We start from the raw sequence: 144,179 nt of genomic DNA, 5'->3' as shown, positions 1-144,179 counted from the left end.
GGTGCCATTAAGGGATTTGCAGCACCCGAGGGGTGCTCATTGCAGCGCGTGAGGGCGCCAAGTCAGGGGTGGGAATGGTGCCCATGTGTTGGCTGTGTTAATTAGCACCATGTGAAGATAATTAAGAACACACAGGGAGAACGCGATGCTTCAAGTGGCTCAGACCAGTAAGTAAACAGGAGTACGGAACTATATTGGTTGGGTGGTTGTGAAAAATATCCCAAAAGATGTTCAGAAGGATGCTGAGGGATTTGATGCTTTAGAAAAAGCAAAAGGAAAAGTCCAAGCAGAAACCGCACCCCACACCCCAACGACCACCAAATCATCCTAAGATTTGCAACACATTCAATCTTGGTTGATAAAATAAGAACTTTAATCACAGTCTTAGCTCCAGAGAGAAACATATGCCTCCAGCACAGCCGTCCATTTGGATCTTGGAAAACCAAGCAGGACCAAGTAGAGACACCCGCCCCCAACCCTCGGCTTGTGTGGGGAGAAAGGCTGGTGAAGCAGGCGGCTTCTTCCTGACTCTTCCTTCCTGCCCAACCTCACCCCCATCCCTCTAACTCTGGACTTACATCAGTCTGGGTCCCACTTCAATCCTTGCTTCTCTTGCATGCTGACCTTTGTGCTATTTCTAACTCTCTTATTTTCCTCCCTTCCTCTCAGATCCAGAGACAAAACCTTGACTCTGCTTCCTACCTGGGTGCCACCTGCACCCTGGACCCCAGGGATGTGCAGGTCTCCCCTGGGGCGGCCCTCAGCCGGCTCTCTGCTGCCCCCATCTGGCCCACAGTAGCATTTGCAGATGGTAATCTGACAAATTGGCCCTTAAGGCCAAGGCAGCTTCACTTGGTTAATGGCATCAAATAAAATTTTGTTTTGTTTAATCGTGGCCTGACTTAATGTATGTGTTTCAAGCTCTTCTTAATCTTAATGGCTACGTTATGCTAGTGAGTAAAATGATATACTTTAGTGAGTAAATGATATACTCAGGTAAATGTACAACGGTATATACATCCTGGGAAGTCCAGTCTAAAATGCTGCCTTTTTTTCCCCAAATCACTGGAACACATTATATAAATGTAGTTATTCCCAAAAGTGAGCATTTGTGGAATGTTCGCTTTTTTCCCTTTCCTTCTATTTCAAATTTCCTATATTAGTAATATAGGGAAAGGGAAGAAGAAAGAGGAAATACTTTCGGTTTGTGAAGCAGCTTGGAGAGTTGAGGGAATGAGCCCCAGTGTCTGACGACACAGATTTTACCATCCAACCATTCACACCTAAAGAAACAACAGGAGCTTAAACACGTACCTGACATGTTCACCTCTGCGTCCCCAGGACCTCTCTGGAGCCAGGTACACAATAGATGCACCAATGGAGATAGAGTAACTGCCCAGTGCAGCGCATGTGTATTTGTGATTTCACACAGCCTGGAATTTACACACGGCACTGGCATTTGCACGGACACCCAGTAGTGCATGCACCATCCTTCCTCCTCTCTGTCCTTAGCTATTCCTACCTTCACACTTATGGCTGGTCACATATGGGCCTAGGGATGGGGAAAATACTTGTTTTATTGAGTCACTTTGATGCTCTAGCTCAGAAAATAGTAATCTGAAAATACATCTTCATTTTCCTTCCTGGGAAAGCATAGCATTTTTCAATGGAAATCGAATGCCATCTTGCTACTATTCTATTGTCCATATAAGTGCACCATGGTCTGGCAGGTATGCAGTGGAACTGCTGAATCTCGTGGTATTAGGTGAAGTGGAACTATATGTGGCCTCTCCACCTTTTAGGACCTCCGCATCTGTGTGTGTATGGCCTCTCTATGTACTTATTTGTGTGAAAGATTTGGATAAGGCTCTCCTGCATGACTGCCTTGAGACAACAGCCCATATCACGAGGCAGCCAGGGATGCATAGGTAGCCATTGACTGATTTTGTGGCCATGGTCTGAGGTGGTCTGGGAGTAGCTCGGAAATTACACCAAGCACCTGCACAGGAAGTTCTCCCTATATACGTGGCCGATATCTCCCCTCCTGTTCCCCATAAAAGTTAATGACCCTTTGTCTCCCCCGGACCCTGCTCCTCTTACCATTGTCACATAACCAATCATGATGGCTAATAAATAGCAAGAAGGCTGCTCAGTGAGCAGCAGAGTCTTGCCTTATAAACCTGCTCCACAACTCATTCCTTAGCTTGTCTCTGGGGACGTGGTGGCGCATTTCTGACCATCAGAGACTACAACTCAGTTCAACAGAAAATTATGCAGTATCTTTTGTGGTGAAGAAAAATCAGTTGGCTGTTATCAACTTCCAAAATAAGAAAACTGGGCACAGATAAGGTTTAAGAAATGGCAAAAAGCAACATTTTCTTTATCAATTATCTCTATAGACTCAAGATTGAGGTAGATAGTCTTAGAAAGATAAAACCACAATGGGGACACAGTTGCCTAAGCTTCTTTGAAAAAAAGTAACATTTATATATATCATGGTATTGTAATTAGTTATAGGAAAAGTGACCAAATAGGAGGAGAGATTACGTCACACAAAAGGCACATTTTTATAAAGGGCAAAAAGCTGAAGGATACCAACAACATAGCAGCTTAATACATAAAGCAAAAACCATTTAGAAATGAAAGAACTTGATTAAAAGGCAATTTTGGTGGGAGATGTCAATGCATCTTTTAGAAGTAAATCAATGTCATAGTCAAGTATCTACAATTGATAGTTCAGTAGAGATCCTGACATCTTTCAACTGCAGAATTCTTTGAATCTATCAACAAACCCTCAACCAAATTTGATTGTGAGCTTCAGCAAAAAGAAGATGAAAATAAAAATTTTAAAGTATAGGTTTATAAGGCAAAAACAATCTAATAATAACCCCAATAAACTCTTAAGTAAAAGAGATAAAAATCTTTCCTTAAAAAAATAGGATATAAATATCTAGCTAACCTTGAGAATTGCAGAAATAAAAGTAATATTCAAACTATCCTGAAGACAATGTAAAAATGCTTTAGGCCAAAACCTATAGGTCATGAAAGAAACTGGCTTCAGTGCAGTTTTTTTATAACCATCATACATATAATTACATTTACTATTAATTATATCAAATACATTATTATTTGATTACATATATATTTATATATGTGTATATGTACTTACATATTACATATACTGATATATGATGTATGCCATTACATCATTTATATCCTTTAATATTCATTTTAAGAAACCAGAGCAGAACACAACATCTACCAAAAAATTAAGTGAGAAATTAGAACCTAAAGCTAAAACTAGATAACAAAAAAAAAAGAATAAAGCTGTGTCTTTTTAAAGATCAGCAAAATGGATATGTTTCATATAATCCTGCCACAGAGCAAAAAAAAAAGAGGGGGAAAGAAGTAAAATAGGCAAAACTAAGAATGAGAAGCCGTAGAAAGCAGCAGTATTTGAGGGAATTACACACATACACCTAGGATGATATAAAAAAAAAAAAAACCTACTGGCAAATCTTCCTAGAAAAATACAAATTACTAAAATTGACCAGTAATTGTGGGAGAGTTGAGTAAATCAATTATCACAGGAAGCAGGAAAGGTTATTAAAAAGAAGGCTTCCGAAAGGATCACAGCTGAGTCCTATTTAACACACACAGGTGAGACAATTATGAGAAAACCTGCATTCCCCAAAGGAGCTGCTCAGTTCCCAGAGGCCTGGCCTTTAAGCTGAATTCTTCATTCACACCTTTACCTTAGGGGTGCAAAGCAACAATGAGGCTGGAAGCCAGTCCCCAGGTGAGCAGTAGCCTGCAGCACCTGACTGAGTTTCTAGAAAGTGCAGGTGAGTTTTGGAGGCCTGGGTTTGGTTCCTGACACTCCCTCTGACAAGCTACTTAACCACTTCAAGCCTCAGTTTCCTGAGCTATGAAATGGGGCCAGAGTGGCATCCACTTTGAGAACTCCTGTGTTTACGAGCTGGACAGTAAAGGCAGGCAAAAACTTACCACCGTGCCAAGCACACAATCGGGGCTCAAAATGTGCTCCCCACTGTCATTCATTTCACTTCAACCAAGAAAACCACATCAGCAAAAGAGAGCAGTTGGGCCTCCCTAGTGGCACAAGGGGTTAAGCACAGCACTGTGAAACTATCCGTAGCCTCTGCAGCGCGAGTTCGATCCCCCAGCTTGCCAGGGAGCTGCCCACAAGGTGCAGCAGACTTCTCCTGTCTTACCTGCTGCTCCCCTCAGCAGTGTATTTCAGTAGATCTGCCTGCTCTGCTCGCCACTCTGTCTATGGTGAATCTTCTAACACACACACACACACACACACACACACACACACACACACACACCGCTCTGGCCTACACCCAGTTCTTCAATGCAAAAATAAAAAAAAAAAAAGATGCATTTGAAAAAAAAGTCTTCTTCACCTAGACTTGCCTCCCATTGTTCTCAGATACTAGAGAAAGAAGGTCACTCATTCCAGAAACATACTGTGGACTCCCCCGCCCACACCCCCACCCCCGCTGGGCTTCTAGCAAAGGAAGGGGTCCTGGCAGAGGCAATCGCTACTCCAGTAATGCTTGTGGGCTAGAGAAGAGAGGCAGACAACAAGCCCATTAACAATGAAGCAGGAAAACCCCATTGGCACTGAGCGCAGGGCAGGGATGGACAAGTGGGTGACCTGGACAGCTGCTTGAGAGTGAATGGTCAAGGGCCAGTAGTGATGAGTCAGCAAAAAGGAAGAAGGAAAGTTCTAGTCAGTCAGTAAGAACTGGGCTAGATATTTGTTCTTGTCTCCTTCACTGCTTTTTAAAAAAAAAAAAAAATTATTTATTTATATATTTATACACGAACCAGGGTACAGACCAGATGCATGGAGGGTGAGAGGATTCACCAGAGACAGAGTGGGGAGCAGAACAGGCGGATCCACTGAAATCCACTGCTGAGGGGAGCAGCGGGGAGACAAGAGAGGTCTGCTGCGCCCTGTGGGTTTCTCCCCGGCTGGCTGAGATGGAACCTGCGCTGCAGAGGCTTCGGACAGCTTCACAGTGTGGTGCTCAACTGCCTGTGCCACCAGGGAGGCACCACTGCTTTTATTTTTTTTTTTAAGATTTATTTATTTATGCATGTAAGAGCTGGGGTACAGGCCAGAGGTGCAGGGGGGGGGGGTGAGAGGATTCACCAGAGACAGAGTGGGAAGCAGAACAGGCAGACTAACTGAAACACTCTGCTGAGGGGAGCAGCGGGCGAGTCAGGGGAGATCTGCTGCGCCATGTGGGTTGCTCACTGGCCGGGGATCGAACTCGAGCTGCAGTGGCTACGGACAGCTTCACAGGCTGTGTCTTAAGCCCTTGCACCACCAGGGAGCCCCTCTTTCACTGTTTTTTTGTTTGTTTGTTTTTACTGTTTCCTAACTGTGAATTCCCACGCCACGCCAACGACGATTTGATTTTCCCATCCCTTCCACTTCCTCCCTCTTCCTTCCCTCCTTGCTCATGCCACTCGGCTCACCTGAAGACCTCCATCTATCTATGAACACCGAGCCAGCCTCAACACAGAGCTGAAGAAACCTGGCTGAGCTGAGGCACACAGACTAGTAATAGAGCTGCCTCCTCCAGGAGGCCCGTCACCCCCTCCACCAACACTCAGTGCCAACCGGGGTTTCCTGGGAGAGGTGGAGACTTCGCTAGGGTCTCAATGGACGTGCTTCTGGCCACAAACACAGATGTGCTTAGACCAGGGACGCCTGCACTTTCAGTTACTAAGAGCTCACAGAGCTGGGGCAAGAAGAAAACTGTGATGGACCTAGACAGGTTGTGGGGGTGGGTGGGGGTCAGGTGGAGGAGGCAGCAGCTCAGAAGCTGTGGATACTTCCGTCCCCAGAACCTGATTTCTGCTCGCACAGAATAGGAGTATGCTGTTTTCCCCAGAGAATAGCTGAGACTATTAAAAAAAAAAAAATGTTCTTTTAAGGCTTCAGAACACTAATGACTCTAGGAAGCACGTGTCTCTCCACATCAGCTCTGTACCTTCCTCATTTGCAGGGTTGATAAGAGGGCCAGCATTTGGGATCCTCTGGACATGGGACTTCTTTTTCGTTTCTTTAATAGCTCCAAAGCGAAGATTTAATTTTTCTCAATGCATTTTTTTCTTCCCCTCTACAGTTTTAAATCAATTTCAGAATGCCAGTTACTCGTGGCAGATACATTTCAACAATTTTCTATGAAGAGCCCAAAGAAAGACACTGAAATTAGCCAATTTCTTCTGATCACTATAGTTGTGCTAATGGAATTTTTTTTCAATAATTTTCTTAGATTTTTCAATACAATTCTGAAGACCCTGACAAAGTAAAATGTAATTTTTAAGTGATACAAGAAAATACAGAAGGAGATAACTGTCCAAGAGATTTAGGGGAATTGATATGAAATAACTAAAATGATTTGAGGACTTGAATGGGAAGAAATTCTTGTCTCTGTCTCTTTGGAGTAATAATTTGAGATAATGTCTCTATCCCCCTCCAAGAGAATATGGATGAGAAGGAAATCATTTCCTGATATACCATTCTGCTTAGAGGAAAGGTGCTAAAACATTTCGTGTTAGTAGTCTCGAGTGATTTAGAAATCATTTATTCTTGAAGTTTTTGAAACCTGTTAAGTCTCGACATGGGGGAAGAGAGGGAAGGTATATTTACAAGAAAAGACAGTTGCATGCCATGGTGGAAGGAATAGGGGCGACTAGACCGAGGGGCTATTCGACCCTCTCAGGGTCACCAGCTGGCTGTCACCATGCCCATTTCAGTTACTTAGGACACTGATTAAAGGGGGACGGGAGGATTTGCCCAAATCGAAGTTCACCCTAAATAGAAGTGCACCTTCAATAGAAGATAAACTACTAACATGTGCTCCCACTAAGCTCAAGGTGGCCGGAGAGAGTATGGGGAAAAGGATAAGGACAGCACGAGGAGGCTTCTAAGCAAAAGACAGAGAAGACCAGGCCAAAGCAGGAAATCATGGCTGCACCCCAGCGAGCTCCGCTGGCTGGCTCGGGCCATGCCAAGTTCGGCCCTGGAGTTGGGAGCTTCCAAGTTCAGGGCTCAGATTCTCTGCTGCATTGTGTCTTTAAAAAAAAAAAATCTCTCTGAGGTCAATTTCATGATGAAATTAACAATGATTTATATGTTGTGACAGATTCGTCTAAAAAACAAACCACTTAAAATATCAGCAGACTAGCTGAGACTTGGGTTTGGGTCCAGTTCCCTGTGACCCTGTTATTTCTCTGCGCCTCCCCACCTCCGTGGTCTTGTTTTATGGCGGCTTCCCAGCCAGGAAAATGAGAGCAGCTGGGAGAAGGAAGAGCATTCCTTCTACCCATTCTAACGCCCCCCCCTCATGGAATTGGGGGGACTCACAAGCCTGATTTGATTTTTATCACTGCTATTTTTGTTCTTAATAATAACAGTTGTGCTACAAAAGTGTATTTTGAGGACTACAAATTTTTTGGCAATTAGATTTAGCTTCGTTTCTACTAACTTCACCATCGAAGGCAGTAATTTGAAAAATACTCATAACTTTGTAACCCAAACGCCTTATAATAATAAAATAATTGTCATCTCTTTTTCTAAAGCTATTTTAAAGACAATTGGAAATCTTTCTTTCCTATTTCCTTCTCAATTTAGAAGTGGGAGAGTTTCACTTAGAGGTGTTTAAAAGAAAGGGTCAAAGGCAGAAAAAAACAGACATTTCTCACTTATCTTAATGGACTTCCAAGAACAACACCAATTGGTTTCTGGTGTGAAAAATAGTCAAGCTTTGTGCACAAGATAGAGAAACTTCATTTACTGTCTTTCAAATTTTAGGAAAATGGCGCAGCTTGGGCTGGAAAAACAATTGGACTGGTTTTGCCAGGCAGGTGTTGTGTGTATGAACTTGTTTGGGTGTTCAATCGTTGACCTTTATCAGATGGGCTGGAGAACATGGATTTGGCAGGTCACGCTGTCAAAGATAAATCTGTGCCTGGTATTTTTCTGCCTACAGAAAAATTATCTTCCCATGTTATCTAAAACTTCATCCTCATCATAACCTGATACATTTTTAATAGTTATTTCTTCAATAATTGTTTCTCGAAAAGCTACTGGTTTTAATAGTAAATCATTTAGAAACTTTGCTGATATCCATGTTACTTCAGTTTTTGCAATTAATTTACTCGGAAATATGGTAATGGTGTCCTTGTTTATTTGCTCTTCCAGAAGGTTGACCTTCTCCCAGGAATCCACAAAAGGAGCCATGCAACGTTCACTTCCATGTAGTGGTGATGTGAGTTTCCAGCCTGTTCTGCATGACATAGAATAAATATGTTTTTCTCCATGGAATCTGTATTTCCTCACATCTCAGTCATATCTCAATCTTATTGCTTTAAATTATGACTACTTTTCTTCACGTGACAAACATGTGATGAAACTGAAGAATATAAACCAAAGGGTAGTGGAGAAGTTGCTAAATCTAGATCCTTCATAGAAAGAACATCTTTAAAGACAAGGGAATGGGGCAGATAGCAACTACACAGCAGAGGGAGCCAGATCCAACCCTAATGTTTCATGAAAACCCAGCTGTGCCGAGTTTCCTTTGAGTTCACTCATTTTCGCTCTTTTTGTTGTGTTGACTATTCTTTCATTGCCTTAACTGGTCGTTCTCCAGAGAATGGATGCTTTGTTTTAGATGAGATCCATAAAACATACACAATCAAAACTTCTGCTATGACTTGTTCTTGTGTCATTCCCGAATTGTTCCATGTATAAGGCCTTTCTCCTCATCAAGACTGTCACCTCCTTGACTATGACTGTATGTGGGGCCACCTAACCGAGATCTGAGGACAAGGTGAGACCTCTACCAGGAAATGAATGTAATTGAACAAAAGAGGAAAACAACCTAATTCTTAGGTCAGCGAGCGTTTAATAGTCCAAGAAACTGCCCTGAAACTTCAACCAGTATGGACAATTAATGTCAAAACAAAACAAAACAAAACAAAAAAATCCCCTGAAGCCTAAAGCACCAATTCTTTTGAGGGAATAAAGTCAAAAGTCTACACTTGTTAAGTTCTTCCAGATAAACAGAACAGTGCTAGCACTTAGTTTCCAGAAATCTCTCCTAGTGGTGACAGAAGAAAAGTCCTTGAAAGAAAAGCGATGAGTAGATCAAGGTAAATGGGGTTTGGAGGTCCCTAGCCCACATAAAGATCTACTGACTCGTTAATTAATTCGCTGGTTAATTTCTAAACCACCTTCCTACTATAAGAGACACAACCTCAGACACCATGTGTCCAGGCACCATATAAGCACTCTTGTTCTGCTACCACCTGTAATTAATAATCACCAAAAAGGAAAGACTCACATAGATGTGTTCAAGAGCATGCAGCCGCATCCCACCTAGACTGGCTCAAGCCCTCTATGGAATCGATGAGAATGATGAGACTTGGATAGTTAAAGAGACTTCCCGAAGATTATAGTGATTTTGAAGCCAAAGCATTCCTAGAACCAGTTCTCCTGAGTCATACTCCAGGCATGCTTGCCATGACATAGAATAAACAATGACCTAATTTACTAGCTGCGTAAAGTTTAACAAGAATTTTCCATAGAAGCATGGAAACACTCCACTTTTTTTTTTCTTAAAATACAGGCTCAAGAGTTTTAAAACTATTCTCTGCAACTAACTGAAAGCAACTGAGGATCGGAGCAGTGGCTACACATTTCCTCTCTGATTCCTGTACTGGGACTGAGGACTCCTCAAAAGAGGAAGCTTATTTCCTCACGCCCATCGCCTCTGGCTGCTACCACCCAATCAGCTGTGATCTTCTCTGATTTTTGTCAGGACCATTTCATGGGTTGAAGTGGGCCAATTTCATGGATTGACATTAACTAGCTGAATCAGTTGCATGGATTTGCTGACACAGACATGAAGGATGAGGCGGCAGGAAGAATCAGCAGCAGAGGTTCCTGGCGATACTGGCACAGACTTTGAGCTCAGCTCAAGACCCTCACAGGCCAGGGTTTGAACTCCAAATGCTGATCGAGGACAAGTTATTTAACCTCCGTTTCCTTCCCTTTTAAAATGGTGCCAACCCCAGGGGCTGGTGTGGACACGAAATCTCTCAGAGGGAAGGATGCTAAGAAAAATAAGTCAGAGAGACAAGGACAGATACCTGATGCTTTCACTCTCGTGGAGGAGAGACAAACAAGACCAAGGAAGAGATGAAATTAAACAGAACAAACCCTGGTCATCTGACTGCAGAACTGAGACAACCAGAGGAAGAGGGTGGAAAATAAAGCGGGAAGTGGCCCAGTGGGCTGTAGTGGAGGATTATTGGTGTTTGGTGGGGGGCTTGTTGTGGTAATACACCTGTAAAGAGGTGTGAACCTGTACGCTGTATCAAATGCAGTGTTGCAAACCAGTGATATTTCAGTAAAAAATACAATTTTTAAAACTTCATTTTGGCATTCAAGAAAAATAATCAGTTCTCAGTGAGTATTAACCATGATTGCTACTGCCCAGTAAATAAGTGGAGCTGTGTTACTGCCCACAAGCTATTTACTAACAGCGACAGAAAGTTTGTCAGGGGTGCAGCGTGACTAATCATCGCCCTGTCCACACCAGTAAGGCTAGCTTAATTGCTAAAACACCGAAATAATTGCACACCAGTTGTTTAAGAGCCACTAAGGGGGTGCCCTTCCTGCCCCCCAGGCTGCCCTGGCTCCTCCCCCAGAACAGCTTCCTCCGATCTCACTCCACCCAACAACCTAGGGCTAGCACCCGGCAAAGGGTCAGGGGAGACGCCAGGACCTGCGATGCGCTTCTGACTGGAATCCAATTGGTTGGTGTTCAGCTAGGCAGGCTGTGCCCACAACTATTTTAAATACGCGTTGTGTTTAAAAATAATTGGGTGACATTCAGCAGCCTTAAGAATATATATACCTGTGCTAGAGGGATCCTTAAGAGCGGAGGTGGAAGCCACGTCCACAAGACCAAGCAAGGTAAATGCTTTTGAAACCTTTCTACTAATGAGGAAAAGTCTTCTTCTTTCCCTAAGAGGCAACCCCTCGGCAGGAGACATGCCTTGGGGCATGGAATGCAGCCTGGACCTCAGCCCCCACATACCTTCATGGGGACACCCCATTACAAGGTATGCTCCCGGACAGCAGCTACACAGCAGCTCCCCACCCCAACCCCTTCAACACATACTCCAGAACAGAAGCAGTGTTAAGTTGCAAGATCTTTGTAAGAAGACAAAGGAACTTGTGTCTTTTCCCAAGATATCTACATGGGGTCGTTTGAATATCAGATATCAAGCGGTTATAACTCTCTTACTTTCTACACACACATTGTGCTCAGTGCCTCTTGCACCAGCTCTTATACAGTCACCCCAGGACTGGTCAGTTTTTACTTCACATGAGAATCACAACTTTTACACAAAGTTATTGATGCCTGGGTCCAAGCCCACTTCAATTAAATCCCCGTGTTTGGGAGAGAAGGTCAAGCTTTCACGTGCACCTCCAAGCTCATCAGGGATATGTTTAATGTGCAATCACATTTAACCCACTGTCCTGAAGTCACTACAGCTATCACTTAGAAATAAGGCAGTGTGGGGCTCCCTGGTGTCGCAGCGGGTTGAGCGCAGTGCTGTGAAGCTGCCCGCAGCCTCTGCAGTGCCAGTTCGATTCCCGGCCGGCCAGGGAGCTACCCACACGGCGCAGCAGACCTCTCCTGTCTCACCCGCTGCTCCCCTCAGCAGTGTTTTCAGCCCGTCTGCCTCTTCTGCTCCCCACTCTGTCTCTGGTGAATTCTCTCACCCTCCCGCCCTCTGGCCTGTACCCCAGTTCTTGTATAAATAAATCAATCTTAAAAAAAAAAGAAAGAAATAAGGCAGCGAACTGGGGCTTCTGTGTGTGTGTTAGTGAGTTACTCTTCTCATTTTTCTTTATAAACTTACTATGAGCAAAATATATATACAAGGGTCTACATAACACGTATGTATGTTTTTTAAAATGACCAAAGGAAAAAGAACATCCCAAATACAGCCCACTTGGTTACAAACTGGGGCATTTTCAAAGTACACAAAGCCTACTCTTTTGCACCCCATATCAACACCCTTAACTTCTCCCTGGCCAGGTAACCGTACTCTGGATTTTGCTTCTCTCCTTCCTTTCTTTGTCTTTATGACTTTTTCATCAATGTGTGAACTTCTAAGTGAAATACAAATTATTTCTGTCTATTTTCACTTTGTTATGACTGGATTCCTACACCACGAGTTCTTCTGAGTCTGCCTATTTATTGCTCTAATTTTTGTTTTCATGAGTTTTGGTTAGCTTTTATTTAATTCCCACAGCTCCACTGAGGAGGATTTGATGAGGACTCTGAGGCATGAAAGGAAAAATAGGTTGACCAAAGCTGCCCACTAAGAGCGCAGACATGGAATCAGACCTAGATCTCCACATCCCAAAGCTGAACCACTGAACTACTCTGTCTACACTTGCAGCAAAATCATCACATGGTATAAGCACAGTCACTAGATCGCAAAGCTGAGAGTGGAGAGACACAAAGGATGCCCCCACCAGGTCCCAATGTGTGGGGGGCGCTGGTGTTGTCAGAGCATCGGACCATCCCACGCAGAATTTATTGCAAATTTCACATCTTCCCATAAAGTGGGTTATTTCACCCGTCAGCTGCATGTATAGAACAGACCTTCACTCTGATGTCTTTGAAGCTAGTCAACCCCAAGTGCTAAACTGATACTTGCAGACATGCCTATTATAAGAAGACATTAATGCATAAGTACTAGTAACGCTCTTATTCCTGATCCCACAGTAAATAAAAATGTCTTTCCCGCAGCAACCGTGAGAAGCCATGTGTTCTCTTAAAGACCCACGAGGCCCGACAGCTCCTTTTGCTTCTCTGCCTGTCGCCTCCTTCGTTGGCTTACATGATCGGCCATAGTCGCTTTGAAATTTAAGGGCGAACACGATGAGCTGATGTGTATGTCGCACACATTGTTATTCTATGCCTGTCTGTTGTTGAGAGCCACACTGTAAACATTGAGACTGCTACTGCTTTGAACAGAAAGCTGTGGATGAGGCTGGAGTGTTACCAAGGAACACGTTTGCTTTCATGAATCACTCCCACCAAGGACCTAACCCCCAAATTTTGTGTACAGCTAGGACTAGGGGCTCCTTTCAGAGGCTGGTTCATAGCCTCCTTAGACAAACCTGAACACCAATTTATTCCGTAGCCAGAGGGATTCAGTGGCGAAAAGGTTGGGGACACTTGTGACACTGGGCAAACGAATGGAAAACCATTTCATGAATGGGAACTTGCAGGATGAACTGTGGAGCTAGAAAAGTGGGGAGGCTGATTCCATGCAGGAAAGACTTGCTGCCGGGACTGAAGCGCCTGGGGTTCTAGCTCCCCCTCTACTAGGTGAGTGGGAGCCTCGGCATTTCTCCTGGCGGGCACCATGGGTTCCCTTTAGCAAGCCTTAGGCTGGCCATCTTGAGGAAAGCCTTCTGTGGCCTCTCTCTGCATAAATGCAATATAATCCTCAGGGTATTTAACCCTGGATTTAGATCCAGGCTCTGTGGTCTTAGTTTGACTTATATTCTTCAAGCCCAGTTTTACTTATCTGTAGAGTAGGAAAAATCTTCTTTAACCTCAGGATGAGATAATAAGTTTAATGCCCTTAGAACAGAGCCCATCACATAGTAGATGCTTAGTATATGATATTGAATATTTTTTAAATAAAATATTAAATGAACATAATATTTATAAATTTCTATTTAACACTGGCATCTAACATTTATATGGAGTGGAAAACAATGCAAGTGATTGTATAGTCCTTAGAAATGTGTAGTCCTTAGAGGAGAGTTTTTCAAATAAAGAGGATCAGCAATTTTTTATTAAATAAGGAATACTACTAGGCATGATTTTAATAAAAGCAGCAAATGAGAGTGTTGATTGTGGTTGTGTGGGGGTGAGGATTATTAAACACTTACATTTAGAGCTCAAAAGTGCAAGAGGGAGAAAGGACTTCAGAATGAGTAAGTACTTTTGTAGGTCATCTCATTTACAAGAGAGAAAATATTTAGAAAAACTGAAAAGGTCAAACTAACCTGAAACCCAATTTTATTGACATAAGTTAAAGTTACCTTTAGTGTGTTTCATCACATCAAAATCAGAACCATCAACAAATATTTACTGAGTGTCCACTGTATTCAAGACACTGCCCTGTGGGCTGCCTCTGGTGTTACGTGATGCAGAGAATTGCTAAGAATTACATAGTATGGGACAATCAGGCCTTGCATGCTTAGAATCTAGTTGGGGAGATGGAATATAGCATAAAAATCAAACTGGAGGGGAAAGTTAGTTTAAAAATTAGCTTGGGCCTCCCCGGTCGCGCAGCAGTTGAGCGCTGGGATGCGAAGCTGCCCGCAGCCTCTGCAGCACCGGTTCAATCCCCAGCTGTTCCCCGGCAACCAGCGAGGGTCCCACATGGCACGCAGACCTCTCCTGCCGCCTGCTGCTCCCCTCAGCAGTGTATTTCGTCAGTCTGCCTGTGCTGTTCCCCGCTCTGGCTCTGGTGAATCCTCTCACCCTCCCATGCTTCTGCCTGTACCCAGTGCCTGTATAAATAAATAAATAAATCTTTAAAAAAAAAAAAAGATAAAAAATTAGCTTACAAAATTTTCGATTTTTGGATGTTTCTATAATGTGCTAATACTAAAAAATATTTTAAAGCATGAAGAGTCAATTGAGGGAAAAGAGTAAACAATTCTCTAGTCATCATGAATTTTTTACCAATAACCTCACAAAAGATAATAGATTGAATTATCATAAATATCACTGACTTGAGGAATTATTATAGAATTTTGAAAATGTCAATATCCAACTGTTCTTTACATACAAAACCAGAAATTCTAGAAGGTTCAACTTTCACTTCAGTGAGCTTTTTTTAAATAAAATGTTAAATGAACATAATATTTAAATGAACATAATATTTATAAAATTTAATATAATAACATAATATTAATGTTACATAATATTATATATTATATTATAATAACATTATAATATATTGTATATTATATTATAATAATGCAATATTAATTATGTTACATAATATTAATTATGTTACATATTAATTATGTTAACATAACATTTAATATAATAACATAATATTTATAAATTTCTATTTAACACAATCAATAATTATTGATTTCTGTATGGCACATGTTCTTTCTACTATAAACTGCTTTCTTCTTCTAGGACCTTTTCAGACTTGAGGTAAATTTGGGGAGGGAAAAAACTTGCATAACATATGAACTCAGAGATTGAAAAAAGATGCTCAGTGATACAGAAAATTTTGCCCAAAACCCCAGCCCACCCTGCTATGCAGCCATAGCATCTACCAATCAGATATAAGTATAATTTCCCCACAAAAAAACAGTTTTGCTTGGAATGGTCTGCAGATGTTAAGCATCTGTCTCTATTCACCTCTACGATGTGAGGTGAACGCCTATGAATACAATTGCCATGCAAAATATGTGTCTTTGCCACAGACAGTAAAGTATTTCAACATAGTACAATAAAGTTGTATTTAAAGTCCATCTCTTCTTTTTTTTCATATTGAGTCTACCCATTCTGTTTTTTTTTTCAAATGAGATCCACAGAGGATAAATTACTGACTTAATGATTAACTTATAATCTCACAGCTAGTAGAAGGGTGAGGACTGTAGGCAGAGTCTTCCAACAGGAAAAAAAGTACTACATGGTTATCAGAGAACAATTCACATCACACCCATTTCCAGTAGACTTTCTAACAGATAAGAGAAGATGGATAGATTCAAGGTGAGTAGATAAAGTGATAGATGATAGATAAGTGGATGGATGGATGGATGATAGATGGATGGATGGATGATAGACAAGAAGTAATATACACATATTCATTAATTACCTAGATGCATCAAGATATACATCACACTATTTTTGTAATTTAAGTCAGTGTGACCCAGACAAAGCATCAGATAGAAAAACCGGCTGTGTGTTTGGAGCAGATGCTACAAAAGAAACTGACAGGTCATGAGCTGATGAAGGGAACAGGCTGCCCACGGCAAGTTCCTGTCTGCCTCCTAACACCTTAGTCTTATTCGAAATGCACCTCTGAATTGCCTCTCTCCAGTGAGACTTGGTATTCCTCCCTCAGCTTGTGTGAACACATGTTTATGATTGTTTGTGTTTATCATGTTGGGTTCTTGAACATAATAATGATTAACATCTGTTGAGCCCATACCAGATGCCAGGGGCTTTCTGCCTGTGGACTTATTTAATCCTCACAACTACCCCATGAGACAGGCATTACTTTTAGTTCCATTTTACTGCTGGCCATCATAAAGATGCTTTGCCCAATATTACGCAGCTAGAAAGTGGTGAATAGGACTCAGAACAGTATTTCAAAGCCCAAGCTCTTAACCTCCATGTAAAAGGACCTCCCTAAATGCTGGTGCCCCGGGCTGGCCATCAAATGACACTTAACCCTTTCCAATTTCATGGAAACTTCAGAATAGCTTTAAATTATTATACATTCATTCATACATTTATTCATTTAAAAACATTTATTCAAGAAATTGCTACATTCCATCTCAAATGAAGTGAAAATTCAACTATCAGAGAGATAGTACATCTCAAGAACTCAGAGTCCAGCAGAGGAGACAGATACATAAATAACTATAATACAATGCAATGCAATCAAAGCAATGGAAAATACACCATGTTCCCCTCTTCTCAACAAATTTCCCCTATTTCTTTACTAGTTACCTAGTTTTAATAACTTTCATCACTACATTTTTGTAGCTTTTTTTATTATATTCACTGTATCAACCTAAAAAATAGCAAATTTGTTAAAGAACCAACAAAAATTTGATCATGAAAGCTAGTATATTTCTAGTCTTAATTTTTTTCTTTTTTGCTTTTTTTTATACAATGCTGAAGGACATTACTTTAAATATCCCAAACATCATCACCTTGGGAAAAAAAAAAGCTGTTCTGGAAGAAAATATTTGCAAAAGCCAGAACTTGTTAAGGACTATTATCCAAAACATACAAAGAAAAACAACAAGTCAACAACAAAAACAACAAGTCAACAACAAGAAAACAAACAACCCAATTTAAAAATGAGCAAAAGGTCTGAAAAGACACCTCACCAAAAAAGATATACAAATGGTCTATAAGCATATAACAAAATGCTCAACACTAAATGTCATTAGGAAATTGTAAATTAAAGCATCATTGAGGCACCACCACAAACCTATTAGGATGATCAAAATCTGGAACACTGACATCACCAAATGCTGACAAATGTGGGAGCCACAGGAACTCTTGTACACTGCTAGTGGAATGCAAAATGGTGCAGCCCCTTTGGAAGACAGTTTGGCACCTTGTCATAAAACTAAACACACCCTTACCAAGTGATCCAGCAATTATGCTTCTTGGTATTTACCCAAATGCATTAAAAACTGATGTCCATGCAAAAACTTGCATGAGGAAGTTTATAGCACCGTTATTTATAATTGTAATGAGATGGAAGAAACCAAGTTGTTCTGCAAGCAGGTGAGTGGATTTATAAACTGAGGTAAACCAGACAATGGAAAATTATTCAGAATTTAAAACAAAATGAGCTATCAAGCCATGAAATGACATGAAGGAATCTTACATGAATATTAACAAGTGATAGAAGTCTATCTGAAAAGACTACATGCTGTGTGATTCCAACTCTGGGACATTCTGGGGAAAAAACAAAATTATGGAAACAGTAAAAAAAATAAAGGTCAGTGTTTCTCAGGGATTAGGGAAGTGGGTGGGATGAATTGGCAGAGCACAGAGGGTTTGTACAACAGTAAAATTGCTCTGTGTTACGCGATGATGATGGATACATGCCACTAACATATTTTTCAAAAGCCACAGAATGTAAAACACCAAGAGTGAGCCCTGTAAGGTAAACTAAGGATTCCAGGTAATAATATAAGGTAGGTTCCTCATTGTAGCAAATGCAGCTCTTTGGAGCAGTATTTTGATTGATGGTATGCTATGGAAGGGACTGGGGGGGAAGAGGAAGTAATTGGGAAATCTCTGGACTTTTCACTCACATTTGTCATGAACTTAAAATCAGTTTTGTTGTGAATCTAAAACTACTCCTTTTGAAAAGTCTGTTCTTTGAAAAGTTGTTCATTCAAAATTAATTTTGTCTTGTTTACGGATTAAATGTGTATTTCCCCTGAAGATTCTCAGTACTCCCCAATGTACAAACCACTCGATTAATTTCATCTTAAATTCAGTGACTAATGTGTGTATGTGGAGAGGGAAGCTGAGTCATCAAGACACAATAGAGCATGATCTATTGCCCTAAGTTGTCCCAGGCAGCAACAGTTAAGCCACCTGTCACATCTATTCAACAGCCACAGTACAGGCCCACAGTCCTCCAACTACCCTAGAGTGCATGCTATTTAGTCAACCTCTTAGCCCTTTCTTAAAATAACTGAGTCCTTCCTCTACCCTTCTTACTAATCACGTTTTAGAAAAATACCATTAGGGTGCCATTGGCACTGATAATTTTCAAATAAAACATTTGTTACTGAAAATACAAATTGTCTTATTTTTTCTTGTAAACACTGATTTTCTTGGCAAGTGGAAATATGAGTTACAATTATCGTGTCAAGGCAACTGGAGTGACTGTGGTGTTTTTTTCTTATTTCCAGAGGCCAACATTCCCAACACTGGCTCTCCCATCAGGCAGCAGCCCTCCCAGATGCCTTCTGATGGATTTCTTGGCCAGAGGACATGGGCCATGACATAGGCGTGCTTCCTTGAGCCCTTCAGAAATTCTTTCTTTCCCCATGACTGTCTGTTTGCCATTGTGATCAGAGAACTAGTGCTGCGTTCTTACTACCACAGGTTTGTAGGGAGGTAATGCTTCATGATGGGTGTTTGTACCTACTGCTACATAGCAAGCCACCCCCCAAAAATATTAGTGGCCAAAAACAGCACTATGTATTATTTCTTATGATCCCCATGATTCTCAAGGGTTGTCTGGGGTCCCCATGTGAATGCAGTCAACTGGAAAACTGGCTCAGGTTTGGGCTCCACTGGAATACTGGGATGCCTGGAACTCTCTTTCTGTGGTGTCTTAGCCTTCCTCCCCATGAAGACTAGGTGGGTTTGTTCTTTCTTGCATGGCATCCACGTTCTCATGGGACATCATGCTCCCACCATGCTTCTCAAAGCTCTGCTTATATCACACACCTGATGTCCCACTGTCTGAAACAAGTCATGTGACCAAACCCAGAGTCACTCTAGAGTGGAAAGGATCGCATTAGTGCATCAGTACCTGACTGTGTGATTCACTGTCAGTTATCTATGTCACCATCTACCCCTGACATGGGAAACAAACAGAGCTTAACTGCAGAGGGTTAGTCCAAGAATAAAACCATTAGATATGAAAACATGATAACAGGGCATATTAAGAACTAAATATTAATAGTAGTAACTAGTATATATACTGTAACTAGTATATCTGTAATGTGTATAATAACTAGTATATATATTGACAAGTATGCTATGCTGATAGGGCTAAATATTTTGTTTTCATCTATTTCACTTAATCCCTATATCAACTGGAGAATACTGGTACCATGACCAGACTAGGTTTTATAGACTGGAGAAACAAAGCTCAGAGATGGAAGGAAACAAACAAAAAAGGGGGGAATGGGGGAGGCTCAGTTAAAAGTCCAATTTAGGAGAACTCCAAAGTTCATGATTTTCGTCACTGTTACCTGACTTCTACATGAATGGTTTGAAGGGGTGAAAGCGGTATGTCTTTAAAAATCAACCTCTAACATTAACTTGAAGACAATCACCCAAATTCCCAAGCCAGTGAGTCATGCCTGACGTCTTTCTTTTTTCTTGTCCAACTCACCTAGATGCCTGAGTCACGGGCTAACACACAGGTGCAGATAAGAGTCCCTGCTCTCGTTTTGGGAAAGGGAGCTGGCAGGCACCCACCTTCAGGGCCTTCCAAAGAAGAGGTTGAACAGTGGAGGAGGAAGAGCCCTGGTCAGGCCACCAGCCACGAGACCCAGAGCCCTCATTTTAAATGAGGATAATAATTGTGTCTGCCGCAGAGAGTTTAGGGCGAGGTTAAATTAAATAAAGCTTCCAAAGCGCTCTACTGCAGACACTTGTCCATAAATAAATGATAACTATTGTTATGAAGATAAAGTGCTTTTTAGAACCTCTTTGGAAGCTGCTATTTCTTTGCAGCATTTCTGTGGAGGAACTTCTCCATGGATGGACTATCAACGGGACATGTCCAAAGTATATTAGCTGACTTGGAAGAAATAGTTGATGTTTTAAATAAGCTACTTAGCCTGAGGTGAAAGAAAAACATGATTCTTAAAGTATGTGAGCCAGGGCTCCCAGGTCATCTATTATATATTCTATTAGTTTCTATGTTAGCTCAAGCTCTACTGAGGGGAGCAAAATCGAATGGCATGGGTGAAGAATCAGCTTTTCTTAAACAAGGATTTTAATTTTAGTTTGTTTGGCAATAAAGGGGAAAGTTCTAAAACAAATTTTGCGTTAAGAGTGAAATGTCTACATATACCATGGAGTATTACTCAGCATTCAAAAAAGATAAACACATGCAATTTGCAGCAACATGGATGGCACTGGAAGGGATCATGCTCAGCGAAATAAGCCAGAAAGAAAAAGGAAAATACCGGATGGTCTCACTCATAGCAGGAATCTAGAAAACTTAAATAAGGGACCAGGAAAATGAATAACTATAAGAAAGTGAAAATCAAAATCAACAAAAAACTATGAACCAGAGACACTTTTAGGGGGGCGGGGGTGGGAGGGGAGGGATTGGGGTCAGAATGGGGGGGCTGCAATTGTATGGGGAATATAAAAGTAAAATTTATTAAAAAAAATAAATAAATAAAGTTGAGCAGAGCCCAAGGAAAAAAAAAAAAAAAACAGGTCATTGTATATTAAATATTTTATGGTATTTATGTTATAGCTAGATACATGAAATAAAAGAACTTTGAAGAACAAAAAAAAAAAAAAAGAGTGAAATGTCTAGGGCCTCCCCTGATGGCGCAGCGGTTGAGCGCTGGGCTGCGAAGCTGCCCGCAGCCTCTGCAGCACCGGCTCGATCCCCAGCCCAGCGGGGAGGGTCCCCCATGGCGCGACAGACCTCTCCTGCCATGCCCGCTGCTCCCCTCAGCAGTGTATTTCATCTGTCTGCCTGTTCTGTTCCCCGCTCTGGTAAATTCTCTCACTCTCCCACACTTCTGACTATACCCAGTGCTTGTATAAATAAATAAATAAATCTTTAAAAAAGAAAAAAAAGAGTGAACTGTCTAGATTTCTTTCATGTACTTTAAAAACTGAGTGTTCCTTCCATTGCCAAACTACACACAACCAAAGTCTGATATAACCAACAAAGCATTGTGTTACATTCACACACTGGAGACGCCTGAAGAGAGACTATTTTGTATCACATATTCTTCCAGTTCCTGTAAATGTTATCACCAGCAAAAGGAAACCGAGGAAGATAGGAAACTTAAAAAAATGCCTACAAATGATCTTCTCAACTCCCCATTGCTTACAGATATCAAGGTCCTATAGTGAGCAAAGATTGGATTAGGAGCTTTTAGATAAAACAAGTGGCATATGCTCCCTTTAGAACATAGCTTTTTTCTACAAATGAACATTTCGGTCTTGCAATGAAGTCTTTTCTGAGTATTTTTTCACCTACAGTCATCTTGAATGAGTAAGGAGAGCCACAGAGACATCTGGGGACAGTAGGAAAAGTAAGATCCATGAGCCCAGAACTGAGGACAAATTCTATTCTTCTACTTGCTAGTTTAATGACCTTGGGTCACTGACGACCTTGGGCGAGCCCCTTTTAATCACTTCCACCCTGTTTTCCTCATCTGTAAAATGAGATTCATAATTCCTCCTTTAAGAATTTTAGTGAGGAGTACATAGTTTATTGCTGGTGAAAATACTTGGTACACCATTTGGCACAGAATCGTTTTTTCAAATTTTTGTTGTTGTTCTGCCTACTCATGAGGCTTTTCTTTTTTATATATTTTTACATCATTTTTCATTTTTGCACAATGTATGCATTTTCATCATGGTTATAGTCCCTGTACAATTCCCACCTCCCTCCCTACCACCCTATATGGTTTATTCTTTCACTTGCCTCTAGTGAAAGCTCAGAAAAATGGAACATGAGATTTTGCTCACAGGCTTTTCTTGTTTTAAACCAATTACCCTTAAACCTACACTGCATAAGAAAGAATCCTTATTGAAAGCCTCAATCATTGGCAATATAAGCTTCTGCCTAAAAGCTCTATATTAAGGGATTAATTCTTTAAAAACCCTAACTGTGAAATTAATGATCACCTTCCAAACAGGGGTAACGTGAACTAATCCTACACTTCACATTCAATACGTACATCACACTCCTGGAATTATTCACTGGATCCCACACCTACATGTATAAGCAGAAACTTAATGTCAAGTAATATTATTCAGGAGCACAAGTCAACCTACAGGTGTGTTTGCCATCATTCCCTTGTGAGCCTAACCCATCATTTATGGAAAATGACAAGCTACCAATCATCCTTTTTTAAAATTTTTGCAGCTAATGTCAATGGGGCCATTAGTACACAGAATGCTCACAACATCCTCATTTAGAAATGGAGAAATTGTTCTGATTCTTGCTCTGATTCACCTTCCACTATCCGTTATGTCATATCCCTAAGCACCTCTGTGAGCAGCCTTAAATCCTTTTTACTAATTCAGAGGCAGAGGACTGAACAGCATAGGACAGTGGAAATTGTGGGTTGGCACTCAATGTCCATTTCTCCCTTCTGGTAGTGAAGTACTTTTTTCAAATTGCCATGCATTACTCCACCAGGAAATCAACTCAGTGGGTCAAGCCCAGCATTTCTTAGTGGAGCGGACTAGCCTAGGGCAGCAGGGCATTGCACAGCAGAGACGAGAATAGATGCCATCACACTGTCATATGAATCTTTTATTTAGGGTACACATGAATGTAAGTGTGTGTGTGTGTGTGTGTGCATCAAATGGATTTTACAGTGGACTATGTCCAAAGAATAGAAAATATGGTTCTAGTATGCCCTTCAGTACATCTGACATTGGAAAGCTAAATACAAAGTTTCCCAGAATCCCTTGAGAAAAAGATCCTGGTATCATTTGAGTTTGCCCAGCCGTGAGATCTGGAAGATGGCAGTGTTCACCCTCTTTTGCCAAAGCTGTTTTTGTTGGTGTGCACGGAGTGGACACTTTCGGTCTTCTGTGGCATCGTTAGCTGCAGACCCAGCATTCAATCACTAGATGCTTGGGCACTGAGAGGCAGGGCACAAAGCATCTCCTGGTAACAGGGGAGGGGGCACCCAGAAAGTGCTGACTTTCAGATGCTGGTGATGTCCATGAGTTTGGACCCACTGGCTTTCTGATTGTAGATGTAGTAGTTCCCACGTGGCAGTTCCCACATGGTTCAGTTCTGCAGTTTTATTTACCTTTGGGAATTGCTAATCTCGTCTATTTTTCAGATCACATATGATTCTACAAGTCACTTAACATCTTATAATAAATCTATTTTAGCTTAATTACTTGGAGTAGTGTCTATTCTGTTTTCTGCCTTGAGAAGAAATGAAGAAATGAACTATTTTCTTGGTACTCAGCATTATGCTGGAACTTAGTTAAGAATCTCTATAGGGAATTCTGAGAAGATGCAGAAAACTAAGTCATTTATAAGGCATAGACTTTTTTTGGTTCTAGTTTCATTTTTTGTAGGTCCTATACCACCAAGTTATCAATAAATATTTCTTGATGGATTGATAAAAACACAGGGCGGAAAATATCAAAATGACAGTTATCTTCATAACTAGGTGCAAAGAGAATGAGTGAATCTATCTTAGGTTGGATCTCCTGGAAAGACTCTAAGATGGGACCATGAATGCAAGGGTCTGGCTGAAGTGCATGCTTAGGGCAATGCTTATAAGTACAGGAGCAGGACTGGGCAGAGGGAGAAGCTGCACTGTGATGTGGTTAACCAGGAACTGCATGAGAGCTACTCTGGGGAAGGAGCTATACCCCAACATCTGTTCAGAACCCAGAGGAGTCTTCATCACATCCTGAAAGCCTCGTGAAGACATTCCACATAGGAAATGAGAAACGGTAAAGTGTTGGGATGTAAGTGACTTTAAGCATGCTAGTAATGATAAGATGCATTTTCTACCTGCCAATACACCCAGCTGCATGTTTTTCAAGCAGAATTTGTGAGTCTGGACCCAGAGATCATGAGTATAAGTTGTTGCGCCCCCATCTTCAATTTCTAGATTAACAGTAGATCCAATCTCTCCACTTTCATTTACTGGCCATTACTACTTTGAGTGGTGGTTTGTTTTTTGTTTTTTGTTTTTTTTAATGCCACTCTTCCAACTTTCTGCTAGGTCAAGAATTAACCACAAGATTTCCTAAAAGACTGTGGGAGGGGAAAGTTTGTAAAATGGAAAACTCGTGGGACCAGGACTCAGGAAACTTTAAGCCTATTCTCAGTTCTCATATATACACACACACACACACATATAAAACATATATATGATATTTTAAATATTAGTCAACTGCCCACTTCATAATTATTTATGCAAATCATTACATACTGAGAACCCATCCAAATCTGTGCACATACTGAAGTGTATGTACAGACACGAGCCAACCAGACTGACCACTCAAAGTCCATTCCATTAATTGATTCAATCGGACCTTCAGCAAACGCTCACTGAATATCAACTACGGGCCACACACAAAACAATCACTGTAGAAGGCAGCTTAGTTGCAAGTGAATACTGTGGACCGTGAAGTTAAGATTAGCTTAGATTTCAATCCCAGCCTAAGTGGCTAACACCTTTACTCCTCTGAGTTCTTGGCATTTCTTTATCCGTGGAAGAAGACATTCCCTTAAGGGACAGCTGTAAATAAATGCCGGTGTAGTTATACACAAGACACTGTGAACATGAGGAGGGAGAAGGCAGGGGGTTGAGTAGACAGGACTTTGTGATTTACCAAATGTGGGAGCGAGGAAGAGGGAGGTGTCCCCATGCCTTCCCAACCTCCTGATCTGGCCATCTGGGCAGATGCCAGGCCCCTCACTGGGGAAGCGAGCCCAGGAGGTAGGAGAAGATGGTGGAGGCTGAGAGCACAGATTCAATGTGGCACATGGAGTCTGAGAAGCCTGGAGGCTACAGGGACTCACGGAGCACTTGTCATAACCATGTGCACCTTGTGGATGTCTACTCATTGAAACCTTGCGAGGACTCCATGAGGAAAACACTCTGGTTGTTCCTATTACTGTCATGAAGCACGATAAGGTTCAAAGATGTCAGTGAACTAACCCAAGTCACTCAGCAGAACCTGTATTGGAATCTAAGTCTTTTTGCCCAAATCCTACATGCATCCAGACCAAACATTGTCTACGCTGGTGTGAAGGGAGGACAAGGTTTCTGATGAAGAGAGATAAAAGAGTGGCTCCTTCCTTACGTGGATGATGAACAAAGCATGAGAACAGGTAGAACTAGTTTGTGATCTTTGCCACAAAGACATTAGCTGGCATATATTATTTCCTAAGCACCAGGATTGTTCCTACATGCTTCACAAAATTCAGTCCTTAGAGAAATCTTATTAAGTCGCATATTAACTTCCTAGCACTGCATTCACAAAGTTCCACAAAGGAATGATTTAAGCAACAGAAAGGTATCACCTCATAGTTCTGGAGGCCAGAAGTCTGAGGTCAAAGTGTTGGCCGGTTGTTTCCTTCTAAAACTTGTGGAGAACAACCTGTTCCATAGCTCTCTCCTACCTTCCGATGTTTTGCTGGCAACCTTTGACAGCCCTTGGCAATCTCTGCTTCATCTTTACATGATGTTCTCCCAGAATGTCTTACTCTGTGTCCAAATGTCCCCTTTTTGTAGGATATCCATCCTATTGTATTAAGGCCTACCCTGCTAACCTCATCTTAACTTGATCATTTGTAAATACCCTATTTCAAAATGAGGTCACACTCACAGGTACTATGAGTCATCTTTGGGGGGTACACAACTCAATCGATCACAGGCAGGTATTATCACCTTCATTTTTCAGATGAAGAAACTGACGCACAAGGAGATACTGTGTTACTGGCAGACTGGTGCACTGGAGAGTGCACGGAGTGTGAAGAAAGGAGGCTGAGCACAGATACCCCCTGGAGCATTTACATCCAAGAGACAGACAGGAGCTCCCTCTCCTGTGACCACAGTAGACTGGACTAGAAGTGGGTGCTGGGAGACCAATGGGTGTCAGATCCAAGGGAGACAGGCTTATCAATGACCTACAAGTGGCGTGGTCTAAACATGTTCTTCAACACAGCATCTCACATGCAAGAGTGACTCATTCAACCAATTGGCTTCTCTCTGGAGAAGGATCAGAAAAAGTAAGCACAGTTAATGGTGAGAGCAGAAATAGAAAGACACATAGAAAACCCAGGAAGTATTTGAAAATAGATCAGGGAGAGCCCAGAACAAACAGCAGAAGCAGCAGAGTGAAGAGTTGCCACAGTATCCGCTGCAGCAGCAGAAGCAGAAACAGAGAGAAGTTGAGTGTTCGGGGCATCAAAGGAAACCTGCATTTGTGGAGCAGGTTAGAAGATCCAGCCCCAAGTGCCCCCCTGCACCCTGCTTTCGGCATTCCAGTTCTTGAACGATCCATTACTCCAGTTTCCAAGATGTATGACCTTCACAGAGGGCAAGATTCCTGCCCCCACTTACCCCCACCTACCCTTACATTCATCTCTCATTTCATCTTTGTTTCTTACACTCTTCAATACTCAAACTCAAAGTACCCAGCGAGGCAGGAAAATAGAGTTGAATGTCACATCATAGAAGGAAAGAGAGTGTTTTAAGAAGGAAATGATCGATTGTATCAAGTGTTACTGAAAGATCAAGTAAGATGAGCACTTTAAAAGTAATGGAGATTTGATAAAAAATGTGTGAGAGCTGGGTGAGTGGAGACAGCAGGCAGCTTGCAAGCTGATGACCTGTGGGGAGGGAGGGGGGAGACTAGAAAACAGCAAGAGAAACCACATGTTCAAGCGGTTCGGCTGGGAAGAGAAAGAGACAAGGCTCTAAGTCGTGGAGCAGAAGGAGTGATTGCTTCTTAAGGCGGGAGAGGTTTGATGTAAATAAGGCACTAATGAAGGTCAGGTTGAAAGCACTGGAGAGGGAGGGAAACAAGCGGTGGGAGCAAGTTGCTGAGGAGAAACATGGTTAGGGAGAGGAAATAACCTGAGCCAGGAAGAGGGAAAGAAGCGAGGATTGGTGTGGATACTTATCAAGCGATACCAGGACCTGATATTGCGGGTATTTCCTGTAATTGCTCTATTTTCTGGGTGATTATCTGCTGATAGTCAAGAGAATAAGAGACTTGAGGGAGGGAAGAATATTTGCAATAGTCTTTTGGGAAAATGGTAGAGATTAACCAGTAAAACAATGAAGAGTTACCAATTACTCAAGCGCGATCAAGGGTCATGAATCTGACATGCCACTTAACTGTGATTTTATGTGATTTCCTCTAGGCTCATTCCAGGCAGAGGAAAAGCAGCAGAGACATTAGTCGTTGGGGTTCATTCCAAGTTTAGAACAAAAAGACAGGGAAATAAGAAATTGAAGGTGTTAGGAAGGGAATGATTGAAGAAATGAACCATAATATCTAGGCTGGTACCAGATTGGCAAGGCTAGTAAAGAGAAAATAGGAGATGTCCAAGAAAAGAAGATCAGGTTCTTCGCTCAGATTTCTTCCAGGGAAGTCAAAGGGAGAGAGTTTATTTCTTCCCACTTGTGAATTATAAAGACCTTGTAGCTGCCTGTGACCATCCATCCTGGCAGCATGGAGGACCCTGTCACAAGTAGAAAGTGAGACCAACAAGTAAGTCAAGCAGAAATGAAAGATTGATAGAAGCTAGGAGTCCAGGTAACAATTTTGAATCCCTAGATCTGGCCACACTCAATCTTTCAAACGAGTGTCCCAAATCCTCACCTTGACTTACGGTAGTCTTAGTTGCATTTCTATAAACTACACCTTGGATATAAGTGGATAAAACAAAAGGAAGTAAAGATATGAAAGCTGAGGTCAAGACACTAAAGCTATAAGGACTGCAGACATTTGCCTTGAGAGCATTAAAGTCATCCAAAATGAAGACAGTACTTCATGGGGTTGAAGAAGACATTGATGCCTTTGCAAGTCTTATACAGGAAGAACAGATAGGTATTCTAGGTATCCACACAGGTATCCATAATGAAGACCAGAAGAAAGTTGTATCTGTTAGCAGGGGGCACCAGCAAGTGCTGGTGAAGGAATAATAGCATGCAGGGTGCTTAGGGGAAGAGAAGCATCCAGATCCCACCTGCTTAGGAGAACCTAAAGCTTTGCAATCATGCAGTGCTTGCCACTGCATACCATGGCTGGAGTCTCCCCAGTCAAAGGTTCTGTAATCATAAAAAGTTTTTCCAGTTAAAATTGGATCTATTCCTGAGTCCAGAGTATTGTTACAGTATCACTAATACAGACATTCTGTAACAGCATCTCAGTCCAACACTCCTTGACCTTGAGTCACTTGCTGTTCATCATATATAGAAATTTCCATAGATCAGGTTTAATTATTTCCTGAGATATTTTACGCATATATTTAAATGTCTCAATGACAGAGTAACAACCTCAGTAGCAATTATCACTCAAGTGTATTTGGTAGAAGTCATTGTTAAAGCGGTCACTGAGCAACATGGCGCAGTGTCCTCCTGGACTTTGGCGGCTACTTCATGGGTCCCTGGGCCGGAATCACAAAGAATACTTTGAGGTGGGAAAAAAATCTCAGAAAATTTGTCATTTTTGTAAGATTATGATCTTCTGACTATTTCTCCAAGCCACCCAGATACATATCCCACCTAAACAGAAAGGCATCTTCAAAAATTTTTCACAGATACCGCAAGAAATCATGAAGTGAAGGTCATCCGACCTTTACAGATGCAAACAGATGTTTAAATCTTGCCACTTGACCAAAGAATGAAAATCTCAACCAAAAAAAAAAAGTTTCAGAGAGATTAGAGCATAAAGCAAGACATGTCAGTAAACTCTCAAATTGTATACTTCTTGTATTGCATGAATATGGTCATTTAAAATAAAATTCAGTATTTTTATGAGAAAAAAGAAGTCATTGTTAAATATTTTAAGACTCTACTTAGAAATCACATCAACCTAGTACATTTTATTGTACTACATAAAATATACATGGATATTATAAAAGACAATATCTAACATAAAAATGTGCAGCTGGCCTGCCATCTCTGAAATGAATGTGTATACAGAAAGCCATGAACCAACTGGCATCTTAATAAGCAGAGAAATGGCTTTAATGGGGGATTTTCATTTGTCCAAATGGCACATCATTAATATGCACATGGATCAATTACATGAGCTTATTTTTATTTTTCTCATTCCATAGACTCTACCAGAAATCCTTAAGGGTTGTATTAAGCATTTTTAATATTTCTATACGTATTAAAGATTATTGTGTATTATGTTTGAGCCCTAGAGTGGAACCATCATAGAAACATATTTGGATAAATAAAATGCAATTTTGTATCATTAAGAAAAGAACAGTGCTAAGCCCTGTGAACCATTTTAGTCTCTTACAGGAATTCAGAAATATAATTAATGATAAGCAAAAATGAAAAAATAGTATTCTAACACATTATTAACAAACAAGAATGTGCAGAAATGAGAACCCTTCTGTAGTGTTGGCAGACATGTAAAAATGTTTTCTGTTGTGAAGGTTTCTCAAAAAAAAAATAAAAATATGAATAGCAATACCAGCTCTGAAAAAACACCCAAAAGAATTGACAGGTCTGAAGAGATATGTGTACACCCATAGTCATAGCAGCATCGTTCCCAATAACTAAAACATTGAAGCAATCCAAGTATCTGTTAATGAATGGATTGATTAATGGATAAGCAAAATGTGGTATACACATACCATGGAATATTATACAGCCTTAAAAAGGAAAAATGCTTCAATATGGATGAACTTTGAGGACTTTACACTAAGTAAAATAAGCCAATCACCAAAAGAAGGCCAATACCATACAAGTCCACTTACATAAAGTACTCAAGTCATAAAAACAGAAAAAATAATGTTGGTTGTCAGGGGTTAGATGAAGGGGGGAATGGGGAATTATTTCTTAATAGGCTTTGAGCTTTTAGAGTACAAGATGAAAGAGTTATGGGATGGATGCTGGTGATATCTGCACAACACTGTGAATGTACTAAAAACCACTGAACTGTCCTTAAAAATGACTAGGATGGTGCCTCCCTGGTGGTGCAAAGGGTTAAGCACTGCACTATAAAGCTGTCCGCAGCCTCTGCAGCATGAGTTTGATCCCTGGCCGGGGAACTGACCTACATGGCACTGCAGACCTCTCCTGTCTCCCTACTACTCCCCTCAGCAGTGTATTTCGTCAGTCTGCCTGTTCTGTTCCCCACTCTGTCTCTGGTGAATCCTCTCACCCCCCGCACCTCTGGCCTGTACCCAGCTCTTGTATGCATAAATAAATAAATAAATATTTTTTTTTAAAAAAAAAGAATTCCATAAAGCTTTAAAAAAAAAGACTAGGATGGTAAATTTCATACTCTGTGTATTTTAACTCGAAATAAAAGATGCTGCTAAACATACCTTTGAATAACATAGAAAATAACTTCACAAAAAAAAAATAAAACTGACTGAAGATCATATTTAGAAAATAAAAGCAAAGTGAAAGTAAAAACATAATCCTCCCTCCCTGGGACCCTCCACTACTGACTGCTTTTCTGGGGCCTGTGTGAAGCAGAGACCCCAACAAACACCTCCTCCACTCAGGGGGTGGTGGGTGCAGCCAGGCAGTCCCTGCACCTCTGCAGCAGCGAGGGGACCAGAGAGACTGCAGGCCTTGCCCGGGGAAGATGAGGCTACCTCTCCTGTCTGCTGCAGACTTTGCTGTGGTCTCTGTCCGGGCTGTGCAGGTGTGTTTCCTCCCCTGGAAAATGCTACTTTTTATTCCCTACTGTTCTTGCACAGGAAGGTGCACGCAAGCAGAGGTGACTCCACCGCAGCTTGGTGACTCTCCCACTGGGTGTCTTCTCGCTCAACCTGTGCATGTCAACCTGCACCTATATTCATTTCCTTCCTTCTAGAGTTTTCTATCTCTGGGCCTCCCTTGTGGCACAAGGGGTTAAGTCTCAGCACTATGAAGCTATGAGCAGCCACTGCAGCATGAGTTCAATCTCCGGCCAGGGAGCTACCCACATGGCACAGCAGACCTCTCCTGTCTCACCCACTGCTCTCCTCAGCCGTGGATTTTAGTGCATCTGCCTGCTCTGCTCCCTACTCTGTCTCTGGTGGATCCTGTCACCTCCCACCCCTCTGGCTTCACCCCAGTTCTTGTATGCATAAATTGAAAAATAAACCTTTAGATTTTTCAATGTCTCTTAGTGTCTGAGTATAATCTTATTTCCTCTTCTCCTTTAATGAGACGCCGATGCTTTGTGCAGGGACTACAAAAAGATTCCCACCACGTGTTGGTGGTGGATGGAGCATGGTGACATACCTCTGAAGAGGTGTGAGTCTATCCCCCGAAACACACATGGTGCTGAGCACCAATGTTACCTCAATAATAAAAATATATATACACACAAAGAAAATAAGGACTAATAATTTTTTTTAATTCCATGTTACAGAACTAAGAGTTTCACTTTAAAGAATAATGTGTTTTTCTCAGTGAACTTAAGGAAATGGTTTCTGGAAAAGTATTTGTGAACCACACATTTAAATGTAAGGCAGGAAGTGATAATAATTCTTAGAAAAAAATCCCTCCCCTAACGAAGGCCCCTGACTGTGTGTGCATCTGAGATACTGGTGAATGAGAGTGTGGAGGGTGTCTTTTCTTACAAGAGTCACATCAAAGCTTTCACTTTTAAAGTACTGAGATCAGGGCCTCCCTGGTGGCGCAGTGGGCTGAGTGCTGTGAAGATGTCCACAGCCTCTGCAGTGCTGGTTCGATCCCTGGCCGGCCAGGGAGTGGCCCACATGGCACGGCAGACCTCTCCTGTCTCCCCGCTGCTCCCCTCAGCAGTGGATTTCAGTGCATCTGCCTGCTCTGCTCCCCACTCTGTCTCTGGTGGATCCTCTCACACCCCACACCTCTGCCCTGTATCCCAGTTCTTGTATAAATAAATAAATCTTTAAAATAAATGAATGAATGAATGAATAAATAAATAAAGTACTGAGGTCAGATCAGTTCAGGCATTAAAAGTTCCTACTAGTGCAAGATGGTAGCAAAGTTTACACCAGGTAAGTGTCGTCCAGGATCTCAGACCTATGTGTGTTTTATTCAAATAATTAGGTGTGCTGCTTTTTTTCATTTAATTAAATTTATTTATTTACTTTCTGACATCATTATTTATTGTTGTAGTGTTTGATTTTTCCCCTCAGGTGCAGTCCCCGTGGTTCCCCCACCACCAAAGCACCTGTGACCGTCACCACAGTCCCTGGTGCTCTTCCCTCCCCTGTTTTGATCCCTTTTCCTCCCCCTCTCTTGCTGGAGGCCTCAGATTTGTGGTGACTTTGCAAGTTTTGTCTTTTTCTTGACCCTTTGTTCGGTTTCTCTATAGTCCACATGTAAGTGAGACCATTTGATGTTGATCTTTTTCCTCCTGACTAATTTCGCTTAGCATATTCCCTTCCAGCTCCATCCATAGGCTGCTTTTTAAAGAAATCATATAGGTCACGTCCCAGTCATCAGTCCCAGTCATTTCTGTGCTTCAGTTCCTGACCTTGGGGATGTTTTCCTCCCTGTGCAGGCGATTTCCACCAGAAACAGGGGGCTGGAGAGACCAAGGACAGAGGTAGCAGAGAAGGCAGGGCCTTGGACTCAGAGCCAACATAAAATACCTTCTGATTCCATCACCAGCCCATCCTGAGTCGGTAACACACTCCGGAGAGGTTGTAAAATAAAAACGTTAGCTTTTCTGTGTGGTTATTATGAGAATCAAATTGGGGAGTCAGTTCCCTGACTTGTCATAGGTCCCCCGTAAATGTTAATTCCCTTCCACCATTTCCCATTCTCCATATGTAGTCGACTGGAATTTCCCTGGGCCGCAAAGTGCTAGCAAACGAAGTTAAGAGGTGCTTCCAGTGCCAACATTTTCCTGCAGCTGGCACCTTCGAGATCCCTTTCTCATGAACGACGGATTCTTGCTCCACCGTCAGAGTACACCCATTCACACACTGATCAAGTTTCAAAGGTTTGCGGAATCTGTGAAGATTAGAATTGTGTGTCATCTCTTAGCTCCACCTCCCTCGAGAGAGATGGCGTTCAATTTAGAGGTTTGAAGTGGCCTTGAGGGGGTCTCTCTCGCCCGCTGGCCACATCTCTGAGGCAAGCACACGGGACGAGGTGACACTGGTGCGAATGGATCAGTCTTTCCAGGCACTTGATGATCTCGTAGTCGGGAAGAGCGAGACTGGTCAGGTTCAAGCCCAGCATCTGGGAAACCACCTCCCTGAAGTCCACCAGCTGCAACATCAAGCAGAAAGGTGAACGGAGAGAACAAGGCGCATCAGCGGTCGCCGGGCCAAGGCAGAAGGAAAGACACACGGGTGTCAGGTAGGCGAAAGGCTTACTCTAGTCAACCTAAGGTCTCTGTTGATAAAATAAGCAGGCTGGCCTCCTAGATGACCTCGAAGGTTCTTCCTTCAGCAATTTCACAACCACTTTTCTGATGAGCTGATCCATGTGGTACTGACTACAGAGCCAGGCGTTCCCGTGAAGTAACCAGGGATGAGGAGGACCTCACTGCTCCCTCACCCCCGGGGTGGGGGCCACCACACGCCTCCCTGCCAGGGCTGTGCTGAAATCCGGGTCAAACAAAATGCTGACTGTGTGACTCCTGCGTAGCAGGGAGTGCTTTACACATGTTGGCGTGGCTGTGTCCCTGGGGACAAGCGCATGTGCCCTGAAACTTTAACAGGGTGAGGAGCCTCTTACACTAAAGGAAGAACAAATGGCAAGAGACAAAGAGCTGATGGGAAGAGGAGCACCTCTCAACGATGGGCAGGCTGCGCCCCGGTATCGGTCACCTAGGACTCTCTGGGACCACGAGGTGTCCATTCCAAAAAGGAAAATGCGGGAGGGCAGGAGGAGGACTAGAGACATTGGTTGAAATGTGCCTCCCACCCCTTTGAAGTCCAATAGCCTGGAGGCTGTGGTTCTAGGCTAAAACAGAGGTGGACAGATTGCGGGGGGCGGGGGAGGATCCCTGTGGGGGCGATGTCTGGGTCAGAGGCACCTGCCATTTCAGGAGGGACAGATGTTACACCCGAGACACCTGCCTTCCAGACTCTCCCAACTCTGCTCACTCACTTCGCAGCCTCCTTCCTGTGCTGAGTCCAATTTGGGAGCCACAGCAGCCTCTCAGCCAGGTCTCCTTCATGACAAAGCCGCCCTCAAACTCTTCCGCCCTTTTGAATATGGTCAAAGTGCTTAATTTCTGAGCGATTTCCCTCCAAGAACACTCACTCTTAAGAGTTTGATCTGCCTCACTCTGCCTGACACATGAGCCAAAGCAGAGGCAGCCAAAGAGAAAAAAAAATCCGAAGGTCAGAGTCCACCCTCTGGCCTTCTGAGCTCCAGAAAGGAGCGAGATGAAAGCCAAAGCAGCAGGGGTCAAGCTGCCCAGTACGTGTTTCTTTAAGCCTGACCGCCCGATGAGCTCCCCAGATAAAGCTCCCCGCCTTGGACCGGCCAGTGCTGAGCACTGTTTTACGGTGTACATCTGGGCTTGGTCGGCTGTAAGTCTCCATGCCATGGTTTGCTATTTGGGGTTGTTTCCTGCAACTGATCTCTGCTGGAGATAAGGGTCCCTGCAGAGACTAGAGTGCTGGTTAACCTCAGCAGATCTGAGATGATGCAAACTTCAGAGGCAGACAGAGAACAAACACAGAGCTCTCCACCTCCAGGACCTGGCCTGGCACAGGTTTTCCTTGGCTGTGATAAGAGCGTCTTTCTTTCCTACAATTCGTGCCACAAAAACATGAATTATTTCCTCTAGGGGGGGTAAATCCTAGCAGTTCTTTTAAGGCCAAAATAAAGCTAGAGGGCGGGCAGATAGGTTGAAATGACATCGACAGCTTTCTACGATGCTTATGAAGAATATGCTTACGCATTGCATAATCTTAGGAACACGTGAATCATCACGCATTTGCATCACCTTGCTCTCCTAAACAAGGTTTGCCCACCAGATTCCTACCCACCTGTTTTTCTCTCTTTTCAGCTTCTACCAGGGATTTTTTCAGCGTCTTCATTTCGCTGGTGACCACTTCGATCATGTTCCTGGCCCTCTCTTTATCCTCCTTGGCCTCGTGCTCTGTCGTGTCCAGCTCTGACTTAACAGACATCAACTTTTTCTCGGCTTTCTCCTTCATCTTCTCCAGTTTGTCTCTGGATTTATGTAGGTATTCAATGGCTTTGTTCTGTTCCAAAGTTTTAATCTAAGAAGTCAAGAGAATGCTGGTAATTTCTTTTGTGCTTATTTCAGAAAATAGCATAAACAAGACAAATCAGAAGTCAATGGAATTTTACGTAACTATTTTTTATGAATAAAGAATGGCATCTATCCCATTTCCACAGACATGGATAAGCACAGGTGTTGATGATCGTGTCTTAAGACAATTAGAGTGTGTAAAAGGCATACTTGAGTACTCTTATTTGGAAAATCAATGAGATAAAAGGCTGGATACCATGATTGTGGGGCTGAAACAGTCAAATAAAGTCTGTCAGTACCACCATAGATACTCATGCCACGTGCAGGTAAAAGCTAGGTGCACAATTTGTCCCTATCAAGGGTTATCCCTGGTATATAAACATTATGAAAAGCAAAATGCCTCCCTCTCATGGTATACCATGAGGAAGCCCCATCTAAAATCCACATGGCAAGCCTTCGTTACTGCAGTGAGAATTTTGCAGAAGAAATACCTTCTGGGGCCTCCCTGGTGAGGCAGGGAGTAAGTCTCAGCACTATCACGCTATTGCCAGCCACTGCAACATGAGTTTGATCCCCGGCCAGGGAGCAACCCACATGGCCCAGCAGACCTCTCCTGTCTCCCTGCTGCTCCTCTAAGCAGTATATTTCAGCAGATCTGCCTGTTCTGCTCCCTACTCTGTCTCTCGTGAATCCTTATACCCCTGCCCTCCTGACCTGTACCCCAGTTCTTGTATGCATGAATAAATAAAAATAAATCTTTAAAGAGAAAAAAGAAATACCTACTGACTTCACAAATGAGCACAGGAGGCAAGAGGGCTGGGGGGAGGGGGGTTCCTCTCTCTAAGAAGCTGTCCCAGGATCTTAAAGCCAAAACTTCTAGAACTTCTTGAAGTATATTTTCTTCATTAACTTAGGATTTAAATTATACCAGTTATATGCTTGCTGTTCTTCAAATTGTACAAATCTATGCCTTTAAAAATTATGCTAGATCCGCTTACAGAAGAAATTTGTGCAAAAGGGAATGAAATTCTGATACGTACTACAACACTGATGAACCTCAAAGATATTCTTCTACATGAAACAAGCCAGACTCAAAAGGTCAGATGTTGTATATCTCTACTTAGGTGACATAGCTGGGATAGGCTAATTTATTAAGATAGACAGTAGACAGAAGTTACTGAGAGCTGGAGTGTGGAGATTAGTATGTAATGGACACAGAGTTTTGAATGACAATGACAAAAAGTTCTGGAAGTGGATAGCGGTGATGTGTGCACAATATTGTGAATATTCTTTATTCCATTTATATGAAAGATCCAGAAAAGTCCTCCACCAACTGGTGGGAGGGCAGAATGAGGAGCAACTAGTAACAGGTACCAAGTTTCTTTTTGAATGATGAAAATGTGGTATCTATAATTAAATAAAGGTGATATCTATACAATTCCATGAGTCTATTAACCACCACTGAATTATCACCTTAAAAGGGTGTGTTCTAGGGTATGTGAATTGCATCTTAATACTTCTGTTAAAGTATATTTATTTTTTTAAAGATTTATTTACTTATTCATACAAGAACTGGGGTACAGGGCAGAGGTGTGGGGGTGAGAGAATCTACCAGAGACTGGGGAACAGAACAGGTGGATCGGCTGAAATACACTGCTGAGGGGAGCAGCAGGCGAGACAGGAGAGGTCTGCTGGGCAGCTTCCCGGCCGGGATGCAGTGGCTGTGGACAACTTCATAGTGCTAGGACTTAACCCCTTGGGCCACAAGGGAGGGCCTTGAAAGTATTTTTATAGAGAAGTATTTTTATAGCACCAAAATAAATTACTTTGAAATAAGTAAGTAATACGGAATGAACATCACGCAAACAAAGACCAGTAACATTCTAAATTTAGTTCTGAGATTCCAAAGGGGTCAGACATGGTCTACAGGCATATTCTCAAAGAAAAATATAATTTGGGGTTTGGTTCTGTTGAAAACCATTTAAAAATTACATAGTGAGTATTTACAGTCTCCTCCCCACCCTCCTGTCTCCCCACTTCTTTCCACAGAAGGAGAGAGACGCATGTGCTGTATTCGCCCCCCCAAAACCTACTACTCCCACCACAGAAACTGGGTAAAATGGGCAGCGTCAGTGAGGGGGATGAAAGCCTGAGGGACTAAATTGATCTACAAGGTAAAGCTCTAATTAAAAACATGGGCAGGATGAGTATATATTAAGTAGGTACAGAAACTGCTTCTGTGAAGAAACTTAAAAAGGTAGAAGAGGTCATTGTGAGGTGGCAGAGATGTCACATGGCAAGGAAATAAGGGAGAAAGAGAACTGGTAAAAGAGAAAGAGAAGTGCCCATTCTATGCAAAAATAAATCAATAAAATCTTTTTTTAAAAAAAGGAAAACATTGCCACTTTTGATGAATGAAATCCCTCTTCGTATTTTTCTTTTCCTTTTTTTTTTGAGTAATGATCATAAAGCTACAATTACCATTTAGTTGTAGACTGCTGACTATTTACTGGTAAGGGTTTTGAGGTGGTTGTGACATATGTAGATTATTTTTGGAGGCTACTACTAGCCTCACGCTTGGGTACACTTCACAGTGATTGAGCATCAGAATTATGGTGCAAAGAACACAAGGTGACCTGATCTAAGTACGCCAGGAAGGTTCCTGGAATACTGCTGGAAAGTCCAAGGAAAGTTAGAAAGTTTTCTAAGACTGGATTTATGATGTGGCACAGAGGAAAAGTGACTGCTTAGGAGATGGATGCGCAGATGGAAAATGAGATTTATACCATTTTATGTGATGAGGGGTTCAAAATAAGCCTCCCCAAAATGTGCTGCTGTGGCATGTGGCACATACTGCCGAAGGTAATCAAGACCCAGCAGGTTACAAAAACAAACCTTTTACTTCCCTAACTAGCTGAAATCATTTAGACAGAAGGCCTGGCCCAAAGCTGACTTTTTATCTGAATGACCCATCTGTATGGCAGGGCAAACATCTAATCACCAAACATCTGCTCTTCTCATCCTTTTGTGAACTATCCTTCTCCCCTTTGAAGTCCCGGGCCTCTGCCCATTTCTTAGCTCATCATGACACATGAACTTCATTTGCCTGTAAAGCCCCATATCTTTGTGGCTCCCATTCATACAATATTAAATTTGTTTTTCTCCTGTTAATCTGTCCTTTATTACAGAATGTGTCTCAGCCAAGAACCAAAGACAGGAAGAAAATTCTTTTTCCTCCCCTACAGTGACTTCACTAAATTGAGGAAGCCTATATCAAACACCTAAACTGGAAAACTACATTTACCAAGCCTCCCCTGGTGGCGCAGGTGGTTGAGCGCCGCGCTGTGAAGCTGTCCGCAGCCTCTGCAGTGCCGGTTAGATCCCAGCCGGCAGGACGAGGGTCCCACATGGTGTGTAGATCTCTACTGTCACACCCGCTGCTTCCCTCAGCAGTGTATTTCATCAGTCTGCCTGTTCTGCTCCCCTCTCATCCTCCTGCACATCTGGCCTGTACCCTGGTTCTTGTGGAAAATAAATAAATAAATCTTTCAAAAAAAAAAAAAAAAAACTATTTACATTTACCTACCAGAATACAAACAACTACTTAAGAGAGTCAATTCCTTTCCAGAAGAGAAGAGGTCCATGGCAGATTTATACAGAAAAGCTCAAAGCTTTTAAGTTAGTTGCATGTAGAAGAGGAAATCCCTTTGAAAACTGATAGCTACTGACTTCCAACCCATAAGACATAAGAACAACCAGTGCACTTGGGAAACATCTCAGAAATTAAATGCCAAGATATGTGGGAAAAGGGACTCTGAATCGGTCTTTTATCAATGAAATGGTACCAGCAGAGCTGACCTTGGGGCTTATTCATGGATTCCAAGTTATCAAACCCCATATTTAAATGTGAACTGTATATCAGATACCAGTCTATTGGAGAATTGTCTCAATGTTTATTCCTGAGTGTGACAACTGTACAATGGTCACACACAAGACCATTCTTGCTCTTAAGAGATAGGTGGTCAGCATTTAGGGGTGAAGTGTTACTATGTCTGCAACTTACTCAAATGGTTCAGAAAAAAAAATTAGGCAACATGTAGCAATTGGTAAAATGTTGGCAATGAATAGTTGCTACAGAAGAATAAAAGAGTTTATTCAGCAAGAGTGTGGAGTGTGGAGAAAAATTAACCCTATTACACTGTTGGTTGCAATGTTGACTGGTTCAGCCCCTACGGAAAAGAGTGGAGATTCCTCCAAAGACTAAAAATGGATTCACCATATGACCCAGCAATTCCACTCCTAGGCATCTACCTAAAGAGCACAAAAATACTAATTCGAAGAGAAACCTGCATTCCTATGTTTACAGCACCACTATTCACAACAGCCAAGATATGGAAGCAACCTAAATGCCCCAGAACAGATAAGTGGATCAAGAAGATGTGGTTACATATACACCATGGAATATTACTCAGCAATCAAAAAAGATAAACTCATGCCATTTGCAGCAACATGGTTATAACTGGAAGGGATTAATTCTAAGCAAAGTGAGTTAGAAGGAGAAAGATAATACCAGATGGTTTCCCTTATATGTGAAATCTAGAGAAACCAAACAAAGGATCACAAAGACAAACTATAAGACTGACCCTTGAAAGCAGATCTTAGATCTGAGACATGCAGAAGCGGGAGAGGAGGGAAGGGGTGGGGGGAGTAGGGAGGAGGTTGGTGAAGGACTATGGGTGCTTTGTCTGTGGGAAAATTATAGTGACCACACATGAGGGGAGAAATTCTATAGTGTGAAAAAATAAACAAGGGTGTTTTTAAAAACTTTAAACTAAAAAAAAGACAGTTATTGCACTATTCTTGCAACTATTGTAAAGATTTGAAATTTTTCAAAATAAAAAGTTGGGAAAGGAAATCACACATGTAATTCATGATGTAATTCAAAATTTTTAAAGACATACATACGTTCATTTAGAAATTATGTAAACAACTGCTCTAAATAACAAACTGTGGATTAGCCAACATTTTACAACTTGGGGACACTGGCTAGATGAACTAAGTATTAATTTTAAAACAAAGTTATCCTCTTTAAAAAAAAGTTATCTCCATTTAAAACGAGATTCCCTTCATGCGTAACCTGTCTCGATGCTGCAGACAAAATATGTGGCTGGGAAGGTGCAGGGATTGGTACACTGAATTCAAACGCTTATATTAACAATCGAGGAGATTCATTTCGCTTTTCAGCTCAGCCTGGAACAGCACTTAAGTGGGCCCTCTATCAAAGGCGATGGAACACAGCTTGCAGAACCAGAAGTATATAAATCAAGTCCTAATGAGAAGAATTTATAGCCAAGAATTTCTGAAAAACAGGACTTTATCGCAGTTGTGAAGGTTGTCTGAATTCTTGTTGTCAGGGAGCCAGAGCAAGCAGCAGAGCCCAGAGCCACATCGCCAGCACGGAACTAGCAGCCAGACTCAGGGATGGAGGCTTCAGCCTCCAAATCAAAGCCAACAAATGAGCTTCCTGGGTGTGGGGCAGGCTCAGGGGGGTTCTAATCCCCTTGGGTCTCAGACCCAGCCCAGAGTTCAGTGGCTGACAGTGCTTCTAATGCCACGGCTGGGGGACTAAGTTGGCCATATGCAAGGCAGACAGGCGCCCAGGCCCAGAGAGGATGGAGAAGCTTCCGAGCATGCTTTCCCTCTGGTGAGCACCGTATCTGGTGTTGAGGATAAGAACCACAACATCTGGAGAACAACTCCCTCTCAGTTTTAAGAGTCAAAAGCCCCCAAAGAGAAGGTGGTTAAATTTAAAAACTGATATACTGAAAATAACTCTTAGATTCCGTGAAACCATAGTGGTTACGGGGCTGGTGGGGGGATGGGGGGGGGGTTTAGTGGGGAGGAGAGGGGCAGGGCAGGGGGAGGGCACTGGCACCGGAACTTTGGTGGCAGGGAGCGAAGCATGTGCACCTTTGAAGGCGTGAGGTCGCACTCCCAAAATTATGGAGTTATGTAAGTGAGCGGCAAATCAATACAAGTTTGTAAAGAATTTTGAAAATTCTGCTATGTTGCTCGTTCTGGTTGGGGATTTTCAAGAGGCTGCAGTGCAGAGGCCGTGCTGCGGGGCCAGGCAGTGTGCGCAGGTGCTTCGAAGGCCGCAGAACTAGCAGCATCTCCCCACTGGCCCACACGGATGGGGCGTCCCTCCCAAAGGGAACCTCAACGTTAAAGAGGAGGAAACCACAGCAGGAATCAAGGAGATGTCCCCCTTTCCAGTCTGGGCACAGCTGCACTCCCCCACCACCCCACGCCCGGGAGGGTCTTCTCCTAGGCACAGGGGGCTCAGCACAATCCAGGGTCAATGGGTCTAGTACTCAGAGCTGAATCCAACAACGTAGGTTAGGAAAAAAAGAGATAAAGAAAGGCTGTCTGGGGCCTCCTTGGTGGCACAAGGGGTTAAGATGCAACCTATGAAGCTGTCCGCAGCCTCTGCAGCACGAGTTTGATCCCCAGCCTGGGAGGAGACCCACATGGCGCACAGACCTCTCCTGACATGCCCGCTGCTCCCCTCAGCAGTGTATTTCAGTCAGTCTGCCTGTTCTGTTCCCCGCTCTGTCTCTAATGAATTCTCTCACCCCCTGCACCTCTGGCCTATACCCCAGATCTTGTATGCATAAATAAATACATCTTAAAAAAAAAAAAAAAGAAAGAAAGAAAGGTTGTCTGGGCTGGGGTGGAGAAAATTCTGGAGAGGGGAAGGAGCATGTGGAAGGCTCTCCTGTGTTTCCTTGAGAGATGACCTGGAAGAGAGTGATGACTTTCCATTAGCTTTCGGTTGTCTGATGACAGAATTTTGGCCACAGTGGCTCCTAAGACAAGGTCACATGGTATAAGCTGAAAACGGATAGCTCCCCACCCAACACGGATTCTTCCCGTCCTTCTTACTGCCCAGAATAAAGACCCATTTCCCGGGCTGAGTTGATCGATTAGCAATAATCGCGCTTGGATAAACCTCACTGGCTACAATACTGCCACTGTGCAAAGCTGTGAGTTCATCTGAGTGAGGTCTGTGACCCAAGTATCGGCCAATGGAGACACAACAGGAATGGCACTGCTCCTGGAAAGCGGCATGCAGGGTGCCCTCCTATCTTTCCTCCTGCCCTGCGGCCAGAATGAGGTCAGAGGCCCAGCAGCTAGGCTAGGTGAGGGTGGACCCTAAATCCAATGATGGATATTCTTAAAATATACAGAAATGGAGAGACACACAGAAGGGACGGTCATGCCGTGATAGAGAGACGGAGCAGAGACTGGGTTACACAGCCGCATGCCAGGGAGAGCCAGCAGCAACAGAGGCCGGAGCAAGGCATGGAATGGTTCTCCATCAGATCCTCCAGAAGGATCACATCTTGGTCAGTCCTGATTGCAGATTTCAGGCCTCCAGACCTGGGAGACAATCAGCCTGTGTTGTATAAGGCACACTGTCTGTGGTCATTGGGTATGGCAGCCCCAAGAAACTAATACAGGAAGGTGGGTCTTGCTGTTGATCACAGATCTAGAGATGCCCAGCTTTCCTCAGCTCTGTCTCTTTTAATTTCTTTCTTAACAATTTCTCTCCTGGTTAAAATTCTCCAATGAGTCCCCAAAACCCAAAGGATACATGCAAGCATTACAGCACGACCCACATAGAGCCATGACCCAGATTCTTCATCCACCACCCTGGACTCCCAGGAATTACCAGGTGTCAGCAACAGTCAACCGGAGCTTCTGCTCCCTGCCTATTGCCTTTCATCGTCACTCGTTATCACTCTCTCCTTCCATCTATTGTCTATATTCCAATAATCCCCATCCAGCCCCTATAATTTTTGCCAAATCCACATACCACCTATATCAATATGTTCCCTTAACTTAGCCACCCTTTTTAAACTTAAAGCAAATGTATTTATTTGGTAAGGAATTTTATATGGTTTCAACAGAATTTGCCACAAATAGAAGATAACAAAGAGAAATATCGTGTAATAAAAAAAAGACCGTATTACTAGCTACAATTACTTGTGCTCAGCACCCAGCTTTTGGCTTAGTTTTGCTGGAAAAAAAGCAGACTGGCAAGTAAGTGTTCTAGAAGTATAAGGACATCATAACCTCAAATTAAGATTTTTCTCCTTGACAGTGAAATAATTGAAAGAGAAATGAAAGGAAATCCATTTTTTACTTCAGGATAGAACATTATATAATCTTCCATGGACTCTCAGAAACATTTTGTGTGTCCCCAGAGGTACACGCCCCATGGCTGAGGCTGGAAACTGATGCTGGCTTTGGACCTCCTCAAACCAGACACGATTCCAGACCTCGCATGGCAGAATCCCGTCGCTCAGAGAGCAAAACTCAATGACAAGCACCAGACTTGCTCGTGAGAAGGTTGAGTGGAAAGACCTCTTCTAAATAATTATAATAATCCAGATGAAAAATCGTGCAGGCTGGGATTCAAGCAGAAGTCGTGGAGACCAAATGGCACTTATTCCTGGAACAGCCTCAATTCGCAATCGCTCTTTTCCTGCTTCTGCCGTCTGCTCCCAGGAGGGGCAGCTCTCACCATCCCACCCACCCACCTACCCCCACCCCACCACCCTGCCCCCCCAACCCCCCCACCCCACCAACACCTTTTCTGGTTCACACGACTGCCTTGGCCCAGGCATCCTCCAGGTACCCAGTACCCTCCATCTAGATGCCCTGACTCAGACCCAGGCCCAGGCTGCAGGCCCCGGGCCATTCACCTCTTGCCACAGCTCCTCATTTCCTCTCACAGCTCCCAGACACCACTCGGCAGGTCACAGAGATGGGAATCCCTGGCTGCATCGTTTCCACCTCTGCTGCTAGACTCTGGCCTGCCAGACTCCGTGTTTCTGCAGGACAATCATGTTAAGGCTCTGGACTTGCAATTCTGAAGTTTTCATCAGCCGCACTTAGCAGGGATCAAATGAGTGACGGCAGCAACCATTATTTACATCGTACGGAACTGCCTGTTTATTAACTGTTTCATTTCACTTTAAATTGACATTATTTAGACACATGCTGAGCTGACTGGAATCTACAAGTTAATGTCACAGCCCTCCCTTGGACCCAGTCAGCTTCATTCAGAGAGGGAGTTTCAGGTCCTTGGAGACAAGAGTCAAGCAGACTCCTAGTGGAGGGAAGCCAGGGTCTCAATGGCGAGGTATGGATGTGGCATAAAAACCAAAGCAGGAATGGGGGCTCGGTCAAGAAGGGAGATTTTACAATTGAGTAAGCAACAAATAAACAGCAGGGCTGAGTATGATCTGATTCACTAAGTCCTGCTTCTTAATTTCTCCTGAGGACAGGGTTCATCTCACCACCGGAGAAAAGGGCCTGTTTGTAAGGACCCAGTCACCAGGGGGCGGGGGTGGGGAGCCAGGCAGCTGTCACTGCCCTTCTCACCACCATGCCTGCCTTGTTTCTGAAACGCACTGCAGGCTTCTTAGGAATACCTGACTCAGGTCCCTCTGGGAAGCCCATGGTAATGTACTAGACTTAACATCGTTCCCACGGAGCCATCTCCAGGAATCACCAGACTCTTGACTATGCTGTCTCTCCCCTCTGACTTTGTGGCGTTCTGCAGAGCTCGCAGTGGTCAGAAAATCCACAAGCTCTTTAGCCCCTTCCCGCGATCAGAGATTTCTTTGCAGAAGTGAAACTACTACATGGACACATCCTTCCACTGAAATATGCCCTCTTTTCCTTGAGACCCCCAAGAGGCTGAATTTACCTCCCTGGCTTGAAATCCAACTTCATCTTATTTATCATTCCTGTTCTAGGCACTGGTACCAAACTGCTTAATACCAATTATGGGAGCAATTCTCATCTTTCCGCCAACACCAGAAAGCCAGTGAGTAAAAGAGAGTCTCCTTAGCCCATGGTCACTGGCGGAGCAGGAGGAGCAGGTGGATGCTCCTGGCAGGACTCTGGGATAAACCAAGGTGCCCCTGCATTCCCTTGAGCTGGACACTACCATGGAAATGCAGACAAGTTGCCTCCTTTATCCCCAAACCCACTTGAACACAAATGGAGGAATTTTAAAGGGTTTAAGAGACACTTTACCAAAGATCAAATGTTTGGTCCACATACACACTTGGGACCCGGAGAAATGCTTCCCCATAGACCTGTGGTCTGTACAGTGAAGTGCACACCAAGAAACATTTAAAGATTATGGCCATGGAAAGCAGAGGTCCCCAACTTTGCACTCTCCCAGCTATGATGAACATCTTCTTCCTCTGTCACTTCTTTGGTGTCTATGGAATAGAATTTTCCAGTGGGTCTAGCTGGGCAATTTCCTTTTTCCCCATCAAATCAATGATTGTTATGTCCTCTTCTGCCTTGGAAAAGGGATACCAGAGAGTTCAAAACAAGACTCAGATTGAAACAATAGGGAAAAAAACTCTTTAAAATCCACAGTGTTGGGCCTCCCTGGTGGCGCAAGGGGTTAAGCACCATACAATGAAGCTGTCTGCAGCCTCTGCAGCACGAGTTCAACCCCCAGCCAGGGAGCAACCCACATGGTGCAGCAGACCTCTCCTGTCTCGCCCGCTGCTCCCCTCAGCAGTGGATTTCAGTCGATCCGCCTGTTCTGTTCCCTACTCTGTCTCTGGTGAATCCTCTCTCCCCCCTCCACACCACCAGACTGTATCCCAGTTCTTGTATGCATAAATAAATAAATCTTTAAAAAAGTAGATAAATAAATAAATAATAAAATCCACAGAGTTGCTAAGACAACCAGACCAACTTCCGGGAGAGGCTGGGAACTTGCAGTGCATCATGTCTTTGGATCCCGTTCTGTGTGAGCACTTGGTAACGTGTCCAATTTCCCATTTCTTCCCCATGCAAATTTCCACGTAAGAATGCCTACATGCACCCTGATATCACAGTCACCCCCACTTTTTCCATCCTTCACATCAGAATAACAGACTTCACACAGCAACTGTAGCTTCCTTTTAAACATCGAAGACACACTAAATTCATGGACTATGCTGATGTGTGTGATTTTTTGCATTTTTCTCACAACTCTAGAAAACCAGAGAGAGTGTTTCCCCTTTTTTCCCCAGCGTGACATTAGAAGGCTGGCACTCTTTTGTACAAACTTTTATAGGAACCTGCAAAAAGCAGCAAAGAAATGATGCTGGGCACTTGCCTTAAGCTCATTGGTGTCGGCCAGTTTGGCTTTCAGTTCAGTGTTCAGTTCTCGGCACTCACTCAGCTCCTTCTGCAGCCTCTCTACCTTCTTCTGCAATTTCCTCATGGCGAGATTGGCCTCGTCCCTCTCCACAGCCAACGCCGTCCGCACCTGCTTCTCCTCCTCCAGCCGAGTGATTTTCTGCCGGAGAAGGTTCATGTGCAGCTCTTTGCTCTCCAGTCTTTCTTTCTCGGTCTTTAGCTGGTTTGATCACAAGGATTTTAAAAATAAAAACTGAATCAGTAGATATAGGTGACTTGTTCAGATAATCTCTGTTGACGGAGAAACTAACTTGTAAACCATTAAAAAAAAAATCACTGGATTCCTTTTCCTGATCACATTTTTAATTCGTATTTCTTCCCAGGATTAACTTTGGAATAGCAAAATATGAGGCCAATAAGCCACAGAAAAAGTGCAAAATGGGTTTTCAACATTTGATTCCTTAGGCATTCCTTATCATAATAAAAATGTAAAATTACATTTAAAGGTAAAGTGGGGTTATCAAAGGAAGAATATAGTCAGAGAGAGAGACAAAATCCTCTCTAGCTCCACAGGAACCACTCTACTTACACTGGTCTTTTTTGAAAGAAGATATAAATTAATGCTGACAACCTAGACTAATCACAATCCCTTAGCCCCAGGTGGAGTGACACCAAACAAGAGAAGTGACATATTCTTAAAGAAAGGAGATTTTTAAGAAAGCTTTGTCTATTTTAAATCTTAGAAAAAGGAGTGACTTTGGGAGGGTTGTAAATGATGTTGTATTATATGCCAACCTATTCCATCCTCAACCCAAGTAGGGAACAAGGTCTTCAACCAGCACTCATCATGGACAATGAAATTTGATGAAGGAAATTACAGTGATTTTTAGTAAAAGATTATGGACTGTGATAGGGAAAAAAATTCTTCTGGGTTTCTCATGTCATAATTAGTGGATGAAATATTAAGTGCAGAAACCTTTTTCATCTGTTACAAACATTGGGAATTGAAATTATACAAAATTATAGAATGTTCGATTTGAAGATGGTCCCATTTTCCCTAATTACATATTCTGCATTTGTCAAACATTTGAAGGTATGAATGACTCCCTGAAATGTGTGTTAAAGTGTCTGGCCTGTAAGATGCCAGCAATATCTATAACCAGATCCTTTTTTTTAATGTTTATTGAGGTAACGATGGTTAACAACACAGTACATATTTTAGGGGTAGATGTTCACACCTGTCCAAGTGTATATAATCATACCCCACCAACATCAAAGCACAAAGAGTAACCACTATAGTCCATTGGGGACCCCCAAATTCATTTGTAACAAGGCTCTTCCTTAAGCTTCTTCATGTCAAATTCCACTCGATGCCAAATTTACCTCATAACTTCTAATACACTGGTAGTTCTATTAATTATATAATACTTAAAGAGAACAGTGCCAGAGTTTAAAAAGAACCAATTCTTTGAGAGCTTTAGAAAGAACTGAAGTTCAATTTGACATCTTGATGGTTGTCTGTTGTCTTTTATAAAATATTCCTAAAATATAGCAAATGGAGATGAGGTCAAATGTGAATAGAGCATCTTCTAGGAGCCAAGAGTTCACAAATGTTATTTATTAAAAATTAGCAGCCTCCGGCCTCCCCTGGTGGCACAGCAGTTGAGTGCTGGGCTGCGAAGTGCCCACAGCCTCTGCAGTGCTGGTTTGATCCCCGCCCGCAGGCGAGGGTCCCACATGGCGCACAGACCTCTCCTGCTGCCCACTGCTCCCCTCAGCAGTGTATTTCGTCAGTCTGCCTGTTCTGTTCCCTGCTGTGGCTCTGGTGAATTCTGTCACCCTCTCGTGCTTCTGACTGTACCCAGTGCTTGTATAAATAAATAAATCTTCAAAAAAAAATTTAGCAGCCTCACATGGTAGGTATCACCCCCACCTGAAATATGAGGAGACAGAGACAGAGAGATATGTCATTTGCCCAAGGTCACACAGTTCAGTGAAATCAAAGTGAGAACCCAGATATAACTCATCACATAGCCTGAACACTCTTAATTCTACCAAGAATTCTCTTAAGAACCATTAAAAGAGTACATCTGTTTTCCTCTTTCCCCAATGTCCAATAATTATACTAATAATTATATTTTTATCCTTTTCATCCACTTATTCATTTATCTGATCTAGACTGTTTCCAACTCTTCCTTTGAGTGAGTGAACAGTTAAGCTCTTCTCCTCTCTTTACTTTCTAGTGCAAAAGAACTTAGAAAGGCAGAGACTGGTAGATGTTACCCAGTTCTCCTTTTTCTCCTATAGAAAAAAAAAAAAACAACAACCCAGTGGGCTTATTTTTTTTAACCAGGTAAATGACTACCCAGGGAAACTACTACACTTTACAGGCTCCCTTGCAGCTAGGTTTAGCCATTGGAATCCACTCTCCTTGTGGAACAGAAACACAGGTTCATGTAGCAGATTCTGGGATCCTTCACTTTAAATCTGCATGCTATGCTCTTTGCATCCCTCTCCTTCATTCCTTTGTTCTCCAGTGTCTGGCCTGGAACATAGATATAACGGTTCTAAACACTATTTTAAACTATGAGGATAAGGAGCACCCTGGAATGCAAATTGAATGGGCAAAATGGGCTTGTTTCCTTGCAAACTTTGAGACCCAAACAGCCACACTCATCCTAAGAGGCCTCCCTCCAGAAATTTATGTGAGAAGAAACAAAACAAACCACTCCTATTTAAGCCACTGTTTACTCTGGGTCTCCATCATTCACAGTCAAACATGACCTTAGGCAATATACTTACCATCTCTTCAGACTTGACTCAAACTCTGAATATCTATGCTTATAATGTATTTTTCAGCCACATTTGTAAATAAGTTGAGGGTAAATTATTTTTCAATATTTAAGTTTCTCAGAAATTTCTCCTGTCAACACTGGCAAATTTCAATATCCCCTACCTTTCTCTGTAAATTGTGGGCGATAGTCTTGTTTTCAATGACGGCATTGCTCTCAAGGCGGACCAGCTGCTCTGTTCGAGCTAAAACTACATCCAGACGCATGTCAAAGCCAAGTTCAGCAGCCATCTGGTCCAGTTTCATTTTCTCTGAGAGTTGATCCAGAAATTTAAGATACTAAAACCAAGAGCAAGAATGAAAATGGGACACAAAAATAAACAGGTGATCTCACAGCATCCTTTTCTTTTCCCAAGTTCATAGGTTGTTCTCATTAAACCCAGTACAGAGTCCAGTCCCTGATCCCAATGTTTGGTGATGGATTCTGGGACCAACCTGCCAGTTCTGTAATCACATTTTCTTGACTCTCCTGGTCAGTGACCTTGAGGTCTAATCTAGGATTAAACAGCTTGCCAGGTAACAAGTTTGACCTGCTCCTGAGTACATCCAGCTTGGGCTATAGGCTCCTGCCAGGCTAACCCAGCCCCTGGGGTTGAATCATGTACCTTACTTAGTGTGAGCTTTTCATCGAAGGGAGCCCTGGCTTCAAAGGTGGAAAATGACAACTTGGCCATCTGTCCTTTTATTCTTCTTGGTTCTACAGAGTACTCCAAAACCAAAGTTCCCTACACAAACCTATCTGATGATGGTTTTGTTTTTAAACCAGTTAAAATTCTTTAGAAAATGTCTTTACAAGTTCTTTGTATATCAGTGTTAAAGGAATAACATTCCAAAATGCTATAGCCACACCAAGTAAGTCAAGGTTCATAGCTTAATAGGCTAAAGTCACAAAAGTGGCCTAGGGTCGCCCTCCACCTGATGCCCACAGTTTGTCTAGTCATGACCAGACACAGAGTAATGCTTACTAAGTGATTGCTGGATGAATAAATCAATCAATGAGCTTTCTATGCCATCATTTCATGATTTGGGTTCTATCTTTGAAATGTTCTTTTCATCACAATAATTGCTCATCCATCTGGCACTTTCAGGAAATTATAGGTTTAAATAAGTATAACTGATGACCAAAGCATACCAGTTTAAAACCCAGAACTATCTATATTTTAATCAGCAGGATAAAATTATTTGTATGTGCTTTCCAATATATTAGCTAGCATACATAAAATTTAATGGCTTTTTTCTAAGTGGCAGTCATTACAAATATCACTTCTTGTCTGCTGTGACAAGGACATAGGTGGCTTTTTCTTTGAATCATCAGTTTGTCACTTCTAAATCCTGGATCAGTTCGCCCTTTGGGATTTTTCATTTCTTATCTATGTAAAAGAAAATGAAATAACTGCTATTGCCTATATTTTAAATACAACAAAATTGGTACTTTGCATGTGAAGGTCAAAAGATCTTTTTCCATTTCTACCTGTGACTCGTCCACTTATCATGCAAGAGTCTACCTCAGGCAAAAAGGGATTAAGACTGGTCCAAGCCAAGACCCCACAGAGAAAGCAACTATTTCAAAGATCTTGTATATGCCTCAGAAAGTTAAAGATGCTGGAAAGACTGCTGCATATTTTGTTCATTTGAACCACAGTTTAAAATGAATACATTCTGTTCTATTTTGTGTAAACCTCAATTACCATATTTAAGTCACAACTCTGTACAATGTTGTTTTTCAACTAAATGCTAACTAGTCTCACTAGGACATGCATTTCATAGATAGGTCCTTGCAAAATTTACCAAGGACAGACTCTGTTTATAGAATTTGTTTTCATAATGGAGAGTTAGTTTGGCTTAATCCCAATTAAAAGTAATGAGTCATTATAGTGAAGGAAAGGGAACAATCACCAATCTACCTAAAATTCTTGCCTTTGATATGTTTCTTCTACAATTTAAATAATGTTCATTGACTCTCGCTCTAGACCTGGAGAAATCAAGGGGAATAAAAAAAGACCTCCCTTAGCCTCAAGAAGCCTGAAGTTGGTTGAAGAAGATGAATTTAATTAAAAGCTAATACAGTAAGGGTGATAAGTGCTGTGGCAGAGGCAGGTACCTATAACATGAAAAACTAAGTTTCTTAGGGAAGAGGAAGTGGTGTTGAAGCAGAGTCTTAAAGAGACAGTTATTTCCAGGAAAAGAAGGCAAGGAGAACATCTCTGTAGAAAGATGATAGCCATGAACATTATGGAATGCCTGTTTTTCACAAATTTGAAGGTGGAGATCTTTAGACTCAGTGAGTATTCTCTCCACACCCTACAAGGTCCCTGCTGATCCCTGGAACCTCTTGAGTTTGCCATCTTGGCTGGAGAGATTGCAGGTGAGAGGGCGTGTGGAGAGAGGAAGAGGCCAGGTCACAGAATCACCTTTCATCCATGGAAAGAAGGAAGCTGCACCTAATCCTAAGTGTCACAGAGAAGTTTTGACCAGTTTGAATATGGAAAAAGATAAGATTAGACATTCATTTTTTTTTAAAACCTCCCTGGTGAGAGTAGGGAAGGCAGTTAAAAGGTTGTTTTGGTATGCCTCGCAAATTTTAACACTGCTCTGAACCAAAGCACTACCACTAACACAGAAATGTGGCAAGGGTGAGTAAATGAGATATAGTAAGGAGATAGCATTTGCAGTGCTTAGGAATTTATTTAAAAGAGGGAAGTGTTGAGGAAAACTCTCAGGATTTTGGCTAGGGCAACTGGATGCAGATTACCTTGCTGTCACTGGGCAGGAGAAGGGCAAATTTGAGTAGGGGTAGTCATCTCCATTTTGATTAGTGCAAGTGTTAATGGAGCATCTACGTAAAGATGTCCAGCAGACAGGTTTCTTCCAATTCAATGTATTATACCAAAGTGCATATTTTCTTTCAGACTCAAATTTTCAATCAAGACATCTTTTTCAGATATTTGATAGAGAAATTTCCTGCATTGTCCCAAATTTCTCAAATCTATGCCTTATCTTCATTCACAAAACCAGCAGATTTCCACTCAATCTTTAAGGCTCCTATCAAATATCTTATATGAAGATAACTCCTTTCCTCACATAGAGAAAGAGGAAGGAAGCACTGACTTCTTTATCCAAGTTCCTATTGCATTTTATACCTAGCTCTATTATCATCCTTTTTGTACAACTGTGTCTGGTTTGCCTGTCTCACACCCATTGATACCTCTTAGGCATCTAGCCAAACCTCAATGCAGGCATAATGTTTCCTCATTGTTTTTAAATATAAAATAATGAGAATGAATGAATTTCCAGGGTGTGGACTTTTCAACCTAAGAGTATTTTTCATGCCAACTCCATACCTATGCTCTTGATTGCTTACCTTTTCTCTACAGACTCCTGTGGCCTGCCAACATACATTTTCCCATCCTGTCCAATAACAGCTTTCTTTAGCACTATTTTCCACAGTTTCTGTTTCATTCTTCTTTTCCTTGGTCATCAGACTTTGCAGTAGTCTACTTCTAAGTCTCTGCACTTAATTTTCCAGTCACCTGTCAGCTCAATGCAAACTGGATTCTATTTACCACTTTACTAAAACAGTTTCTTGGAGATGGACTCCCCAAGGTCAAACTGGAAATATGGACCCCTTTTCTTCTCATTCTACTCTACTATGTTCCTTGTTATTTCTCAGTCTCTCCACATACTGCTACTTCAGCTCCACAGCATCATCATATTATCTTTCTAAAATATTGGGAAACTCAAAATCTCTTATTACATTTCATTTTTTACAGAATAAAAAATACTTCAGATAATAAAAAATACTTCAAATAAATACTTACAGAATAAAAAAAGTCTTCATAATCCAAGCCATTCTAGTCTCCTCTCCATGCCACAGTCCCACCAAAAAAGCCACTTTCCAGCCATACAGGAAAAAGCACTCTGTGTTCTCTGAACAGAGTATGTAACTTGCAAGCTTTCAAACTGTATCTCCTAGAGTAGCTAACCCTTTCTCCACTAAAATCCCACTTTCTTACTAAGATGAACCTAATTATTTCCTTCCTATATTATTTCCTTCCTTATCTAAAAGCCATCACTCCTTTCACAGGTCTCCTATAATACTTTATTAATCAGTACATTTATTATATCACTTAGAGCCTTATAGTACAGCAAATCACTTGAATGTCTGCCCCCTCTATTGTATTATGAGCTTTTATAGACCAAACACTGTGTTAATCACATCTGAACTCATACACAACAGGCTTTCAATAAATACCTGTAGAGTTAATTGAATTTATCTGAATCAAAGACACTCCAAACAACAGGAAGAAACCCCCCAAAATATCCACCTTTCCTTGAAATCCACTCAGGACTCAGGACTTAACTGATGCATCAACATACTATAAAATTCAACTATTTTCAAGTAAAATTTTATACTGCCCTCAGGTTATTACTTTTTGTTTCTCAAAATTCAAGTTGTCTCGCAAAACATCTCCAGAAACCAGCTCTCCCTCCAGGTGTGTCAGCTGACCCTGAAGGGTATCCAACTTGTTTTCTGCCTTCTGGGCCCTCTGTAGAGCTTTCTGGTGAAACCCAGACTCATTTCCCAACTGTTCAACAAGCTCAGATATTTGGGCTTCAAGCTGGGAGACCATCTGGAAAAGAAAAAAAATAAATAAAGGATAAGCTTTGCTTTAGATGCTACAAAATGCTAAAATCTAGTGCTCAGCCCAGCAACATAACTATTTATAATGCCAATTTCCAGATTCTATGTACAAATTAAATTAAAAACACAGGTAATTGATAGCTATATTTTCCTCTGTTTGAAATAAATCTAAATTCATTTTCTAATAAAACATTTTGATTGGCATTTTAATTTATAATTCCTTTAAAAGTTTAATCAAAATATTTATGAAGTTTTAAAACTTAGCTGGAAAGAGTTCCAACAAACATTTTTTATTTGTATATATTTTACATCATTCTGCATTTTTGTACAATGTATGCTTTCTCTTCTCAGGTGTAGTCTCCATAAAATTCCCACCACCGATTCACCCATGCACCATCACCATAGTCCCTTGTGCTCTTCTCTGCCATGTTTTGATCCCTCGCCCTTCCCCCTCCCCTGCAGAATGTCTCTGATACATTTTAAACCTATGCAAGTATCAGCAAAAGAAATTTTCATTAAAATAAAAAGACAACCGACTGAGTGGGAGAAAATATCTGCACATCATACATTGACAAGTGGATGATATCCAAGATCTACAAAAAAAAACTCATACAACTCCACAATGAGAAAACAAATAACCTAACCAAGGGAATGGCAGAAGAACTAGTTGCTTCTCCCAAAAAAGACATACATATGGCCAACGGGCACATGAAAAAATGCTCATTTTCACTAATCATCAGGGAAATGAAAATCAAAACCTCAGTAAGATAACCCCTCACTCCTGTGAGAACAGGCCACATCAGAAACACCAGGAATATCAAGTGTTGGAGAGGATACAGAGGAAAAGGAAGCCTCATATGCTATTGGTGGGGATCTACACTGGTCTGATCCCTGTGGAAAACAATATGGAGGTTTCTCAAAAGATTAAAAATAGGGCCTCCCTGGTGGCGCAGGGGGTTGAGAGCAACGCTGTAAAGCTGTCCGCAGCCTCTGTAGCACTGGTTCGATCCCCAGCCAGGAAGCAACCCATATGGCTCAGCAGACCTCTCCTGTCTCGCCCGCTGCTCCCCTCAGCAGTGTATGTCGGTCAGTCTGCCTGTTCTACTCCCCGCTCTGGTGAATCCTCACCCCCCACAACTCTGGCCTGTACCCCTGTTCTTGTATGTATAAATACATGAATCTTTAAAAAAATATATATTAAAAATAGATCTACAGTAGAACCCAGCCATTCCACTTCTAGGTATCTACTTACTACTTCAAAGGGATACATGTACTCTTATGTTCACTGCAGCACTATTTATAACAACCAAGTAATGGAAACAATCTAAATGCCAATGACAGATGAGTGGATAAAGATGATGTGTATGTGCACACTGGAACACTATTCAAATAAATAAAAAAAAGATGAAGTCTTGCCATTTGTGACAACTGGATGAAACTGGAGAGGTTTATGTTAAGCAAAACAAGACAGAAGAAAAAAGACAAATACTGGACGACTTCACTCATATGTAGAATATACAAAGAGAAAACAAAGGAACATTAAAAAATGAAAGAAACAAAAATAAATCCTAGAAATCAGACTGCAGAATTGAGGCTATAAGAAAAATGAACTATGGTGGAGGATTATTGCTGCTCTGGTGGTGGGCAAGGTGTGGGAACATACATTTGAAGAGGTATGAACCTACACCCTTAAAACATATACAGTGCTGTAAATCAAGACTCCCTCAATAAAAAAATTAATTATAAAAATAAAGATAAAAAACAAATGCACAAAGTAAGTTTTATTTTTAAGTTGTTTCCCTATTTTTAAAAAAAACATGCTTGAAGGTGAGCAAACATTTAGTTGTTTTCAAACATTTTGAAAGCACAATTAAGACTTGTTCTTAGTTGTCAGAGCTTGAGTTGAAGACCAAAAGGTATAAATCAGCAAAAGAATCCTACTTGGATGTAACCAATGTTTCTCCAATCCTCATGATTACATAGTAATGCATGCCACTGTAAAAGACTGATTTAGGACCAAAAAAAGTATAAATGAGCAAAAAATAATCCCCATGATCCTATCATTCAGAAGCAACAACTATTAATACCTTTAAGTAATTTATTTTTATACATTGCCAATTTTTAGATTATATCACACATGCAATTTTCTTCACACATCAGGTAGTAAACTCCCAGTTGCTGGAAAGGGCTGGAAGCTGACCAGTCATTTGTTAAGAATGTTATAGGGGAAATCAAAGTGGTACAATAAGGAAGGTTAGACTACTTGTGCTCTAAACTCTATAATCCTTTCCTTCTACGGCTCTCAAGGTCCAGGCCTCTAATTCAATTAACTATGTACTTCTGTGGGTGCTTGAAATCAGACAGTTGATGGCAAACTGCTCAGCACTGCATCTGAGTAATGATGTTTCCCATGGAAATTCTGAATTTCATTACAGAATGTGAACCTGAGAACCCTCTTCTCATATTTCATCCTCTCAGGACTTACTAACTAGGAATAAATCTGATCTTAATGCAAGGGAAATGGTTTGCGTATCTTGGCACAACAAAGAAACCTACAAAACCAAAGGTCATCACGCAATACCTGTTTGGTGGGGGGGGGGGGTCGGAGTGGGGAGCAGGGAAGACTATTAAACACTATTATATTACACAAAGTATCAGGTTTCTGCACCACCATAAATGTGGCTTCACATTGCCCTCCAGGTAGGAAGTGAGTCTGTCCTCAGGAAGAGCCTTCCACACTTTTCCAGCCCCACTGTTGACCTGGCAAAGAGAATGACACCAAAGAGATAACAAACACAAAAACCCTTAGCAGGAGAGACTGCGAACTCTGTGATGGCACAGCCACAGTCGGCACACTGCAGACCTTACAGAGCAAAGCAAAGTCTTCCATGGGAATCAACCGAGAAAGACACCATTTTGACCACGACACCTCAGTCAGCTAGAGTCGGCTAGACTAAGGAGTGATAGTGACCTGACAGAAGAGGTGACATCTTGATGAAGGGCAGACTGTGGGACAAGGAGCTTGGACTCAAATAGTCCTGGTTTCCAGTCCCCACTCACCTGTATGTTCGCTGAGACCAGGAATTCGAAGTTCACAGACTTTAATAGGATCAGATGAGCTGGTTTAGTAATCTGAGTAACAGAGTATTTCACACCTAAACAGTGTAATCCCCAGAGAAAGGGGAGGTTCCAGGTTCCTTGCCCCCCCCTGAGGAAGGGTAGAGCTGGGCAGGGAGGAGAAGCTAGTAGAGGGCGGAGCAAAGACGGGGTGAAGGACAAGAATGGGATGAAGAGAAAACCTGGAGAAGCACATGAGACATGAGACATGTGAAGAAGAAGCAGCACTTGCTCCTCAGCCAGAGACTTGGGGGACACGGAAGGAGACACCTGAATGGAGAGACCTGTGGGGAGGCTGAAGATGGCAGCCTATACCTTGACTTGTATTTTGATTTTGCTCCTTTCCTTCCAGACTTGCCCGGCCCCTTCAGCCCCTTTCCTGTGGGTCCCTGGCAAAAGGTGACTTAGACTTGTGGCAAGCTTTTGCACCTCAGTGGCCCTGGTTTGGGCCAACCCTGCTTGGTGGGCATTTACCCACAAGGGATGGATAACTTGGGTGTTTCATGGGGAAATTATTTTAACTACACTCTTTCTCATTGCACCCTAATTGTATTAAAGTTCTTTTATACTGAAGGTCTTATGTACTTGAGTATGTTTGTCTTTATGTGGTGGATGGCAGAACCCATTTAGAGCAGGCAGATTTGGGGGTCCTAGGGTGTCCCCTCATTCTACCCACTAACACACCCACTAGAAGCTCAACTCATTGCATGCATTTTTATCTTCAGTATTGTGACACCGGGAGGTGAGTTCAGCCAGTCCTATTCTTTTGTCATAAAGAATTAAGAGGGCCCTTCAAGGAATTGTACTGAATCACGTTTCTCTGATAATCTTCAGCCTGTAGAGCCTGTTTTTCAACTAGAAATCTTTCTAGAATGGACAAATAAGGGATAAACACATTGTATCAAAGATGACAAAGCACCTCCTGCATCCTCATCCTTGGGTCTCCCAGGATGTGCTGCAGAACTTGAAGATTCAGCTAAGTGTAACTTTTAAAACCACCAATAGTGGGAGTGCAAACTGGTCCAACCACTATGGAGAGCTGTGTGGAGATTTCTGGACCTACTAAACATAGAGCTTCCATAGGATCCAGCAATTCCACTCCTAGGTATTTACCCAAAGGACACAGAAACATCAATTCCAAAGAGCACCTGCACCCCTATGTTTATAGCAGCACTATTTATAATAGCTAAGCTTTGGAAACAGCCCAAATGCCCAAAAATAGATGACTGGATCAAGAAGATGTGGCACATATGCATAATATTATACATCTATCAAATCTTCTTCTATCAAAAAAGATAAACACATGCAATTTGCAGCAACATGGATGGTGCTGGAAGGGGTCATACTCAGCAAAATAAGCCAGAAAGAAAAAGAAAAATATCGGATGGTCTCACTCATAGCAGGAATCTAGAAAACTTAAATAAGGGACCAGGAAAATGAATATAAGAAAGTGAAAATCAAAATCAACAAAAAACTATGAACCAGAGATACTTTTGGGGGGGTGGGAGGTGGGAGGGGAGGGATTGGGGTCAGAATGGGGGGGTTGCAATTGTATGAGGAATATAAAAATAAAATTTAAAAAAAAAGTAAAAAAAATGCATAGTATAAAAAAAAAAATTAAAACCACCAATAGGTAGAAAACTGGACTGCGAGGAACCCACCCAAATGCCCTGTCAAGATTCTGGTCTCCAGAGAGGACCAAACAGCTGAGAACTTCCCCACAATCTCTGCATCACAGAATTTAGCTTCATAAGCTTATTTAGGTCAGTGCATATGATGACACCACGTCTTTTCAGAACTAAATCTACCTAAGTTTATTCTAATAAACTAACATTCCAATATGACTAAGTTCTTGGGAACAGCAAATACCAGTACCTGGGTGAACATAAGTGTTCTGCCAAAGTTGAGCATTTGTGTCTGTTTTTCTCACCAAGAAGTCTAGAGAATCAATAAGCATCTCATTTTCTTTGTCTTCTTTTTCTTAGTATCACGTGTTAAGATAGCCTCAATACACTGTGGGACAAAGTGTGCAGGGATCTCAACACTAGATAAGTAGGGATGGAAGGAGAGGGGGAGATTATAATAAAGAATACATACCCCAATTTTTTAAACAAAAGGGCACTAAAGTAAACTATACTTCAAAAACAAGCAGCTTGGAAATAAAGTCATAATGCCCTACAAGAATTAATTCACTTCCCAAGGACAAGTAGTTATTGATTTCACCAGAGAGCACTTTGTCCTAAGATTAAATCAAATGGAAGCACAAGAATTCTAAACTGAAGAAAGAAGTCCTTGGTCACCTAAGGACCACTGAAGGACCTTCTGGACATAACTCTTTCCTAATTATCCAAGTTGCAGTTTCTACTTAGGAAATACAGAAGATAAGTTATCAGGTGCCAGGAAGAGAACATCAAATTCTCCTCTCTTCTTGGCAGTGTGTGTGGACAACACCGGATTGGCTGACACTATCCCCTCCACCTTGTGTATGTTAACTTTGTTATGTGTTGAATTGGATATTCCCCAAAAAAGATATGCTTAAATTCCCCAGTACCTCCGAATGTGACCTTATTTGGAAGTAGAGCATTTGCAGAGATAATCAAGTAAAAATAAGGTCATTGCAGTAGATCCAGAGCTGCCACTTCCTTGTAAAAAGAGACATTTGAACTCAAGAGACAGCTTAAGAAGAAGGAAATGTGAAGAGGAAGAGGAAAATACCCTCCATAAAGCAAGGAATGCCTGAGGTCACCAGAAACCAGGTGAGAGGTATGAACTCAATTCTCCCTCACAGCCCTCAGAAGAAACCAACTCTGCTGACACCTTGATTTTGGACTTTGAGCCTCCAGAAACACAAGACCAGAAATTTCTGTTGCTTAAGCAGCCCAGTCAGTGGTGTGTTGTTCCGGGCCATCCTACGGAAGAATGCATAATAGTGGCTGGGAAAGCTAAATCCTCTTGGCTCTCCCAGATACCCCTGGCATCCAAGGGTGACCGTGTAACACAGCTTGAGACAATGAAATGTCAGTGGGCAGCGGCTGAGGCTTCCAGGTAAACATTATCTTCGGTAGATTAAAGAATTAAGAACAGAGTAGAACAATGAAATCAGAGGCGAATTCAGCAAGACTGCAGAGCACATCCGAGCTCCTTTAGGGCACAAAGCCGGATACTCACAGCTCCCAGATTAAGAAACACCCTCATGGAAGAAAGAAAGCCTTAGGTTTGCCCAGAGCGGAACAAAAGAGCTGTCTAGATAAATGTCTGCAGCGTGATTTGATTTGTGTTGATATTTAACTTAGGAAAGGACATAGAACTCCATGGTCACATCTTCTGTGCACATAATTCTCATTCACGTACTTAGCCAGTCAGGAAGCATCTAAAAGGAAGAGCGACGAAGGATTTGCCTCAAAATTAGAAACTGAAATCTGGAAATGTCACAGTTCTATGTCATTGTGCAAGAGATCGTTACTTCAAAAACACCTGTTTGGAGGAAGTTTGCTGAAGTTTCAAGGCTAAATAGCATCTAAATACTCATTTAGAATTCCTAGAAGTAGAATATTCCTCTGATACAGTGGTTTGAAATGGGGTGATAGTCCTTGCCCCCCGACCCCGAGGACATTTTACAATATCAGGAGATATCTTTGGTTGTCACAAAGTAGGAGGTAGGGGCAGGGTGCTACTGGTATCTCTGGTATCTAGTGGGGAGTAGCCAGGGATGCCGACAAACATCTCCCAATGCACAGAACAGCCCCCACAAACTGTTCTCCAGTCCAAAACATCAGTAGTGCCAAGGCTGAGCGCCCTCCTTTAAGATATAATAGAGCTTTTAAAAAGAAAATTAGATTTTGCTCTAAGCAGAAAAGCAAGGAACAAGTAGAAATGACTTATTGAAAAAGTGTGGGTGGTGTCCTGAATCCTACTGAGCACTGCAAATATAGGAGAGTAAAAATGAATAGCAAAGGGGTAAACAAAAAAAGGAATGTTCAGGAAGAATGAGTTGACATGAAATGGAGAATTTGCCAGACCAAGCCTGACCCCACCACTGGGTCTTCGGGGGGGGGTATTATTCAACTGTTGCTGTGTATGTAAACCACGGCCCCTGGCAGGGGGAACACAGCCCCCTCAACAAGCAGATTCATCAATTTGTAAAGCTCCCATTGTTCAGAAACATTTCTAAGACAATATACAAAATCCGTTTTCTCTTGATTTTACTTGAAGATGAGTCACACAACACGCCAGCTATATGCCTGATTTCAGGCTTTTAAACAGTGAGAGCATCTATTGAAAAAAATTACAGGGTAGGAAAGGCAGACAAAGGCACTAAAAAGACTCTGAATCATCCTAATTTTTTATGGGGAGTGGGGGGCAGCCTACCCAGTTCAACCAATTCCTTTCATTTTGCTTTAGAAAATAAACATATACATCGTGCTGACAATTTTATGCTGTGCTTCACATGCTAAAATTAAAATGGCTTTTGGAAAAATAGAAGGGAAAAGCAGTAATTCAAAGAAATGAAATGGCAAAGAACCTTTGGCTACTGGAAGTAACTCAATCACTAACTTCTTTCCCTAATCCAGTAGCTAGCTATAGGAGCAGTGACGCACAAGAAAAAATACTCTCGGAGATCAGCAACTTGGGCTGCTCCTAAAGCAAAGACAAGCACTGGAGAATTTGCAAATGGAATGAAAATTTTTGGTCGTTACAGTAAATTTATAACTGCACCCCTGAATTCTGAGTTAGCCACAATCTGAAATTTCAGGCACATCAAAAGACACAGAGGTGTATTTTCTCCCTTGGAACAAGCATGAACTCAGTAGAAGAAAGAATTCCTAAGGAATTCTATTCCTAGGGAGTAGAAGTAATAATTCCTAAATAATTCCTTCTAACATAGAATTTGAATATTATTTACTTTAAAACCTCATTAATTATGACTTTAATAGTTGGGATTTGGTGATCATTTAAATGGGATCTGGGCTGAAGCTGGCTCTGCTAAACAATTTTGTAGACATTGAGAATTATTCATAGTATAAACAAGACAATGAAACTAAATAGACTTCAATCATATTTGTGAATTAAACCAATTTTCTTCACTTCTCATCAAAGAATGATCTACACACCACACATTATTAAGAGGAGGCGGGAAGGCGGGGTGAGGAGGTGAAGCAAGGACAGCAACCGCCTAATATTATTATTTGTCAGTGTGTTAAGAACTTAACTTTTTTTCATTTAATGCTTACAGCAAGCAACAACCCTCCAAGGCAGACCTGTCACAGGTCTAGGAACCATTATTTGCAATTCCAAAATCCAAAAGGATCGGACTGACCACCTTTCCAGTAACCCACTGTCACTGAAAGCCTGACCTGATGGGTTTTTAGTGGCCAACCTTGACCAGACGTGACCAGAGTGCACTTGTCTCGGGAACCAGGGATGGTGGGGCTGCTCGGGGGCAGCTACAGAATCATGAATGTGGCTGATGAAGGGGTGTTGCCCCAGACCCCATGGCAGAGTATGTGTGAGACAGCTTTCTCTGTGATTTTTCTGTGTGCTATTTACCTATCTAAGCCCTGAACAATTCTGAATTCAAAACCATATTGACACACCCCCCACCTTTGCACATAACAAGAGTGGCCTCTGGGTCAACCCCTGTATGGCACGTCAGGGCACCAAATCTCAGAGGCTGTTGTCTGAGGCAACGACCCTCAGTCCCACTGAGGTGAGTGCGTGCATGACGGGTGTGACTCCAGAATCTATACCACTGTGCCCTGAGTGGCCCCCAGACGCCTTAATATAGCACTGAAAGTAATACGAACACATTTTAATGACACTTTTAACTAGTTCAGTGGAGATTGCTAAACAAATGAGTTTACTGCTCTTTAAAAGTTCATAATCAGGGCCTCCTCGGTGGTGCAGCAGGTTGAGCACAGCGCTGTGAAGCTGTCTGCAGCCTCTGCAGCGGGGGTTCGATTCCCGGCCAGGGAGATACCCACATGGCGCGGCAGACCTCTCCTGCCTCACCCACTGCTCCCCTCAGCAGTGCTTTCGTCTGTCTGCCTGTTCTGCTCCCTGCTCTGTTTCTGGTGAATCCTCTCACCCTCCCGCACCTCTGGCCTGTACCCCAGCTCTTGTATGAATAATTTTTTTAAAAAAAAAAAAAGGTCATAAGCAGCCACCAGCCAGCCCCTCACCTTTTTCCTGCTCTCCTCCTGGACGCCCATCTCTCGGATCCTCTCCAAAATGGCGTCCTCTGTGGACCCAGCCACGCCCAAGCCGCCCTCAAGGAGAGCAGTGATTTTCCCCCTAAATGAGGAATACTGGCTTTGCGAGGCCGTGGCTGCCTCCAGACTGGCCTTCAAACTCTTCTCCAGGTCACACGAACTTTTCCTCAAGAGGTTCAGCTCCTGCTTCGAGGCATCCCAGGCCCGCTGCCCAGCAAGCAGCCTGTCTCGGAAAATTTTAACTTCCCTTTCCAGAGCTTCTCTTGCCTCTGCAGCACAGAGCAAGTCCTAAAATGATTCCAGAAAGTAAGAGAATAACATTAGCACCCAGTGAAGGACACCTATACTAACTTCATTTCCCTAAGTAATCAGTGACTTGAGGATACTTGTTGAATGCTTGCTCCAGCTTTAACCTCAATCCCCTTGTCTCTTGCAAAGGCTGTGTCAGGTGAATTTAGGCATCTAGATAAGAGAAGGGATATAAAATCTTGGCTAAAAAAATAAAAAACGTGGAAGCCATTTCTCTGTGGACCTCTGAAAAGAGTTAATGACAACACATCTTTGGCTAACATATAGTAGACTCAACTGGCACATAGTCTATCCGTTCTTGACTTTGGCATACATGGAAACTAGTTTTGAATAAAGGGTAGCAAAAGTTGGTACTAAAAATTATTTCAATAAAGATGCCTCAATAATATTTAAAATAACAGAGTAGTAGTCTCTTATTAAAAGTCATTGCATAGTAGAGAATCAGATTTTTCCTTCAATAGTCATTGATTATGTATCCCCTTGTCTGGTAAAGAGAACACTAATATTTCTAGCTCCTGAAGAAAAGAGACAAATACCGAGTCATTTGGTGGGTAGAGGGATTCAAAGCAGAGAAAATAGAGTGTCACACAGAAAATAACAATTTTAAAGAATATAGTACATATAATTTAGGTTCGTTCAAGTAACAAAGATCATCAAAGGATATTGCCTGTGCACCTAATTCAATTTATCATAATCTAAAATGGTCCAAAGGGACGTAAGGGGACGTCTTTAACATTCATAAAAAAAAAAAAAATCCAACCCACTTGTTGATATCAAGTTCCAAAATACATGAATTCACATCAAATAACATTAAGCAGCTGGTTAACCTGCACTGCTGTAGTACTGCTACATAGTTAACTATCAAAAAAAAAAAATCTTGTTTTTATTAAAAATAATGTTGGGGAAAAAATATCTAAAAAGAAACAATATCTTTAAATAACAGATTCTCCCCTTGAAACTGGCCAGTAAACCTTTCAGGCTGCTAGTTAAAATATAACCTTTTGTTAGAACTGGACTTTAAAAGGGATTTCTTTCCTCCAACAGCTTGGAGATGGGACAAGTGTTACTTGAAAGGGTACTTTTTATAGAAAAGAAAGTATCTTACTCTTTTTTTCTTATGGTGATTTTTTTTTTTAATCCAGGAGGTTTCAGATATCAACTTGTAAGGAAAGTCATGAAGTGGATAGGTAGGGAAAGAGGGAATAAGTCAACTAACAATGCCCTTATTTTGTTGAAATTTTGTTGAAAAGCAAGGGACCTTGCTTTCAAGGTCCTCCCAACAGCTTCATTTCCTCATTCTCTTTGCAAACTGTTCTCTTTGCACAGGAATTCCCCTACTGCTGCTAATTAAATTATGACCCTTAAAGAGTCAAGGATACTTGACTACAAATATAATATTTTAACACTGAACAGATTTACTTTCAGAACATAATAGCTGTTCAATTAGAGTAACCAGTTTCAGCACAGGTAATAATAAACCCACAATCTAATGTGTGGTTCAAAAAACTCCTCAGCAGTGTATTTCAGTGGATCTGCTTGTTCTGCTCCCTGCTCTGTCTCTGGGGAATCCTCTCACCCTCCCGCGCATCTGGCCTATACCCGTTCTTGTAGGCAATAAATAAATCTTTAAAAAATTAATGTCATAAATGCAATAATCCAGGTAGAAAAGTGAACCCTAATCCTCAACAGTTCTAAGTCTTGTAGATAGTATGTTTGCTAACCCCTATTGAGAAAAAACCCCTAATGAAAAACAGGGGCTGTTTCGATAGCCAATAGAGTGCTATTGTTAACCATATATTTACCCAAAAATGTTCAAAATACACAAAAAATATATCAGACACATGGAGTTCCTGGCAGTTTGCAGTAAATTAATCAACTGGCAGTTTACACCAGGAGACCAAGAAACACAAAGCATTTCAGCTAGGAGGAATTTTTCCACCCCTACATCAGATGTTGTCTTGCTGCCTTAGAGACAAGGACCAAAACAGTCCCCTTTAACAAGTCCAGCGCACCAGCACTTCTGTCTCATAAAAATCAGAAAATTCATTTGTCATCGTGGATTTAGTGGGACATAGGAGCTGGTCAGGTTTCTCTGCTGGCCACATTTCAGCCCAGTGAACCACAAGCTCTTTCTCCCATGAAAAGCAGATTCAGGCACCCATGAGGAGGCCTTGGGCACAGCCGCTCCCCTGATGCTCTGTGAAGTGTTTCAGGACTCAGGGACACTGGGATGATCCGCTGAAAACAGATGTCCTCAGACTGAAGATGCAATTACCTGCCCAGCTATCAGAGCGAGCAGCCAGAGTGGAGCCTGGTTGCATGGTTACCTCAAGGATACACCGAAGTACTATGACATGGGTGTTGCCGGTGGAGACCTGGGACCTCAGTCAGATCGCACTGACACACGGGAGGAGAAGCTAGCAGCTCCGGAGCCAAATAAGGGCTGACCTCCGCAAGGAAATCACATTTGCAGATGCGGTTGGGCCCTATACAGATGGTGGCGAGGATTAATTCTAAAAAGTTTTTTAATTAACAAATCTTTACGGCCTCCCTGGTGGTGCAAAGGGTTAAGACACAACCTATGAAGCTGTCCACAGCCTCTGCAGCGCAAGTTCAATCCCCGGCCAGGGAGCTACCCACATGGCGCAGCAGACCACTCCTGTCTCACCCGCTGCTCCCCTCAGCAGTGTATTTCAGTCAGTCTGCCTGTTCTGTTCCCCGCTCTGTCTCTGGTGAATCTTCTTACCCTCCCGCACCTCTGGCCTGTACCCCAGTTCTTGTATGCATGCATGCATAAATAAAATCTTTAAAAAAAAAAATCTTTAGACTCAGGCCTACCGCACAGCAAATGAATAATGACCCCTTCAGACTTAATTTCAACAAAACATTTGTAAATAATATGATTAAGACATTCAAGTTAGCTTTCTAGTTAAATGCATGGAACCATTCAAAAGTTTGTGTGGTTTTTGTTTTCTTATTGAGATATAATGTATATAATTACAATGTAATATAAACTTATAGTATAGTATACAATTATTATACAATATAATATATAATTATTTTATTGATATATAATCATTTTATTGATATGTTATATAATATATGTTATATAATATGTTATATAATATATAATTATTTTATTGATATGTTATGATCAGGATAAACTTATATAGAACATAACAATTATAATATATACCTCATATGGCATGATATATGATATAATAGCTATACGTTACCATAATAGTTTTATATATTATTATAAATATAATTGTATAAGATATAATTACATAATTATGGCATATTTGTATAGTAATTATATAATTATAAGATATAATAATATATTAGTTTCAGGTATGCAATATGATTCAATATTTGTATGTATTGCTAAATGATCACCACAAAACATCTAGTCAACATCCACTACCAGTTAACTCAAACCAGATTAAAGTCTTAGATGCAAGACCTGAAACCATAAAATACATAAAAGAAAACCTAGGCAAAACACACCACAACAGCGGTTGTGGGTCTCAACTCCAATGGCAAGGGAAACAAAAGCAAAAATAAACAAATTGGGTTAAATAAAAAGCTTCTACACAGTGAAAGAAGTGATCAATAAACAAAAAGACACCCTATAGAACGGGGGAAAACGTTTGCACATCATACATTTTCATGCAATTAACATCCAAGATCTACAAAGTATTCACACGACAACAACAAAAAACTCATCAAAAGAATCAGCAGAAGTCGACACTCCTCCCAAGAAGACATACAGATGGCCAACAGGCCATGAAGAAACGCTCATCGTCACTTATCATCAGGGAAATGAAAATCAAAACCACAATGCACCTGTGAGAACAGACCACCTCAAAAACACCAGAAACAGGTGTTGGAGAGGATTGAGGAAAAAGAGCCTTCATCCGTTACTGGTGCGGAGTAGACTAGTCCAGTCCCTGCGGAAGACAGCATGGAGGGGTCTCAAAAAATTGAAAACAGATCTGCCATATGACCCAACAATTCCACTTGTGGTATCTACGTGATGAATGCAAATACACACTTCAAAGGGATATATTCACCCCGATGTTCACCCCGATGGTTTTTTACAAAAGCCAAGTAATGGAAGCACCCTAAGAAGATGTGGTCCATACACAGTGCAACACTCCTCAGCTACAGAACAAAGATGAACTCCTGACATCAGTGACGACGTGGATGGAACTGGAGGGGGTTATACTAATCAAAATAAGTCAGAAGGAGAGAGACATGGCAGGTGGTGTCACCAATATGTGGAGCACAGAGAAACAAGAGTCAGACAAAACCAACACAGTAACAAACCCTACAAATCTGGCTGTAGAACTGAGGCTACAGGAGGGCAAGGATGAGGTGGGGAATGAAGGGGGTGTGGGGCCCAACGAGCTATAGTGCATTAGGTGTGCTTTGGTGTTAGGTGTGGCATAGTAACAGACACCGAAAGAGATGTCATTTTGTATCACTAAAACATGTATATGTTATAACCCAACATTATTTCAATAACGTAAACAGCTAAAATTTAAAAAACATTGTTAAATAAAGTACTGAGTTAATAAGGATATGAATGCATAAACACACTAATCTTGGCAGCATTAGAAGAAGTATCCAGGGGCCTCCCCGGTGGCGCAGTGGTTGAGCGCTGGGTTGCGAAGCTGCCCGTGGCCTCTGCGGCGCCGGTTCGATCCCCGGCTGCTCCCCGGCCACCGGAGGAGGGTCCCGCATGGCGCGCAGACCTCTCCTGCCGCCCGCTGCTCCCCTCAGCAGTGTACTTCGGTCCTTCTGCCTGCTCTGCTCCCCACTCTGGCTCTGGTGAATTCTCTCACCCTCCCGCGCTTCTGACTGTACCCAGTGCTTGTATAAACAAAAACAAACAAACAAATAAAAAAAAAATAAACATGCCTCTACATTAAAAAAAAAAAAAAAAAAAAGAAGTATCCAGAATAAGGGAGACCGAATTTTCCTTGAACTAGAACAAACCTGGAGTCTGGAGTTCTGTTCCAGGGTTCAAATCTTAATATAGATTAAAAATCTCGCAGACCAATATATGCAAAATGTAATTTACAGTCTGGTGCCTCTCCTGCAAATGTTCCCAGTCCTAACAAGGTAATTGCAGAAATTAAGGTTGAAAATTTAATCCTATTTGTAGCAATTTGACATCATTTTTTTAAGTGTAACAATTAGTTTAATAGTGTGATGTATAATTATTTAGGTGGAATGCAGGTAATTGAAAATGTACCTTCAGGTATTATTAAGTAACTTTTTTCATTTTATTTTATATATTTTTTACATCATTTTTCATTTTTGCACAATGTATGCATTTTCATCTTGGTTATAGTCCCCATACAATTCCCACCCCCCCTTGTTTTGATCCTACTCCCTTCTCCTCACCACCCCCCCATAGAGTGTCTCTGGTTTATAATTGTTTGTTGATTTTGAATTTTACTTTATTATAATTAGTATTTTTTTCCTGGTCCCTTATTTAGGTTTTTTAGATTCCTGCTATGAGTGAGACCATCCGGTATTTTTCTTCTTTTTCTTTCTGGCTTATTTCGCTAAGCATGATCCCTTCCAGGTCCATCCATGTTGCTGCAAATTGCATGAGTTTATCTTTTTTGAAAGAAGAAGATTTGATAGATGTATAATATTGTGCATATGTGCCACATCTTCTTGATCCAGTCATCTATTTTTGGGCATTTGGGTTGTTTCCATAGCTTAGCTATTATAAACTGTGCCGCTATAAACATAGGGGTGCAGGTGCTCTTTGGAATTAATGTTTCTGTGTCCTTTGGGTAAATACCTCGGAATGGAATTGCTGGATCATATGGAAGCTCCATCTTTAGCAGGTTGAGGAATCTCCACACAGCTCTCCATAGTGGTTGGAGCAGTTTGCACTCCCATCATCAGCGCAGGAGAGTTCCTTTATCTCCACATCCTCGCCAACATTTGTGGTTGCTAGTTTTTTAATATGTGCCATTCTCACTGGTGTGAAATGGTATCTCATGGTAGTTTTGATTTGCATTTCCCTGATTACAAGTGATGCTGAACATTTTTCATATGCCTGTTGGCCATTTGCATTTCCTCTTTGAAGAAGTTTCTTTTTAGCACTTCTGTCCATTTTTTGACTGGATTATTTTCTTTGTGTTTGTTGAGTCTCATCAGTTCTTTGTAGATTTTTGTGATCAGTCCTTTATCATTAGTGTTGTGTGCAAAAATTTTCTCCCAATTAATGGAGTGTCTCTTTGTTTTGGTTACTGTCTCTTCAGCTGTACAGAAGCTCTTTAATTTGATGTAGTCCCAGCTGTTTATCTTTGCCTTCACTATCACTGCTTTGGGTGATGTGTCTTTTAAGTAACTTTTTGTGGCTGAGAGTATTAACCTCAATTTTTGAAGAAAGTATGGACAATTTCAGGTCTGCAGAATTCAAACGTTAAGTGACAGGTGGCATGAACCTGTGTGTTGCGCAAGTAAGATTATGTTCCAACGTGTGGTATTTTAAGGTTAGTTTGCCAACTGTAACTGGAAAGTGAAAAGTATACAAAATCCACAATCCATTTCTTTTATCAAAAGATAATTTAGGGGCCTCCCTGGTGGCGCAGTGGTTGAGCGCTGGGTTGCGAAGCTGCCCCCAGCCTCTGCAGTGCCGGTTCGATCCCCGGCTGCTCCCCGGCCACCAGAGGAGGGTCCCACATGGCGTGCAGACCTCTCCTGCCGCCCGCTGCTCCCCTCAGCAGGGTACTTCGGTCCTTCTGCCTGCTCTGCTCCCTGCTCTGGCTCTGGTGAATTCTCTCACCCTCCTGCACTTCTGACTGTACCCAGTGCGTGTATAAATCAAACAAACAACTAAATAAATAAAACATGCCTCTATTAAAAAAAAAAGATAATTTAAATTTCCACCAAAACATAATTTAAGTTTAACAGTACTTTTTTGAAGTAAATCGATAAAACTCTCTACATAGAGATTTGAAAATGGATTTTTGAAAACACACTTGTTTCATTTTGGAAACAAGTTATAAATAAAACCTCTTCTCTGGTCAACAAACCTCTGTGAGACTGCTTTTTTTTTTTATTGCTTTAAAAGTGAAACACAAGAAGAGTTTCATATATATTATTCCCTGAAAGTAGCATTTTCATCAGTCCAATCAAGATGACATATTGACAAGCAAGAATCTAGTTCATTCATCAAAAACGAAAACCTCTAAATGTTGACCTAAGTGGTGTTCATCAGAAGCGAGGATATAGGACTTGAATACAAGGATTTCTGGTCGTAACTTTTTATTCAGATATTAATATACTATAGTATCAGTAAAATAGTATTCTCTATAGTAGTCTTATACCATATTTTCAAAGAAAAATATTTGTTTAGCAGTATATATATATATAATACAATTATGTAATTCTCTTATTTCCCCATGTTTATTCTGATTTGTTTACTGAATTTAATTGTATGTCTATGGTTTCAAACACTTAAATTTTAGACTTGTGCTTTATATATATTTTTAAATAACTTTTTCTATCACTTCATTTTCAGAGCTTTAAAAGGTCTCGATTGGCAATTGGTTGGAAATAAAGAAAAATTGACCCAGAGATTGCTTGAAAAATAAATGCTTTTTGGCATGATGGTGAAGGATTTTGTTGCTAAGGAAGAAAAGTATTTTTTGTACCATTAATACAAAATCTATATTATTTATAATTATATTACTAGACTATAATTGTATTACTAGACTACAACCAAAACATAAATTTAGAAAGATAGAGTTTTCAAATATTAAAACTTTACACTATTAAAAATATGCTCAACAAAATAGTTAACATTTTTGTATGTATACTCATAAGAAAACTGAAAATATTCTTCAAATCTTTATTAACTCAAATTAGAATTATAAAAATATTTATTGAAAAAGTTTTAATTTTGAGGACAGAGTTACAGTGTAGCCAGAATGATTCAAGCACTGTCCTGGAAATCACGACTTAAACATTGACTTTTAAGTGAATGATCAGGGAAGCTAAAAGGCAGATGGGAAGTGGGCAGCAAAGAAAACAATTTCAGCAAAAAGGATGTCGAAGACACAATGGTTAAGTAAGTTTCTAGTGTGTTATAATAAACTTTTTAGGAAGATAAAATTAAAAGTGCTAAGCCAAAAAATGTCCATGTCACTCATTGCTTGTAAGAGACAGTAAAAAATTAGTTATCACAAGAACTTTATGAAGAGCTGGCCACACTTTAACTATTGGTGCACCACAGCTTACTCACAACACAATGCCTTGTTCAAACTTCTAGTATCTGTTGTTAGAGTCAATTCAGAGCATAGGAAAGGGAATGACATTGATTCTGAAACCATGTCATAAGAAGAAATACTAAAAGAACTAGAGCATTTCTCCTGTAGATGTTTTCAAATAATTGAAAGACAATAATGCAGATTATTTCTTCCAGAGGTCATGCTTTCATGGACTAAAGTTGCAGAGGACCATTTTACTTCAAAATGAGGAAGACTTTTCCCATATCTGAGCTGTCCCAGCAGCATCATCAACCTTGGAAAATAACAAGAATTCAGCTTAAGTCCAAAATTCTCATTATTGGCAAACTCAATACAAGATGACAAGGAATGTAGCTGCCCGCAAGACCACACTGTCCCTCACTTCGCTGGAGTGCTGACTGCAAACTCTGCCCTGTACTGGTCAGCCTGTGCCTGGAGGACCATGGACAGTTCCCAGCTGGGCATTTTTTTAAAGAGGGGCACGGGGAAGATAGAATGGGGTCAGAATAGCATGCTAAGATTAGACACATAAGAAAAGTATTTATGTAATCATGCTATTTTAAATGCTGCTGCAATGGATTTTAAATTTGTAGACTGCAACTAAAGATAAGGCATTGAAGACTTTATACTGTTACAGAACAAAATGTGAATGTGACAGACCTTCATAATGTAAATACAATAATAAGATAATGTATAATAGAATAATAATATAATTCAGAAAAGAAGAAAGGGGGAGTAAAAAGTAGAAGTCCTTATATTCCTCATGTTTCATAGGAGAAAGACAAAATATATTAGATTGGTGAATTATTTTAAAATATTAATGGTAATTATCAGAAGTTAAAGCAACAGCTTAAGACTTAGACTAGAAGTAGAACAGTGGGTTTTAAATTTTACTTTGAAGTCTTATAGCTTTATATATGGTGACTCCAAAGTAAAATTTGTATATAAATATTTGTGTGTGTGTGTGTATATATATTTATTTGTGTATATGTATTTATATATATTTGTGTATTTGTATAGACATTTGTATATATACTGTATATACATATACTATATAATATATAATATACACTATATTAATTATAATATATAAACTATAATATATAATAAAATATACTATATGCTATATAGTATATATAAACTATATATGAAATATATATAATATAAACTATACTTAATATAAGGCTAGATAGATATATATATAGAGATAGATAAATATATAGATATAGATATGGCTAGAACAGGAGCTAGAACTCTCTCCCAGACCTCAAAGATGGTAAGAAAGAAAATTCATGTAAGAAAAATTTGATAGATCTAGGCTGTTTATCCAGGGAAAAAACTCAGAAATTCATGATATATGTCTCCATATGCTTGAAGGTTAACCATAAGAAGGATTTCTATTTATTCTGTGAAGCTTCATTAAGATAGAACCAGGACAAGGATGTGAATTATAAGGATTCTGTTCCTGACTTGCTATAAGAACTGCCAAACCATTAGAACCACATAAAGAAGAGGTGGACCTCCTTGTACAGTAGTGAGTTCCCTGTCTCTGGAGGAGTTCAAGGAAAAGCTGGACACTAGCTAGTCAGGGGCACTTTAAGATGATTCTTATTTTGCATAAATATCAATAGTTAGATGATCTAGATTCTAAAAGACCTCAGGGTAACTTCCTAAAATGTGATTCCAGGATTGTAAAGAGGCCTTTAATTTCTTTAGGAATTTATCCTGGCTAGTTATTTCTCATTTCCAGGAAATAATCTGTATGCCCGTGCTCTTATGCCATGCTCCTATGTTGGTTTCCATCCTTAAATAAAAGCAGGTAACTACAAGTGGGAGATGAAAACACTTGAGTATCAATGATGTGCTAAGCATGTCCCGAGTATTTCACATATAGCCTGCCATTCACTTTTAACTATTATAAGAGACAGATTCTTAAATTAAGCAATTTTCACAGACTATTTCATAGACTAGAAACTGAGATTCACGGAGATCAAGTCCCAGGCCTCATATCACAGTCAAATGGTTCTAGAGGCAGAACAATGACCTCACCTCTTAGTCCCGCTGCTCAGTTGTGCCTCTGTTCTTCCCTCTTACAGTCACTATTGCAAAAGAAGCAGCCAAGAGAGCGGAAGATGCATCCTTCTAAGCCCAGGCCTGTTTGACCTCAAAACCTAGTTTCAACTGCAGTCAACAGAATCAAGCAAAATGCAAACAGTGTAACAGGCAAGAATCGAGGTGAAATACAGTATGTAAATTTAATTTCTCATCCACCGATTTGAACTTCTGCCACCTTTAGGAACTGTGTGCGAGGCTTGTGCAGAGAAAGTGACAACTTCTCTCAAAGCTGGATTATTTGGGGAGAACCAAGAGAAAGAGCACCAGTCTTTGATGGTTGCCAAAACAGTTGTAAATATCAATTATTAAAGATTTTGGAGTAATGTATTTTCCATCCGTATAATAAATCATCTCCATTTCTATTTGGGAAATTTTCCTAACTTAACTAAGCTTATTAATTTAATTAACAAGTTAAGCAATAAGTTAATTAAGTTAATTTTCATTTACTTAGAGTCATTAAGAAAATCAGAGAAGCTAAGTCTGGGAGAATACCCTGGATACCTCTACCTCTGCAGTCATTCTCAACTTCATTAAGCAAGTAAGTTTCCCCCTCACAAATGCAGTTTTAGAAAACACTGTCAAACTCTTCCTGACATCACTAATGTGTCAGTAACGCTGCTTGACAGTGTTTTTCAGTTACAAATCTTTGAAGTCAAAGCCCATGAGGGGTTCAAGTTTTATACAGCCCGATATTTTCACGATTTTTGCTCTTTGGGCAGGAGCTTTATCTCAAATCAAATGTGTTTCAAAATCTGAGCATCATCTCATCGGTCATCTAGAGGCAAAGGTGCTTAAATAAGAATAGGAGCAAGTTCTGTATTTTTAATGTACTCTGACAACACATTTTCATGTCCCACTGCCTTTTTTCAGGTATGCATTTTAAATAAATGTTAATTTCTTCCTTAATTTCAAGCCTGGATAATTTATCATTGAATGAAGGACTCACTGCTAGGGTCACACACGTGGAAGCCAAGAGGGCTCCATTTCTGGCCACGTGGGCTCACCACAGGCTGCAGGATGTCCTCCCCACGTGGCAGCTGGTCTCAAGCAATGTCTCAAGAGAGAGCGCCTAGAACAGGACCCCAGCCTTTCGGTAACCCAATCTCAAATGCAGCATCCAACACTTCTGACAGAGGCTACTCGCTGGACATGAGCCACACACCAGGGCAAGGTGGGGAGAGAAGAAAGAATTAAACTCTCAAGGGGTTGAGTACCCAAAGCCATAATACCACCAGCAATACTGCGGCGCTATTGTTAACATTGAGATGTGACAATGGGGTTATGTATTACGTAGGGAATGTCTATGTATGTCAGAAACAATACACAGGATGTACTTGAAAGTGATTCTGCAGTTAGGTGAGTGAGAGAGAGAGAGAGAGAAAGAGTAATACAAAATCAAACAGCAAAGGGCTAACAACTTGCCATCTAGGTGGATAACAGATAGGTGTTTGTGGTGTTCCTTTGCCTTTCTATATATTTGAGTATTTTTATAAAAAGTGTTGGAGGAAAATAATTTAGAATCACTATGGACTGAACTGCGTCCCCTAAAATCATTTGTTGCTGCCCTAATGCCCAGTGAGATGGTATTTGGAGAGGGAACCTTGGATGGTAATGAAGGTTAGATGAGGTCATGAGGCTGGGGTCCCCACCGTGCAATTAGTTCCCTTATAAGAACAACACCAGAGAGCTCACTTTTTCTGCCTCGTGAGGACACACCAAGAAGGTGACCGTCTGCCAGCCAGGAAGAGGGCTCTCGAAGGAGCCTTGACCTTGGTTGGGCTTCTCAGTCTTCTAGATGATGAGAAAGAAAAGCTTGTTGTGCAAGCCCCCAAGTCTGTTCTGTTATGGCAGCCCTAGAAAACTAAGTCACGGGTGTTGAAATGAGTGCAGATATTGGATAATAATAAAACTTTTGCTCTTTTTACAAGGTTTATGTGTCAAAAGAAGAAATCCAGTGGTAAGGAGGGGTTTTTTGAAGCAGGGAATGGGGTGGGGGTTAGAAATTATTGTCAGGACTATAAGTCACCTCTGCATGCCGGTTTCCATCTCACCCCACTTGGCTGTGATGTCACTGTAGACGAGGAAGACCCAAAAGAAGTTCCCATAAAAATGGCTCCTTCTACCATATCCCACGGATTCCAGAAGCCCCTCTGCAGCTCGTGGGATACAATTAGACTTCCACCCCTCAAGGAGTCTATCTTTTCCAGTGTTGGTCATTACCTAACTTTAAACTCCGACTTTACCATTAATAAAATATATTGTCTTCTATGTATTTGATTGACTGATTGTATTAGCTCCCTTTTGCTTTTGGAAATTCATCATGAATCTCCTAATTTGTTTCCTGGTCCAGGAAAATTGTATCATTAAAAAATTATATGGTAGGTTCTTAGAAATCTACAGAACAGGTTCAGCTATTTGAAACGATCAAACACCTGATATAGATAAAAGTTTAGAATTAAGAATCACTCCCTTTCAACCATCTCTCTCAAAATGATAATCCCCTGAGCCTTGGAACCAGCAAGTCTGCTTCTAGGTTCTGTCTTACTGACACATTCTCACACATGAAAAATAATCAAGATGAGATTATATATGGCAGCCTTTTTACATTTTGTGTTAAAAATAAATAAAACGAATGTGTACGTGCATACACATGCACAGAATGTTTCTAGAAGGGTGTATCAGAACTTAACAACAACGGGCGCTCTCTGAGAACAGCCGAGGGGTTGCAGCCAAGGGGTAGGGGAAGACCACCATATACCTCTGTGTCCATTCCGAAATCTGTAGCTCGTGGATGTATTACCTATGTGTTAAAAAAATGAATTCTTAAATTTTAAAAATCTGTGTAGTTTAACTACAATAAGACATTCCCTACAAAGTCTTTTCTTTGAAGTGGTGTGTATTTCTCTCTTTCTAATTAGAAAAAAACACGGTATCAAATGACTTGTTCAGGTCCCTGAGTCCCACAATGGCCCCTCCCCTCCCCCCTCGTGTCTCCCCCACCCCTGCAGGGAGCAGCCTGTGGAGAGGTAGCTCAGTGAGGCTCCTGTGCTCCACAGCCCGGCTCCAGTGCTGCTCCACAGGCACCATCGCAGAGGCACGCACACGCTACCTGGCTCAGCTTCTCTTTCTCTTCAAGATCGGAGGCAGCTTTTTTCTGCTCTCTGTTTACTTCTGAAACCAGCCGCATGATCGTTTCTCTGCTAGCTTTTGCCTCCATCTCATGGACATTTACAGTCTCTTCAAGAGCAGCGATTCGTCCTTTCAGGGCTGCGCTTTCCGTGCACAGCTCTCGAAGCTGGAGAGAAAGCAATGACAGCTAGCCCACAAAAACTAAGTTTCCGCCCAAGAGCCCGAAGGAACACACCATCTCTCACCCCGCCGGTGACGACTATCCTATGAACATAGTAAAAGCACTATCCCTCCCCCACCCAAAAAGATCACCTTTTCAAAGGCTGCCTCTAAACTCTGTTCTGTGCAGATGCAGGCGATCAAATGAAAAGTAAGCAAAAATAGCTTCAAGGCAACCACGAGAGAATTCAGCTGCAAGCTGCCAGGCTGAGCGAGCATCAGCAAGGCCCCAGCGCTAAACAATCAAGGGGAAGAGGTGGTCTGCAGAGATCATGTAGGTGAGGCGAGGTGGGGGCGCAGTCAGCCACTGAGCTCGTACTAACCGCCTCCAGGTGCTATGTGCTGGGGGAAGGAAGGGGTGAACCAGCAGTAGTAAAGAAGACGGCACTTTTTCCTTTTGGAAAATGAAATTCTTCCAATGAGCACAAGCAAAATCCTCCATGACAGGCTCACGCAATGTTATCATTGAGTTAGCAGGTCGCTGAATCCCTGCGCTGTGCATTTGTGGTGTTAGCTGGGGTCCTGGATGAGATCTCTAACACCTGTGAGGACGGAAATTAAAGCCAGCCGGTCCCAGGGCCCCAGAGAACCAGCCATGCAGACGCACCTTCTCTGAGGTCACCAGGACACCTGGGGCAAGACCTGAGGCCCACATCCCACGCAGGGTCAGTCCTGTGTTGGGACTGCCTGGAAAGTGACGGCTCTTCCAACCTCAGCAATTCGCCAGCCAGGATCCCTGCCCCTGACCTCCCTGTCCTCAACGCTTGCTCTCTTACTTGGCCACAGCCTTCAAATCCCCCACCCAGAGGGCCACGCAGGGGCATTGACCTAAACAAGCATGCCTCTCCCCTCGTCACTCTCTGACCCTACTCTCTGATTTTCTTCACTGCACTTTTTTTCGTACGTGTGATCACAATAAATATTTGGTTATTTCTTCATCATCTTTCCCCCCACAATAATAAAAGTTCTAGAAGAGCGGACTTAGTCTCATCTTGTTCATGGCTGGATCCCTGCCCCCCAGAACAGTGTCCCGCACACAGTGGTCACTCACTACCTATCCCTGAAGGGGGTGACTGAACAGCCACGGTTCCTAGGAAAGCCTCCTTTCCTGCCGGCGTTCCCAGGAAGGGTTGTGCGTGTGTGCTCGTGAGGCCTAGAAAAGTGAGGGGTGGCCTTGGGTCTACAGCACAGGCTTTGCTCTTCTCAGGGGAACACCTTGCAGGAAAGCCCCAGAACAGCAGCAGTCCTGCCCTAGGCCCATGACCCTGCTCAGGTGATCCGGGAGGTAAAACCCTAGGGGGTGCCCCTGCTATGTATGACCACTGGGGAAGCCCCAGGACTGGTCAGGAGACCGAGGGTGCCAGGGGGAGGTGTGATTTCCACAGGAAGGAAAGGGTGAGGCGAGGTCAGCAGGACTGGGATTGGCTAGTTGGAATAACCCCAGTGGCTCTGGAGGACAGCCGTCCAGCCCCTGGCCCTGGGGGGAGTGGGCAGGTGGACAGTGGGCCAGCATGGAAGGGCCCAGTAGAAGGGGTTGTACTGTGGGTTTACACAAGGGAGTCATTTACTACCTCCAGGAATTAATGAGCTCATCCTGGGCATGGCAGTCTCCCCGGAATCAGTCAGGCTCCCGTGTCAAAGAGTTAGAAACACAGAAAATAAACAGGTCTGATTAATACACTATCTATACCCAAGTGAGACCCTGCCGAGCCTCTCTGACGTGGGGAGAGGGTGCCCAGAAGAAGGAGCGCCTTGAATTTCTCTTCTTCTCTTGGGCTTTAAAGAAAATCCCCAACTATACTGGGAAGTGGAATTTTACAGTCAGGCTCCTGGTCACATGTTAGCCACAGGGAGGACCAGGAGATGCATCCAGCACCCTCCAGAGACTCAGACAGACCTTGGTCTGAGCAACCAAAGCCCATCAGTGAAGCAGAACTTCTGGAAGTAAAATGAAATCTTTTTGCACTATCAGTGAGTACCCTCGGCTTACTTAGCTGGGAGGTGGCTTTTAAGATTGGCAGTAAGGAGTTCGATGCCCGGCTAGGGAGCTGACCCACATGGCACGGCAGACCTCTCTTGTCTCACCTGCTGCTCCCCTCAGTAGTGTATTCAATAGATCTGCCTGTTCTGCTCCCCACTCTGTCTCTGGTGAATCCTCTCACCCCCCCTGCATCTCTGGCCTACACCCCAGAGATGCATAAATAAATAAATTGTATGCATAAATAAGTGAATAAATCTTTTAAAAAAAAAAAAGATTGGCGGCAAGGAAACCTGTCAGGAAGCAAAGTACAAAGGTTTGCAGGTGAGCGCAGATACAGGGCATTCTCAAAGGCTTTCTGATGCCCCAGTGAATCACTAGGAACCAAGTGATCATTCAGGTGACGTCATTGATTTCCATCTTAGAGTCAAGAAGGATTTTTATTATTTGGTTTCAGTGAAAAATTAAAAAGTGGGCCTTCCCTGTGGTGCAGTGGTTGAGCGCTGGATTGCGAAGCTGCTTGCAGCCTCTGCAGCACCAGTTCAATATCCCCAGCCGCCGGGCAAGGGTCCCACATGGCGCGCAGACCTCTCCTGCCGCCCACTGCTCCCCTCGGCAGTGTACTTTGTCAGTCTGCCTGTTCTGTTTACCGCCCTGGCTCTGGTGAATTCTCTCACCCTCCCACACTTCTAACTGTATCCAGTGCTTGTATAAAAAAAAAAAAAAAAGAAAAATTAAAAAGTGTATAACTCATCCTGATCTTATACTTAATAAATATCCCAACAAGGATACAGAACTGGTTTGGGTTTTGTTCCTCTGTGTGTGTGTGTGTGTGTGTGTGTGTGTTTCTCTCTGTAAAAGTCTTCCTAAAACACATTATTAAAATGAAAAATTAATTGAAAACCTAAATCTATGTTGGATAAAACAATGAGTTTCCTCTAGAGATTAATTCATCCCAAAGAACACTAGAAAGGATCTCGGCAAAGGCTGAGAAAGGGTGAAGGGTTGCAGGGTTTGCCCCAGGTCACACCGTCAATTAAAGCCACCCTGGGGGAACGGTCCCATTGTCCTGCCACCAGCAAACCCAGCCTCTGGGCTTCCACAGCACAAGCCAGAGTGACCACTGCAATTTAGAGGCTTTTTCATCTGCCCACAAATACCTTTAAAATCAAATCTTCATCTGAGACCTCAGCGCTGTTCTTGTCTGGATCTAAGCAGTCTCGAAGTTGAGCTAGAAATTCCTCATGCTTCCTGCAGTTCTTTGAGATTTGATTCTTATTCTCCTCATTTTCAGTTAAACACTTTCTATTGGGCAAATAATAAATAAGGCAAGTGTTAACTCCACAGAAGTTCAGGCACCGAGCGCATGGCTATCCAGCAAGCCCCATAAAGGAAGGAGAAAAGTGAAGGCATTTCTGGGGCACCTACACTTCGCAGAAACATGGAGGAATCCTCCTGACATCCTACATCTCCCTTGTCTTCTGTCCTGGACCTTGTAGAATCTGCAGGACTGGCAGGTAGGCCCCCAGGCCTGCATAAGCCTCACATCTGTGGGACTCTGGGAGAAGCATGGAGAAGGAGAGCCACCCTGGCTCTCGGGGGCCACACTTGACTTCTTTTTACACATTGTAAAGTGATCCGTGAGTGTCAGTTAGGACATTGACGGGTTCATGGGCAGAAACAGCTATAATGAAAAATACATCAGGAGCAAGGGATATTCCCACCTCTGGAAAGAGAGCTGTTCAATCACCAGCAAAAATCATTATTAGCTTCCCACAAGCACTGGAATGGGCCGTGAAGAACAATCAGTAGTACATTTATGCTCTGCTCTGAATATTTTATTTCAAATCTTGGAAAGGCTTGTGAAAATAGCAAGGTCTATTTCTAACATTTTAAAGGTTGGAGATTAAGAGATCATCAAAAAATAGACATACTTTAACAGCAAATTAGAATCATTTCAGTAATTTGGTATCATTTTGTCAGTACCCTAGATAATAAACGTGATTATTGGTTTCCCTTTTAACCATGTTGAGTGTTTACTGAAAATTCTTTCACTCCATTCAAAGATTAACAAAGCATGTAATTGCATATGCTCCAAACCATATCATATTTCTATTTAGAAAAACATATCACAATGAAAGACCAACATCAGTATATTGCTAAGTTCTTATTTTCAGCATTTGAAAGGTAATATTTATTCAGTCTCTCTAAATAGCACAGTGAACACTATGTCTCTGATTGATTTATATATATGATTCCAAACGTTAACCCAAAGATTTCAGTCTAACTTCTTCATTCCAATGCTCTCTAAATTATTTCCACTTCTACTTGATTTTCTCTTTGGCCCAACAATGTTCAAGGAGTCTCACCCAAGAAAACAATTTCATATAAATTGAAATGTGTGAAAATATAAATGCACTTGGGTATTCATTGCAGCTTGGCTTGCAATTTTTTTTAAAGAAACTAATCTACGTGCCTATGGGAAATTGCACAGGGAGCTAGTTAAATATATCACACTGGAATTTCATGGACCATTAAAATTGATGGTGAATGACTTTCATAAATGTCTACAAGGTACTTTCAGTGAAAATAGTTTGTTACTTAGTATCATTTGTGTACAACTATGTCAAAATCTATTCAACATAATACTAACTATAGCTTTCCTAGAATCAAATGGTTTAGAAAATTTTTAATTTTTTAGCATCTTCTATTTTTTAAAAAATTTTGTAAGTATATATCATTTCATTACTCATTTATTTAATAAATATTAATTAGCCCCCTATAAAAGGTGATAAAAGTAAAATCATAAAATAATTAAACAATAACAATTAAAATCCTTGTTTCATGGGACTTTGATTCTAATTGAAAAGATGAATAATGATCAATTACTCATGTATGCGAGATCAGCGGTATGTCACACAAGGACTGGAAATGCAGGTTAAAACCACAATGGAATCTCACCTCACACCCATGAGAATGGAACATATTCAAAAAATCCACCAACAAATGCTGGAGAATTTTCAGAGAAGAAGACCCCTACTACACTGTTCACAGGAATAAAAAAATGGTACAACCATTTTAGAAGGTGATCTAGATTTATCTAAAACTCTAAAAATGGAAATAGCAGCAACCCCACTCCTAGGGGTCATCCAATGAACATGAAACCATCAAATAAAAATATATATATATGTGCTGTACACTGTTTATTGCAGCATTATTTACTGTAGCTGGGACAAGGAAATAATCTGATACCTCTTGATTAAAGATTAAGAAGATGTGCTATATCCAGACTATGGAATACTATTCAGTAATAAGAAAAGACAAAATGTTGCCATTTACAGAAAAACAGAAGGAGTTGAGGGAATTATGAGCAGTAAAGCAATTCTAAGATTGGGCATTTGTATAGTAAACAACTCAACAAAGTAAGCACTTAAAAATTATCAGACACCAATAAAGAAAGTGAGGCTTCTAAGGCTAAGAAAGAAGGGGTAGGAAGAACAGGTTCCCAATTTTGTCTCAATAACCACCTTTGCCAGCACTGAGTATGGAAAATCTAGGTTTCCTGAGTTCTCTGCCTAAATTGGCAATAATACATAATGAGGAGTGCTTGGGTGCCTGGGCTTCTGGATCACCTTCATAACTAGTTTCTGAGTAAACACCTCCCTCTGGGCACTGCCCCGCCACCTCTGGTTATACCTGTACTTGGAAAAAATCTTTAAATTGTATATGTTAGCATTCTCAGTCCTAATCAAGAGGCCATAAACAGGCTCAGGGCAATTCTGTTTGTTCAAAAGATTCTTGGTGGCATTATAAATGAGCTTGGGGGATAGAAATAGAGGGGGTGACGCTATGTGAAAAGTCAGAAGGAGAAAGACAAACACCAGTTGATTTCACTAATATGTGGAATATAGATGGAAAAAAACAAAATAAACAAATGCTAGAAATATGACAGCAGAATTTAGGCTACTTAGAGGGGAGGGGAGGGACAGAAGGGAGCCCAATGGTTTAGGGAAAGGACTATGGAGGCTTTGATTGTGTAGTGTGGTAACACACATCTGAAAAGGTGTGAATCTATTCTGCTAAATAATATACAATGTTGTAAACCAATGCCACCTCAGTAAAGGAAAAATAAAATACAATAATGTTAAAATTGAAAAGAAGAAGAAATAAACTTGAGAAAAATTTTCAAGACTCCAAAGATATTGGAAGTCAATGATTTTTTTTTTTTTCAAATAGAGTTTCACGGCCAAATACTGCAAAATATTGCTGCATCCATAGGTGCATCCTGCTCCCTGAAGCTAGGAGTCTATCACCAGCTCCATTTAGAGATATATTGAATTAGCCTTACTGTAAATTCTCATGTAGTTCAACAACTTTCTTCTTCAAGTCCTGGTTCTCCTTGACTGCATTATGAGCTATGATTTCTGTTCTGATTTTAGAAGTAGAAAGTGCTGCCGATTCTTCTTCTAGCTCCTGAACTCTGTCTCTTAAGGAGGTGAGGAGAGATGACTTCCTGGCATTATTTTCTTTGTAGTTCTCCATTTCTGCTTTCAACTCTTGAAAGGAAACTTCTTTAGAAAGCATCTTGGATCGGAGGTCTCGAAGCTAACATGGAAAAAGAAGTAAAAAGAAGAAAAATGTGAAGTCCCTTTAAGAAACCTTAAAGCAGGGCCTCCCCTGGTGGTGCAGTGGTTGAGCCCTGGGCTGCGAAGCTGCCCACAGCCTCTGCAGTGCCAGTTCTGCAGCGCCAGTTCGATCCCTGGCTGTCGTCAAGGGTCCCACATGGCGCGCAGACCTCTCCTGCCGCCCGCTGCTCCCCTCAGCAGTGTGCTTCGGTCCTTCTGCCTGTTCTGTTCCCTGCTCTGGCTCTGGTGAATTCTCTCACCCTCCCACACTTCTGACTGTGCCCAGTGCTTGTATAAATAAATAAATAAATCTTAAAAAAAAAAAAAAACACCCTAAAGCATAATTTCAAATTTCACTTTTTTATTTATGACTTAATCCAGGCTTACTCTTTCATTTGCATATTAGTATCTGTATTACCAGGTGGAAAATGATGCCTATACAGTGAACTTTATAATCTGTCTTTTTCAAAGCCAGCTGAGCATTGTCTTGTGGTGACAGTCTCACTCAAGACATTTCTGGACTATCTTGCAAAAAGCAATGAACTATTTTGTAATGGCAAGCCATTTTCTGTATCCATACTGCTGCTGACTAACAACGAAGCAAGAAACCTATAATCTATGCTCTTTGCAATTTCATGACCACAGCTGTTTCCCAAGTAAACCAGGCTATTATTCACTCTGTCACTGTATGTCTTGTTTTCTGGATACTTATTGTATCTACGATTAAAAAAAATTCATATTTCTGGGGAAAATATGCCAGAGGAGAAAACTTCTTATAGGGCTGATACAAAATTAATTTTTGTATTATTTTTATTTTTATTAAAATGCAGGTGCATCAAAATGCTGAACAATGTGTATACCCTGTGAAGCTATACTGTCTAGTTCATCCTATAAGAAAACTTTGGATGCATGTATTTCTTTGGAACTGTGTAAAAGTACCCAAGCATACTTTTAGTCCTAGTCACACACTCACACACACACACATTAGCAGCTCATCTTTCTGTGGATTCTTGGCAGCCCAACAAAACCACTAGTTATCTCACAGACAAGCAGGATGCCAGGGTCCCACGAGTCCTCAGGCCATGAGCAGAATGGATCTAGAGAGAGATGCTCAGAAATTACACTCTAGACCTGATTCTGTCCCAGGGGCTTCGTAAGAGCCCCAGATAGCAAGCAACCCACAGCGCAGGCAGTTAATGTTGAGCGATACTAAAAGTTTCCCTCAAGGCCCAGAGAACTTCAACCCCAAGTCCTAAGGTGTCCCAGATCTTTCAAGGCCACAGACCAACTCTGTGATCTAAATTCAGACCTCGACACCTCATGCCAGGTCCAGCTGGGCAAATGAGTAACTTTTCGGGAATGCTCTACAACTAGAGGTCAGGAAAGCGAGGGCATGAGGAAAAGCTTTGCCATTGTCTTTTTTCTAACCACCTACACTCTCCCCCCCACTCTCTGAGTTCCAGAGGCCTGAGGTACAAAAGCGCTTCTCTTACCTCTGACTGGGCACATTCAAATTTGACCAAAACTGCTGCAAGTTCACTTTGGGTGTTTTCGGCCACATTTCGATAGTGGTTTAATTGCTCTCGAGTGACCGGGCTTTCCAAAAGATGATCGTGAGTTTCCTGTTAGGGTTTCCCCAAAAGACAAAATATAAAGACAAGTGACAAGCAGTCTTTCCTGTACAGCGGTGCAAAGTCAGGTTAAGTACAGAGAAGCACTGTTGTCTTCTGAAAGTGTCAAAAACGCTACCTGGACAGAAGGTTGTGTTCAGGTCATTTTCCTCATTCCTGAGATTCTAAGGGAAGCAGGAAGAGGCCCAGAGCCGAGGAGGGGCTCGCCCAGGGTAGCATTTGAGGTTGCTGCTCTAAAGGTTCCCCCACCCCAACTCCAGTGGAATCTGAGCTCTGCTCAGACATGACAGTCCACAAAGAACTATGAAGAGAGGCGATGTGGCACTGAATTAGGGGGCAGTTTGTACTATTCTTCTGTGTCCAAATTACAAAGTTTATCAGCTCGTCTTTGGAAGAGTGTTTGGGTTGTTTATCACAGAGGTCATGTGCACTAAACATAAGACTGTCTCCTTCCTAACTCTTCACTGTGCCCTTTCTTCCCATTTCACAACCTCTCATGGGGCCTTGGAGGTGACTCAGACGCATGCCTGAGACCAGAGGCAGCGGGGTGGTCCATCCAGAAGGGCGAGATCACATGACAGCACGTCCAGAGGCCTCATCCACCCAGAAGGGAAGCGCTTGCAGCTCCACTGGTGATTGCCAGTGCAGAGGTACAGATCCCAGAGCTGCCAAATCCATCCAACTTTTCAAGGCATCCTATATCCACACTTTCTGAGTAAAAATTCCCAGGTGTCGTGACTTGGCAAGTGTTTAAAAAAGAAACCCTGTGTGAGCCAGATAAACATCTGCAAGTGGATTTGATAACTTTGGCCACCTGCAACCCTGGCTCTGGCTCTGTCCTGCTTGTCCCTAAGCCCTGCCTCCTTCAAGAGTCGCTCCTAAACTTGGGACAGAGACCTCTACCCATGTCTGTGAAGTTTCCAGACCTATGGTCCTCATGAAAGATACAAAAGGGTTCGATTCATTTCTGAAGAGATACAAAAGGGGTCACATAAGGAAGGGCTTCCTGGAATATGTAAGTGGCCTCAGGGAACAGACCAGTAAAACCTGTTTATGGCTGCTGCTTGGAGATACTGGTGAACGCAGAAGTCAACTTAACGTCCTAACTTTACAACAAGCGTTGTCAAGGCAAGTGTGTTTCAATCCATAAAAAGCCAAACAAAAGCTTCAGTGCACTTAGTAACCGTGGTGGTTGCCAATCTCAACATATTCAAGAGGATGGTAAAGATGTGCTCCGGGAATGGGGGGGTGGGGGCAGGGAGAAGGGACAGAGCAGGGCAGGGGAGTGGAGGGGAACAGAAGGAAGGGCCTTTTAGGCAATTACAAGCTAACCAAGAACGCTACCAGGGCACCTTTAAACTGAGTAAAAGAAACTACCCGTTAAGAAATCACCACCTCCGTCACTGGCGCAGGCTCACGTTCGAAAGACTCTTGATTATGGAATTTAGAAGACTGTTGCTAGGTCTAAATCACACCTCTAAGTCCAGGAGACTGCTGATAATCCATCAACAAACATTTATTGCGTGCCTTACTCAAGGTCAGGCCCTGAACGTCAAGGCTAATAAGAAAAGGCATGTATCAAACACCCACACCGATGATTGCATAATTACAAACTGAAATAAATGAACGGAAAGAAAGATAACAAAGGAAACGGACTTAAGCTTAGGGAAGCGGGAAGGAAAGATTTCCCTAAAGAAGGGATGATTAAATAGGAGTTAAACAGGCAAGAGGTATTAAAGCAGGAGCCGTACACGTCATTCAAAAAGCAGAAAGTCTGAGCTAAGGTCCTGTGGCAGAAATACGCCCCGTATTTCTGGATCAAGGATCCAGAAATCCTTGATCCAAGGTGATCAAGGATCAAAGAGAAAGCAGTAGCTCTGAGGTGCCAACACAGGTAATCAACAGTGGTGGCAGCTGTGAGCTTATTAATGTATTTTAGTAGCTGACAGAACCTGGTACCTGACAGGCCTTACTTTTACAGACTATTTCTGACTTTTCTTACTTGTCCATTTTCCCATATGAAATTTAGAATCAGCTTGACAAATTCCAAAAAATAACCCGCTGGTATGATAATTTTATAAAGTTAGGAGAATTGACATCTTTTAAATGTTAAATCTTCCAACTAAAATATTTTTCCCCCCACTGGTCAGGAATTCTTCCATGTTTTAGTCGCTGTGATGTGTCACAGCTTAACTGGACCACAGAGTGTCCAGATACCTGGTTAAATAATCCTCCGTGTGACTGAGGAGGTCCTGGGTGAGAGCAACACGGGCGTCAGTATGTCCTCCCTGTGTGGGTGGGTCTCACCCCTGGAAGGCCTGGACAGAACAAAAAGGTAGAGGAAGACCCAGTTCACTTCTTCTGGCTGAGCATCTTCAAACCGGAGCTGTCTTCTCCTGTCTGGGCTCAGACTCATCCTGGAACTCACACTGGGGGCTCTCCTGGGTCTCTCTCACTGCTGTCTGCAGACCTTGGGACAGCAGGAGCCAACTCTTTATCATAAATCTCTTTGTATGTGTTATTTATATAAACATATGTCTTATAAAATCTCGTTATAAATTAATATGGCCCTGTAATAAGGAGAGTCCCAGCGCAGCAGAGAAATCCATTCCTTCAAGACTCAGCAATAGCTTGATGAGGAAAAATAAGACAACCATGCATGACGGGATTATAGGGTCAAGGAAAGACCATGAGAATGAAGAATATGCACATTTATTTATGGCTGAGATTTTCCTCTTGGTCCTTCTTCTGCTGTCCCATGGACCCACGAGGTGTTCCTTCCAGATGGCCTTCAACTTGGCTTGGCTTTTTTTCCTTTCACCTGAGCTATTTAAGAATGTCATTGCTGTGCCTTGTTTTCTGGATTTGCTATGGATTTTCACATTCTTGCACTGTGCTCAGAGAAGGTCACTCAGGGTCGACACTCACCTGTGTGCGCATGGAGTTATCCTGTATCCATTCATTATTGGGACCAGCCAGCCTGGAAGGTGCCCTCGCTTGACCAGCCATCATGCATTTTCACCATCGTTCTTGACTATTATTTCGGCTTTGAGGAATGGATTGAGGTTTTTGTAAATGCTCAATTTTATGAATGTCCCATGGACACGTCAAAAAAAAGGTAAGGTCTTTGCCTAATTGGACGTCACATGGCTCAATTAGTTCTACCTTAGGGCCTCCCCTGGTGGCGCAGCGGTTGAGCGCTGGGCTAAGAAGCTGCCCCCAGCCTGTGCAGCGCTTGTTCGATTCCCAGCTGCTCCCCAGTCGCCGGGCGAGGGTCCCACATGGCGCGCAGACCTCTCCTGCCGCCTGCTGCTCCTCTCAGCAGTGTGCTCCTTCGTCAGTCTGCCTGTTCTGCTCCCCGCTCTGGCTCTGGTGAATTCTCTCACCCTCCCGCGCTTCTGACTGTACCCAGCGCTTATATAAATAAATAAATAAATCTTAAAAAAAGCATAGTTCTACCTTACTCATCATTTCAGTGAGGCATTTCAGCTTCCCCTGATGTTCCTCTTTCAACTCTATCATGAATTGAGGGCAGTGAAAGCCTCCTGTTACTGCTGGGATTCTCTATCACAAAAAATGCTAACTGTGGTTATCTTTTAGTGACAGGATTAGATTTTATTTTCTTCTTTATTGTGCTTTTCTATATTTTCCAAATCCTTTACAGTCACCATGTATTACTTTCATCATCAGAATAAACAAGTCTGTCGTAAATGTTCGAAAAAGGAGTAAGGACAAAGATAGACAAACATCACCAACCCAGCCATGTGGCCTTTTTAAAAGAACATGAGTTCATGAAGATTCCACGTGAGTGAGAGCAGACGGTTCCTGGGGTTTGCTCCTTTTACTAAGCCCTCCTGTAGTTAGCAAAATTTTTTGAAAACTTTTCAATTTTTTCTATAAGTACTAAAGAATCTTAACTCCTAAAAAACTAATTTTACCCTATTCAAAATGGCAAGATTAAAAACTCATCCATTTGTCCTCACACAGGGACAATCTAAGTTATTAGGTTATCTCTCCGCTAACCCAGGAAGCAATTTTATATTAATTTGAGAAAGCAAACTACATATGATTTGATTCTGCTACTGATATTATCATAATGATTGAAATTGCCTCATGGGGAGGCTCATAATCTTTTCTGAATAAAGATGGTTTCAAGCTCAATAGCGTAAAGAGGAGGCGCGCTTATTCATAATCCCGCACACAATGGGTGCCATTATCTGACCTCAGGAAATGTCCTGGGCCAGTCTTGCCACTGTGGGGTGTAGTTGTCTTATTATCCCGTGGACAAAAAAAAAAAAAAAAGAAGAAAATCACTGCCTGCCTCTGACACACAAAAGCGCCTAAATCCATCCTTATCTCTCCAACCCATAGATCCCCACCTTGTTCCAGCATGAGACCGTTCTGCAGTGCCCGCGGCCTGGCCCAGGCTTCTCCATCATGGAAAGCTGCCTTCGGTGTCTCCCCTCACCCACCCTCCCTCCTAAGCTTCCAGCCTGGCAGCGAGCCATCCTTTGAGACCCTTTGCCCTGTGGTGCTGAGCAATTCTCATGACTTATCCTGGAGAGAAGGCTGCCCTCAGCGCACTCTGCAGGGCAGACTCAAGGGAGGAGCTGCCTTTTAGGGAGCCCTTCTTTGGGGGGGAAGGGGCACAAGGGACCATAGGGGAGGACTATGAGCACCGGGGTGTTGGGGGGGGGGCGGGTGGTAACACACACTTGAACCTAGTCCTCTAAATTATAACCAGTGCTGTAAACCAAGGTTACTTCAATAAAAAAAAATAATAAATTTTTTTAAAGAAAAGTAACACCCATTATCTTCTTCCAGCCAGGGCTCAACTTCACTCCACCCTCCTGCAGGCACATCAAGAGCTCAGAAGCTGCGGTAGCTCACAGAGATCAGAGGGGCCAGGGAAGTGTCTGGATGCATCTTCCCAATCCACTCCCTCTCGTCACCCTGGCCATGTAAATCCTCCTCGGCCTAATGGTCTGTAGCAGCCGGCCAACCAACACCCCCCCCACACTGCTCTCCTCCGGTGTTCTCTCCTGACCACCGAGCCTCTCCTTCAGCGCCCAACACAATGGAAAGGAAGAAACTGCCTGTTTAACTAAGTATGTCATGTCTCCCTCAAAAGACTGTGGTGTCCTCTAAGTCATACTTAGCACCTGCTCAGGGCTCCACGGTGTAGACACTAGATCATTATTTTAGAATAAGTGAATGGATGAAGGGAGGCTCTTTTTCCTGCTGCCTCTGACTCACTCCACAGTCTTCTCTCTCCTCTGAGGACCAAACGCCCTCTGCGCGGGAGCTGGCTGGCTTCCACCGAAGCCCTCACCTGGTGGTGGGTTGGTGCAGGAAGTCCACAGATCCTCCCCAGACCCCCACTCCTTCCACCCCCCCAAGCCCCAATACCCCCAAGGTACCCCCTCTCTGCCTGTGCGTCCCTGATAGCATTAACAATCCCGAAACCATGGGTGCCCCACACAGCCAGAAGCCCAGACAGGAGAACAGGCTTTTGGCTCCCAGAGTGTTCTAGGACAGACTTCCTGATAACTATCACCTTCTATATACTGTGGCAGAAATATACACTGAAGTTCCCACCCTCCTACTTGTCCAATAATCTTTAGAGAATCTAGATTTTAGACACTGACTCTAATGGCCTTCCAAAATTTCTGATTCATTTCTTAACCAATGTCAAAGCAAGGGAAAAAAATAAGGAAATAAGCAAAAGACAATAAAGAAAATTAAAAAAGAATAAAAAGAAGCAAGTATCAAATACAGTAAGTCCTCACTTAACATAGCAAATGGGTTTTTGGAAACTGTGACTTTAAATGAAACAGTGTAAAACAAAACCAACTTGACCCTAAGCTAATTGATACAAACAAAAGTTAAGTTCCTACAGCATATTTCTGGTCACAAAAACATCACCAAACTTGTAAATAAAAACACCAATGTTTCCAATATTAAACAATCATTTGTAATCATTCACTCATTTTCCAATCCTCTTATTCCAGTTCAGGATCACCAGCGGCCAGAGTGCCGGCAGAATAGGCCCTGGTGTATTATTCAGTACGGTATCCTCAGTGTCTACAACAGTGCCGGGCGCATAGTAGGCACTCATGAAAGACATGTTGAATATTAATAAATGAATGAATGGTTCAACTACAAAGTTGTGTGCTAGAGAGCAAACCTTTGAAAACAGTTCTATTTTACCCTCATACCAAACACATATCCTAGCCCAGGATGGGCATCTCCGTAAATGTCTGCTGAATGGATATACATTCAATGTCCAAAAGAATGAATGAGTTGATAGATGGAGTGTGAATGGCTGGATGCATGGGGGAGGTGGCAGTGATGAATGGATAAATGAAAAGTTGCATGGATGGATGATGGATGGTTGGTGGATGGATGGATGGATGGATGGATGGATGGATGGATGGATGGATGGGTGGTAGATGGGTGGATGGAAGGATGGGTTGATGGATGGTAGATGGGTGGATGGATGGTAGATGAGTGGATGGATGGATGGTGGATGAGTGGATGGTGGATGGGTGGTTGGTGGATGGATGGATGGGTGGATGGGTGGTTGGTGGATGGATGGATGGGTGGATGGGTGGTTGATAGATGGGTGGATGGATGGAAGGATGGGTAGACGAGTGGATGGTGGATGGGTGAAAAGTCTTCTTCCTCTCTGGTAACATCTCTGAGGTTAGCATATCAAAGATAAAGAAATCTGGCTGAATTTATTTACTTAATTCTAACTGCACATTATTGTTGCTAAACAACAGTCCACTGGAACAAGTATAGGTGAAACTCCACTCACCTCTTGTAAATAAAAAATAGCAATATAAGCTTTAGAAGCTATAGCAGATAGAAATTTGACCAAGGTACATAGGGGCGGAAAGACCAAGAATTATTCGTGTAAATCTTGCTGGCTAAAGACACAAGTGAAAAACAACTATGAAATACTTACCTTGAGGGAATCAAAATCATAACCGCTATTCTTTGTTAGGGTGAAGGTCTCTTCCTATCTCACAGTTTTTTCTGTACCTTATTATGAAAATATCTTGGCTAATAAATTTGCAATCATTTCTTCAACTCATCCTTCTCAGCTTATTGTCACACCCTGTACAACAGTTAATCTCAAGGTTTTACATCCTAGATGTACTCTGGGGAATTACATTAACCCACTTCTCTGTAACTTCAGTATCTTTAAGACTCTGTAATCTCGCTGATACGTCATTTCAGTTTACTTGATAATGAGAAAACACTAAGATGTTTTGTCTTGCCTTCTCCTCTGTTGTGACTATAATAAATAACTCATTTCTAAAATTAGCATAATGTGAAATTTTCCTCTGAGACTTTTTAAGCAACTATCAGGCTCTCTTTGTTTATTTTTTTAAAGTACAGTTTTTCTATTTTTTTAAAGATTTATTTCTTTATGCATACAAGAGCTGGGGTACAGGCCAGAGGTGTGGGGGGGTGAGAGGATTCACCGGAGACAGAGTGGGGAGCAGAACAGGTAGATGGACTGAAATCCACTGCTGAGGGGAGCAGCGGGCGAGCCAGGAGAGGTCTGCTGTACCTTGTGGGTTGCTCCCTGGGCGGCCCGGGATCAAACTCGTGCTGCAGAGGCTGCAGATTACCTCATAATGTGGTGCTTAACCCCTTGTGCCACCAGGGAGGCCCCCTGTTTATATTCATTCTTAAGGTAAATATTATTATCTCACCAGAATGTAAGCTTCAGGAGGGCATTATTCTTATTATTATTATTATTATTATTATTATTATTAACAGCCACCAGGGAAGCAAGTCTTATTATGTGAGGTTTATAATAAGCATTATCCCATTAGCTTATCATTTAATCCTGCCCGCAGCTATGTAAGACTGTTACCACCACCTACATTACATAAAAAGCACATTCAGGCTCTAAGGATAAGGAATTTGACCAAATGTCTCAGCTGCATTTTCTGGTTCCTCTCCCCTCCCCCAGCCTCCTCCACTCCTCTCCCAGCCAACTCTGACCTCTACGAATCTTGCTCACACAACTCAGCCACATGGTCTGCTTCCCGGACTTAAATGGGCCTCCCCAACACGTAATCTAAATTGGTTTCCAGTGTTATTTGCTCTCAATGCACCCACACTTAGCCTTCATACTATTACCAGTAGGAACTATTATTTACTTAGATGATTATTTACTTACTCTCTATGTTCCCCACTACAAGGTGAAGAGACCACGCAGGCAGGATACACGCTGTGTCCCCAGTGACTGGGTAGCAAGAAGTATCTTCAGAGTGAACAAGGAATGAACGGAATGCGTATTCAGAGTTCAAGCCAAGGCCTGTCTCACTCCAAAGTCCATGCTCTTAGTTGCTGTGTTATTGTCCCTCAGACCCCCGGTTAAATACAGAAGCAATCACTCCCCCCTAAATTGAATTCTTTTCTGACCTTTACCAGCACCGTCTGCAAGTCTGGCTGTTTGATAACGAGCTGCCTTCCCATGAGTGTGTTACATTCGAAGACTTTATCTTAAGAGATTCATAAGTCTCTTTCCCAGCACTCTTTGGAAGATGTCTTCTGCTCTCTACAAATTCCTAAATGCTGCACAAGCAGGGTCTACACAATTTAGAAACTAATATTTTTGCTTAATATGAAGTTCTTTGAAGTTTCTTCTTTTTTTTCAATCTGTTCATGTTAACAAGACAACCTCTTGGGCTGGACTCAAAGAGCGATGTAGCAAATTAACTTCAGCCCTATTTTAAGAAACTAGCAGTTGTCAGCATTTGTATTAGATACATCTTTGGGGGTAGAGGGATATGTTGCATATAGCTGTCAAACTAATAAAGAATGCATATCTGGGAACACTGTCACATGTGGAATAGCTTCTGGGAGGGAACAAAAAAAAAAATCTCTGTTAACAACCAGATGGGACATTTTATTCAGCATTATCCTCTGTATATTTTTTCACTCTGTAAAGATCCTAGAATTCTTCCAAAATGAGGTTTTTCCACTTCATCTGTACTAAAGCACTCGATAGATTATTTTAAAGTGAGAAATTTTCAGGATGTAATATTTTAGCTCCTAGGCTGAGTGGTGTCCCTCAAACATCAGTATGTTTATTCAAATTGGCATCACAGGAATATCTTCCTTAGAATGGACTTAAAATAAAGTTAATCCCCTCTCCCCAAAGAGCTGCTGGCTATGAGATCAGAGTGAAATACGTAATGGGTGTGCTAACATTAGCAGACCATGAGCTTGAGCTGCAACATCAGAATCGCTCAGGCTGGGTCACTTCAACAGACATTTCTCTCTCATGGTCTGGAAGTTTGGAGGCCCAAACTCAAGGTTCCCCTGATTGAGTTCCTGGTGAGGGCTCTCTCTTCCTGACTTGCAGATGGTGTCACATGGCCAGAGAGTTCAGGTCTCTCTCCTTCTTCAAAGGACACTAATCCCATTATGGGGTCCCACCCTCATAACTTCATCTAATCCAGTAACTACCAAAGGTCCTATCTCCAAACATCATCACATTGAGAATTAGGATTTCAGCATATGCGTTTGGAAACCCAACACACACACATACACACACACACACACAACTGCAAGTTGAGTTGCATGGAGTGGAAATAGGTTAATCCAAAGTGTAGGCAGTTGTGGGAGTATTAGGGTTTAAGACATCTGGTCCACATTCCATTCATCAACTAACCACCCTGATTTCTTCCTACTCCCAAATTCATAGCTTTATCGCCACTTCCAAACAGGGAGCCTCCTAAAGTCTCTGGGAAGAACAATTCTACCTCCACTGCTATCAATCCCTAAGTCATTTATTCCTCATCAGGATGCTACTGCCTTTGTATTTTCCAGAATAGTCAAAAAAATAATAATAATAAATAACAATAATTTGCCTTATTTCCAGATACATTGAGGAATGGTCTTTTTTTTTGTTCTTGTTTTAATGGAATGTAGAGAAGCAGAGGACATACACACATGTACACAGTATTAATGCTCCTATTTTTATAAAGAGAATGCTGAGGCCCAGAGAGTTGGGTAATATCCTACAGGGCTCACTTTTGGCATATGGTGAGGCTGGATAGATGCCATATCTTCTAACTTACTAAGTTACATGTGTTTTTGTTATAAACTTCCTCAAGTTATTTTGAATCTTTGCTTAGTTTATTAATATTTTTTAGAAAATTTGAGGTAGAAACAAACCTTACAACATAAACTAGGCTTCCAGAGACTAAGTGATGAGTTCAAGATAACAAAGTTAGTTTATGTCAGATCTCCTGGCAACCAAGTTAATATTCTTTTCAGACCAAAAAATATTTGCTCAGTAAGTGAGTAAATTAAAGAATAAATGATTTAATTAGGTACCTACAGCAAGAAGGATTTATTCTCTTTATAGCCTTTCAATTTCCCTGTCTACTCTCAACTATCACATAAAATTCAATATTAAATTCATTCAACATTAACTCAAAATTCAAATAATTTAAAAACTCCCACTCTCTCCCTAGAAGACCTTACTTTACTGGCCTCCCTTTATTCATGACCTCGGGCGCCTTCTATCTGCTGATTACTCCCAAACATGTGATGACCCCCAGGTAAAACCTCTCTTTGGGCTCAGAATCTATCTAATTGCCTATCAGTTATAACCTGAACACCATGCAGGCACCTCACACCCAAAACACCCAAAACCAAATTCATGTAACTTCCTCCAACCTGTCTTTTCTCCATGGCAGTGAATGGTACCAAATACCCACCAGCTCTCAAGCCAAGAACCAGAGCTTCACCATCTCTCCCTTCTTCCTCCCTGTTCCAACACATCTGCCCTGTTCACCCTCAATTGTTTTGTCCACCGTCCAAGTCTAGGTGACCACAACAGCCTCCTAACAAGCTCTCGCCATCAGAATTACTCCCCACCCTCACCCACCAGGAGTCTCCAGTCCATTTGTAGCCAGAGCGATCTTTTTATTTTTTTAATGCAGAACTGTTTCATGTATCCCCAGGCTTGAGATCCTCCAGTGGTTCCTCCTTGTCCCTAGAAGCAAACTTGACCCCTACCGACCTCATCAACTTCATCTCCCACTGCTGTTCTTGGCTCATGGTCTCACCAGCCTTACGGCCTGAGAGGGCTCCGCTTCTTCCCAATAGATAGCCTTCACCCACACATTGTGCCATGGAGAAAGCTCACCCATCACCCTCAACCCAATCCTTCACCCAGTTAACTCCTACTCACTTTCCAAAGCTGACTTTACACTTCAGTTCCTGGGAGAAGAATGTTCTGCTCCGCACCCCACAAGCCAACAGTCACTTATTCTCCTGGCTTGACTTGACTCTCATCTCCCACAGACCACTCACCTTTCTCTGACTCATCTAGCCCTGCTAAATCAGTCCCTATGTGGCTCATTCTCCTTTGCCCACTCCTTGACTTGGTATTTCCACGGGGTTCTGTCCTTATACTCCCTCCTCCCAACTCACTGGCCTATTTCATGCCCTCCTAAGATTTCAACCACTTCCAATATCTGATGGACCTCAAATCTGCATCTCCTGCTAGAGATTCTTGTTTCCACCTGTCACTGAACATAACCTGCATGTCCTGTGGATTCTGTAAAGTCATTATCAGCGCCTTCCTGGTGGCCTAGGGGTTAAGTCTCAGTGCAATCACAGCTGCGGCCTGAGTTCCATCCCCAGCCAGGGAGGTGACCCACATGGCACAGCAGACCTGTCCTGGCTCACCTGCAGCTCCCCTCAGCAGTGTATTTCAGTAGATCCACATGTTCTGCTTCCCACTCTGTCTCTGGTGAATTTTCTCATTCCCTACATCTCTGGCCTACACCTTAGTTCGTCTCACAAAAATTAAAAAAAAAAATTTTTAAAGTCATTATCAGCTCACTGCCACCATCACCACCAAAGCCCCCAGTCACGTCAGCAAAGCCTCCCCCATCCCCACCCTTTCCTGGTCTTCTTAAGACCCTATATAATTGTTTGCTTGTTTATTTTTCTAAGTCCTTATCTGAGACCAAACCTTTAGACCTTTATTCCAGCCCTACTAGCTTTCTCCTTTTTCAGACGTTTATTTATTACCATCTAAAATTTACTGTCAGCTCAATAGTTAGAAACAGTACCTCCTACTTTATAGTTCCATTTGTTGTCAGACACAAAAATTATTAACTTTTATTTTTATCTCACAGAAAAGTTGCAAGAATATGCCAGTGAGCTCAGATTTACGTTCCATTAGTCACCAAATTAAAAACATTTTGTCCCGTTGGATTTATTCTTCATCGTGCATATGTTATAACCATACTGCTGAACCGTTAGTGAGTACTCTGCAGACACCAGAGCCCCTAAACACTTCAAGCATGTTTCTCCTAAAAACAAGGGCATGTCTTTGCCCTCAACTGTCTATTTCCAGAAATGTAACAATAGAACCATATTGCACACCAATGATCCCAATCACATTCCTCAGGCCACTACAAAAGCATTGCAATAGATGTGAGGTATCTTTAATCTGTTTAACCCAGAAATATTCTCTTTCTCTTTCATAACATCAATTATGAGATAAGCTGGCACCAGGCTGCTGACAGGATGCACTGAGAAGACCACATCTCTCAGACAGAATGGCCGAACACCCAAAAAATGATTAACCTGGAACATTAGACATGCCGTAACTGAGGGACCTACAACTATACTCTTTTTCAACCCATGGCCCTCATTGTTGCCTAGGGCCTAACGTTGTGGTTTTTCTCTAGAAGCTCTCCTTCCTGGCATCCTTTATGCCTCCCTGAGAGCCCTCCCACCGTCCCAATCCAAAGTAACCCCACCCTTCACCCACCAACTCTACTCTCTTATCCCACTTTATTTCCTCTTCATAGCTTTTACCACACAGTTTATCTACCTCTTCCATCAGAATATAAGTTTCATGCAAATGGGATTTATTGAAAAAAAGGGCCTGCTTTAGAACTAACCCTCAGTTTTGGGTGCTGAAGGAAAGAGTTGGTGCTAACACAGTCTCAGACTCAATGAATATTTGACAATGGGTGACAAATACAATGTATGATTCATTAATCAGAATATTTCTGGTTTAGCGTTCCTCCCAACTTCTCATTTTTGCTAACCCCAAACATTCACAAGATTTCAACATTAAGACATTCTTTTTAAGTATCCTCTACTGCTATCCATTTCTTCTACCCTGAAATACATGAGACTTAGAGAGATGGGACCATTACAGACCTTTCAATGGTTCCTTTTGCCTAGAGGTTAAACTATGATGATCTAAATATGTTCAAAAACTACATTTCATCAAAGTAAAAGGGAATGTTCAAGAGGAAAATCATAGGGTGAGTTCACTCAATTAAAAGGAAGTTATTTTACTTAGAAATGTAACTCGTGTATTCATTTGTATAAACACTATTGAAAACATTGTATTCAAGCACTATCTAAAAATACCAATAAAAAAGCTATCACCAATAAGCTGCACTCACATCAGTAAGAGAAAGAGTGTTAAGAACCATCTCAGCAATGTCTTTGAACTACTCTGTCTTAGATCAAAGCCACCAAAGCACCAATTTCAAAGAGAAAGAATTGGAAGCAAAACAAAGGAAAAAAAAACCTTGAGTGAAGAACATAACATAAATAATTCCAAATGCAGCAAATGTTACTCCCCTCTTCAATTAACATTTTTTTAAGTTGTCCTTGAACATGAGAAAAAAAGTAAGTCCTTCTAATTAGCCAAGTCAGCTCGAATACAACCAAAAGTGTTCATTACTGTTTGAAATACACTGCGCACTCTATTTGCTAACATTAAGTAGATACACACACAATCTTAAAAATGTGCAAAGAAAAACTCACTCTCTCTTTGATGTTCAGAAAGTTCTTCTCTCCTACCTGCCCTGTGAATGTTTTCCCTCAAAGTAGAAGGTTAAAGAATAATAACATCAGAAGAAGCTAAGTTGTAGTAAAAACAAAGCTGGATGTGCAAATGAATTATACAATAATCTTTTTTCTTTTATTCTTAAATAATTTTAAGCTTAGAAAATTTGCAAAGTTGTAAGTCTTTATATAATCTTTATCCAGCTTCCCCTAAAGTTAGTAACTTACATAACTAAGGTATATTTATTAAAATCAGGAAATTTAACATTGTTGTGAAACTGGTAACTAAATCATACTTTATTCAAATTTTATAACGTTTTCCAAAACATACTTTTTCTGGTCCAGGAGTCAATCCATATTCCTGTGCTGCATTTAGCTGCTTAGTCTCCTGCAGCCCTAACCTGAATGCTTTTGAAGAGTACGGATCAGTAATTATGCAGAAAATCCTTCAAGATGGTTTTGTATGTTTTCTCGTAATTGATGATCATTTATTTTTGATAGTATAAAATAAGGGAAAAACATAATTACTTACCTACTTCAACCCCTACCCAATTATACATTGTCTAAGATTTTTGTCTAGTTGATTGATTCAACGTCTAAATGTATTTATTACTTGAGCAAAGGGGGAGAGTCATTCTGTTAACTTTTACAATATTTATCCCAAATATTTTATGCATTTCTCTTCTTTGCAATGACTTAACCATACTTGTATTATTAGCTGTCTTAATGGCTCCTTTACCAATTTTTGCCTGACTCATCTGTCAAATACTAACAGTGGTATGTTAAAAATATTCTGGTCTAGTTAAAAATTTGTCCAAATTGCCTTAGAGATTTTTATGTCTGTAAATTATTGTTTTCTATAGCTTGAAGCCATGTTATTAGGTGCATACACATTTAGAATTTTTAGAACTTCCTAATGAATTAAAATTATTATGTGAATGACATAATAGCGTGTATCATTACAAGGACTATATCCCTAATAATGCTTTTCTGTATTTTGTATACTACTACTCTATTTAATCAATTTTTTTCAGTTATTATTTGCCACAGGTAAATCTTTTTATATATCTTTGTTTTCTACATCCCATATCCTTTTGTTTATATGTGTCTTTCATAAGTGGTTTATAGACCTCTGTAGGGTAAATGATTTTCAGGCTTTTCTGCCCTCTGCCATTAGGATTGCCCTGCCTGATGGGGCAGCTGCATTTTGTTGTGTTGCTTGCTTCTGTGGGCCATGACTGCAGTATTGAGATATTCACCAAAAGAAACAAGAGGCAGAAGAGAGAGAAAGAGAGAGAACACCAGAGAAGCCCAGAGTGAAGATTTGCCAGGGGCTTGAAGGCCTACCAGCCTCCTGGCCCCAGGGCCCCTCTGCCTGCCGTGTACCTGTGTAAGGGCAGGACTGGACACAGTGCAGGTTTTCTGATCCAGCAGACCGGGTAAAGGAGGAATCAGAGTCCTTAGTGGCTTTTGCAGGCTTTTATTGGGATTTACCCAGTACACAGCAGGCATGGGTGCTGGGGGGCAGGGAGGCTAGCAGGCCTCCCAGCCCCCAGCAAGTCTTCACTCTCCGGCATTCTCTCTCTGGGCTCTCCGGCATTCTCTCTCTCTCGGCTTCTGCTTCTCTTGCTTCTCTCTGCTTCTCTTTGGCTTCTGCTTAGGCTTCTGCTGGCGGCCCTGTGACGCTGCCCTTAAAAGCCCAGTCTTACCCCAGGTGAGTCCCATCTTCCTATGCCCACACCCTATTCCAGGTGCCTGCCATCAGGCATGCATTCAGGACCACAAGGATCCATCATCTATCCTAATGGCGGGAGCACAGAAAAGCCTGACATTTTCTTTACCCTACAACCTGGTTGCCACACTACATGGAAAAGCTCAATAAAAGCCTGAGAAAGCCAGCAAGGGCTCCAGCACTCTCCTTTACCCAGTCCGCTCGGATCATAAAACCTGCTCAGTTGCATTCCTGAGACTACAATTGGCGTAGTCAGCAGGATGACTCAATGTAGACAGGTGTGGAGCCCTCCAAAGATCTCAGGAGGAATTGAGGGGGAGCAGTGTTTGCCTGTGACAATGCTGGACATGCCATGGCAGTGCAGGTGGTGACCAGAGTCCAGGAGCTGCAGGAAGAGCTAAAGATGTCGCAGGAGCACAGGAGGTGGACAAGGTCCAAAAGCTGGGGGATGAGACTTCACCTGGAGGAGACAGCCCGTGAGGCCCAGCCCATGACCCCTGAGGTGGCCAAATCGTTGGGGAAGAAAAGACCACGATTCGGAGCTCACCAGTGCTGACACGAGGAGCAACGGATGGACTTGGACTGACAATCCCACCAGAAGGTGGAGGAACTGTAGCTAGAGGGCTGGTAGGCCTCCAAGCCCTCGTCAAGTCTTCACTCTGGGCTTCTCGTGGGTTCTTTCCTTCTCTCTCCTGCCTTTGTATTTCTTGGTGAATGTAACAAAAGTCCATCCCTCAGAGTTTCTGCTCTACAGTCTACATATAAGTTACATATGATTTTTCCTTAACAAATACATACACTGCAGCCATAGCCCACAAAAGAAAATACAACTGAATAATGAAACAGTACAACCGAACACAAATAAGTCCAGGCAGGACACCAACCTAGTGGCAAAAGACAATTACTGACACCAGCAGATGATCCACCACTTCTGCTGCCGAAGGCACTGCTCATTTGAGGGGGGAACCACCTGGCTGTGGTCTCAGCCACAAGCCACACACCGCACCCACCCCCAGGATGCACTCACTCTTAGACTGGCAATTCTATACTGTTGGGGGTAACTGCCAACCCTCAGGGTTTCTGTCTGCGGGTCCCTTCAACACTGGGCTTTCCTAGCCACCAATGCGACACGCAGACCCCTGCACTCAGGCCAACCCACTGCACAAGCACATGGGTAGGGGAATCCGTGGATTCGAGCTCCACATGCGGCCTCTCACCAGCCTCATTCCCCACCCATCCCCCAAGGACGGTTCCTCAGCTCCTCGCCCTCACTCTACAGTGAGCAGGGCATCACCCACAGGTGATTTTAAGAAACTCACTGGCCTTCTTTAGCAGACCCAGGCTGCTTAACAGCTGCTCAGGGCTTCCCAATCTCAGCACCAGCTTTTGCCTTTCTAAGTTGGCTTTTTCTCTGCTTGGCTGCAGAGAAATTGGCGAGGGCTTCCTCCCTCAGCCTCTCAGGTGTCTCTCATGCCTGCCCCTTTGTAGGATAAGGTAAAAGCATCAGGCTTTTCTGCCCTCCCGCCATCAGGATAGATGACAGAACCCTGTGGTCCCGAATGCATGCCTGATGGCGGGCTCCTGGAGTAGGGTGTGGGCATGTATAGATGGGGTTCACCTGGGCTAAGACTGGACTTTTAAGGGTGGTGTCATGGGGATGCCAGCAGAAGAGAAGCCAAGAGAGCAGAGAAGCAAGAACGCTAGAAAGCACCGGAGAGCCAGATAGAGTGAAGACTTGCTGGGGGCTGGGAGGCCTGCCAGCCTCCTGGCCCCCCAGCACCCCTGCCTGCCGTGTACCTGGTAAATCCCAATAAAAACCCGAAAAGACACCAAGGGCTCCAGGACTCTCTCCTCCTCTACCCTGGTCAGCTGGATCAGAAAACCTGCTCTGTGCCATTCCTGCCCCTTACACCCTTTCTCTACTCTGGCTATTGCCTCTCCGGGCTGTGGCCCTAGGGTTGCTGGGCATACACAGGCTGCTTTTGGCCATCAAGGCCCACTGGCCACCCCCAGATTCCCATCTCCTGGGGTGTACAAACAATACCATCCTCCCCCAGGGTCCCCAACACATAACATCACCCTGCCAAAGTTCCTCCGCCTTCTGGCGGGATTGTCAGTCCCAGTCCATCCGTTGCTCCTCGTGTCAGCACTGGTGAGCTCTGAATCATGGTCCTTTCTTCCCCGACCATTCTGCTGCCTTGGGGGTCATGGGCTGGTCCTCGTGGGCCGTCTCCTCCAGGCGAGGTTTCGTCCCTCAGCTCCTGGACCTTGTCCTCCTCCTGTGCTCCTGCAGCGTCTTCAGCTCTTCCTGCAGCTCCTGGACTCTGGTCACCACCTGTGCTGCCATGGCACGTCCAGCGTCATACCCATCTGCTTCGAATCATCCTGCTGACTTATACCAATTGTAGTGCCAGGATGGCACAGAGCAGGATATCTATGATCCGGCAGACCGGGTCAAGGAGGAGTCCTGGAGCCCTCGGTGGCTTTCTCAGGCTTTTATTGAGCTTTTACATGTAATGCAGCAACCAGGTGCCCGGCAGGCAGGAGTGCGGGGGGGCTAGGAGGCCAGGAGGCCAGCAGGCCTCCAAGCCCCTGCCAAGTCTTCACTCTGGGCTTCTCTGGCCTCTTTCTCCCCTTCTCTCTCTTGCCTCTCTCCTGCAGAAGCTTCTCCTGGGGAATATCTCAATACTGCTCCCATGGCCCACTGAAGTAAATAACACAACTTACAATGATATAACAGCTGCAGGTGCCCCATCAGGCAGGGCAATGCTAATGGTGGGAGGGCAGAAAAGCCTGAAAACCATTTACCCTACAGTCCTCTAACCCTGACAGAGACCCACAGCAGGAGCATCAGCAATAGCAACACAAGTAACATCATGTGCTTCCCACTATGATGCTTAAGACACATCACTTACATCATATTCCTTCCAAAACTAGAATCCTGAAAAACCACCAGATAAACCTATTTTACAAAACAACCTAAATTGTGTTAAAGCATCAGTATCAAAGAAGACAAGGAATGGCTGCAAAACTGTTCTGGGTTTAAAGAGACTAAAGACACATAACTAAATGCAACGTGTGTGCTCCTAAATAGAAAGAAAATAAATTTGCAGACAATCACAATCAATTATTGAGACATGTGGCAAATAGACAGTGAGCACCGGATATTATCCCTGAAACAATGTTGAATGCCCTGAATTTGATCACTGTATCTTGGCTAGAGAAAACCCTTGTTCTCAAGAAATACAACGAGAATATTTAGAGCCGGAGGGCTATGATGCCTGAAATTTACTTTCACTTGGTTCTCCAAAAACACAAATAATGTGGAAATACTACATTCTTCTGTACAGACTAACATTCATCATTAATCCCACTATATTGGGATAAGATATGGAACGTCAAATGGAGTTCAGATTAGTTTTATTTGTACAAGACACCTGGCCCTAATTTTCCACAAGTAAGCCAGGAGTTAGTGAAATCTAAACATAGGTTAGATTTAAGGCCACAAAGTCGCTAAATTCTAGATGAATCCGTCTAGTCTGCTGGAAAATCCAGTCCCTGGTTTGAATCTAAGAGTATCCCCCAGCGATGGATGGAGACAGGTGAATAGATGGTAGATCTGCGGGGATGGAGAGGGATATAGGGGTGCAGGGGTCTATAACACATACTGTATGGTCAAAGACACTGCTGGGTTAGCTTTTCAGCCTAACACAACTCTCCCCTCCCCAGCAACCAGCCTGACCCTGTTTATGGGGTTCAGGGGATACTCAACGCAGGCTGAGCCCGCAGAATCTGGGGTGTGTGTGCGTGTGTGTGTGTGTGTGTGTGTGTGTGTGTGTGAGAGAGAGAGAGAGAGAGAGAGAGAGAGAGAGAGAGAGAGAGAGAGAGAGAGAGAGAGGGAGGGAGGGAGAGGGAGAATCTGGAGCAACTCCTGCCTGCAGTCCCCAGGGCCTAGTGACTCCCGGGGGTGAGCCAGTGGCCCCCGACAGCAGCTGGACCCCGCGTCTGGCGAACGGCTGCCCCGGGGGAGGGGGGCGGGCCCGCGGGGTCTGCAGAGCCAGAGGCGGTTCCCCCCGCCCCGCCCGGCCCGGAGCCGCGGCCCGAGTTCGAGCCCCGACGCGTGCTCGCTGGGGGGGCCCGGGCGCCGGCCCCGGGGCAGGTCCGCGGCGGCTGCGGGAGGGGCCTGCGCCTCCGCGGGGCGCCGGGAGAGGGGGGCCGGGGCACCCCGGGGACCGTACCTCGGGCGCGGGCGACCAGGCGCCGACGGCGGCGTCGCGGGCGGGGTCCCGGCGCCTGGGGCCGGAGGGGCCGCCGTGGCTCATGCTGGCGGGGGCCGGGGCCGGGGGGCGGGTTCGGGGGGCCGGGGGACACCCGGGGGGCCGGGACCCACGGCCAGGCCGGGCGCGGGCTGGAGCAGCCGACGCGTCTCCCGGGCAACCGTCAACCCCGCGGGAGGCAGCGGCTCCGCCTGCGCCCCGGGGCGGGGGGGGGGCGGGGGGGCAGGAGGGGGGCCGGCGGGGAGGGGGGCCGGGGGGAAGGAGGGGGGCCGCCGTCCGCCTCTGGCCCGGCTCGGGGCACCGGGCGGACCCCGATCCTCGCGGGGCGCCGCCCCGCCAGGGCTTATGGAGCGGGCGCCCGCCAGGGCGGGCCGGGGCCGGGCTGGTTCGGGCCGGGGCCGGGCCGGGCCGGGGCTGGGCCGGCCGCCCCACGGGCCTGGTCCTCGGGTCCCGCCCGGCGACCCGGAGCGCTCGGCATTTCCCCGGCCGGCGGGCGCACCCCGGGACCTCGCGCGGCGGGAGGCCCGCGGCCGTCTGAGGCGTCTGGCGATGCCTCCGCGGGGCCCCGGCGCGCGGTCCCGGCCCGCACCGTCCCGGGTTTCTCGACCCCCCAACCCGCTCCACCTGCGGGAGCCCCGGTGCTGGCTGTGAAGCACCTGCGCGCTCGCGGGAGCCGCGTTCCCTGTGCCGCCTCCTTTAAGTGAAACAAAATGATGGAAAATAATCCACGTGGGGAGGAGGAACCGGGCCGCCCTGGGGCGCGAGGGCTCAGCACAGCACCTGAGGCCATCGCAGCCCCTGCGGCAGGGTCCAGCCCCAGCCAGGAGCCGCCGGGCCAGACCCCTCCTGGCCCCCCGCTGCTCCCTCAGCAGTGGACGTGGTCAGGCTGCCTGCTCTGCGCGCCGCTGTCTCTGGGGAAGCCTCTCGCCCTGCACCTCTGGTGTAGCCCAGTTCCTGCATGCATGAATAAATCCATCTTTAAAAAAATTTTAAAACATGAGGAAACCATCACAGGGACATGAAATTAATTGCCCAAGAGCAGACAGCTGGGGGCAGATCCCAGCCCCCAAGACTGACAAGCACAGGGCAGGGGCGTGACTGAGGCCCCACAGCGGGTAGCAGAACCTGAAAACACAATCCGCACAACCTGGTTTTAAGGCCCTTGAGAGACCTGTGTGCCCTCCTAGAATGAAACCACCATGAGAGATGAGGCAGCTTCTCTTGGGTTCCAGCCAATGATCCTACCTGCATCCAGACTGTCTCTGAGAATTTCTTGGCCTTGGCAACTGTTTTTGACTCCACAGTAACCTTGCCCCATATGCCATCCGGAATCACCTCAACAAGCTCTCACCTGAGGCGACCTAGGGGGGAAACTATACTCCTTAATGGAAACGAAGGCCTTCAGAAATTAATAGTACAGTATTACCATTAATATATTATTAATACCGTGGTAATACTATATTCTTAATACTTGGACTGTAGACCTGTTTTCAAGTTGCAGTTTCTCCTTACAGTAGAATCACTGCCCCTTGTTAAACTTTCAGGGGAAGAACACTGCTCAAGGAAACAAACTCAAGGCGTGCGGATGCTAAGGGGAAATAAGTGAGGAGAAAGACAGACACGCATGACTCCTCTCATATGTGGAACAGAGAGAAACAAAGTAAAGGAACAGATTAAACCAGCCTTAGAAATCTGACTGCAGCACTGAGGCTACCAGAGGGGAGGGGGGAGCAGGAGGCTGGAGGGAGGGGAGAGGCTGGAGGACTATGATGGTGGGTGTGGTGTGAGAACATAAGTGTGGAGATGTGTGAAGCTGCACCTCTAAATCATCCACAGTGTTGTAAATGAAAGTTGTTTCAGTAGAAATAATTTGATTTAAATTTAATTAAATCCGTCTATCACACCCTCAAGGCATGTGGAAGATGCTCAAGGCATCTGAAAGAGCACAACCTGAGAGTCTCCACCCAGTTGTTTCAGAACTCATAAAGTCTCATTGTCATCCCTATGGTTAACCTGGTATCTCTTCATGACAGCAGGACATGATTTCAGACAGTCTTTGGAAATCTGTGATGGTGATGGATGTGCTAACTAGGTAAGAGGAACCTCTCGCAATGGCGTATATATACTGTCTTACAATTTTAGTCATCTACTACACCTCAGTAAAGCTGGAAAATACAATAAAAACAGTTTGAATCATTTGTTAAACAGATTTTTCTTTATGTGTTCATGGTGGGTGAGGTCAGAAAAGTGCTTGGTCTGACCCTGGCTCAGACGCCTTCGAACTTTCTCTGAGACCAAGACATAAACCAAATAACTTTTTTTAATATCATGATTAGTTTGTTGAACGTCAAAAAGGAAATTGATATTTGAAATGATAGCACTTACTTTTAAAATGAGCTAAACAGCGCCTCCCTGGTGGCGCAAGGGGTTAAGCACCGCACTATGAAGCAATCCGCAGCCTCTGTAGCAGGAGTTCAGTCCCGGGCCTGCCAGGAAGAAACCCGCATGGAGAGGCAGACCTCTCCTGTCTCACCCGCTGCTCCCCTCAGCAGTGTACTTCAGTCAGTCTGCCTGTTCTGTTCCCCACTCTGTCTCTGGTGGATTCTCTCACCCCCCACATCTCTGGCCTGTACCCCAGCTCCTGTATGCATAAATAATTCTTTTTAAAAATAAATTTTTTTAAATGAGCTAAACATCTTAGCATAAAGATCATTTCTGTTTGCATTTTTGATATTAGCTGACAAGTACCCAACCAAGCATCTAACCAGTTGTCCCTTGAGAATTAAAAGGGAGGACTCTGAGGTCCAGAGATAGGTCTGGGCTGGAACCAGGAAGGGACAACATGTGGACACCGTGGTGGAACATGCAGTGGAGGGAGCTGGGCTGCAAAGGGTAGAAGCAAGAGAAAGAACAAAAAATATACAAAACACATTCCAGTTTGGTCTTCCAAAAAAAAAAAAACTCCGTGTGTGGGTGATACATTATACTACATGATACCTCAGTGCAGACTTCTATTTTTTTAAAGATTTATTTATTTATGCACACAAGTGCTGGGGTGCAGGCCAGAAGTGTGGGGAGGTGTGAGAGGATCCACCAGAGACAGAGTGAGGAGCAGAACAGGAGGACTGACAGAGCTACACAGCTGAGGGGAGCAGCGGGCGAGTCAGGGGAGGTCTGCTGCGTCATATGGGTAGCTCCCTGGGTGGGGATCGAACCCATGCTGCAGTGGTTCCAGACAGCCTGATAGTGCTGAGACCTAACCCCTTGCACCACCAGGGAGACCCAGACTTCTATTTTTCTTTATCATGACCACAGAGATAGGAAGCTACCAGCTGTGTGAGCTAGGTCACCTCCTCATCCTGCTTCTTCATAAGAGAGGGGTGTCCCTAATTCGGTGCCAGTCTGATGCTAGTCTGAGTTTGGAACATCAGAAGAAAGATGTATGGGGTAGGGAGCAGGTGGCCTGCAGGAGGGGCCGTCACAGGCCAGCTGAGAGTGTCACAGGCCAGCGAAATGGAAGTTGTGATGGTGAGGAGAGGGAGGATTTGGAGGTGAAACCACCTGGAATTCCGGGCAGGAAGGGGGGTGAGGTCTGAAAAGCGGCAAAGAGATCAAGCAGAGGAGGGAGAGGAAGAGAGAACTGAGGTTGGGACACATTCCGCCTGAAACTGTACACAGGGAACCGCAAACATATTTACAGTCTTGAAACAGGAAGTCCTGGGCACATCCCGTTTAAACCAGAATTTCCAGCTCATTGAACTATAGTGATAAGTTTTACCCCGAAATATATTTATAAACCTAGAGCGCTGAGAAATAAGCAAAACAAACAGGAAATCTGAGACAAGATAGAAATGCCACCGAAGGAGTTCTCGGAGGCAATGAACTGTGACTGTTCTGGCACTTGCGCTTTTATTTTGGAGCTTTCTGGTGGGGTCCTGGGCTTATTGCTCTGCTTTCCTCCATTCACTTGCTTGTCTTGAAAATGTACGTATTTCTCATAGGAAATTTTGTAATATGGTAAAAACTTGGGGACTTCTGGCCTGTTTTAAAACTTGTCACTGAAACCACTCATATGACATTTTAGTTATCTAAAGATTGTTTTTCTAAGTGTGTGTTGGCATCAATATTTTCCTAAACAATTGAGTGAACTGTTGCCAAAAGCTGCAACCAGCTGCTCTAGTCCTCTGAGGGCAGGTGAGCTGATAGGACACAGACCACCGAAATCTGTCATAGCTTGAAAAGCCTCGTCTTTAACGTCAAACCCGGTTCTCTCTTAGACTGAGTTCAGTCGCTCTGTCGATTCCTATTTAATCTCTCTCACACAGGAGTCCTTCTTTAGCATGATTTGTTTTATCAATTCATCCTAAAACAAGTCCCCTCCCCTTTATTTGTTCTACTATAACTCAGCTAGTTGTAGAACAGTGGATCAATATCACTTCCAAATATTTTCTTATCAGTCTATTGTTTACAGTTCATTTTCTTTCATTTCCCCATATGTGTTGCTGTTTCCAATATACTTAATACTAAATATAAATATGATCTATTTTGGGCCTCCCCGGTGGCGCAGCGGTTGAGCGCTGGGTTGCCAAGCTGCCCACGGCCTCTGCAGCACCAGTTCGATCCCCAGCTGCTCCCCGGCCACCGGAGGAGGGTCCCACATGGCGCGCAGACCTCTCCTGCCGCCCGCTGCTCCCCTCAGCAGTGTACTTGGTCCTTCTGCCTGCTCTGCTCCCCGCTCTGGCTCTGGTGAATTCTCTCACCCTCCTGTGCTTCTGACTGTACCCAGTGCTTGTATAAACAAACAAACAAACAAACAAACAAATAAATAAATAAATAAATAAAACATGCCTCTATAAAAAAATTTTTTTAATAAATAAATAAATAAATGTGATCTATTTTATAACTTCACTCTAGGCCAAGCTCTGAGAACCACTGAACACTCACTTTATGGGAAATCACCCACTCAAGGACCTGCAGTTTCATAGAGTAAATTACAGAGTGTTCCTTTTATTTTTTAAAATTATTTATTTTTTTACATCATCATTCATTTTTAAACAATATTTGCTTCCCCTCTGCCAGGTGTGGTCCCCAAAGAGTTTCCTTCCCCAAGGCCCCCGTGCACCATCACCTCAGTCCCCTGTGCTCCTCCCCCCCCCCTCTGATCCCTCTGCCTCCTCCTCCCCTGCAGTATGCCTCGGATTTATGATTGTCTGTTTTTGTTTTGTGGTGTTTTGTACTGTTATTATTTTTTTGCACTGATGTCTTATTTGGTTCCCCTATATTCCTCCTTTAAGTGAAATCATCCGATATTTTTCTTTTTCCTTCTGGCTTATTTCACTGAGCATAATTCCTTCTAGATTGGTCCCTTTAAAAGCAAACTCCTGGGCCTCCCCAGTGGTGCAGCGGGTTGAGCACAGTGCTGTGAAGCTGTCCTCAGCCTCTGCAGTGCGGGTTCGATCCTGGCTGGCCGGCAAAAATCCCATATTGGCACAGCAGACCTCTCCTGTCTCGCCTGCTGCTCCCCTCAGCAGTGTATTTCGTCAGTCTGCCTCTTCTGCTCCCCACTCTGTCTCCAGTGAATCCTCTCACCCTCCCGCGCATCTGGCCTGTACCCCGGTTCTTGTATAAAAATAAATAAATCTTTAAAAAAAACTAAAAGCAAACTCCTTATCAAAAATTTAAAGGACATTGAACCTTGAACAACGGGAGGGGCAGGGGCACCCACACAGAGTTGAAAATTTGAAAATTTGGCTCCCCCCAAACGTAACTACAACGATCCCTTGGTGGTAGTGGGGAGGGTAGTGGTTTCAGGGCTCCCACTGCAGACACCGAAACCCATGGGTGCACAGGCCCCATGTAGCTGCCCCTCCACATCCAGAGACTCCGCATGTGTGAATTCAACCAACAAACCAACCAGCACGTGCAGGAGTACAAGTGGACCTGCAGAGTTCAAACCTATGTTGTCCCAGCTCCGCTGGACTTTAAAAATGCTGAACTAGGTAAATATAAAGGTCTGAAACATATCCATGATAATACATATTTTCTGGATTTATTTGATTTTTATTTGACTTTCAACATATTTAACCTATATTTCCTCAATGAGCCAAAAAGATTTGTTGTACATAATGCCATCCTGCATGGTGTTATTGAAGAAATGTTTGTAAAATTGCACAATTGAAATAGTTTCTTATTTAGGAACAGTTTGGAGGGACTGACAGGCCATCAATGTTCATATTTTTGTATCCCAAGGGGAGAAAGCACTTACTGGCAGATTGTGAGAAGAACCACCTCACCAAGTGTCTCTTTATAGGGAAAATGTCAGCCAATCAGAAGGTGATGGAAAGTCTGAAGTGAAACAAGGACCACAAGGGCCTTCCTTGATGCCTCTCTCCTTGCATCCCTTGAGGCTAAGCATCTTTTCCTGAAATCTTTTCCTTTGGAATTTTCCAGGAAGGGCCAGGAAACAGGACTCCGAAGGAAGTGGGATGATGAACAGAAGCTCACAGGACGAGGATGTCAATGGCAGGAGAACAGGGCAGGGGAACCAGCTACTCAAGTGTGTGGCCAAGCCTGGAAACTAACTTCTCACCCTGATTCTCAGGGACTGGCTCTTTGAACCTGCCCCCCAACTCCTACCCTATTCCCACCCCATTCCCTGTGTCAGTCAGTCAGTGGCAGGAAGGCAGATCTCCAGCAAAAGGGGCAGCTTTTTACAACCAACACTCACAGCAGCTGTGGGGCAAAAGACTGTTCCCATTAAGAAGATGGTTCTAGAAAGAGCAGCACCTTTAATCACAAAATCCAGTCTCATAAATAACTCTTCAGTCTACTTCTCCTTTCTCCATTCTCTCTATCACAGACTTAGAATAGATCATAAGGAGTTACTGTTTTAAAATCTGGGCTTTTAGGGCAAGTTCCACCCTTCACATGGGAGGAGGCTGGTTCAACTGAGCCCAGGAACCGAGGCAGCTCTCAGTGGCCGCCTCGCTGACAGCATGCTCCAGGTCCCACTTGGATTTACTCTGTGCAGTGTGGCTGGAATGTCTCTGGCTCAGAATTATGACATTCCAAAACTTGAAGATATTAAAAAGGATTTGGGTCAAGGAGTCCCCTTGTTCCTTAGGCTGACCCTAGCACTGCCTTCTGAACACACTGATTGTCCTGCACTCGAGGGCTTCTTTACTGTCTGAACCAGGACACTCATCTCCCCTCAGGATTCTCGGCTGTTCACAGAAAGTGTCAGGAAGTGTCAAGACACTCAGACCCTAACGTCACAGTTATGCTCGGAGACGGCCATTGAGAAGTGAATGCGGCTCCTTCAGTTCTCCCCGCGAGCTGAAGTTCTTGAAGGACCAATGTTAAAAATTCTTCCCCATTAAAACAAAAAGACAACCCACTGGAAGGCAAAATATATTTACAAATCAGATATCAGACGAAGGGTTACTATCCAAAGTGCATAAAGAACTCATGAAATTCAAAAACGACAGGCCAAAATGAGCAGAGGATCTGAACAGACACTTCTCCAAAGAAGACAGACAGACGGTCAAGAGGCACATGAAGTTACTCAACATGTCTTAATTTTTGGGAAAAGCAAATTAAAACAAAAAGATCCCGCCTCACACCTGTTAGAACGGCTATGATCAAAAGGACAAGAAATTAGAGTTAGCGAGGATGTGGGGAAACGAGAAGCCTCGTACACTCTTGGCGGGGGTGTAAATCGGGGTAGCCATTATGAAAAACAGGATGGAGATTCCTCAAAAAAGTAGGAATAAAGGGCCTCCCCGGTGGCGCAGCGGTTGAGCGCTGGGTTGTGAAGCTGCCCGCAGCCTCTGCAGTGCCGGTTCGATCCCCGGCTGCCCGGTGAGGGTCCCACATGGCGCGCAGACCTCTCCTGCCGCCTGCTGCTCCCCTCAGCATCGTACTTCGGTCCTTCTGCCTGCTCTGCTCCCCGCTCTGGCTCTGGTGGGTTCTCTCACCCTCCCGCGCTTCTGACTGTACCCAGTGCATGTATAAATAAATGAATAAATCTTTAAAAAAAAAAGTAGGAATTAAAATACCTTATGATCCTGCTCTCCCTCTTCTGGGTACTTATCTGAAGAATCTTGAACACTAATCTGAAGAGATATTATTATTCACCCCCCACATTCATCAAAGCATTCTTTACAATAACCAAGTGTTTGAAACAACCTAAGTGCCCATCAACAGATGAGTTGATGAACATGTGAAGTGCGTGCACAGTGGCATAAAGCCCTGCCCTTCACAACACCATGGTTGGACCTAGAGGGTAGTAAGCTTAGTGAAATAAGCCAAAGGCAAATACTGTGCGGTTTCATTCATAGAGGAGATAAACAACGTGAATGAGCAAAGAAAACAAAAGCAAACTCTTAGACTGCAATAACAAACAGTGAAGGAGGGGGGCAGTAAATTGGGAAAAAGGGGTCAATTGTATGGTGACAGATGGAAATTAGATTTTGGTGATGACAGTAATATAATATAAACACATACTCATGTGTGAGTCTGTGCAAATGAAACTTACATAATGTTATAAATCAACATTACTGAAAAATAAAACCAAAAATTGAGGAAAAATTCCTCCAAAAAATATAATTTGCCAAACATCCCAATAAAATCAACTTTCAAAAACAAATGTGGGGGCCTCCCCGGTGGCGCAGCGGTTGAGCACTGGGTTGCGAAGCTGCCCTCGGCCTCTGCGGTGCCGGTTCAATCCCCGGCTGCTCCCTGGCCACCGGAGGAGGGTCCCACATGGCGCGCAGACCTCTCCTGCCGCCCGCTGCTCCCCTCAGCAGTGTACTTCGGTCCTTCTGCCTGCTCTGCTCCCCGCCCTGGCTCTGGTGAATTCTCTCACCCTCCCATGCTTCTGACTGTACCTAGTGCATGTACAAACAAACAAACAAATAAATAAATAAATAAAATACATGCCTCTTAAAAAAAAAAAAATGTGGTTTCTAAATTAAGCAAAACCCAGCTTCGTCTGGATCTTTAAAAATGTATTATTTTGGAAAATCTCATGGCTTAGGGTGGGAGAATGTGCGATTTCCCTGACCTCAATTTGGACACTCTTTGATTTCTTTTAAAATTATGCTAACTTTCTTTTTTTTATTTATTTATTTTTTTGGTGGGACCCTCGCTGGCGGCCGGGGAACGAACCGGCGCTGCAGAGGTTGTGGGCAGCCTCTCAGCCCAGCGCTCAACCGCTGTGCCACCAGGGGAGGCCCCATGCTAACTTTCTTTCAACAACAACGTTTAATTCTTCTTAATAAAAAGTTTGTAAAAGTTTGCAAAAATTGTTCCTCATTTAAGGAACAGTTCCTCTGATTCATAAATTAGAGTCAATCAGAACTGATTCTAACTTCCTGCTGAGATTTTCACAAGTATAATTTTTGGAAAGAGATTTTTATCTTCTACTAGTTCACAGATTTGCCCTCAAATCAAAGTATCCTCTTTATAAACTTGTATTGCTAGTCATAAATTTCCTCTATAAAGCTTCCTCTAATAAAAGAGAAGGAAGCAAGATGTAAGAAGCCAAGTATTTAGCACATGATTAAAAAAAAAAAAACACCGTAGCCTTCTGAAGGACAGATGTCTCTTGCAATTATTCCTAAAAGTTTTATCATTGATACAAAATACTGGTTTATGCATGTAAAGTGCCTTTATTTCATGTGCTAAATCAACCACAATCACTGAATACCCACCTGCACAGTAGAGAGCAGTGATGGAAATGTATAATTTTTATCTGTCCTTAAGAACTTTCAGATTAGGGCCTCCCTGGTGGCTCAAGGGGGTAGGCACAGCACTGTGAAGCTATCCGCAGCCTCTGCTGTGCGAGTTCCATCCCTGGCCAGGGAGCTGATCCACGTGGCGCAGCAGACCTCTCCTGTCTCCCCGCTGCTCCCCTTAGCAGTGTGTTTCAGTAGATCTGCCTGTTCTGCCCCCCACTCTGTCTCTGGTGAGTTCTCTCACCCCCGCACCTCTGGCCTGTACCCCAGTTCTTATATGCATAAATAAAAAAATCTTAAAAAAAAAAAAACTTTCAGATTAGTGAGAAACTATGAGGTACAAAGCTGTGGGCCCAACCTCCATCTAGAGTGTATGCAGGGAGGGAAGATCCCAGCAGGGGGAGTGAGATGTGGGGGAGCAGGGTGGTGGTTTTGCGGTAGGGTATGGAGCAACACCTAAGGGGAATAGTAACTACACAAAGATGACCAACGATGTAAGAAAATAAAAAAAATAAATAAAAATTTTAACGCACTGACTAATAGAAATATATATAAATAAAATAAATTTAAAAAAACCATGAGGTATGGAAAAGAGAAAAGTCATTAAACACAACCACAAAAAAAAAAGAATGTGGAGCAATACTGCAAACATGGTAAGTCACAGAGTTGTATCACCCGAGGAAAAGCAGGGGAGGTAATTCTGACCAGAACTCCCCAAGATAAAAAAAGTCAAGTAAGAAATTCCCCAACTCCTAGTGCACCATGTTTCTTCAGTGGCCGCCATTTTGTTGTGCGTGTATATAATATATACTCAGAGTTGTGTTCATATCTATAATTAAACACTCTCAATCACTTCTTATACATTGAGGTGTTCACACATAATGACAGACATTCAGGCACGGATGCTTCTAGGACCTGGGTTTATGTTTCCCAATGTTTAGATGGCAACCACATGTGCAACAGCGCCTGACAGCTGTTCACTGCACTGGTCAGGTTGGGCCTTAGGTAGGTAGGCCGAAGTGAAATATGTCATTTTTGGACTTGGCCCCATAAAAGCATCCTGTGTGATTCTGCATGCTCTTTCTTCCTCTCCTCTGGCTACAACCTGACTCCAGGAGGTGACAGAACCCCATCAGCCTGGTTCCTTGAGTGTCTTTGTGGAGCTGATAACCAGTGCTACCCCCACACATGCACCCTGGGCCGCTGGCTTCATGAAAGTACACTATTCTTGTAAATCTCTGCATGCGGGCGTTTGTGTCGTAACACCCAGCATAACCCGAGTCGTACAATGCAGCGTTGCATTGTAAAAACAGAGACAATAAAGCAAAAGGACACGATACAGTCGAATTTTTGTGGGGGACTGTTAGAAATTTATGAATGAAGATGTGAATTCACTTTCTATTCTAAAAGCAAAAAAAAAAATCTAAATAGTGAAACTAAAAGTCTAGATGTAGTTAGAAGAAAAGGGGGCGTGATAACATTATTTAAGGGGAAATTCTTTTTTCTTACTAGGTCCGACCTGCCATCCAAGAAGCTGGATGCTCGCGCCCCGGGGGCTGTAGGTCTGGGGTGTTTCTGTCCCTGTGGGACGGAGCCCCTGTTTGTACTCAGTGTTTGAGCGCGCGGTTTCCCACAGAACAAGCCTCCCTTGCTCTTTTTCCCTTTTTTTCTCTTTCTCTTTCTCCTTCTGACATCTAACAGGGAAGAGAATATAAAATCAGAGACCCAGTGGCCAATAGGACAAAGCCTAACTTTTGAGAGTAGTATTTCTCATCCTGGGGCGATCATACTATTTGGCCTAAAGAACCCACTGGGCCATAGGAAGTGCAGAGGACTGGCGTGCGTGGGGCGTAGGTCCCAACTTGGCCACTCGCCAGCTCTGTAGACGGTCAAACCTCTGCTTCCCCATGCATCAATCTGGGGTAATTAGCACATCTTGTGGTACTCTTGTGGTGACATGACAGGGTGGCAGATTCTTTTGTAAAGTATGGAATGGTTTGCAAACTGTACGATGGGTGATGAAGATGATGATGATGGCGCTGGCGGTGGTGCTGACAGGCAGGCAGTGCAAACACTATGGACTTGGGCCCTTCTACCACCTGCCACCACTGGCAAGTTTCTTACTCTCTCAATGTCTTTCTCATGTGTCAAATGGAGCACAGTGAGCATCGCATCCAGACATGCAAAAACCTCCAGGGGAGGAAAAGGACAGCTACTTTCATAAGTCTCTTTTTAAGAGCAATCATTGGACAAGGGGCTGGTACCCACATGGGGAAAGATGGTCAAACAAGATAGCAGCTGTGTCAGGAAAAAAAAAAAGAAAATGACTTTCATGTAGTCATCCAACAGTGTGCACTTCAGTTTCTACAGAGTCCTTTCGCTAAGCCAGGTCTCTGAATGTGATAAAATATCCCTCCATTCCAAGAGGAATTTCTGTCTATAGGGTTTAGAATCTATAAGATGGAATATTTTCAATCTACTATTTTTTATTCCTGTTTTTAAATAATTTAACGTTTATTACAGTTAATTGAAGTAATGTTGCATAACATTTTGTAGGTTTTAGATACGCATCATTATAAATCAGACTCTATGCTACTTAAATGCAACATTAAATGCCTTTTGACATTAAATTCTTTTGACTGAAAATAACTGTATTCTTTAATTCATACTTAGCAACAGATTTATATATATATATCTTCATGGTTTGTCTTATAGAAACCATATTATATAGAGAAACCATATCAGTCTGTGAAGACAGAAGTCAACTCTACAGATGATAATCAAAAAGGAAATTAGCCAATCTTTTAATGGATTAAACAGATTAGAGGAAAAAAATGTGTTTTCCATAAAGGAAAAATATGATACAAACAAAGTATGAAGAAGGAAGTAGAATTTTCCGCAAAGGTAAAATGCCAACTTTCATGCTAGAAGAGTAACTAAGATTGCCCTGTCTTGGCACACAGCAGAAAACAGAAGATATGATCATAAAATCATTGACTGAACTAAAAGCAAATTTAATGCATATATTTAAAGACATTAATAACTAAATACCTAGCAAAAAAGTAACAGAGCTGAGACTGGGGTTCAGATTCCTTACCCAAGTTGCCAACTCTTTGAATAAGATATTACCTCAAAAATGGAAGGTGACTGATGGGTCTTCTCCAAAACCACCATTTTGGGGGTTTCAGCAGTTCAAATCGTATTCCATTTGGGAACTGATATGAAAGGAAATAAAAATATGGAATTATGGCATACCCTTAGAGATTAATATAAATTGTGCCTCGTTTCATTTTAAACAACGTAGTAGTGCTATCAAAGACCAGAAAGGAATTAAAATAATTTCAACAAGCAGGATTTTGGATTTCACTGATAACCAAACAATTTTTATATCATCCCTGTGGTTGGAAGAATGAGCCAGTTCATTCTCGTCAAATCACTTCCATCTGTTCGCAAAAATAATTTCCCTTCAAAATAACTCTCCGGTGGTTTCAGTTGTTGGGGGCCTGAAACTTGAGAAGCCCAGGCCTCACTGGGCTTGCTGATCCTCAGGCCTCTCTCCTCAGGCTCTCAAAGACTTCCGTTCTCAGGATGTTATTCAGCCTACGGTAAGATTCCATGAAGTCATATGTGCCCAATAAAGTCTAAAATACAACAAAGTCTAATACACAGAAAAACAGGGCCTCCCTGGTGGCGCAGGGATTAAAGACAGCGCTATCAAGCTACTACCAGCCACTGCAGCATGAGTTCGATCCCTGGCCAGGGAGCAACCCATGTGGTGGCAGACCTCTCCTGTCTCCCCGCTGCTCCCCTCAGCAGTGGATTTCAGTCAATCTGCCTGTTCTGCTCCCCACTCTGTCTCTGGTAGATCCTCTCACCCCCTGCACCTCTGGCCTGTACCCCAGTTCTTGTATGCCTAAATAATCTTAAAAAAAAAATAATATACAGAAAGAGTCCCTATCTCCTCCCCCCCCCCCCATTCTAGGTCATTACTTTAAATTATAAGTGATATTTCATTCTTCTACTGAGGCTTTGAAATATTACTATTTCATAACATGGTTTATCATCCACATTGTCATTGATAGTATAGCCACTCATTTTTTAAAAGAATTTCATTACAAGGTTGCAGTTGATGCTAAAGGCAGGAAAAAAAAAACACAAAGAATTGGATCTTCTCAATCATGGTAAAAATTAATTTGCAGTATTAAAATGACCAAACTAAGGAAGTGAACACAGTATCGTTTCTTCCCTTCAGTTTCTTGGTGCGATACAAGCAAAGGTGAAGAGATTGGAAAGCAATCCTTTCAACTTTTTTTATGACTTTTTTCCACTGTACCTTTTCTATATTATAAAATTCTATTCCTTTATTCTACCTTTTCTGCATTTTATTTTCAAAGTCACCTATTGTAGGGTATACTTCTATAATAAACCACTGTAATATTTTGTTACAAGCATTATTTAAAAAATACTTTTTTATTCCTTTTTATTTAAAGAAAAAACTCCAAATGATAAGTGTTTTTCTCGTTTAGAACTCTTCAAATACTTCAGTCCTAAATATGATAAGTTAGAATGAGCTGTTTAAAATATCACGCAAGAAGTAAAGTTCAACAATTTATTCATATATATTGAGTTTTTATAATTTTTGACAATCAGTGAATATCAAACATATATGGATACGCTGTGACCAGGATAGAATTCTTTTTTTTTTTTTTTAAAGATTTATTTATTTATTTATTTATACAAGCACTGGGTACAGTCAGAAGCGCGGGAGGGTGAGAGAATTCACCAGAGCCAGAGCGGGGAGCAGAGCAGGCAGAAGGACCGAAGTACACTGCTGAGGGGAGCAGCGGGCGGCAGGAGAGGTCTGCGTGCCATGCAGGACCCTCCTCCAGTGGTCGGGGAGCAGCCGGGGATCGAACCAGTGCCAGAGAGGCCGTGGGCAGCTTCGCAACCTAGCGCTCAACCGCTGCGCCACCGGGGAGGCCCAGGATAGAATTCTTTAAGCCAAGAAAGGCCTGAGGGCACAATTTTATTGGCATGGACCTTACCGTATTTTACTCTAGTAAACACCAGAATCCTAGTTCAGTGTAATTATTTTAAAGTTGAACCGCAAAAATGTGTGCAATCAACAATAAGAATTATACGTTGCCAGTTTTTGTTAAAATCTCCACATTAAATAGTGCAGAAGAAAAATCTAGCTACTTTACTCTGCTATTGGATCTCCCCCTTGTGCCTAAACTTTGTATTGAAAATTATGTGCTGCAGGATATGAATTTTTTTTAAAGTGTTCATTTCAGCTTTTTTTATAATAGCAAAAATTCTGAACAATCTACACAGCAAAAGAAAATAGCTGTGTGAAATGCAGCCATTAAACACATTTTAAAAGAATTTTCACAAATGAGAAACTGATCACAATATTGAGGGAATAAAATGGTATTCAAAGATGTACATGCATTTATGGAAAACATCTGATTACAATCTTTGCAGTCTTTATTCTTTCAACAGGTATTAATCTAACTGATCATTTTCTACAAGAATAATTTCATCTTTCAGACTTCAATTAAAAGAGGTATAAAAAATAATTTCAAAATGCTGGAGTTTGTCATCCAGTCATCACCAAACACCTACTCTTGGCTCAATGTTGTGTGGGGGGGGAAGCAAATACACAGAAGACAGAGTCTGGCTACCCCAAGAAATATGCAATTAATGGGAATCAGTAATGTACATCCACCTTCTTCTGTTTATACTGATTTCCCTTATTTTCTAAAGGGTCTTAAAATGTGTAAATATTGACTAAATGGGAGGTGGAAATGTGACCCACATTTCCAGAAAGGGAGGACAACAAGGTGAAAGGTGGTCTCCAATGGGACAGCTCAACAACCTGATCCTCCCTGTGCAACAGGATCCCAACTCGTTACAAAGGGAAAGATGGGGCGTCATGGAATACTCAGCTGGCCACTAGGGGGTGCCAGAATGCTAATATCTTTCTGATGGTCTCCAGCTTCCCTAGTGGCATCTGGGTTTGAGACTGAATGTAGTTCAAGTGGAGGAGAAATCACTTCTTTTCCAGCAAAATTATGAGACGTGACATAGGTCGCACAGTTAACAGGCGATCAGGGGTTAGAAATCAAATATTTATGCTCCCCAGGTCATTATTGCATTCCAGGTCATACTGCTATCCAACTGGAAGAAAAATCTTCCAGCAGCAGCTAATTAGTAAATTAGGAAGAAATGAATAAAATGATAACAATAACAACAAAACCAACTAACCGGTCAAAAACTTCAGGAGTTGGGAAAATACTTCAGAATCTGGAAACAAAATTAGTAATATATAATCCTGCATTTTTAATCTTAGAAATATGTAGCTTTATTTTTAATCTCTATGTGAAGAAAGACTTAGAGATGCATCTGTCAAAATCTTGACAAGAGGTATTGGGAGGGTTCATTTTTTTTCTTTGCTTTGTCCATTTTCTAGAATTTGAAGCTATCATTTGTTGCTTACTGTACGTACTGGGTATTATGTTAACACTTTATCTGGGTAGTAAGATATATATGTAGCAGTTTACAGTCTCCCTGACCCTTACCCTCAATTACAGCTAAAAAGAAAGAGAGAGAGAGAGAATGGAAAAAAAGAGAAAAGTGGAAAGTTTTGTGAAGGAAGAAGCTCTGGAACAAGTTTCAGTGGGGATTGGAGCAGGAAAAGCTGTTAGCAAATGAGTGGGAGAGGAAATTTTAATAACTTTGAATGGTGTTGTTGATCCACTCTGGGTCTTTCTTAAAATTTAGTAAAATGCTTTGAACTAAGTTGACATTGCTTCTGTGGCAGGTATTTTTCTTAGAGACGCCTGCATGGCTTTGGGGGTGAACAACATGAGTTCTCGCTTTATAAAAGTTCAAAAGTGGGCCTCCGTGGTGGCACAAGAAGTTAAGCACCTCACTATGAAGGGGTCCACAGCCTCTGCAATACGGGTTCGATCCCAGGCCGGCCAGGGAGCAACCCATATGGCGCAGCAGACCTCTCCTGTCTCCCTGCTTCTCCCCTCAGCAGTGTATTTCAGTCAGTCTGCCTGTTCTGTCTCTGGTGAATCCTCTCGCCGCCCCCCCCCCCCCCCGCCCAGGCACCTCTGGCCTGTACCCAGCGCTTGCATGCATAAATAAATCTTTAAATAAAATAAAAGTTCGAAAACAGTACTGCATTTATCAAACACAAGACAACTCAAACTATAGGAAAGAAGCTAGATTGTCCCTGCAAATCTTGTTCATTCGCTGTTTAATCAAAATGTAACATAAACCGTTGTCCACCTAATTTTGTACCTGCTCTTCCTCCTTATTTCCACCATTGTATAAATAAGATGTTGAATTTATGACTCAGTAAAAATATACTGCATGAGACTTACAAGCTGCTTTATGCAGAAGTTACTTCATACTTAAGCAAGTGTGGTGTCAGCAGTTGAAACAATTGAAGAGGCTGTTTGGGGAAAGTATCCCAAGTTCTTCAGTGGAAAACAGGCCCCATCTGACACCAGCACGGGCAGCTTCCCCCTCATGCTGTGTGCCTAAGGCCAACATAAACAGGCGAGCTCAGTGGAGCAGAAACAAGGAGAACAGCTGAGGACTATGCAGAGCCCTGTTCACTGAGTTCTTCACATCGGCAGCCCTTCGGGGGATGTTAAGAAAAAAGTCAAAAACCAACGTTTTGCAACAAAAGAAATACTAGACTTCAGCAAAATCTAAAATGCTTGGCTGCCAACAGTGCCCCCAAGAAAGTGAAGACTACCTACAGAGCAGGAAAAAAATCTTTGCAAATTGTCTATCTCATGAGACTTCTATGCAGGAACTGTAAAAGATCAATTCAGTCATCAAAAGATAATCCAATTTTAAATGGGCATAGGAATTGAAAACACTTCTCCAAAGAGATACATACGGGCAGCCCCTAAGCACATGCAAATATGCGCAACACCATTAGTCTTTAGGGAAGTGCAAACCAAACCCAGGAGCGTGGTTATGATTAAAAACACAGACGATAAATATTGACAAGGATGTGGAGAAATCAGAACTGTTAGGAATGCAAAATGTTGCAAATGCTTTGGGAAAGTTTTTGGCAGCTCCTCAAAACACCAAACTTCGCTGCAGTATGATCTAGCACTTTCCTTCCTAGGTGTACCCAGGAGAACTGAAAACATACACACACGCAGTCACTTGTATGCGAGTGTTTGTAGCAACGTTATTCATGATAGGCAAAGTAGAAGCAGCCCAATGTCCATCCATGCAGGCAAGAATGGGTAAACACGGTACATGCAAGTGTGGTACATGCATGCAATAGAGTTACCACTAAGCAAAATAAAGGAATAACGTTCTGAAACAGACTAGAGTCGATAAATCTTGGAGTTGCAAAAGACAACATATTTTATAATTCTATTTAAATATGAAATGTCTGGAACAGGCCGATCTGGAGAGACAGGAAGTAGGTTTCTGAGAGCTGGGAAGGACAGGTGGGAGTTACTACTAGTGGGTACGGGGTCAAAGGTTTCTTTTAGGAGTGATGAGAATGCTCTGGAATTAGTGGTGATGGTGGTACAACGCTCTGAGTACACTAAAGCACTTGGCCGAGCTGTATGTGAATTCTATCTCCAGAATGCTGGTGTAAAAAAATCAACTGGTTAAAGTACAGAAGGGCCCTTTCTTCTACTAAGCATACCAAAAGTTAAATTATTGTTGAGGTCATGTTGATTTTCAGCATTGTCTGTGATTTAGGGGACAGGCTCCCCGCTCTTCAGATGTATGTTACCATGCAACTCCCACCCCCAAAGCACCCATAATCCTCCACCACAGACCACACTGGTGCCCCCACCCTCACCCCGTGGCCTCAATTCTGCAGTCCTATTTCTAGGATTTGTTTTGGTTTCGTTTTGTCTGTTCGTTTGCTTTGCTTCTTTAGAGTTCACATAGCAGTGAGGTCCTGTGTTTGTCTTTCTCCTGACTTCTCTTGCTGCTTGGCATTTTTAATAACCCACTGACTTTCTCGCCACAGTGTCACCTTGCTTTTGTGCTGTGGTTTGTTTCCTGGCTCTTTTTTGAAGAGGTGAACGACTTCAGACATCCTCATTTCATGTTTTTTAATAAAATATGGTAAAGACAGAAAAATCCAGGCTTTGAGAACTGTAATGTCTCACAGAGCAGCTGCTTACACTAGCTCAAGTCAACGCCAGGACACAAGTGAGCTTGGCTTTACATCGAGTGTCTACAAAGAGTTAAGGAACATGTGTAGATTAGGAAAGAGTAAATTTAAAATATGTAGCTTTAAATAAAAATTTTACAAAAATTGTTGTAAAATACTTTAGCAAGGGCTGAGACTATCACCTCATTTACAAGTGATATAAGAATTGCTTTGGCAACCTCTGTAATATACATTATGAGTTTATTAGTTCAACATCATTTTTAATCTTCCCCGCTTGACTTTCCCCCACTGGAAAATAAAACCCATGAACTCAGCTGTACAATTAATTCACTTTATTATTCTAGTGCAAAAAAACATTTCCAGATTTATTCCCCATTTCAGTTTCAAAATAAATTGGCCTGGAACTTAGTCTTTAAATGCTGGTGACCACCAATAAATGTGTAAGAACATTTTTTAAAAAAGAACTCACTGCTGATAGTACTCCAGATTCAATGCACAAAGATTTTTTTCTATCTAAAGCATTTTTTTTTAACTGCAGAGCAATCTAAAAATCTGCTCATTTAAAGCACTCTTTAAAATAACATATTTCAGTTGATTCTAGCAATCATAATAGGGCGTAAACGATACTACATTTCTTCAAATATCAGTTGTTTCATTCTGGCTGTGTTTCCTACCACCCATTCCACAGGTCAATCAAAATACAAATACATGCAAATGAAACATGCTATTGAGACAAAATAAAATTCAAGGAGAACAAGTTATAAATAACATATGAGGTAAGTTTTGCTTTCACATGTTCAAACATCACAGTTGTAAGAAAGCCTCTCTTAATAAAGCGTCCATGTCTTCACGGAGCCCTTATTTTTAGAACCTCAAATTAAGTTAAATAAAACTCCATGCTCCCTAAAATATTAAATGTCATGCAACACAGGCTTAAAAGCAATGTTAACTAACTTGAAAAGAACTTACTTCTATTTTGCTTTCTACCCAACTACAAATAAGTTGACTCAAGAGACTTGAAATGATACTTTCATCTTGAAGTGACTAAAATTCCAACTTCAATGTAAGTACCTGTGACTACCTTAATCCATCTATCACCGGAACAACTTAACAGGGCAAAATCTTCCCCTCCAACCTCCCCACCCCAAAAAATGCATCCCAAGTGTATAAGTGCTGAGAAGCCAAGCCTCAGAGAGCAGATGACAAGCAGCAAGTGATTAAGCTCACACTGCTTTTTGGGGATGCAAAGAGCCTGTCAGATCTTTCCACAAAATGTATGGCTCCTATGCCAAGTCAAAGCGGGCCATCGAACTGAAATATTCCGTATTTCCCCGTGGTCAGCCAGCTGGGGTCAGCCGCTGCCAGCTGCTCCCCTTGCCCAGGCTGCAGACCAACCTGGACCTCAGCCTTTAACGTTCTTATACTGCAGAGCGGAGCAGGATGGAAGCCGGTCAAAGCCTGGTGGAATGGAATCGTAAACTCCCATTTTCTGTCGCCTGTCAACTTTCTATAATTCAAATCACCCTTGAATAAAATCAAATGTGCCTTTTGCAGTTCAGCATATAAGTCAGGAGCAACTTGAGACATTGCACAGAATTCATGAGGCAGGGTCCAAAATATATGGTCACGGTAAACCCACCTGCCCGTTTTTACATAGTTTCTCCAGTCAACCCCACACCTGGACATCCACTTATGATTAGAGTGCTTTACTTGTTTAGTTAACCAGTAAAAATCACATATAGTTGTATCAGAAACAAACCATGGGATAGTTTTTCCATAAAAATGGACCTCAGTAGCCAGTTTTGAGGACAACAAGAAGTCAGCTAATATTAAATCTGTAACAAGTTCAAATCCAGAATTATCCAGAACAATAGTCACTCTAACTGCAGATGCTTTCTCCGCTTCCTTGCAATGGCTAAGTAATGACCAAAGGCGTTCCATGTCATTGACTAAAATGAAAGGTTTTAGATCATCCAAAGAATTTATTAGATTGCTCTTCTGAGCACTAGTTTCTCCGCCCGAGAGAGAGAGATCACACTTATTGCCCCACAGTGAAATCTGAAAAAGAAGAAGTACAAATCATTTACCTTTCTGTTGACCAGCCAACCAAAACCATTATATAGGATGTGTGTTTGGGGGGCGGGGGGAGGGACCTGCTAAAAATTCTTAAAATTTATTTCTATAAAGTTCTTAATATAAAATGTCCATCAAATCTATACTTTCTCTACTGATGCAAAGATTGTGCTTCCCGGACATGGTACTAAAAAGGTAAAACAATAAAACTCTGAATTGGTTTGTATATAGTGACTTTTTAAAAAGTAGCGTGAAGGATTTTAACACCTGTGTCCGTTAGAATGCAGTCCTCTGCATCCTGTAGATACTAGAACTGATCAGATGGTGAAAAGAGGTGGCAAAGTTGATTTTATAATCCAGAATCAAGAGAAAAAGAAAAGTTCCTATTTCTTCCCAGTCTCCCCCAAAACTGCTCCATTTCTCTTACTAGTTGTATAAACAGAGGACACAGCAACCTCTTTGGGATTGAGTTTCTCGCCGGTACAATAAAGACAGTGGACAAGGTAATGTCTAAAGGTCCTTCGAGCTCCAATAATCTACTTCACTGTGAACTGTAATGATACTCAAGTTTACTGTGTAGGGAATGGTACGTAGCCCTATTTTTTATTTCACTAGAACTAAAAGAACACCTTTAAGACAGCAGGCTCTGGACCCAGACACACCTGGGTTCAAATCCCAGCATTTCCAATCACTGCCCACTGGTAAAGTACCTAAGATCTCCAAAGCTCAGGTTCCATCACTGAAAAATCAGCTAATACCAGCACTTACCTCGTAGCTGTTGTGAGAATTAATAGACATGGTGCATATAAGTGGCATACCTAACAGCTGGCATATAGAAGTATTCAATCTATTAACCAAAACAGACTATTCTTGTGTGATTCGAATTAAGAGTGAAAATGCATGTTGTGACCAAGAAAATGATTTTTAAAAGATACAGGAACAGATTTTTTTTTTCTGAAGTGTAAGGTTTTAAATAATAACTCCAACAAGTTGAAAGCAATAAAGCTGGGAAAAAACAGTAACTCAAGTGTCCAAGTTTGATGAAGAAACACACAGTGGTGCAGGGGCTGACATTCCCCTGGTGAGGCCAGGGTCTCTGTGGCTCTGGCACATTCCCCCACGCCATCCTCCAGCTACAATTCTGCACCTACTGTGCCATGATTTGAATAGCTCTGTTTCCTGGAGACTGCAAGTTCTGTGGCTGCAAGGCTGGTCTGTTTCCCACAGCATCACAGGCCCAGCATCTAGAACAGTGTCTGACAGCAGCGCAGGCGCTGCAGTGTGTGTGGACAGTGGTACGGTATTTCCTGCAGATGAAAACAGGCTTCTTGAAGCAAGTGAACCAGCTGGGGATCATGAGCACTAACGGGAAGCAACTCTGGCTTCTTCACTTGGGGGCACAGTGGCAGTTTAGGGGAACTGGCCAAAAACAGATGACAGAAAATGGATCGGTACTCCTCCTTCACAATTTATTAGACTTATGGGACAAAGAACACACTCAAAGTCAATTCCCTGCAAGAATGGCCTGGTGGTGATAAAAAAAAAAAAAAGGTGGTAACTTTTTTTAAATTCTAAGCTAAGCATAAAGGACAGCTGCAGGGGGAGGGGCAACAGCCATATGTAATAGTTAACAACTTTTCCTCGACGATTTTTTCTCCAAACTCAAAGTAAGTCTTTCCCCTGAATCACGCTGCCTACCCCACTGGCCCTGGAAGAGACACCAGGACTGTGTCACATCCCACAATCTGACGGCATGTTCCAGAGTCTCCATTCGCAAAGATATGCAGAGTCCAGGGACATTTACCTCCTCTTCTGCTACAACTTTGTCCCGTCCCTAACCTGAGTCAGTTTACTAATAAATCTCTCTCTTTTTACCCTGTGCCTCTTCAGTCTGTTCTCAGAACTATCCCTGAAATAAGTCATTCAATGTTACTCCTCTGATCAAACCTCCTAGTACACTTCCTATCTCATTCTGAGTAAAAACCAAACTCCTTATCTTGGCTTAGGAAGCCTCTGTGGCCCTTCCAGCCCCCTCTTCACAACGCTCTCCTCTTTTCCTGCAGAATCACCAGGTAGCTTCTCACATTCACCTGGAGGCTCCCACTTCAGGCCTCAGCAGGACCCGCCACCCACTCAGGCACGTGACCCAGAATCTCGCCTCCACTGCTTCAGGTCTTTCCCAGCTGCCTTCTCAGCAGCCTCGTCCCCAGCAGCCCTGCTCCTCCTCCCCTGCCCTTTCGCCACTGCATTTTTAACACCACTTTCTGGAAAGTTTCTAACTTTTTCTGGAAAAAGTGAGGGTAGGGATACTATTATCTACTACACATTTTCATGGAGTTCTGATTCTAGTAATGCATGTTAAGGGTTAGACTGTTTTGAATGAGAATTAAAACCTAAACCTAAAGACAAATGAAAAAGTGTAATAAAACCATACTGAATCGGTCAGTGACCTATTTAATAGTGTTTCCACCTAATGGTAACAGCAAGTCTGTGTCCCAGACTTTGCACTCAACGCTTCCATGAAATGAATCTAGTTCAAAGCTCAGAGAAATTAAATACATTAAATAACTAGCCTCAGGGCTAACAAAAAATAAACAACAGAGCAGTGCCAAGCCCGAGGCAGGCAGGGCTGACCAATCAAGGTGCAGTACTCTCTCGGGAATGGCAGATGCTCTGAAGCCAGGTAACTCCTATGGTGACTCCTATGCCACCAGCGTCACTTCCAGTTGGAGAGGGAGACATTCTGAAACCCTTTTTCAATAATTAAATGGCTTTCTGTCTCTTGGACAATGCTATCACTAAAATCACAAAAAACGATGACATATAACTTATATACCCATGCTTTGCTGTTAAATGTGTTCCCCTTTATAACTGAGCTGTTTAAATAAACAAATGTACTCAGGAGATGAGCTGTCATGTTTACCTGAAGGAGCCTGAAGAACTCCTCTTTCAACTGCTCTCTGCTGAGGTGTTCCATCCTGTTCTTCAGCTCCTGCAGGTGTGTACACAGAGTGATGACTGACTCCTGCGACTCAAAGAAATTTTGGTCTTTGGATTCTTTAAATACATCAAAGTAGTCAATTGGTGGGCTAAAGCAGGAAGAAAACATAAATGAAACATTCATTTAACTGTATCTTTTTCAAAAACACATCACCCTTAACTGCAATTCTTTAAAGGAAAGAGAATTGTACTATCCTGCCTCCCTAACGAAACAAAGGTTATGGTTTCATTGTCAAAATTGTATGACTGAACTAAGCCGGTGCCTTCATAGAGATTGAACATTGTTGTTTCTGTTATTTTTCTGATATTTATGGCAAAGCTTCCCAGAAATCTAAATTCAAGTACAAATTTGGTAGCCTGTCATTTGGCTGATGCAAGGAAATTTTGTGGAACCTCAGCAGAGCTCCTGAGACACTCCACAAAGTTTCTCCCTTTCCTCCTGGGAAAGGCATTAGATGAATTTGTTCTATTTGGCTCACCTAATAGAGTAAAACTGGAAGGGAAATATCGTCACTTGGGAAAACGGGTAACACCTTGACCTGATATGAATGTAAATTGTCAATGATGATTGTCATCTTGTAATATTGTATACTTCAATTGCTCAATATCTACAGGAATTGTTTCTGGAAATATAGGGAGAAAAGGTCTCAACAGATTCCTATTGATGGAACTGTTGAGAGTAAAACTTTCCTACTAAGGACTGAATAGACCTGGAAATACACCTAATATTTACTAAGTTTTCTTTGACATAATACTGGTAATTTTTTGCATTTTGTTCTAAATCCACAAAGTTTTCTTGTTTTGGTGACCAGGATCTGCAGCAAGGTTGCAATTTTTTTTTTCCAACAAAGTTAACTTGTGTTTGCATTTTCTCTCCCCTTGATACCAACACAGCATAAAAATAGTGGTAGTAATCTTTTACTACTGATCTCAGAGTCTGTTTTTGCATAACTTCCATAGGGATTTTGTTTGCTTAAACTGAAAAAAATGGGACATAAGTTTCATTGTGTGGCTTTGTGTGGAGTTCTTCCAGAAAGTTAAAACAGAGCTGAACCAAGAAGAGGAGAACCTGTTTGCCTTGTTTGTAGGGTTCCAGAGACCTCCAAAGAAGGTGAGGAAGCTTGCCTCCATTGGCAGGACTGGACAGCCCAGCCAACGAAAAGTCCCTGGTACCCTCGAGAAGAGGAAAGCCCAGGTGGAGTCTGATGAGACCAACTTGTTCCTGAAGCCTACATGGACCGGATGTCAACAGTTCGCTCTGAATCCTATATGGAGTATTCCAACAAAGCCAGCTAAAATTGCTGCTTAGTTATTCTGCCCTATGATTTTATGCAAAAATAGGCAATATGATTTAAAAGTAGATTTAGTTTGCAAACTTTTGCTATGCTGTTCAAAAAATTTGGGATCAAGGTTGAGAGAATTTGTTTTTACATAAGTTGAGCCATTTTAAGATTTTTTTCCCTGTGATTTTGAAATATTTGCTGTCTTGTTCTGGCTAATGCCTCCAGATGTTTTCTTTCAGCTTGGACTGATGAACTGTTTTTCCAGGACTGGAGAACTTTTGCTTTCCACAATGGACAATACCTGGAGGGACTGGTTTTCTTTCACACTAGAACCCTAGAAAATTTTCATCTGAGACTATATCCCAGCATCCATATGTTTGATCTTCATCACCATAGAAATGGTGGCAAATAGTGAAAGGGGGGAATTGTTAGGGAGAAATGATGTCCTGAGCTAATCCCATACAGGCTTTGTGGACTCCACTCCCAGTCCAGACTAAAGCCATCAAGACATTGGGAAAGACAAATCCCATCACCACCAAAGGGAAGGTGGCTGGGACCTGAGGGTGAAGTTAAGCAGCCAGGTTGGGTATAAAAACCAAACATGTGGGCCTTGGGGGGCTCGCTATCGCTCGCCTCCTGGCTTCACGGCTCCTGGCTTGCAGCCAGCTCTCAGAGCGCCATTTGGGATTCCTGATCACAGCGGATCGGGTAGGACTCATTTAAAACTTTGTCTCCCACTTCTCTCCCTGAGCTGTACATTTCCTCATTTCCCCTTCCCTTGTAAATAAACCTTTTATTCACCTTTCGCGTGTGCCTGCAGCAGAGCATTGATAAGTCCTTTTAAGCGCGTGGGTGAGGACCCACAGTCAGGCACCCCTTTTTGTATCAGGGTTGCTCTACAACAGTTACATTACCCCAAAATAAAGTCCCCAAGCCCATTTAGTTGTCAAATGTTCCCTAACCAAAGACTTTACTAGAAGTATGAAATAATTATAGTGACTACATTCATAATCATCTACCCAATAGAGTTTCCAGAGCAAAAGGAGAAAAAGCAGCAAAATGCCAAGATGGTTTGAGTTGGACCAGCATCCCTGGCCAGGCTTCAAATAACAAACACGTGGACAGAAAGGGGCACTGATGCGGGGCGGTGTGAGACACAGCACACCTGGGACTCGAGGACGACTCCAGACAAACCAGACACAGTGTTATCTTAAACGGTATCATTATGCCAAACTTTGGTAGTTTATGGGGGGGGGGGGAGGGAAGGGTATGAGGAAGATAACTTTACTCCCAAGTTGACTTTGACCACAGGTGATGCATGGCTACGGCTCATCTTCATGCTGTTCGTGTGACATCACACAATGTTGATACCAGATCAGGAAACACAAAAGTAAAGAGGCATAAATGCTAACGAAACAGCCTTTACAGAATCAAACCTAAAGCCATTCAAATTATCTGCTCTTCTGCATTAGCTATTTTATCCATGGACCATCTACCTAAGGATAGAAACCACATGATGGGTATAATAGGGTTGATTTTTATTTTAAGAACCAAAAACATACCAAATCTCTACATCTAAATGACTGCTGCCTCATCAAAACTACGATGACATACCATCTCACGCCAGTGAGAATGGCACATATTAAAAAAACTAGCAACAACAAATGTTGGCAAGGTTGTAGAGAAAAAGGAATTCTCCTGCACTGCTGGTGAGAGTGCAAACTGGTCCAACCACTATGGAGAGCTGTGTGCAGATTTCTGGACCTACTAAACATAGAGCTTCCATAGGATCCAGCAATTCCACTCCTAGGTATTTACCCAAAAGACACAGAAACACCAATTCCTAAGAGCACCTGCACCCCTATGTTTATAGCAGCACTGTTTACAATAGCTAAGCTTTGGAATCAACCCAAATGCCCCAAAATAGATGACTGGATCAAGAAGATGTGGTGCATATACACCATGGAATATTACTCAGCATTCAAAAAAGATAAACACATGCAGTTTGCAGCAACATGGATGAGCTAGAAGGGATCATGCTCAGTGAAATAAGTCAGAAAGAAAAAGAAAAATTCCGGATGGTCTCACTCATAGCAGGAATCTAGAAAACCTAAATAAGGGACCAGGAAAAAGACTAATCAATACAAAGTAAAAATCAAAATCCACAAGCAACTATAAACCAGAGACACACATGGGGGGGGGGCAGTTAGGGAGGGGCGGGGAAAGGAAGGACTAAAGTCAAAATAAGGGGGGAGGTGCAATTGTATGGGGAATATAACCAAAATTAAAATGCATACATTGTGCAAAGATTAAAAAAAAGTAAGAATTATATAAAATAAAATATTTAAATAAAAAAACACTAATTTGTACACACAAAATAATAAAAAGATTTGCATTTGAAAAAAATAAAAAAATAAAAATAAATGACTGCTGCCTCCTTCCTGCCAGTGACCCCCTTATTCCAAAGAAGTGGCCATTGCTCAAGCTGCTTCTGGAATTTTCTTCAGAACCTGTGGTCCTGTCAGTAACTGCAGATCCTCATCCCTTGGAGATTTCTTTTGGGAACAACCGAAAGTCCCTCAGAGCAATTTCAGTAGAATGAGGGATGCAATCACATGGAATAAAACATTTTGGTCACAATGAGGAGTGACTGGAAAATGAGACTAATTTTCTTTTTTTTGAAGCTTGTGAAATGGATCTGAAAAAAGTTCCAAAGAATTAAAAGATACGTTTAGCAGTGGCAGCACTGCTGACGTGAATCACTCTCTTAAGGTGGCTTAAAAGGGAGAACTACTTGGAAGTTCTGGTTCAGGTGTGGAGAGGGCGAATCATACCTATTAGACCCAGTGGAGGCGCCACCTACTAGGTGTGACCTGTAAGTTAAAAATGCAGTTTACAGGTTTGAACAGTTGAAAAAAAGTTACAAGAATAATAGTCTGTGCCACACAAAATTCACATTTCAGTGTCCCTAACTTAAATTTTACCAGCACAAAGCCATTGGCTCGTTTACCTGGCACAGGGGCAGCAAAGACTCGTGGCTCCTCCAGCCTCAAGGACTCCTGTCTGGCCTTCACAGAAAAAGTCTGCTAACCCAAGGCTTGTGTTTTCTCAGCAAATCATTCATTGGTTTAAAGTCATATCTCATATTAAGAATGGACCTTATTTCTTGTATTTAATTATGAGATTAAATTCATCACTACATATGATGTCTGATTTTAAAATGCTTGCTATTTTAGGATCTACTAAAGTCATCAATATGTATGTGCAATCACATAACCCTGGGGATTATTCCCAGGTGTATGTCCCACAGACACACACACATATGTTCGCCAAAAAGATGTGTTTGAATGTTTGTAGAAGCACTTTTCATAAGAACCTCAAACTGGAAACCACTCAAATATCCACAAATAGAACAGGTAAACAGAATGCATATAAGGTGATTCTCCAGCACAATGAAAACAAGTGATTTAGGACTGTATGCAACAGCGTGGCTACATAGTATCAACATAAAGCTGAGTCAAAGAAGCCAGACACAAAGCGATATCCCCTATAATTTCATTCCAATGAAGTTTAAAAACAGGCAAAAACCCTTGAGGAGAAGTGACAGACCTGACCACAGGAATGCAAGGGGGTCTTCTGGGGCCCCATGAGATTCTGCCTCTTATCCCACAGTAGGTTCACGTGTGTGCAGGTGAAGACCGGTGAACATGTAAGACAGGCCCTGCTCCGCACATACATGACACTTCAATAAAAGCTGTCAAATGTCTGCTATTTTGTTCGTACTTTCATTTTCCAATATCTCAGTATGTCTAGTTAATATATTTAAATTTCATACATGGCCAAAACTTTGAATCTTAATTTAGACTTGTAGACTATTCAACTATTTGACTCTAATAAAACCAGAACAAGTATCCTGACATAGAAAATTAGATGCATATTCAATGGAAGGGGCAAAATCAACATGAACACACCTTGAAGTTGCTGTGTTTTGGGGGGCCCTATCCAAGTTCAGATAACCCTTTTTTGGTCACTTTGGAGCTGGCAGTGGCAGGAGGATAATGCCTCCTCCAAGACCCTGATAACTTGGGCCTCTGACAGGAACTAAGGGTACTGGCCAGCTCCTCCTCAATGTGAGTCTTGGCACAAGAGAACACCAGTCCCCAGACCTTCAACACCTGCAACAGAGATCCCCTGAGGGGAGGCTCAACCGCCATAGCCGATGAACATTCTCATCCCTAAACTGAAAGGTAAATATTGCCTCTGATACTTTTATTAAATTGTTGCTCAGCCAGCAGGGATCAACCCAGGCTGTCCAGTAGAATCTCCCTAAGGCATGGAAAGAAAACTGCTGTACAGGCCCCATGGCAGACAGTCAGTCATTTGTATTTGTTTCAATAAAATAATTTAAAAATCTGCATGTGAAAAAAAAAATCGGGCCTCCTTCATGGCGCAAGGGGTTAAGATGCAGCACTATGAAGCTATCCATGGCCACTACTGCATGAATTTGATCCCCAGCCAGGGAGCTTCCCACATGGCGCAGGAGACCTCTCCTGTCCCCCGCTGCTCCCCTCAGCAGTGTATTTCAGTAGATCCCCCTGTTCTGCTCCCCACTCTGTCTCTGGTGAATCCTCTCTCACACCCCCCCCCACCTCTGGCCAGTTCTTGTGCGCATACATAAATAAATCTTTAAAAAACAAACAAACAAAAAACAAACCAAGAAACCAACCTTCTCCCCAGCTGGGCTATAATGCACAACCAAATTTGTGAATTTCTGCCCTGGAATATTTACTTACTGAACCTGCTCCACCTCTAAACTCAGAAACAGCATTCCCTGGGGCCTCTAAACCTGTTCTGCATGCTCCCCAGTCTTTCAACACTTTAGCAGTTGCAGATAATGGCACAGGTACGTTCCAAAATTATGATCCTGTTACCCAGTTTCAGACTAACCCTTGACAGACACCCAAAGCTATTACTTGGCAGAAAGCAGTTTGGTGAGGATTCTAATGCGATTTATAAACCAGGCTCAAAAACGGACTCACTATTATTTATCAGCCATGTAACCCTGCATAAGTTACTAATCCCTCTGAGCTTCAGTTTCCTCAACTATAAAATGGAAACCCACTAAAAAGCAATACTTACACTCCACTGGACTGTGGAGTAACTGGACTAGAGCTGGCATTCTATATACAACAGCTCTTAGTTATGTTGCAGTCTTTTGTTTGGGTGCCTTCTGTGTGCTAGATAGTGGATGCTAGATTTTTAATAATGTATTTTGGTTTTCAAGCAGAAGTCCTAACTCATACCTATTCAACAAAAGCAACAAATTGTGATTTTAAAATAATTTCTAAAGATCAAAACAGGAAAAGCTAACAGATTCAAATTTATGCAAGTTTCTCAAACTAATATTTTAATTTTTCTATTAATGCTGGTTGGGCCAATTGCTTTAAATTTTCTTACGCTGTAGTTAGGCACAGATGCCAATAGATTCCTTTGATACAACACACCTGTACTTCTCTAATCTGTGAGCTAAGGGGATGATCCACATTATATTTCCTTCTACTCTATCAAACGGTTCTATATCAGAATTTTCCTAGGAAAATTAAATTAGTGTAAACAAGTATACAGAAAGCTATTTGATCACGTTTAATTTTGAGGTTTTCTAGTTTAACCATTAAAAAAATTAATTTCAAGATTAATAAAGATAGTACATAAAACAAAGTAGTGATTCACTGTTGACACCTTATGCCAAATTAATTCTGACATATTATCTATTTTTGTAACAAAACATGATTGCTCTGTCCCCTCTCAACTTTTTCTATAAATATTTCAAATTAACATTTTTTGTTCAATCAGTATGTACAATTTGTTTTACTTTGGAAGAAAAATAAATAAAAGAATTAGCTAATTGGCTTTTATGTCGGCTATCTGATCTTATGCCTAATCTATGCAAATGAATTAAAATTGCCAAGAATGGGTCTCCCAGGTGGCGCAGCAGTTTTGCGCTGGGCTGCAAAGCTGCCCACAGCCTCTGCAGCAGCGGTGTGATCCCTGGCCTCCGGGGGAGGGTCCCACATGGTGCGCAGACCTCTCCTGCACCCACTGCTCCCCTCAGCAGTGTACTTCGGTCCTTCTGCCTGCTCTGCTCCCCGCTCTGGCTCTGGTGAATTCTCTCACCCTCCCCACTTCTGACTGTACCCAGTGCTTGTATAAATAAATAAATATTTTTTTAAAAAATGCCAAGAAACTGCTCTCTTGATAACATTTGCAGAAATGTCCAATGGTGCCATTAACATCTGCCGAATTCAATTGAGGTTCCCACTGTCTTTTAAAACTTATCATTTCAAAAGAGCATAAATTATCTAAACATGGGCCTCCCCTGGTGGTGCAGGCAGTTGAGCGCAGCACTGTGAAGCTGTCTGCAGCCTCTGCACTGCCAGTTCGATCCCAGCCGGCCGGCGAGGGTCCCACATGGCGTGGCAGACCTCTCCTATCGTGCCCGCTGCTCCCCTCAGCAGTGTATTTCGGTCGTCTGCTTGTTCTGTTCCCTGCTCTGTCTCTGGTGAATCTTCTCACCCTCCCGCATATCTGGCCTGTACCCCGGTTCTTGTATAAATAAATAAATATTTTTTAAAAAATTATCTAAACATTTATTAGTTAATGGTATATTTACCTCTGGATTATGGCTTCATGAATTCTACGATACATGTAGCATTCTACATACAACCACGGTGAGTAAAACCACCTGGGTTTCCCATCACTTTCACTTATAAGGCTCTGTTGATATTCCAGGTATTGATTCCATATGTCAGTATCAACAAACTTTGCAACCAAAGGGATGATTGGTTTATCTGTTTGCAATTCATTCCGTAATTTGGAGAGAAGAGAAATGGCTTTCTTTTCAGCTTCCATACCCTCCTGCAGAAATATGGGGAAAAAATACATATAAATGCATAGAAATAATCTATATATAGTTTATATAAAAATATATATAATTCCTGCAGGGACACACATTTTTATGGACTTAAATTTAAGAAGGAAAAACATTTCAAAACTACATGTCTTGCACATTTAAATGCAATTAGCAGCCTCCCCGGTGGCGCAGCGGTTGAGCGCTAGGTTGCGAAGCTGCCCGAAGCCTCCGCGGTACTGGTTCGATGCCCGGCTGCTCCCCGGCCACCGAAGGAAGGTCCCCATGGCGAGCAGACCTCTCCTGCCGCCCGCTGCTCCCCTCAGCAGTGTACTTCAGTCCTTCTGCCTGCTCTGCTCCCTGCTCTGGCTCTGGTGAATTCTCTCACCCTCCCGCGCTTCTGACTGTACCCAGTGCTTGTATAAATAAATAAATGAATGAATGAATAAAAAAAAAAATGCAATTAGCACTCTTAAGTTGAAAATCAAAGAAAACATACAGCTCTCCTATCAACATTATCTTGCCTTATCTACTTGGCCTTTTATTTTTTTTTAACTTTCACCTTATGAAGTAGAGTTTTTTCTTTATCTTCAGGTGCATTGATCACTACCAGAAAAGGAAAATTACTTATTGTTTCTGTTATAAAGTTAACAAAAAGATCTAAACATAATTCTTACCTCTCCATGTTTCTCAAAAAATTCATTTTTATGTCTATGTAATGAATCAATAGCCCTGGTTAAGATCTGCGGTATTCGGTCTTTAATTGTAAGATATGCGAACGATCTAGAAAAAGAGTAACATACATCGTATATTATTTAGCAGCACCAATACTTGAAAGACAAAGAAAATAAAAAATAAAACAAAAAGACTGAGCATCTTTCAGTTGCTGGAACACCTCATTTTAATCAAATTCCTTTTCATATTACCCTCATAAAGTAAACCAGCAATGTCTGACTTGTATATTGAGACACAGGGGAATCCGAAAACTGCTCTGTAGTGTCATGAAACTAAGCAGTCTTTTTTTTTTTTTTATTCTAAGTCCAGGTTCACCCTTGGAGTCTGCTTAATCGTGTTCATCTTTCCCATCCTTCTCACTTTATTTGCCTTCATCAGAAGCTAGTTTAACAATGAGCTAGGACAAAAAAAGGATTCCCCTATCAAGCAGGCTCTCGGCTTAACAGAGCAACTACTCCCCCTTAGACAGATGAATGAAGTAACAGGTACAACTGCCAGAAAGACTCTAACAAGCAAGAACAGGGAGGATATTTATGAACCTGCTTCTCTTTTTCTCTTATAGTTCTACCTATTTTAATTCTTCACAAGGGTTTTTCCTTTTGCTTTCTCCACCTTCCATCCTAGTCTCCCCCCCAAACAAAATTAAGAAAGGTCGCCACCACCTCGCTTTTCTAGAGGTAACAAAGAATGAAAAAGGTGAAGACGAGGAAACACTTGCGTACACTTGCATACCAAGTCAGTCTTGATTTCAGACACACAAAAGCCAAGATTTACAGATTATTCCTTCATATATAATTCACCTAAGGAAATCCATGTGATTCTGTTAGAAAATAAAACTGTAAGTGATGAAATTATGTACAGGTTTAAAGAGCACAGAACTTAGCCGATCATTTTTATCTTCAGGTTACTAGACGTGCAGTAAAAAGGAAGAAAGTTGATGAGCTCATTTCGAAAATATCTCTGCCCAAATGAACCATTCTTTAGCTTGGCATCACCGCACTTCCAAAAACTCAAGCATCTTACTGCAATTCTTAAAACATTGGCTTATACCCCAAGTACCTCTGCAAGTAACAGCTATAAAACCTTAAGAAAAAAAATGCAGAAACATCTCAGTCTTGTGCTTTGAGTATCCTAAACAGCGATCACATTTTACTATGTATAATACTCTGATCAGAATTTAACTTTTAAAAAATCGCTATTAATACCTTGGAAGGGGAGCTATAGTCAATCAATCGATACCTGAACTTTCCAAGGCAGCAGACAACAAAAAGAAGGGACAGCCCTTTGAGATCCTACTTCACTGGAAAATCTAACTCTTTTTCCCGCGGAGACCCGCGCCTCTGGGGTACGGTCTCCGCCGGGACCCCGGGGAGGGCGCAGCCCGGCCCCAGGATTTGAGGAGCCAGGCCCGGATTTGCACGGCCCCCGAGACCTGACATCGGGAATAATTGGGAACAATCGGGGCCACTTCTGCACTGATCTGCTCCTGGCGCCGTCACTTCTAAGCAGAGTTCTTGGCTTTTGCAACACTTCGGAGTAGTGCAAATACGGGGTCCACTTCACCCCGTCTGGCCTCGACGTCTAGGAGGCACAGGCTGCTTCTCGAGCGAGAGCCCGAAGGACTCGCCTCACCGAGGGAGACCCACTTTCCTCAGAGCCCAGATTCTACGCGGAACCCCCCGCCCCGGCCAAGCGCGTCTAGCGAAGACACGAAAGCCGGGGTGCGCAGCTCCCCGAAAGCGGGCGGGGGCTTGCACCTCAGGGCAGGGGAGCGAGCCCCTCTGAACCCCGAACCACCGCTGCGGGGCGGGGGTACCAGGCGCCCCAGCGGGGCAAGGACGAGGCCGGGAGCCCCCGCGGGACCCGGCGGCCGCCCCCCTGGGTTCCCGGGTCGGCGGAGACGGCGCGGCCGGCGGGGCCCCGGGGGGCGGGGGGCGCCCCCGGGAGGCGGCGGCAAAGGGGCGCTGGCCGGGCGGAAGGACACGCACCCGACGTCCCGTCCCGAGAGAGGCGCCGGAGGCCCCGCCATCCGTTCGCCGCGCCGGCGCCCGCGCCTCGCCGGCCGGAGAGCAGCGCGCGGAGGAGGAGCCGCGAACGGGCGGGCCGCGCGGAGACGGCGCTTTTGAACCGCGAAGCTTTATTCGGGCCCGCGCCAGAGACACGCCCGGGCGGCCGGCGCCGGGCAGGGAGCGCTTCCGGGACCAGGCGGGGCCCGCGGCCGCGGGAGGAGCGGAACCAGGAAGCGGGCGGGGCGGAAGCCCGCGGGGGCCGGGCGGGCGCGGTCACGTGCGCGCGCGGTCACGTGCTCGGGGCGCGGGGCGGGGGTGCGCGCCTGCGCAGTGCCGGCGCGGGGCCGAGCGGGGCGGCGCGGGGCCGGCGCGGGGCCGCGGGCGCGGGGCGGGGGAGGCTGCTCGCTGTGGCTCTGCGCTGCGGCCGGGCCGCGGACACGGGCCGCCGTCGTCTCCGCCGGCGGAGAGGTTAGTGCACGGCCTTGCCTCGCAGCCCGATCGGTCCCCGCCGTCGCTCCGGCCGCGCTGCACCTCCGCGTCGCGGGGTCCGCCGGGGCCCGCCCCGCGCGCTCGGGCCGCTCCCTCGGGAATCGGGGGCCTCCAGCCGGGACGCTCGCCGGCGCAGCGGTGATCCTGGAGAAAGTGGTTTTGGGTTTCAGGGAATCTAAGTTCTGCCCCCAGAGGGGCTCCCCATTGTCCCCCGATCTGCCGATCTGCCGACCTGCCGTAGCCGGCACCGCTTCCTTAGCAGGCCTGCAGCGTGACCCCTCCGGGGACCCCGCAGGAGCAGCACCCCCTGCTCCCGCACCCGGGTCTGGAAAGACTGCAAGGAGGTATTTTTGAGAGAGGCCTCACATTCACATAACTTATTAGTCGATTATTGTGATTGTTCTGTCTCATTGTGAGTTTTAAGTGCTTACTGTGTCCCGGGTATAAATTACACTTTCTAGGTTTGTGTGTGGAGGATAAAACATTGTATGTGTCGGGCTGGCACCAACCGCAGATGCCAGACATCTTCTGGGAACGATAGCTCTCGAATAGAGGGGGACTACTGTACTGTGTTCTTAAAAGTAGAAAATACACCCCAAAATTAAGTAGCTGCTTTTTGTTTCATTTTTTAAAAATCTGAATGTCTCCTATGCTCTGGGTATTATGGTCACCGAATATCGGGCATGAACAGAGGAGAAACAAATATGCGTATATTCTGGGGTGGGGGGAAGCAGATCTTCTATCCTTCCCTCTTCTGTTTGTTTTTCCCTTTAGCATCATCCCCACTTATATGATTTTTTTGATTTGCCATGTTTGTCGTCTGTCACCCCCACTATGATGCAAGGCTCAAAGGTTCAGAATGTCAGGGAGTAGCACAGCCCTCTGGCACCTGGTAGGAACTAGGTTCATATTTGTCATTTGAGTTAATAAGTTAAGAATACGAGGCGTGCACATGATGTTAACAGCAATGCAGAAATATAGAGTGGCGGAGGATAATGGCTGCCGGCTGAGCATTTTAAATGAAGTGGTGGGGTTGACTCATGGGCAGGAGACTGAGCTAAGACCTGAAGGAGGTAAGGGCATCGGATTTACAGATTCCTGAAAGTGCAAACCGTAAGTGCAAAGATACAAAGGCCAGAGTAACTAGAGCAAAATGTGTAAAGAAAACAGCAATGAGATTCAGTGTGCAGATGGAGAACTGGCTCTCAAGGGGACCAGATCAACTCATATGGAGCAACAGAAAAGAAGACAGAGCGTATGGGCACAGACACAGTGGGCGAATGGATAGTGGCACAGAGTTTATGCAAGTTCTACGCTGATTGTTTCTGTTTTGTCAATGAAAGAAGGCCACTGTGGAGAAAGGAAGAGGCCTAAGTTGAGACTCGGGAGCAGACTGCAGCAGAGGATTGAGATGGTTGAGCAGTGTGACAACAACTTAGCGTGTGACCCTAGCGTGGGTGACTGGTGGAGAGCAGAAGACAAAATAGGTCAGGGATACCCCTCCCCGAGGGCCCAGGAGGTCAGGCCCACCACCTCTGTGCCTGGACATAGCCACCATTAAGAAATAGGATCAGGACACTATGAGGAGCCTATGAATTTGACACCAAAATGTGACATGAAGCTGTTAGGATAATTTTAAGTCCAGTGTACTTTTTACCTTTAGTTTAGTTGGTGCAATTCTGCCTCCCTGAGATGTGTTCTAACTTTTTACAAAATACTTAAAAAAAAAAAAAAATACTTCTTTGTGTTAGCCACCTGAATGCCTTTTTCACAATGATAGCGAGAAAACACACTTCTTATTGGACCCATAGCTTTTATGTTCCTCATCCTGTGCTTCCTGTAGCCTGCAGATGAAGGCAGTTTTCAGAGCATGCAGGTAAGAATTTTCTAGATGACAGTGGAAGAATCTAGGTCTATGTTTACAGATTTCCAAAAGTTTTTATAATTAGGTTCTTCAAGATGCACTGATTGTGCTGGCAGGGACTAGGACTAGTAAAAGGTGAACTGAAATAGCTAGTTGAACTAGACTAAACACAGAATTCAACTTTGAACTATTTTGAAAGCAGCAGGTTCTCCCTCCTAAATGTGCCTGTGACTTGTCCTGGCTTCCAGGGGAAGGCAGTAGAGTACAAAGGATCCAGGTGTTCTCCTGGGAATTGGAAGACCCGTATTAGCAATTTGCTGAGCACGTAACCTCAGTTTCCTACCATTGACACACCCCATAGGGAGACCTAGGTGAAGCAGCATAGTAGGTTGTGGAAAGTCCTCAATAAGTGAGGTCCTGCTTTCAGTTCCTACTCAACATTGGTACATGAGGGGTTTCTTAACCACACACTGGACCTTGTGAATCTCACATTTAAAAGCTCCAGCTCCCCACCTATAGAACTCTTTAGAATCTTAGTATCTGGCCCCTGATCCTTTCAACCCTGACCTGCCACTCCTTCCTGCATCCCCTGAGGTTGTGCCCTGTGGACTTGCGGTGTTTGCTTTGCTGGTCCTCTGCCCTCTTGAAACCCAGTTCAAATGTCACCTCTTTGAATAGGCCCCACCCACCCCTCATCCCAGCTGTGCCCTTCTCTGAACCACGTAGCAGTGGCACATAACTCTGCTGGTAGTACTTACCACATCATTTGCTTTCCCCTGTAGACTATGTTCTGAGATCATTGGGTCATACCTCTGTCTCTGGTGCCTTACCTTTTACTTTTAGAAAGAATTATTAGATCGCCACCTGTAAGCTTACTTTTAAAGAACAAATATTTTAAATACCATAAATAAGGGAGGTGGATTTTATGAAGATAGTCTGTTTCCTTCGTCTGGAGTGTGTATGTGTGAGTGTC

General features: G+C 42.7%; 2 protein-coding genes across 2 annotated transcripts; both read right to left on the bottom strand.

The window, feature by feature from the left end:
- Nucleotides 1–33,568: 33,568 nt before the first annotated feature.
- Nucleotides 33,569–105,979, bottom strand: CCDC170 (coiled-coil domain containing 170; the record flags this gene model as incomplete). The annotated part of the gene is made up of 11 exons (XM_084228798.1): nucleotides 33,569–33,769; nucleotides 35,506–35,742; nucleotides 46,936–47,178; nucleotides 49,915–50,088; nucleotides 54,240–54,440; nucleotides 63,748–64,065; nucleotides 77,590–77,775; nucleotides 80,967–81,111; nucleotides 84,155–84,411; nucleotides 85,925–86,053; nucleotides 105,896–105,979. The coding sequence occupies 11 exons, from the start codon at nucleotides 105,977–105,979 to the stop codon at nucleotides 33,569–33,571; spliced, it is 2,175 nt and encodes a 724-aa protein (XP_084084924.1).
- Nucleotides 105,980–126,139: 20,160 nt separating this feature from the next.
- Nucleotides 126,140–140,873, bottom strand: ARMT1 (acidic residue methyltransferase 1; the record flags this gene model as incomplete). The annotated part of the gene is made up of 5 exons (XM_084228186.1): nucleotides 126,140–126,904; nucleotides 129,843–130,008; nucleotides 137,873–138,117; nucleotides 138,787–138,892; nucleotides 140,833–140,873. 5 exons carry the CDS (start codon nucleotides 140,871–140,873, stop codon nucleotides 126,140–126,142), a joined length of 1,323 nt encoding a protein of 440 aa, XP_084084312.1.
- Nucleotides 140,874–144,179: the final 3,306 nt, after the last annotated feature.

Source organism: Talpa europaea (assembly GCF_964194135.1).
Source record: "Talpa europaea genome assembly, chromosome: 2".
NCBI classification, from domain to species: domain Eukaryota; kingdom Metazoa; phylum Chordata; class Mammalia; order Eulipotyphla; family Talpidae; genus Talpa; species Talpa europaea.
The sequence above is the reverse complement of the archived record's forward strand: the minus strand, read 5'-3'. Positions and strand labels throughout refer to the sequence as shown.